The sequence below is a fragment of the Scyliorhinus torazame genome, chromosome 10 (genome assembly GCF_047496885.1).
Source record: "Scyliorhinus torazame isolate Kashiwa2021f chromosome 10, sScyTor2.1, whole genome shotgun sequence".
Taxonomy (NCBI): Eukaryota; Metazoa; Chordata; class Chondrichthyes; order Carcharhiniformes; family Scyliorhinidae; genus Scyliorhinus; species Scyliorhinus torazame.
In genome coordinates, this window is record NC_092716.1 from 103,219,275 (window position 1) to 103,333,051 (window position 113,777).

General features: G+C 46.9%; 1 protein-coding gene across 1 annotated transcript; it reads right to left on the reverse strand.

Moving 5' to 3' along the window:
* Nucleotides 1-2,034: 2,034 nt before the first annotated feature.
* On the reverse strand, nt 2,035-92,495 carry amfra (autocrine motility factor receptor a). Its single transcript, XM_072518535.1, has 14 exons — nt 91,971-92,495; nt 54,757-54,849; nt 50,912-51,076; nt 49,415-49,567; nt 49,137-49,177; nt 47,102-47,234; nt 44,464-44,597; nt 41,872-41,982; nt 40,876-41,066; nt 36,762-36,865; nt 30,291-30,425; nt 30,108-30,191; nt 10,364-10,551; nt 2,035-4,390 (listed from the first exon to the last, which is right to left on the reverse strand). Exons 1-14 carry the CDS (start codon nt 92,319-92,321, stop codon nt 4,237-4,239), a joined length of 2,037 nt encoding a protein of 678 aa, XP_072374636.1. The 5' UTR covers nt 92,322-92,495; the 3' UTR covers nt 2,035-4,236.
* Nucleotides 92,496-113,777: the final 21,282 nt, after the last annotated feature.

Consider the following 113,777-nt stretch of genomic DNA (forward strand, 5'->3'; position numbering starts at 1 on the left):
AGTTGGTTGGACAACTAGTTTGTGATGCAGAGCAAGGCCAACAGCACAAATTAAATTCCCATCCCGGAGGTGGAGGTTGTTCATGAGGCCTCACCTACTCAACCTTACCCCTCGCCTGAGGTGTGATTCTCAGGTTAAATCACCAGGGTCACTCTCCACCTCAAAGGGGAATCTGGGACTTTGGCAACTTTACTACACTCCCCACTATCCAAAAATGTTACACTTGTTCAGTGAAGGAACTCAAAATAAGACACGAGTTAGACCTCTGCTGGAGGTAGCATGTAGTTCTGTGCACCACACGAAGGATGTGAACACATTGGAGAGCAGAAAGTTTACCAAAATCGTTCTAAGTAGAAGAAACTTCAGTTATAAAGATAGGTCAGAGATGTTAGGACTGTTCTTTGAGGGGCCAGGGTAAGAGCAGATTTGATAGATGTATTCAAAATCATGAGGGGGTTGGAGTCGATAAGGAGAAACCATTCTCGTTCCTAAAATAATCAAGCATGAGGGCACACAGATTTAAATTGACTTGCAAAAGATGCAAATATGATGTTGGAAAAATAACGTTTTACACAGCGAGTGGTTCAGGTCTAGATTACACTGCCTGGAAACGTGGTGGGGGTATGTTCAATCAAGACATTCAAGATGGCATTAGATGATTATTTGAATAGAAGCAATGTGCAAGATTATGAGAAAAGGGCAGATGAATGGCACTAATTCACAGTGCTCGCTTGGAGAGCTGGTGAAGACACGATGAGTTAAATTACTGCCTTCTGCACCAAAATAACTCGTGATATATTCCGAAAGCACATTGTTGGATTCCATATCTTGAACACAGTTCACTTTAGAGACTGAGGCTCAGAAAAGGAAATAGGCCAGAAGGCATAGCAGGAAGAAAGCTACACCAATGGTGTGGTTCTTTTTTAAGATGGAAGATACAACAGCAAGTATACCTATGAAAGTGAAGGGAGTGAGAACTGGAAATAAAAAAAATGATAAATATCCAAGAGAAAAAACACAGTCATTGACATTGCTGGTTCCCCAACTTGACACTGGCAATCTTCAAGTTATAGGGAATGAACCTGTTACACTTGTACACTAATGCAGTATTGAGATTGGTACTAAGACACACGGAGAGATGAAGTTTATTCAGCATTGTTATTGTTGCTCGCAAATTTTCTCCCAAATCTCCACTCATCCAATCCTTCTCAAATAGTCCTGTTGAAAATGAAAAATGAAAATCGCTTATTGTCACAAGTAGGCTTCAAATGAAGTCACTGTGAAAAGTCCCTAGTCGCCACATTCCGGCACCTGTTCGGGGAGGCTGGTACGGGAATCGAACCGTGCTGCTGGCCTGCCTTGGTCTGCTTTAAAAGCCAGCGATTTAGCCCAGTGTGCTAAATTCCGCAGTGCCATTCAACATCTTGCTTAAGTGATTATGTTTGAGCCAGTATTAAGCACCTGAAAGCTATTTGACAGCAGGGTACACAATAACCAAGTGTACGTTTGCCCACAAAATATATCCATGCATTTTCAGCAAAGCCTTCTAAACAATGATAAATAGAAAGCACATGACAGATTTCCCCTTTTCTATTCCAGGTTTGTGTCCAGTTTTGCACCTCTGCTGCCACCCTGAAGAGATCACAGAAGTTAGCAGAAACCTGGGATCAAACAGGCTTGTATGGCTCAACGTTTTCCACAAAATAGGAACACTTTCAAGTGTACAAAATAGTCGAAGTATTCCATTCCACAACATCAACATCCTACTTTCCACACAGTAACAACAGCATCAATTATTTTTAGGGCTTTTGTGTAAACTATGCTTTCCAGCTTCTGAATATTAACTATCCAGTGAAAACCTTATCGCAGCACATATCGTGCTTTTTCATAAGTGCTATTTATTTGTAGATCAAGGATCTCTTAGGGAGAGTACCAAATACTGAATGGCGTGCAAGGTCAAGAACACATCAATTAAACATGACAAACAAACTCCTTACTGGGAAGCAGTTTGAAAATAAAAGTTAACAATATTCATTTGACAAACCAGAAATGCATTTTATTTAAATAATTTCATAAAAACAAAAATATGGTAATAGTGCTTAAAGATATGTAAAATGAACTGTATATTTGAAACTTTCTCAAAGGAAAAGCATCATAGCAAGGCCTTTTGCAAAGTCTTGCACTTTCACCCATCCCTGAGAGAGTTCAGTACAATATGAGAGGCTCTAAGAGACTGCTCCTTTGCAAATGCTAAATAAAGTGTTCCTACCACAATTTACATCAAGTTTGATTTCCGTAAAAAACAGTCAAAAATATAAGTAAAAATGTACTCAATCACATTGTACTGACATTTGAAGGACCCCCTCCCCCTCAAAATAGATCTATAAAGCTACTGTAAAGGTGGTATCAGCATCAAGCAGTTGCCATCCCTGTCTACCCCTAGTCATGTGCAGTGTCTGAAAAACAGGTCAGAATACTGTTCCATTGAGGATTCATAAAAATAAAATTGTTTAAATGAACCTCAAATTCCATATAATTTTGGTTGAACTCATTTTCTCAAAGTTGGCTATAGTTATTCCTGGAAATGGAGAAAATGTTGAAATTTTATTAATTTGTTTCAAAAAGCAAGGTGTGTGTTAAGAATGCTATGCCACAACTTATTTATAACTGCAACAGTGATTATTTTGTGGTAAGCGTCCAAACACTTTAGTCAAACAAAGTAGGGACCACAAGTAGTCTCAAGTGTTTTAGTATATAGTCAACAGCCATTTAATCTGAATGTCTACATACTGAAATATTCAGTAGAATTTAAAGGTAAGTACCCCATTATTTGAGATAATGCAGAGTGAAAATCAATTAGCGTAGTCAAACTATGCTGGATAATAAATGGGGGGATTTTTTTTAAAAACCAATTCTGTAATTTGCACGTTTGATTATAGAGATCAAGCTGAGTGCCATAGCAAACGTGCAATACTTTATTTAAAATTAACTTTCAAGTCACCAAGTTGTTACATGATCAATACCATAGTTCCTACAAACCGCATACAGTTGGATAAACCATATCCAACTAGCCCCACAGATTCAGAACTATTAATGGAATTTCCGGAAAATCAAATCCAACTTTCCAAAGAAACAGATACACCCCCCTAATGGACAGGATGCCAGCTTTCACGTTTTTCATATGCTACTTACATATTAGATAGTGTTTAATTTACATGACAAATCATGAGAATGAGTGTGGCTGTAGAGAGAGCAGTATGCTTGTTTTTTTTTTTTAAATATAAAGGTAGCAGGTTCTGGGAAAGGTCGATTAAAACACCCGAGGTTTTATTTCTTAGTGAGAACACAGAAAATTACACACTGTAACCTTTCATCACAGCGCCCCAATCCATCACACTTCATTTCTAACTAACCAACTGAGTAGCAACTCAGTAGGCAGCAAAAGTAAATCAATCCACGACCATGACAGGCAACTTGAAACTGCCAGAGACAGCCAGGTTCTGACGAATAGTACTGACGTGAAATGTTGGGATGCGCCAAATTGTAGAAACAGAACTGCAGTTCCGATAACTTGGGAGTCATTTAAAACAAGAACTCAAAATAAAAATCAGAAACAGAACCAAAACCTTGTTCCAAACAGGCATGGAAACTTTGCGTAGGGAAGAGACAATTATTGCATATGATTTCCACAGAATGAAAAGAGAGCGAGGGTATGCTGTAGGTATAAAATTGTTCCATGCTTCTTGTATGATGGAAAACCCATGACGAAACTAAATTGACTGCCGAACACCGTGGCATGTCACTTCTCAGCACAATTTTGCTGATGGGCCCCAGGGAGCAATGCTGTAGGGCCCAAGAGTTTTTGCAACCAGACAGCTTTTCACAATCCACCACAGGCACACCTGCAGACTGCATATATTCTGCATTTGAAAAGTTTAAAAGCAGCCTCCAGACACTTGCAGCTACTAATTTTGTTTTGCAGGTAAAAAGCTGTTTATTGTTTTCACAAAGGCTGTATAAAAAAATAACCATCCATGCCGTTTCCCACCCAAAATACTGTTGAGATTCGTCTCCATGAGTGCAGCCACAGTACATGTGATAGTACATCTCCCCAGCTCAACGGCATGACTTTGCAGAGTGGTTTTGGGATGCTGCTCTCCCTGCTGTAAGAACAGAGTCAGGCGTGTGGTTCAGAAAGTATCAAGAATCTAGGTTCCTGGTGTTGAATCATCAGTACTAGGAGTCCTGCCGTTGCTGGAGTCGTCTTTCGGCTGCAGCTGCCAAGGTCCGACGCCGCAAAGTAAGAGAGTCTGCATTGAGAGGTGGCCCAGAGGACATGCCCCCATTAGATAAGTTGTCTGCTTCATTCTGGTTCCTATTTACGTACCGTCTGTGAGAAAATAAATTTACAGACTGTTATAATAAGCAGTGATTTCTATCATCTCTCTCCTCATGTGGATCTCTGTACACAAATAGACTGTCCCAGATGTGCAGCTGATCAGATTTTGAAATTTCATGTGCTCATAAATATGATCAGTACAGAGCTAGATGACCGAACACTGCCAGGCTGTATGGCACCACTCCACTGAGTCAACCAAATAAGGGAACACCAAGTTTCTCTCCCCCCCGCCCCCACCTCCCCACCCCCATTCACTTTCAACAGCATCTGAGAATTGATTCTTTAATTTAAACAATTTTAATGTTGTCTGTGCTGAAGGTGACAGCAAGTCACATCAGGACAGGTTTCTCATCCTATCCAGGTACATCTATTCACCTTGACATCAAGGAAGTGTTGTATGTGCAATTACGTTTTGTTTCAATTCTGTAAACAAATCAACACAATTCAAGTGCACTCGCTCCACCCCCTCACTGTAAATACAATATTACAATACAAATTACAACTTTGTAAATACTAATCTATATACTGCAGGTTGACATAATGGCGTAATGAGGCTTATTTTAGAAAGATCTTATGCAAATCATTCTTCTCCAGACTACTCGTTTTCACTGGAAGCAACAGTGAACAGAATTAAATCTAGAATGAGGAACATGTGCAAATTAGTTGCCACATTCCTACAAGAGTGAATACATTTCAAGATTACTCGCTGGCTGTAAAACAGTTTGTTCAGTCCCAAGATCATGAAAGGTGTCATATAACAGATTAATTATTTGATATCTTTACTGTTAATTTTATACAATCATCTCATATGAGTCTATATATAATAGGCTCTTGAAGACATTCCTTAAAACCTATCCCTTTAACCAAAATTTTTGGTAATTGACCCGAACATCTTCTCTGACTCCATAACACTCCTGTTAAGCCTTAGGATGATTAACTATATTAAAAGTGCTATAAAATGCAAGATATCAATCAATTATTTTTGCTAATTCACTAACATGCTATTCGTGAATGTTACAGGGAATGCCTTGGTAGAAATACGTTTTTGCTCAACATTCCAGAAATTCAGCCTGCTTTGCGATTGCCTCCTTAGCTGGGGAAGCAATAGGCTTTTCTCTGCTTCCAGCAAATAAACTTTTCCCAATTCTTGAATACAAAAAGATGATATACTGGAAACAGAGGAGAAAGTTGCTTGTTGCAGAAAATTAGAACACAGGCTGACTGATTCAATTCAAGTCCATGGTGCATGTGTTATCAAGTCACTGAGTGTCAAGATTAAGATTTAATTTTAACACTTGTTAAATTGTGATGTGACTAATAGCAGGATTAGAGGCCCTTTTTGCAGAGTTACTGTTCACCAGGCATTGGTACAATTAAGTGAGGTTTAGTTTTCATAATGAAAAACTGGTCGCGTTTCCAGCCATTTTTTCATTTATAGCTTGTGGTAATACTTATTTGAAAACAGTGACAAAATCACCACTTAAAAGTCCAAATTTGCCTTGCTATTTTATGCAATCTCTCATTGTAGTCTAACCCTTGGAGTCCAGGTATCAATTTGGTAAATCTACACTGCATTGCCTCCCAGGCCAATATATCCTTGAGGTATTTCGATCTTCAGCCTTCTTAAATCTGTCTCCAGCCGTTGACATGGTTGATCGCACTATCTTCCTCCAACATGCCTCCAGTGTTGTCCAGATGGTTCTATTTTTACCTTCCTAATAGTAATCACCTGAATAATTTGCGATACCTTTGCTTCTTGCTCCAACACTCCTGTAGCTAGATCTATACTTGGCTACCCACTATTTCTCATCCATTTACTGGCCTTCAGCACCATCATCCAAAGGCAGAGCCTTATTCATATGTATCTTACCACCATCTCTCAAAACTCATTCACGCTAGCTAAATTATCAGACTCCTTATCTGCATCCACTACTGGGTGAGCAGAAATTTCCTCCAATTAAATATTAAGAATGAAACTATTGTTTTTGATCCTCACTACAAACTCGGTGTCCTTGCCACTAACTCCTTCCATCTCTCTGGCAACAATCTGAGATTAAGCCAGTCTGTTTGCAACCTTGGTGTCACATTTGATCTTCAGTTGACCTTCCAAACTTATATCTGCACCATCATCAAGACCCGCTATTTCTATCTCTGTAACATCGCACCCAACGTAACCCTGGCTTTAGCTCATCTTCCACTGAAATCTTCATTTATGCCTTCATTGCCTCTAGAGTTGACTATTCTAATGCACTCCTGTCTGGTCACCACATTCTACCCTCTGTGAACTTAAGATCATCTAAAGCTCTGCTGCCTGTATCTTACCTCACACCAAGTCCCATTTCTGCATCACCCTGGATTCACTGAACTACACGGACTCCTGGTGAAGCAACATCTTGATTGTAAAATTCTCATTCTTTGGTTTCAATTCCCTTCATGGCCTCACCCCTCCCCATTTCTGCAGTCTCCTCCAGCCCCACAACCAAGATATCAGCACTCCATTAATTCTAGCCTCTTGTGTATCTCCAATTTTAATTGCACTACTATTGGTGGCCAGGCCTTCAGCTGCCTGGAATATCCTCCCGACAAGTCTCCACATCTCGATCTTGCTTTCTTCTTTTTAAGACACTGCTTAAAACCTACATCTTTGAGCAATCTTGTGGTCACTTGACCCGATATGTTCTTATGTGGATAGTGCCATCCTTTACTTTATAATGTTCCTGTGAAGCAGTTTGGAACATTTCATTATGTCAAAAGTACGATATAATTAGCTGTTTGAGTACCAAGCTGAATGTAGTACTCCAAGCATGTTATAACTTTGTATAGGCATGGTAAATCTTTCACCCTCTTATATTTAAGTCCTTTAGAAGTCAGCATTTCATTGGTCTTTTTGATTATTTTCTGTACCTGTCCATGATAATTATGATCTGTGTATATGGGTCCCCAAATCTCTTTGGACTTCCATTGTTTTCACCATGTGCAATGGATGCTTATTTCTACTTCTTAGGTTCAAAGTGGATGACCTGACAACTTGGCTGCATTGGAATCTAAATGTCTTATGAAATGAAAATCGCTTATTGTCACAAGTAGGCTTCAAATGAAGTTACTGTGAAAAGCCCCTAGTCGCCACATTCCGGCGTCTGTTCGGGGAGGCTGTTACGGGAATTGAACCGTGCTGCTGGCCTGCCTTGGTCTGCTTTCAAAGCCAGCGACTTAGCCCTGTGCTAAACAGCCCCTTTCACCCATTCACTTAAATATTAATATCTCTGGATAATTTTATGCTTCTATATACACATAGCTTGCAATGCCAGGTAATTTTGCATAATCGAGAATTCATTTACGGGATGTGGCTAGACCAGCATTTATTGACCATCCTTAGTTGCCCTTGAGAAGGTGATGAGCTGTCTTCTAGAACCGCAGCAGTCAGAGGTGTAGGTACACCCACAGAGCTGTTAGTGAGGGAGTTCCAGGATTTTGACCCAATGACAGTGAAGGAATGGCAATATATTTCCAATTCAGGATGGTGGTGACTGGGGAGAGCATCCAGGTAGTGGTGTTCCCAGATATCTACTGCCCTTGCCTTTCTAGATGGTAGCAGTTGTGTGTTTGGAAGGTGCTGCCTAAGGAGTCTTGGTGAGTTCCTGCAGTGCATCCTGTAGATGGTAAACACTGTTGCCACTGTTTGTCGATGGTGGCAGGAGTGAATTTTTTCAGAAGGGGTACCAATCAGGGCTGCTTTGTCCTGTCACACTTCTGACTTGTCCATTGTAAGATGCTGGAGAGGCTTTGGGTAGTCAAGAGGTAAAGTACCTGTTGCAGGATTCCTAGCTTCTGACAAGCTCTTGTAACCACAGTATTTAAGGTTAATCCAGTTCAGTTTCTGGTCAATGGTAACCTCCCAGAATGTTTACAGTGGTGAATTCAGTGATGGTAATTCCATTACGTTATGGGTCAATGGTTAGATCCTCTCTTCTTGGGTGACGGTCACTGGTGGTTACTTGCCACTTGTCAGTCCAGGCCTGGATATATTAGTCCAGGTCTTGCTGCTTTTGGGCATGGACTGCTTCAGTATCTGAGGAACTGCATATGCTGAATACTGTGTAACATCCCCATTTCTGACCTTATGATGGGAGGAAGGTCTTGGATGAATCAGCTGAAGATGATTGGGCCTGGGACACTACCCTGAGGAACACCGCAACCACTTTCCTTTGTGCCAGGTATGACTCCAACAATGGAGGATTTGCCCCCCGATTTCTATTGACTCCAGTTTTGCGAGGGCTCCTTGATGCCAAGCTCAGTCAAATGCTGCCTTGATATCAAGGACAGTCACTCTCACTTCTACTCTTTTGTCAGTGTTTGAACCAAGGCAGTAATGAGGTCAGGAGCTGAGTGACCCTGGTGGAACCCAAACGGAGCATCAGATGGAAGGTTATAGCTGCGCAAGTATTGCATGATAGCACTGTTGATGACCCCCTTCCATCACTTTACTGATGATCTAGAGTAGACTTCGGGCAGTAATTGGCCAGGTGGGATGCCTGTGCAGGTCACACCTGGGTAATTTTCCCCATTGTGCCAGTGTTTTAACTGTACTGGAACAGCTTGGCTAGTTCCAGAGCACAAGTCTTCAGTACTATTGCTGAAATATTGTCAGGGCCTTTGCAGTATCCAGTTCCTTCAGCTGTTTCTTGATAGTTGGATATGTTTTCTTTCTATTCTATCATCCAAGTCATTAATAAATGATTATTTGAACACTAGTGCTAGTTTTATCCTGCAATTTTTTTTTTTTTTTAATTTTAAATTTAAAGTACCCAATTCATTTTTTCCAATTAAGGGGCAGTTTCGTGTGGCCAATCCACCTACCCTGCACATCTTTGGGTTGTGGGGACGAAACTCACGCAAACACGGGGAGAATGTGGAAACTCCACATGGACAATGACCCAGAGCCGGGATCGAATCTGGGACCACGGCGCCGTGAGGCAGCAGTGCTAACCACTGCGCCGCCTTTATCCTGCAAATTAAAGTACTGTCCATTATTCCAAATCTGTCTCCTGACAATAATTTGGCGCCGTGATGCAACAGTGCTAACCACTGCGCCACTGTGCTGCCTTTATCCTGCAAATTTAAGTACTGTCCATTATTCTGGGCAGCACGGTAGCATTGTGGATAGCACAATTGCTTCACAGCTCCAGGGTCCCAGGTTCGATTCCAGCTAGGGTCACTGTCTTTGCGGAGTCTGCACATCCTCCCCGTGAGTGCGTGGGTTTCCTCCGGGTGCTCCGGTTTCCTCCCACAGTCCAAAGATGTGCAGGTTAGGTGGATTGGCCATGATAAATTGCCCTTAGTGTCCAAAATTGGCCTGAGTGTTTGTTGGGTTTGGTTACTGGGTTATGGGGATAGGGTGGAGGTGTTGACCTTGGGTGGGGTGCTCTTTCCAAGAGCCGGTGCAGACTCGATGGGCCGAATGGCCTCCTTCTGCACTGTAAATTCTATGATTCTATGATATTCCAAATCGGTCTCCTGACAATAATTTGCTTCCAATTCCATGAGCTTCCGACCTGGCTAACAGTCTTTTAGGAGAGACCATATCAAATGCTTTCTGCAGGTCCATACAAGTAACATCCATAGACACTCCCTTCTCCAGTGCTTTAGTCACCTGTTCAAATATATAAATTAGGTTTGTCAGACATGACCTACTCTTCATCCATGCTGGCTCCCAAAAAAGCTGAAAATATTCAAGGGCTTCAGTCACTTTATCGTATCTTTTGTTAAGACAATGATGTAACCATATCAATTAAACAGAAGGTTAAAATCCAAATTAACATCTTCAAATTAGATTTTTTTTCTAAAATTGCACAACCTTTTACACATTTGTACAAGTCTCCAGGAATTCCCATAATGACAGAATGTCCTACTGGTTGTCAATCAGAGTCTAAACACAAATTTTCCAACCCCTGAATAGCCACCTACCTCCGAGCTTGCAGCAGTAGTTCTTCTTTGCGCTGAAATAACATTTGTTGTCTTTCATCTGCCGACTTTGAGAAGCGACTTCCCCGTGCCTCAAAGTCTTCAGTCAGAACATCAATTTGTGGAAATTCAGCGCCAGCTTCAAATGTCTCTTCCACACTTTGGCTAAGTTCAAGGGTTGGATGCTCAGTCTGAGGATGTGAAGACGACACTGCCACATTAATAGTGTACACTGGCATTCAAACTGATTCATAGTAAAACTATAACCATGAAAAGTGCAAACAAGTGATGAACAATTTGTTGGGAAGGTAAATCTGCAGAAGCCATCAACATGCAAAATATTACAGTACCTGCAGCTTTAACCTTTACTTAATTCGAATGCATTGTCAATGAGTTGGGTAGGAGGAGGTTTGTAGGTTTTGCCTTGCACTATATAGTGAGCCTGTGGAATTACAACAGGAAGCAGTTGAGGCCAAACATTGTATGTTTTCAAGAAACAATTCAATATAGCACCTGGGATAGGGTGGGGAAGAGAGATTAGACTATTGAGATGGACAATCAGCCATAATGACAATGAATGGTGGAGCAGGCTCAAAGGGCTGAAAGGCCTCCTCCTGGTTCCATTTTTCTGTTTCCCAAATTTGGATCAAATATTATGCAGAACAAGGGATCTTCCTCCATCACGGAGGCTTGATTAAGAAAAGTGAATTGAAATGAAAAAATAATGAGTTAATCAGACTGACCCAGGTGTCCAATTATTTATCTTCAGGTTGTCTTTCTTCGTTAAGTAGGGAAGGATAATTCAAAATTAAAATAGCAATGACTTCAACTTCTAACTGGCACTGACCCTACTGAACCAGTACGTTTCAATTTGAAGTAACCACAAACCTAATGAGAATGTAATTAAAACTCGCCAGGACATTCTGGTTCTGAAGTTCTGGGTCTTGCTATTGTGGAAGGAGGCGAAGCCCCCTAGCCTGGAGGCCTGGATTAATGACATGGCGGGGTTCATAAAATTGGAGAGAATTAAGTTTGCTTTGAGAGGGTCTGCACAGGGGTTTTACAGGCGGTGGCAACCGTTCCTAGATTATCTCGCGGAGCGTTAGAAGAAGGTCGATCAGCAGCAGCAGCAACCCTGGGGGGGGGGGGGGGGGGGGGGGGGGAAACGAGAGACTGTCTGAGGGGATGGACGAGCGGGAGATAGCATGGAGGGTGGGGGGAAATGGTACGTGCGGCCAAGAGCCAGTGTATAAAGCTATGTAAATATACCACGGGGCAGCACGGTAGCCTTGTGGATAGCACAATTGCTTCACAGCTCCAGGGTCCCAGGTTCGATTCCGGCTTGGGTCACTGTCTGTGCGGAGTCTGCACGTCCTCCCAGTGTGTGCGTGGGTTTCCTCCGGGTGCTCCGGTTTCCTCCCACAGTCCAAAGATGTGCGGGTTAGGTGGATTGGCCATGATAAATTGCCCTTCGTGTCCAAAATTGCCCTTAGTGTTGGGTGGGGTTACTGGGATATGGGGATAGGGTGGGGGTGTTGACTTTGGGTAGGGTGCTCTTTCTAAGAGCCGGTGCGGACTCGATGGGCCGAATGGCCTCCTTCTGCATTGTATAATCTATGATACCATCTTGCCTTGTATATATCTTGCTCAGGGAGAATTTGCGTTATTTTGTTACGGGGGGGGGGGGGTTATTGTTTGTAAGGGGAAAAAATTGTGTTGTTAAAAAACGTTAATAAAAATATATATTTTTTTTTTTAATTAAAAAAAAACTCAGCCCGCCGACGATAATGGGATACTATACCACCTTTGCACATCCGCATTACTCTACCCACCAGGTTCGTAATATTCAACCTACGACGCCGCGCCCAATCCCCGACACCTGGACCCTTAAGGACCGAAAATGATTCCCCGCAACCAAAATGGCAACCCACCCCAATCCAGCCTTCCCCGATGCAGTGAACACCAAATCTTCCCCTTGTTCAACTTATAACTGGAGAAGCCACCAAAGCTCTGCAATATACCCCGGTCCCTAAGGTACGGCAGCAAATCATCTGCATATAACGGCACCCGATGTTCCACCCCACCTCGAATGATCCCACTCCACACATTTCAGACCCTCAAAAGCAATGGCCAACATCTCAATTGCCAATGCAAACAAGGGAGACATCGGAGACCCCTGCCTTGTACACCAATGCAACCAAAAAGATACCGAGCTGTGTTGGTGCAAACACTAGCAAATGGGGCCGTATACAGCAACCGCGACACAAACCCTGGTCCAAACCCAAACTTGTCCAACACTGTGAAACGGTACCCCCCCCCCCCCGGTCATAGAACATAACAGTACAGAAGGAGGCCATTCGGCCCATCGAGTCTGCACCGACCCACTTAAGCCCTCACTTCCACCCTATCTCCATAACCAAATAACCCCTCTTAATTGGGGGCTTAAGTGGGTCGGTGCAGACTTGATGGGCCGAATGGCCTCCTTCTGTACTCTATGTTCTATGTTCTAAGATACCCGCATTGGAGTCTTCTGAAAAAACACTATGCGGCTCCCAGACTCTAAATGTGCAAAAGCTCTTGGCCTCTTTACCGGTTCTCCCAGGCCCACCGAAGATGGCCAACCGCCCCACCCAACAGGTGAGACAAAGACAATTCCCGGGTCACTGTTAGCTCCATAACCCAACCCCTCCACCATATCTATTCTCTTCACCCCCGCACCCCCACCCCCCCATAACTACTCTCTCAATCCCACCCACCCCCAAAAAAAGCCAGCAGACTGCCTGCTGCCTCAACTAACCCATTCCCAAACAATCATTCTAGACTCATCGAGCCTGACCACACTGGCCCAAATTCTCACAGCCTCTCCACCCACACCACTCCCATTCACTAGCCTACCTCTTAGTGCTAGCAAGGTGTCTCCGCCCCCCCTCAAATCCACCCAGAAACGACCAAAACAAGGGCCAACAAACCCATCCCCCAGCCCATCCTCTCTACTCCCCTGTCTAAATCACAGCATCCCAACCAAGCTTCTCTTTAAAGTTCTCTGCAAAGACTTAATTACCTGCAAAGGTTCGCATTCAAAGTATCGTCTTGCATCTTTGACTTTGTCTATATATCTGTTCCTGGAACCTACCTCTTCATTCACCTGAGGAAGGAGACGTGCTCTGAAAGGTAGTGATTCGAAGCAAACCTTAACCTGGACTTTAACCTGGTGCTGCAAGACTTCTTACTGTGCTCACCACAGTCCAACGCCGGCATCTCCACATCAAAGCTTCTCTTGCCCGCCAATTACTACATCAATTCCCCCCCCCGCAATCTACAATCTCCATGATCCTGGCCTCCAGAAAATATCCCCCAACCTACATCCAAGAAAAAGAGCAAAGACATAACACTATATTACAATATTTACAGCCACCCAGACCCAACTTTCATGGAACATAGAACATTACAGCGCAGTACAGGCCCTTCGGCCCTCGATGTTGCGCCGACCTGTGAAACCAATCTAAAGCCCATCTACACTATTCCATTATCATCCATATGTTTATCCAATGACCATTTAAATGCCCTTAATGTTGGCGAGTCCACTACTTTTCAGGCAGGGCATTCCACGCCCTTACTACTCTCTGAGTAAAGAACCTACCTCTGACATCTGTCCTATATCTATCTCCCCTCAATTTAAAGCTATGTCCCCTCGTGCTAGACATCACCATCCGAGGAAAAAGGCTCTCACTGTCCACCCTATCCAATCCTCTGATCATCTTGTATGCCTCAATTAAGTCACCTCTTAATCTTCTTCTCTCTAACGAAAACAGCCTCAAGTCCCTCAGCCTTTCCTGATAAGATCTTCCCTCCATACCAGGCAACATTCTGGTAAATCTCCTTTGCACCCTTTCCAATGCTTCCACATCCTTCCTTTTTTTTTTTTAAACAAACAATTTTATTGAGGTATTTTTTGGCATTGTAAACAGTTACAGAAATATGCAAACATCAACAGAAAACCAACACTTCAACCAAACCATAATGCACATACCTGCTCCTCTCCCATCGACACTACCCACCTATTTATCCCTCCTACTCTACTTTCGCCCCCCCCCCCTCCCGCTGACGTTTACTCTCCCGTGAATAAGTCGATGAATGGTTGCCACCTTCGGGCGAACCCCAATACAAGATCCCACAAGGCGGACGTGATTTTTTCCATACCCAGAAATTTATTATTTTTTTTTAAAATAATTTTTATTAAGGTCGCATGCTTCCACTGAAGAAGAATCCTTCGCCGGGCTACCAGGGACGCAAAGGCCAGAATACTGGCCTCTTTCGCCTCCTGCACTCCCGGTTCCTCTGCCACCCCAAATATTGAGAGCCCCCAGCCCGGTTTGACCCTGGATTCTACCACCCTCGACACCGTCCTCGTTACGCCCTTCCAAAATTCCTCCAGTGCTGGGCACGGCCAGAAAATATGGGTGTGATTTGCTGGGCTCCCGGAGCACCTAACACACCTGTCCTCACCCCCAAAAAACCGGCTCATCCTTGTCCCGGTCATGTGTGCCCTGTGCAGCACCTTAACCTGTATGAGGCTGAGCCTCGCGCATGATGAGGAAGAGTTCACCCTCCCTAGGGCATCTGCCCACGTCCCTTCCTCAATCTCCTCTCCCAACTCCTCCTCACCCTTCACCTCCACCACCGAGGCCTCCTCCTCCGGCATCACCTGGTAAGTTTCCGAGATCTTCCCCACTTCCCCCCCTCCCCTCTCCCCCCGCCCGCCCTCCCCTCTCCCCCTCCCCACCGCTCTCCCCTCTTCTCCTCCCTCCCCCCCCCCCCCCCCTCCCGAGAGCACTCTGTCCTGTACTGTGTGTGGCAGTAGCCGCGGGAATTCCATCACCTGCCGCCTGGCAAACGCCCTTACCTGCAAGTACCTGAAGGTGTTCTCGGGGCGGGGGGGGGGAAAGAGAGCCCGTACTTCTCCTCCAGCTCACCCAGGATCGCGAACTTCCCGTCCACAAACAGGTCCCCCAACCTTCGTATCCCTGCCCTGTGCCACCACGAATACCCTCCATCTGTTCTCCCTGGTACGAACCGGTGGTTCCCCCGTAATGGGGTCCACACCGAGGCCCCAGCTTCCCCCCTGTGCTGCCTCCACTGCCCCCAGATTTTTGAGGGCAGCCGCCACCACCGGGCTCGTGGTATACCTCCTTGGAGGGAACGGCAGCGGCGCCGTTGCCAGCGCCCCGAGACTCGTACCCACACAAGACGCTGTCTCCAGCCTCTTCCATGCAGCCCCCTCCCCCACCATCACCAGCGTCGCATTGGCGGCCCAGTAGTACCCACAGAGGTTGGGCAGCGCCAGCCCCCTGCTATCTCTACTCCGCTCCAGGAACACCCTTCTCACCCACGGAGTCCCTCGCCCATACAAACCCCATTATACTCCTGTTGACCCGCCTAAAAAAGGCCTTCGGGATAAACACGGGGAGGCACTGGAACAGGAACAAAAACCTTGGGAGCACCGTCATTTTGACTGACTGCACCCTACCCGCCAAGGACAGCGGCAACGTGTCCCACCTCTTGAACTCCTCCTCCATTTGCTCCACCAGCCTTGTGAAATTAAGCCTATGAAGGGCCCCCCAGCTCCTGGCCACCTGGACCCCCAAATACCTGGAGCTCCTCTCCGCCCTTTTTAGTGGGAGCTCACCAATCCCACTCTCCTGGTCCCCTGGGTGAACCACGAACAGCTCGCTCTACCCCATGTTGAGCTTGTACCCCGAGAAATCCCCGAATTCCCCAAGGATCCTCATTACCTCCGGCATTCCCCCCACCGGGTCCGCCACATATAGCAGCAAGTCGTCCGCATAGAGCAACACCCTATGCTCCTCCCCACCCCGCACCAACCCCCTCCAGTTCCTCGACTCCCTCAGTGCCATAGCCAGGGGTTCAATCGCCAGTGCGAAGAGAAGGGGGGGCAGGGGACACCCCTGCCTCGTCCCTCGGTGCAACCGAAAGTACTCGGACCTCCTCCTGTTTGTGGCCACACTTGCCATCAGTACCTCATACAACAGCCTAACCCACCTGACAAACCCCTCCCCAAACCCAAACCTCTTCAGCACCTCCCACAGGTGCCCCCACTCTACCATTTCAAAGGCTTTCTCAGCGTCCATCGCCATCACTATCTCCGCCTCCCCCTCCCTCGCTGGCATCATGATAACGTTCAAAAGCCTCCGCACATTCGCGTTCAACTGCCTCCCTTTCACGAACCCCATCTGATCTTCGTGGATGATCTGCGGCACACAATCGTCAATCCTCCTGGCTAAGACCTTCGCCAGCACCTTGGCATCTACGTATAGCAACAAAATCGGCCTGTAAGACCCACACTGCAGGGGATCCTTGTCCCGCTTCAGGATCAAGGAGATCAGTGCCCGGAACATCGTCGGGGGCAAAGCCCCCCCCCCCTCCCTTGCCTCATTGAAGGTCCTAACTAGCAACAGGCCCAACAGGTCCATATATTTTTTGTAGAATTCGACCGGGAAACCGTCCGGCCCCGGTGCCTTCCCCGCCTGCATGCTTTCTATCCCTTTGGTCAGCTCCTCCAGCCCAATCGGGGCCCCCAATCCCGCCACCAGTCCATCCTACACCTTCGGAAAGGTCAATTGGTTCAGGAAGCAGCCCATCCCTCCCTCCTCCAAAGGGGGCTCGGACCGGTACAATTCCTCATAAAAGTCCCTGAAGACCCCATTGATGCCAACCCAACTCTGCACCACACTCCCTCCCCTGTCCTTAACTCCCCCGATCTCCCGAGCTGCGTCCCGCTTCCGAAGCTGATGCGCCAGCATCCGGCTTGCCTTTTCTCCATACTCTTAAATCGCCCCCTGGGCCTTCCTCCACTGCACCTCCACCTTCCTGGTGGTCACCAGGTCGAATTCGGCCTGGAGGCTGCGCCTCTTTCTCAACAATCCTTCCTCGGGCACCTCCGCATACCTCCTGTCTACCCTCACCATCTCCCCCACCAGCCTCTCCCTCTCCCCCCGCTCCTTGTGGGCCCTAATGGAGATCAGCTCTCCCCTAACCACTGCCTCCCACACCAACCCCACTCGGACCTCCCCGTTATCGTTGGCCTCCAGGTACCTCTCTGCACTTCCTCGGACCCGCTCGCTCACCTCCTCGTCCGCCAACAGCCCCACCTCCAAGCGCCACAGCGGGCACTGGTCCCTCTCCTCCCCCAGCTCTAAGTCCACCAAATGCGGGGCGTGGTCCGAAATGGCTATCGCCGAGTACTTGGTATCCCCTACTCTCGCTATCAGCGCCCTGCTCAAAATAAAAGTCGATTCGTGAATAAGCCTTATGGACATGAGAAGAATGAAAATTCCCTAGCCCCCAGCCTTGAAAATCTCCAAGGGTCCACCCGTCCCATCTGGTCCATAAACCACCTCAGCACTCTAGCCGCCGGTGGCTTCGTACCTGTCCTAGACCTGGAGTGATCCAGTGCCGGATCCAGCACCGTATTAAAGTCTCCCCCCATTATCAGGAGCAAAACCACATCCACCTTGAGCCCCTTCAGGTGCACAAACACGCGGGCCTGCTTGACCGGCCCATTCAGTCCCCTTACATTCCAGGTTATCAGCCGGATCAGGGGGCTACCCGCCCCCCTCCCCCGCCAACTAGCCATAACCCCTCCTCGGCCAGCCACGCGCCCGCACCGCACACCCGGCCCGTTCCCCACGGCGACAGACCCCCATCCCGACACCCCCCCCCCCGTCCCGAACCCCCCCTCCGCTCTCTCCAGCTCCCCCTTGACCATACTAGCAGCAACTCGATTCCTCTCTCTCCTCCTCCTCTCCCTCCCCCCCCCCCCCACCCCGGTCTAGGACCATCCTAGCTGTTTTACTCCCCCCATCGCACTTCCGCAAGTCAGCGGACTCCTGCTGACCCCGGCCACTCCCGCCTCTCCTTCGACTCCTCCCATTGTGTGACACACCCTCCTCTTCCGTTCCCCATCCGCAGGCTCTCCCCCTCCAATCCTAAGTGCGGGAAACAACCCTCGCTTCCCCACCCCGGCCCCGCCCCCTCCAGCGGGAAAAGGCCTGCGCTTTCCACCTACCCGGCCCCGCCACCTCTGACGCAGCTCCTTTTACAGGCCCAGTCCCCTCATCCCCAACTCGGGCCTCCCCCTCCCCGCAGGGCCCCATCTCACCGCCACCCATCCACCCCTGTTCCATTTGCTTACCCCCCTCCAAGAGACCCCCCGATCAACCCAACCAAAACAGTGCCCAACCTGCCCTAACCACCCTCACCGACCAGAAAGAGAAGAAAAAAAACCCAAGAGCAAAGGACCCCCCCTCAAAAAGTAACACATCAACCGCAATCCCCAAATGCCCATCCTGACCCTCAATCTGTGTCCAACTTCTCGGCCTGAACAAAGGCCCACGCCTCCTCCGGAGACTCAAAATAATGGTGCCGGTCCTTGTAGGTGACCCACAGTCGCGCCGGCTGCAACATGCCAAATTTCACCCCCTTCCTATGCAGCACCGCCTTCGCTCGATTGTACCCAGCCCTCCTCTTCTCCACCTCCGCATTCCAGTCCTGGTATATTCGAACCTCCACGTTCTCCCACCTGCTGCTCCTCTCCTTCTTAGCCCACCTGAGCACACACTCCCGATCAGCGAACTGATGAAACCGCAGCAGCACCGCCCGCGGAGGCTCGGTAGCCTTGGGCTTCCTCGCCAGCACTCGATGGGCCCCTTCCAGCTCTAGGGGCCCCTAGAAGGACCCCGCTCTCATCAGCGAGTTCAACATGGTGACCACATAGGCCCCCACGTCCAGCCCCTCCAGAAGGCCCAGAATCCGCAGATTCTTGCGCCTCGACCGATTCTCCATCTCCTCGAACCGCTCCTGCCATTTCTTGTGGAGCGCCTCGTGCGCCTCCACCTTTACCGCCAGGCCTAAGATCTCGTCCTCATTGTCAGAGATCTTTTGTCGAGCCTCGCGGATCGCCACCCCCTGGGCCGTCAGTGTCTCCAGCAGCTTATCAATAGAAGCCTTCATCGGCTCAAGCAGGTCCGCTTTAATCTCTCTGAAGCAGCGCTGGATACCCTCCTGCTGCTCATCCGCCCACTGCATCCACGCTGCCTGGTCTCCGCCCGCCGCCATCTTGTTCTTCTTCCCTCGCACCTTCTTCGGGTCCACCTCCACCTTTTTAGTCGCCCCGCTCCTGGTAAAAGCCATATACTGTCGGGGAACTGTTGTAATCTCCGCCCCACACCGGGAAACGTCGGAAAAGTGCTGTTGGGGGCCCTGAAAAGAGTCCGAACGTCCCTTTTTGCGCGAGCCGCCCAATGTGCGACGTAGCTCCGCATAGCAGCAACCGGAAGTCTTCCACATCCTTCCTATAATGCGCCGACCAGAATTGCACGTAATACTCCAAATGCGGCCGCACCAGTGTTTTGGACAGCTGCAACATGACCTCATGGCTCTGAAATTCAATCCCTCCACCGATAAAAGCTAACACACCATACGCCTTCTTAACAACCCTCTCAACCTGGGTGGTAACTTTCAGGGATCCATGTACATTGACACCGAAATCTCTCTGCTCAGCCATACTGCCAAGAATCTTACCATTAGCCCAGTACTCGGTCTTCCGGTTATTCCTTCCAAAATGAATCACCTCACACTTTTCTGTATTAAACTCCATTTGCACCTCTCAGCCCAGCGCTGCAGCTTATCGATGTCCCTCTGTAACTTGTAACATCCTTCCGCATTGTCCACAACTCCACCGACTTTAGTGTCATCTGCAAATTTACTCGCCCATCCTTCTACGCCCTCCTCCAGGTCATTTATAAAAATGACAAACAGCAGTGGCCCCAAAACAGATCCTTGTGGCACACCACTAGTAACTGGACTCCAGTCTGAACATTTCCCATCAACCACCCTTTGTCTTCTTCCAGCTAGCCAATTTTTGATCCAAACTGCTAAATCACCCTGAATCCCATGCCTCCGTATTTTCTGCAGTAGCCTACCGTGGGGAACCTTATCAAACTCTTTACTGAAATCCATATACACATCAACTGCTTTACCCTCATCCACCTGTTTGGTCACCTTCTCAAAGAACTCAATAAGGTTTGTGAGGCACAACCTACCCTTCACAAAACCGTGTTGACTATCTCTAATCAAATTATCCCTTTCCAGATGATTGATTATACATCCTATCTCTTATAAACCTTTCCAAGATTTTGCCCACAACAGAAGTAAGGCTCACTGGTCTATGGTTACCGGGGTTGTCTCTACTTCCCTTCTTGAACAAGGGGTCAACATTTGCTATCCTCCAGTCTTCTGGCACTATTCGTGCAGACAAAGATGACTTAAAGATCAAAGCCAATGGCTCAGCAATCTCCTCCCTTGCTTCCCATAGAATCCTAGGAGAGAAATCCCATCCGGCTCAGGGGACTTATCTATTTTCACACTTTCCAGAATTGCTAACACCTCCTTATGAACCTCAAGTCCTTCTAGTCGAGTAGCCTGAATCTCAGTACTCTCCTCGACAACATTGTCTTTTTCCTGTGTGAATACTGATGAAAAATATTCATTTAGCACCTCTCCTATCTCCTTGAACTTCAAGCACAACTTCCCACTACTGTCCTTGACTGACCCTACTTTTACCCTAGTCATTCGTTTATTCCTGACATATCTATAGAAAGCTTTAGGGTTATCCTTGATCCTACCTGCCAAAGACTTCTCATGTCACCCTCCTGGCTCTTCTTAGCTCTCTCTTTAGGTCCTTCCTAGCTAACTTGTAACTCTTGAGCGCCCTAACTGAACCTTCATGTCTCATCTTTACATAAGCCTCCTTCTTCCTCTTGACAAGTGTTTCGACTGCTTTAGTAAAACACTGTTCCCTTGCTCGACTACTTCCTCCCTGCCTGACAGGTACATACTTATCAAGGATACGCAGTAGCTGTTCCTTGAACAAGCTCCACATTTCCATTGTGCCCATCCCCTGCAGTTTTCCTCTCCATCCGATGCATCCTAAGTCTTGCCTCGTTGCATCATAATTGCCTTTCCCCCAGATATAACTTTTGCCCTGCGGTATATACCTATCCCTTTCCATCACTAAAGTAAACGTAATTGAATTGTGGTCACTATCACCAAAGTGCTCACCTACCTCCAAATCTAACTCCCTGTCCTGGTTCATTACCCAGTACCAAATCCAAAATGGCCTCGCCTCTCGTTGGCCTATCTGCATACTGTGTCAGGAAACCCTCCTGCACATATTGGACAAAAACGGACCCATCTAAAGTACTCGAACTATAGCGTTTCCAGTCAATATTTGGAAAGTTAAAGTCCCCCATAACAACTACCCTGTTGCTTTCGCTCCTATCCAGAATCATCTTTGCAATCCTTTCCTCTACATTTCTGGAACTTTTCAGAGGCCTATAGAAAACCCCTAACAGGGTGACCTCTCTTTTCCTGTTTCGAACCTCAGCCCATACTACCTCAGTAGACGAGTCCTCATCAAACGTCCTTTCTGCCACCGTAATACTGTCCTTGACTAACAATGCCACCCCCTCCCCCTCTTTTACCACCTTCCCTGAGCTTACTGAAATATCTAAACCCCGGCACCTGCAACAACCATTCCTGTCCCTGCTCTATCCATGTCTCCAAAATGGCCACAACATCAAAGTCCCATGTACCAACCCATGCCGCAAGTTCACCCACCTTATTCCGGATGCTCCTAGCATTGAAGCAGACACACTTTAAACCACCTTCCTGCCTGCACACTCCTGCAACTCTGAAACCTTACTCATGACTACTCTCAACCTCCTGTATACTGGAGCTACAATTCAGGTTCCCAAGCCCCTGCTGGACTAGTTTAAACCCTGCCGAAGAGCATTAGCAAATTTCCCCCCCAGGATATTGGTACCCCTCTGGTCCAGGTGTAGACCAACCCATTTGTAGAGGTGCCACCGACTCCAGAATGAGCCCCAATTATCCATAAATCCGAAACCCTCCCTCCTGCACCATCCCTGTAGCAACGTGTTCAACTCCTCTCTCTCCCTATTCCTCGTCTCGCTAGCACGTGGCACGGGTAACAACCCGGAGATAATAACTCTGTTTGTCCTAGATCTAAGTTTCCACCCTAGCTCCCTGAATTCCTGCCTTACATCCTTATCCCTTTTCCTACCCATGCCGTTATTACCTATGTGGACCACGACTTGGGGCTGCTCCCCCTCCCCCATAAGGATCCCGAAAACACGATCCGAGACATCACGGACCCTGGCACCTGGGAGGCAACACATACAAAAAAATCCCAACAGCCCTCCTCAAACCAGTCCCAATCCTTTGTCCTTGATGAAGGCCTCAGCCTGCTCTGGCATATCAAAATAGTGATCCTTCGAGCCCAGCGTGACTCTGAGCCTCACTGGATACACAACCCTGAACCTCACACCCTTATTGTACAGTAGCTCCTTCGCCTTTTGAAAGGCCACCCACTGCTTCGTCAGTTCGGTACCAATGTCCTGGTAGATGCACACTGTGCCCGTCCCAATCGCTGTTCCTACTCTTCTTGGCCCACTCCAGCACCCGCTCCTTCCTCTGTTAATTTTGAAATTGGACGATCACTGCCTGTGGTAGCTTGTTCGGCCACGACTTCTGCCACAGAGTCTGATGTGCCCTGTCCAATTCTGGAGTGGAGAACACTTCATCCCCTCCCACCAATCAAAAACACATTTCCAAGAAGTACTCTGTTGGTCTCAGGGCCCTCAACACCCTCCGGAATTCCACCACTCTGGGGTTCATGCGTCTCGACCCGTTATCCAGATCTTCAACTTTGGCATTCAGGCCCTTATTGCTGTCAGTCACGAGCAGTATCTCAGCTTCCAACGAGGCAAGTTGATACTCGTGCCTCTCCCTCCACGCCCTTCAGTATCTGCCCTTATTCCTTCACAGCCATGATCATCTTGCCTAGCTATTCCTATGTCAGGCCTAACACCTCCTCAATAGTGGCTTTTCAAAAAAAAACATTTTTATCAGGGTATTTGCAAGTTTTTTTAATAATAACAATAACAGCGACATAAACATGGCACAAAAAATATTTCCACCCCATCACAATCTTCCCACATAAAACAACAATCCGGCCCTCTCCCCCATCCTCCCCTTGGAATTCTGCTTCTGCTGACATTTAAATTTTCCCCAAGAAAGTCGACGAACAGCTGCCACCTCCGGGTGAACCCAACCATTGACCCGCTTAAGGCGAACTTTATTTTCTCGAGACTGAGAAACCCAGCCATGTCACTAACCCAGGTCTCTACACTCGGGGGCTTGGAGTCCCTCCACATTAATAAGAGCCGTCTCCGGGCTACCAGGGAGGCAAAGGCCAAGATGTCGCCCTCTTTCGCCCCCTGAACTCCCGGCTCTTCCGATACTCCAAAGTTTGCCACCTCCGGACTCGGCACCACCCACGTTTTAAGTACTGTGGACATTGCCTTAGCGAAACCCTGCCAAAACCCTCCAAGCTTCGGGCATGCCCAAAACATGTGGACATGGTTTGCTGGGCTTCTCGCGTACCTGTCCTCTACCCCAAAAAACTTGCTCATCCGGACCACCGTCTGGTGTGCCCGGTGGACTACCTTGAATTGGATCAGGCTAAGCCTGGCACATGATGAGGATGTATTAACCCTGCTTAGGGCATCCGCCCACAGACTCGCCTCGATCTCTCCTCCTCGCTTGTTTTCCCACTTGTCCTTAAGCTCCTCCACTGGAGTTTCCACCGATTCCAACAGTTCCTGGTTAAAATCTGATACCTTCCCCTCTCCCACCCAGGTACTGGAGACTACTCTGACCTGTATCCCCCGTGGCGTCAGCAGCGAGAAGGCCAGAACCTGCCTTCTCAAGAAGTCTCGCACCTGCAAATACCTAAACCCATTCCCTGCTGGCAATTCAAATTTATCCTCCAAGGCTTTCAAGCAGGGGAAGCTCAGTCTATAAATAGATCCCCCATCCTCCTAATTCCTGCCCGTTGCCATCTCCGGAACCCACCATCCAGCCTGCCCAGTACAAACAGATGGTTATTATAAATTGGGGTCCAAATCGATGCTCCCTCCACTCTCTTGTATCTCTTCCACTGCCCACAGATTCTCAGAGCCGCCACGACCACCGGACTTGTGGAGTATCGGGCTAGCAGGAACGGAAGAGGTGCCGTTATCAGTGCTCCAAAACTTGTGTCTTAACATGACGCCGCCTCCATCCGCTCCCACACCGACCCCTCCCCCATTACCCACTTTCTAATCATGGCTATATTAGTCACCCAGTAGCAATTGCAAAAGTTCAGCAGCGCCAATCCCGCCCCCCCCCCCCCCCCCCAAACTACGTTCCAGCGACACTTTCTTCACTCGCGAGGTTTTACCCGCCCACACAAAGCCCAAAATAACCTTATTCACCCGCTTGAAAAGGGTCCTCGGGACAAAGATGGGGAGGCACTGAAAGACAAACAAAAATCTGGGGAGGACCGTCATTTTCACAGTCTGTACCCTCCCCGTCAGTGATAGCGGGAGCATGTCCCATCTCTTAAAGTTCTCTTTCATTTGTTCTACGAGCCAGGATAGGTTTAACTTGTGCAATGCCTCCCATTCCCGGTCACTTGGATTCCTAGATATCAAAAGCTCCTTCCTACCATTCTAAACGGCAGATCTCCCAGTCTCTCCTCCTGCCCTCTTGCTTGGATCTCACTTTTCCCCCATGTTCAATTTATACCCCGAGAAATTAGCAAATTCCCCGAGGATCTGCATACTCATAAATCACCCCCTAGCCTTCCTCAGCTGTTCCACCACTTTCCCTGTAGTCAACAGCCTAAACGCCGTTTCCCCCCGCTGCTCCCTCAGTAGCCCGAGTCCGGGACCTTAGAGTATCTCCTGTCCACCTGGAGTATCTCCTCAACTAACCTATCCCGCGCAGCCCATTCCGCCTTTTCTCTGTGGGCCCATATAGAGATTAATTTTCCTCTGACCACTGCCCTCAAAGCTTCCCAAACCGTTGCTGCAGAGACCTCCCCCGTATCATTTGTTTCCAGGTAGTTTTGGCTGGACTTGTTCACCCGCCCACAGATCGCTTCATCTGCTAACAACCCCACATCCAGTCTCCATAGCGGGCGTTGTCCTTTCTCCAAACTAACCCGTAGATCCACCCAATATGGGGCATGATCCGACACTGCGATTGCCGAGTACTCAGTATCCACCACCCCCAGTATTAGAGCCCTGTTCAGAACAAAAAAGTCGATGCGCGAGTATACCTTATGGACATGGGAAAAGGAGGAAAACTCCTTCGCCCTTGGCCATGCAAACCTCCATGGGTCTACTCCCCCCATCTGTTCCATAAACCCCTTCAATTCCTTTGCTGCGGCTAGCACCATCCCCATCCTGGATTTTGACCGGTCCAATTCCGGATCAATGACTGTATTAAAATCTGCCCCATTATCAAGTTGTGACTCTATGTCTGGGATCTTACCTAATACCCACCTCATGAATTCCATACAATTCCAAATCAGAGCATATACGTCCACGAGTACCTCCCGCACCCGCTCCAGCTTCCAACTCACCATGTAACCCCCGGTGTCTGACACGATTCTCCCTGCCTCAAATTTATTGATCAAGATCGCAATCGCCCCTGGTCTTTGAGTCCAGCCCGGCGTGGAATATTTAGCCAACCCACCCCTTACTCAATCTAGTCTGGTCTATAGCCTTTCGGTGCGTCTCTTGTAACATTGCTACATCCGCCTTCAGCCCCCTCAAATGCGCAGCCTTCAACCCTGTAACGTTCCATGTAATCAGCCTGGTCTGGGGGCTTCTCTCTCGGTTTCCCTCCCCCCTTCCCCCGCCCACTAGCCATCACCCTTTTTAGGCCAGCCTCCAACTCTCGCGCCCCCAGCCTCCTCGAGACCCCCCCTCGGGCATTTGCCGTCCCCGACCTCCCATTTGTCCCCTCGTAACAGTTCCTCCCCCGTCAGCAAAGCAGCTCCACCCCCCTGTAACAGCACCAGAAACCCAACCTCCCGATATCAAGGTCCAGCTTAACACCTGCTCGCCCCCCACTGTGCTTCCATGAGTCAGCTGACTAGACGGACTTGATAGCTCCCACCCATGGCACCAATCAGTCTGTCTCCCTATTGCTCTCTCCCCTCTCCCCCCACTTGGACAAACATGTTCAAAGCATCACATTCCCCAGTAAACAAACATCAGAAAAAAGTGAAAATAAACAACCACAGAAACCACCCCCCCTCCAACCAGCTCCCAGTAAGACCAAGTTAACTTTAGCCATCGAAACAGCCCCTTATTGCACATAACACTACTTATTCAAACCAGCACAAAAGGGATTTTCAACAAATCGCCACTACAATACTCTCCAACGATTCAGTGTCTTTAGTTCGCATCCATTCTTTTTTCCTTAATGAAAGTCAATACATCAACTGGTGTTTCGAAGTAAAAATCCCGTTCCTCATATGACCCACAGATGGGCTGGGTACAACATCCCGAACTTCACCCCCTTTTAAAGAGGGCCGTTTTTGCCCGATTACTCTTGCTCTTGGTCAAATCTACACCTAATCTTGATAAATGCACAGTTCACAATTCTCCCACCTGCTGCTCAGTTCTTTCTTGGCCCACTGCAGAGTATGTTTCTTGTCCAGGAATCGGTGCAAACGTACCACCATCGCCCTCGGCGGCTCGCTCGCTCGGGGCTTCTTCGCGAGGGCTCTGTGCGCTCTATCCACGTCCAGGGGCCGAGGGAACACCTCAGTCCCCATCAACTTCTCCAGCAGGAGGGCAGCACGGTGGCGCAGTGGGTTAGCACTGCTGCCTCACGGCGCCGAGGTCCCAGGTTCGATCCCGGCTCTGGGTCACTGTCCATGTGGAGTTTGCACGGGTTTCGCCCCCACACCCCAAAGATGTGCAGGGTCGGTGGATTGGCCATGCTAAATTGCCCCTTAATTGGGAAAAATGAATTGGGCCTCCTGGACCTGTTCTCCAGGTCCTCCAGCTTCTCCTGCATTCTTTTCTGGCGATCATTCATCATCTCCACCTTGGTCTCCAGCCCGGTTAGGTATTCCTCATGCTCGGACACCTTTTTCACCACCTCCTGGATCACAGGTCCGTGAATTTCTTGATTCTGCACCACCTAATCAATTGAAGCCTTGATCGGGTCAGGCGTGTCCTTCTTAAGCTTGGCGAAGTAATCTTCGAAAAACTTCACCAGCTGCTCCGTCGACCACTGTGCCCTGCTTCTCCACCATGCTTTCCCGCGTTGCCAGCTCTGTTCGCGTCTTCCTTGTAGAACTGTGTCTTCTGACACAGCCACTTATGGTCCAATTCTCCATACACTGGAGGGGGATTTCTCCTCACTGGCTCACTCTTCACCGATTTATCCAATAAAATCGGGGGAAAACGGGAGAAAAAAGGTCCAAAAGTCCATCACAGGCGGGAGCTATCAAATGTGCAACCTACTCCTCCATGGCTGCCACCGGAAGTCCTCAAGAGTGGCTTTGATCGACTCTTTAATCTCCTTCCCTTATTGCTCAAATTGACCATTCATCTGCCTGCCAAACTTCTCCAACTCCTATGCCATTACCCCAGCCAGCATCTCTGACATGGGTGCAGCCGCCTCTGCCATATTTTCTCCCCCAGATTCCTTTGTCGGGCTAGGAGCCAGGGATTTGTTTCCCGTGGCATTTTTCGTTGAGGCTGGTGACATTACTCTGTCGCCTTGCAGTTCTCCAGACCAAACTATTGGGGCAGAACCCAAAATTCCCAGACATAAAATGGGCAAAAGGTATCAAAATACCACGGCCCTGGCAGGCACCATCTTTCGTGCGACCTGCATTCGCATGCCGTCACCGGAAGTCCTATTGACCTCTTTCCGAATCCGTTTGTATTCTCTCATCATCTTCTCCTCGTTTGTCCACAGGCTGTGTATTGCCATTTAGTTGTAATTTTGCCTTCAGTTCTTTAATCATCCATGGTCTGTCATGACTGGCCAGTTTGCCCTTTTTAAATGGGATGTCAAATGTATTGGACAACACTCCAAACATTTCTGTTTATTCACATGCGTCAGTAAATACTTCCTAGTTCTATTCTCATCCCTTAAAATCAAATTACTTTGGTCTTTGTCTTATGCCATTTTGAATCTTTAACAAACCCAATAGTGTGTTATAGCTACAGCTAGACATTCTTCTATAATTACTGGACTGATCATTTCTAGTTCATTCCTCATAACTAGATCTAACAATGTTCATACTCTAGATAAGAAAGAGTACTGCTCAAAACCCCAATCCTATACCCTTTTTTGCTACTTTCTGCCAGTTCAGGAGTGGATAAAATGATCCCGGATTCTTATTCTATGCCTTTTATTCATTTCACATTTATGTTCAAATATTTCTTCAACTTCCTTTCAATGATTAGTCTGCAGTATATCCATTTCAGCATGACATATTTCTTCCAATCTTTTATTTCACTCTATATGGATCCAATGCAGTTTATAATCTGGGGCATTGTAATTAGGATTCTGTAGCATTAAAAAGATTTAAAAGGCAGTATCTTGTAGTGAACCTTTGAACTGTTACCGTTTGAATAGCCTAAAATGCTGAGCTGATAAGTGTGCAACCATCAGATGTTGTTTTTCGTAGTACCTCAGGGAAGATGGTGGCAGAGTTGTAAAATCAGGAGACTAGTAATCCAGGCCTTGTGAAATGTTTTTTTTTGGAATAAATTTATTTTTACCCAATTATTTATTTTTTTCCCCAATTAGGGGGCAATTTAGTGTTGCCAACCCACTTAACCTGCACATCTTTGGGTTGGAGGGTGAACCCACGCAGACATGGAGAGAATGTGCAAACTCCACACAGACAGTGACCCGGGGCCGGGATCAAACCCGGGTCCTCAGCATCGTAGGCAGCAGTGCTAACCACTGCACCACAGTGCCACCCCATAGAATTTAAAATTCAATTAATAAAATTGAATCTCAGTAATAGTGACGATGAAACATGCAATCTGCTATTGTTAGAGTTGATGTTTAAAATGTTAAATAATTTTCTTTTAATAAAATTTGTTTAGAAAATAAGCAAATCCTATTTCTTATAATATCACTCTTGGAACAAATCGATCTTTCCGTACCATCTTAAAACTTAAAAAGTCCTGGTCCAGTCTCAGCCACTGTTGAGAGCTGACTAGGCGCTGTAACATGCTAAGCTAGAGGATTATGGTTGCACAATGCAGGGTACCACCTAGGCTGAAAATTGCAAAAACTAAAAAGGCAATTTATATAGTGCTGGATCACACCAAGCTTAGCTTTTAAAGACCTGAGGATTGCAAGACAGGTAAATGAAAAGATTGGGAGTATTTGTTGTCCAGTTTGGGCAGTATTTTTCTTTCACATGGCAAACCTATTTGATGCAAATATAGGAGTTTCAGAAGGTAATCCCATCACTCATATTGTGAAAAACCGGTCAGCAAGGATGTGTTTTGGAAAAGAATGCATTAAATACAGTGGGATCAGTCTTGATTTCAGAGCAATGTAGAAGCAAGGAAGAACATTATATGAGGAGGCAAATCTGAAATTTAAGAAACACCAGCCATTAGAGTTGCGATAAAGAGACCAGGGCCTAATGCTTCAAAAATGGACTTATATCCAGCCCAGTTGTGCAAGAGGTGCTCAAGGAGTTTCCTCCTACAGAGCAGTATTCCAAGTCTCATATAATCAAGATGTACCAAGAATTATAATTTACCTGATCTTCACTGTTTGAATCGCCTGAATGATCATCGTTCTCTTCCACAGCTGGACCATTCAGTGCTGGTCTATTTTCTTGACGCTGTTGAAATTCATTGAAGGGGACAGACATGAGCAATGAACAACCGAAGTTCAAATTAATATAATAAATAAATACATGTAAAACAAAAAGAGCACTAACCTGCTGGGGAAAGGGGACTTGAATTCGTCCTTCTAGTATGTTATCAGTGGTGATTTCTATGGAACGCGTTAGCTGTAGATCCTGGAGGACCAGATGATATGGAACCTGGGGAAACATCTCTTGGATCTGATGAGCCTGTAGGTAATAATGGTGCAATAATTACACTCGAGAAAGGCAACATATTCCTGTAATTCTGCCTTAACCCCTCACCACCGACAACAAATCTACCAATTTAATACAAAAGGAGGATAATATTTGGATGGTATTTCCAAGTGCAAATAATTAAAGTTATTTTCAATTAATAGTGCCAGCAAGAAAGCTGCAAAATCTGTCAAGTTTATAGAGAATCAAACAAATCATGAGAGGCTCAATAAAGATAGAAGTAAGCAGGCCACATTTGACGACATTAGTGGCCTCATCACAGTAGGGAAATCGGTGCTTCCAGAAATAGTCAGAGTGGAATACTCCGCGATAGTCATCTGCGACCACACTTCACATTACATGGATGTGAGGTTGGAGACGGGCCGTGCCCATGCCCCCACATAGAGTTTGGAAACGGACCTCTTGGCCGACAAGGTCGTCTGCCAGAAAACATCACAGGCCACATTACTAACAGCCAGAATGGGGAAGTCTCACCTTCCACATTCTGGGAGGCACTGAAGGTGGTGATTAGAGGAGACAGGGAAGAGAGGGTGGCCAGGCAGCAACTGATCGACTCCTTCCTGGAATTCGACAGAAGGTACTCCGAGGCCTCGACTGTAGAGCTTCTGGCGGAGACGGAAAAGCTACAAATGGACTTTAACCTGCTATCGACCAGGAAGGCAGTGTACCAACTTCGCCAGACATGGGGGACCTTTTATGAACATGGAGAATACTAGCCGCCTGCTGGCTCCCCAGCTGAAAACACAGCAGCCACGAGGGAAAGAGCCTAGGTAAAGAAAAGCAGAGGTGGACTGGTAGCCGAACCAAAAAAGGCCAACCAAGCATTTGAGGTTCCTCGATGGACTGGATATACCGGTCTTGAGGGACGGTAGACAGTAGACAGAGGGAGCTGGAAGCACCAATAGGACTGTGTGAGGTCATGGAGAATATCAACTCCATGCAGGCAAGGAAGGCGCCGGAGCCGGATGGATCCCTGGCAGACTCCTACATAATATTTGCACCCGCTCTTGTCCTGCATCTACAGGGGATGTTCGCAGACTTGTTAGTGAGGGGTACCCTGTCTCCAACGCAAACACAGGCTGATACCCAAAAAAGACAAAGACCCGATGGATTGCAGATCATATCAACCAGCTTCGCTGCTGAACGCAGATGTGAAAATACTCACGACGGTCCTGGCCAAGAGACTGGAGAACTGCGTACCAGAAGTGGTTGCAGAGAACCAGACGGGCTTTGTCAAGGGTAGACTGCCAACTGCGAACATCAGGCGGCTGCTGAACGTAATACTGACCCCATCCGGGGAGAGAACACCAGGGGACACAGAAAAGGCCTTAGACAGAGTCAAATAGAAGTACTTAATGGAGATACTGGAGCGGTTTGGGCTGGGAACAGGTTTCACCACGTGGGTGAAACTCCTACACAATGCCCCAAGGACCAACACCACCAGCTCTGAATACGCATAGGCACCAGGCAGGGATGTTCACTGTTCCAACTCCTGTTCGCCATGGCAAGTGAATCTCTGGCGATCGCCCTGCGAGATGCGAGAAGCTGGAAGTGTATCCGAAGAGGAGGTAGAGAGCAGAGTCTCACTCTATTTGGATAATCTGCTTCTCTACATCTCGGACCCGCAGAACGGCTTAAAGAAAATAATGAAGCTCCTGGAAGAGTTTGGGGCCTTCTCGGGCTACAAACTCAACTTGGCAAATGTGAGGTTTTCCCCGTGAACCCAAACGGGGGAAGGACAGAGCTGGAATGTCTTCCATTTCAACAAATTTGCGGATCCAGATAGCCCACGATTGGACACAGATCCACAAGTGGAATCTGGCCAGTTTGGTGGAGGAAGTTAAAAAGGACCTGCAGAGATGGGATGCACCCTCACTTTCCCTGGCAGGGAGGGTGCAAGCAATCACGAAGAATGTACTGCCAAGGTTCCTCTTCCTGTTTAGATCCATACCGATCTTCAGCCCCAAGGCCTTTTTCCAAAGAATAGATAAAATTATTATGAATCAGAGACTTTTACATTGGGGTCAAACTCGCGGCCTTAGAAGAGCTGACAGAGAGACTGGAACAACCGAACAGACAGGAACTCCAACATTACAAATTGAAAACTTTCTCCGCGAGGAGACAACGAGGTACCCTAGAGCCCCGAGAGACACAAAGTTAGAGGAGCTACTGGATGCAAACAGTATGAAAAGAGGGAACAGCGGGAACATATATGGACGATTTTTCCTGACTTTTAGAAGGGACGAGAGCACTACTGGGCAGAGCAAAGCAGAATTGGGAGGAAGAACTAGGGACGGAAGTAGTGTGGGGGCAAACTCGCCGGGTGGGGCTGCCCCCATCAGTGTACACGCTGTCCGAGGTGATGGTGGTGGAGTTTCAGTGGCAATTCGTTAAGCATTTTGAGCAGCATGGTAAGGAGATAATGGGATGGAAAAGCTCTAACAGTTGGTGGACGATAGGTTGGCCACGATACAGGAGGCTCTTGGAAAGATGTGGACGGTGGTGCTGGAGCATGGAGAGGCGTTGAAGAGGGTGGAGGAGGCACAGTGACCAGCTCGCCTCGATGGGAGGAGCAGCTGCGGAAGGTGGAGGAAAGTAAGGAGGAAGGTGGAGGAAAGGGCTGAGAGCCAAAGTGGAGGACCTAGAGAACAGGTCACGGTGGCAGAATCTTCAGATCATGGGACTGCCAGAGGGATTGGAGGCCGACAAGAGTACTTTTCGGAGCTGTTTGCCAAGTTGTTGAGGGAGGGGAGCACCTCCCTCTTTGCTGTATAGGACTCATTGGTCGCTCCGGCCGAAGCCAAAGGCAAATGATCCACCAAGAGCTGTGGTAGACTGTTTTCACAGCTATCAGATCAAGGATAAGAGATGGGCCAAGCAGAATCAATAGGCGAGGTGGGAAGGCAGAGATATTCACATATACCAGGATCTCACAGTGGAGCTGGCAAGATGGCGGGTATCGTTTAACAGGGCAAAGGCAGCGCTCTATAAGTGTAATGCGTGATTCGATGTGGTCCACCTGGCCATTCAGATATGAGGGAGTTCTTGGAGGGGCTGGAGTGTGCTAAAGTAGGAAAGCAAGAGAGGGCGGGTTGGAGGAGCCAGTGGGGATTGAGGAGGTTCGGACAGCGATAGGGAAAATGCAAATGAGTAAAGCACTGGGGCCAGATGGACGCAGTGACTAAGGGGGCACTCCCAGAAACAATGGCACAGGCATCCATTTCGCTGTTGCTATAAAACAATAAGGACCCGGTGGAGTGTGGGCCCTATTGGCATCCCTGTTAAATGTGGATGCCAAGATTCTTGCCAAAGTGTTGCCACTTAGGTTGGACGAGTGCCTTCCAGGGGTGGTTAGGGAGGATCAGGCGGAGTTTGTAACGGGTAAGCAGTTGTCCTCGAATATGCAAAGCTTGTCGAAAAGGGCGGGGGGGGGGGGGGGGGGGGGAAGAGAGATGAAGTGGTGGTGCTGGATGCGGAGAAGGCATCTGATCGAGTGGAATGGAATTATTTGTTTGCGGTGTTGAATCGGCTTGGGATTGAACACAATTTTGTGGCACAAGTCAAATTGTTATATAACGAACCAAAGGCGCGTGTTCATACAAATAAGGTGAACACGGGATATTTTCAGCTGCATTGAGGAATGTGACAGGGGTATCACGCCCCTTTTGTTTGCGCTGGCGATGGAGCCCTCGGCCATTGCGCTGTGCTGCTCGGATTTTGGGGGGGGGGCGGGGGGGCGGTTTAAGGTGCCCCTGTATGTTGACGGCCTTTTGTTGTACATTTCTAACCCGGGTCTCAGTGGGGGGATATATTGGGGCTGCTCAAGCAATTTAGGCTTTTTCAGGGGAGCTGGATTGGGGGTTTGCCATTTCATGTTACGACTACTCACTTCAGGTACGTGGAGGTGCAGCATGCGCGAGACCGGTTCCAGCTCGATGAATTGAAAAGATGAATATCCTGCCGCAGTTTTTATTTCAGTGCTTACCGGTCTTTATGCCAAAGGCATTTTTCATGGGGGCGTTTGAATTTTGTCGTTTGTATGGGCCGGTAGGGTGGCGAGGATTCGGAAAATGGTTCTTCAGAGAGGGCAACATGTCGGGAGGTTTGGTTCTTCCGAATCTGATGTATTACTATCGAGTGGCGAATGCAAAGTACGTGCAGGGCTGGGGGAGGGAGCCGGAGGAGATGTCGGTGAGGATGTAGGCAGACTCTTGTAGGGGGTTGGGGTTGCTGCCGCTGGCAGCGGAGGCGCTCCCGTTTGCCCCAGGGAAATACCCAGGTAGTCTGATGGTAGCCATGTTGAGGATATGGAGGCAATTTCGGCAGCATTTTAAGTTAGAGGCAGGATCGAAGCTGATGCAGGTTCGAGAATCATGTGTTTGAGCCGGTGGACTAGATGCTAGGTTTCAGGGGTGGAAGGAGGAAGAGGTGATTTAAGTGAAGGGCTTATTTTTGAAAGGCGGTTTGGGAGTTTGGAGGAGTTGACGGAGAAGTTTGGGATTCTGCGGGGATAGGCCTTTAGGTATATGCATGTGCAGGACTTTGCAAGGAAGGTTTTCCCGCCATTTCCGCTGCACCTCCTTCCTCGTTGTCAGTTGGGGGGGGGAGGGGGGGGAGGGGGTGTTGCCAGTGATGGGGTTAGAGGAGAAGATCATCTCGCCGACTTATGGGACGATTTTGGAGGAGGATATGCCGTTGCTGGAGGGGTTAGGGCCAAGTGGGAGAAGGACCTGGGGTGGCATTGGAGGAGGGGTTGTGGTGTGAGGTGTTGCGGAGGGTGAATGCCTCAACTTAGTGTGCGAGGCTGGAGTTAATACAGTTAAGGTGGGCACGAAGCACACCTGGCAAGGTTGTGGACGAGCCGGCTGTTTCAGTGGGTAGAGGATATTTGCGAGCGGTGTGGGAGGGGTCCGGCCAAGCATGTACATGTGTTTTGGTACTGCCCGACATTTTGGGGGTTGTTTTTCAGCACTTTGTCAGCGATCTTGTACTTGGATTTGGAGCACAGTCCTCTGGGGCCATATTTGGTTGGATTTGCCAGAACTGCAGACGGGAGTGGGGGCAGAAGCTCTGCCTTCGCCTCGCTCATTGTTCGCAGGCAGGTCCTACTAGGGTGGAGGTGATTGTCTCTGCCCAGCGACCCAGTTGGCTCGGGGTCCTGTATTTGGAGAAGGTTACGTCTACCGTGAGTGGAGCGATTGAGGGATTCCACAAGAGATGGAGTCTGTTTGTTCTTCACTTTAAAGAGCTGGTTACCACCAGCCGAGAGGGGGGAGAGGGGCTATTCCTGAGTTTATTGGGGTGTTGTTGGGAGATTGGGGTGGGGGTGTCCATTGTTCTTGTGCATTTTGTTTTATGCTTAAAGTGTTAAAAAGAGTAAACTTTTTTTAAAAAAATACTCCAAACACATTACTGATCGCTATGTGAGGAAATAAATAATGACAGAATACACTATATGCATTGTTGAAAAAATACATTTTACATAAGAGCATAAGAACATAAGAATTAGGAACAGGAGTAGGCCATCTGGCCCCGCGAGCCTGCTCCGCCATTTAATGAGATCATGGCGGATCTTTGTGGACTCAGCTCCACTCTCCGGCCCGTACACCATATCCCCGAATCCCTTTATTCTTTAGAAAGACATCTATCTTTTTCTTAAAAACGTTTAAAGAAGGAGCCTCAAGTACTTCACTGGGCAAGGAATTCCAGAGATTCACAACCCTTTGGGTGAAGAAGTTCCTCCTACACTCCGTCCTAAATCTACCTCCCCTTATTTTGAGGCTATGCCCCTAGTTCTGCTTTCCCCGACCAGTGGAAACAACCGGCCCGCATCTATCCTATCTATTCCCTTCATAATTTTATATGTTTCAATAAGATCCCCCCGCATCCTTCTAAACTCCAATGAGTACAGTCCCAGTCTACTCAACCTCTCGTCATAATCTAATCCCCTCAACTCTGGGATCAACCTAGTGAATCTCCTCTGCACTCCCTCCAGTGCCAATATGTCCTTTCTCAGGTAAGGAGACCAAAACTGAACACAATGCTCCAGATGCGGCCTCACCAACACCTTATACAAGGTTTGTTGAAGCTTTGTCTCACACTCAATCAGGAAAATCGCAGGAATACCAATGTCAGGGGAAACAACAAGTTTTTATTGGAAGAGAATTGTGTGAATACAGTCCAAGTCATTGCTTCCCCTCACATTGCTATACTTGCCTGAGTGCACGACCATTAAGCAGTGACAAAATGTTGTTTTCGTACTACCGAACGACCATTCAAATACCCAGTGTATTCTCTCATTTGACTTACCATAGCGTTGAGCTGAGAATTGTTCACCTGCGCAATGCCAAGAATATTTGTTGTATGCATTACTTCCACTGAGAAACTAGGCAGCCAACTGGCAATCCGAGATCCTGGAATGTATCAACAGCAATAATCAGGGTATCAAATTTATCAGAGCTCTTTGAGAATGTAACAAGCAGGGTGGTTAAAGGATAACTAATATAACTAAGGATAATTAATAAAAGGGGCAGCACGGTAGCATTGTGGATAGCACAATTGCTTCACAGCTCCAGGGTCCCAGGTTCGATTCCGGCTTGGGTCACTGTCTATGCGGAGTCTGCACATCCTCCCAGTGTGCGCGCGGGTTTCCTCCGGGTGCTCCGGTTTCCTCCCACAGTCCAAAGATGTGCAGGTTAGGTGGATTGGCCATGATAAATTGCCCTTAGTGTCCAAAATTGCCCTTAGTGTTGGGTGGGGTTACTGGGTTATGGGGATAGGGTGGAGGTGTTGATCTTGGGTAGGATGCTCTTTCCAAGTGCCGGTGCAGACTCGATGGGCCGAATGGCCTCCTTCTGCACTGTAAATTCTATGGTAAATTCTATGATAATACATATAGTGCATTTGAATTTCCAAAAGGCATCTGACAAAGGTGCCAAATAAAATATTACTGTACAAGAGTTCATGGTATTGGGGATGATATTTTACACAGATAGAGGATTGGCTAACAAATAGAAAAGTCATTTTCGAGGCCATTTTCAGGTTGGCAAAATGCAACTTAATGCAGTGCCACAGGGATCAAGGTTGAGGCCACAACAATGACTTGGACATGGGTAGAGACTGTGTCGTAGCCAAATTTGCTGATCATTTGGGTGGCATGGTGGCGCAGTGGTGAGCACTGCTGGCTCACACACCTAGGATCCAGATTCAATCCCGGGTCACTGTATGTTTGGAGTTTGCGCATTCTCCCAGTGTCTGCACGGTCTCACCCCCACAACCCAAAGATGTGTAGGGAGGTGGATTGTCCAGCCAACTTGCCCCTTAATTGGGGGGGGGAAATTAATTTGTTGATCCTACAAAGATACGAAGCAAAATAAGTTGTGAGAAGGGTACAAATGTCTGCAAAGGGATATGGGTAGGTTGAGTGAGCAAAAAGTGTCAGGTGGAGTATAATGTGAGAAAAAAGGAGATCATCCACTTCAGCAGAAAGAATAGAAAAGCAGATTATTTAAATGGAGACACACCGCAGAATGATGCAGTAATGAGAGATCTGGGTGTCCTTGTACAAAGAGTTTGCATTCAGGTACAGCAAGTAATTAAGATAAGTAGAATTCTGGCCCTTATTGTAAAGGGGATGGAAAACAAAAGTAAGGAAGCCTTGCTACAACTGTACAGAGGATTGGTGAGACCTCACTTGGAGTATCGTGTACTGGGATTTTCTCACCTTTCTTAAGGCCAGAAATACTTGCATTGTAAGCCGTTCAGAGAAGGATTACTCGATCAATTCTTGACATGAGGGGTTGTTTAATGAGGAACAGTTGTGCAGGTTGGGCCTTTTCTCAGTGGAGTTTAGAAGAATGAGAGCCAATGGTATTGAAATACAAGATACTGAGTGGCTTGACAGGGTAAACGCTGAGAGGATGTTTCCTCTTTGGGGGTATCTAAAGCGAAGAGGACCAGTTCAAAAATGAGGGACCTGCCATCTAAATGATGAGGAAGAATATCTTCTCCCAGAGAGTCATTAGTCTTCTGAATTCTCTTTGATAGAGAGCAGTGGCCGCAAGGTTGTTGAATATATTCAAGCACGAGAAGGGCGGCACAGTGGTTAGCACTGCTATTTCACGGCACCGAGGACCCTGGTTCAATCCCAGCCCCCGGTCACTGTCCGTGTTTGCGTGGGTCTCACCACCACAACCCAAAAATTGGATTGGATTGTCACGTGTACCGAGGTACTGTGAAAAATATAGTTCTGCGTGCAGCTCAAACAGATAATTCCGTAGATGAAAAGAAAATACACTATAAGGCAATCATAAAATACACAATGTAAATACATAGATACAGGTATCGGGCAAAGCATACGGAGTGCAGTACTACTCAGTCGAGAAGTCCATTAGTCCATAAGCGGGTTGTTTAGGAGTCTGGTAACAGCGGGGGAGAAGCTGTTTTTGAATCTGTTGGTGCGTGCTCTCAGACTTCTGCATCTCCTGCCCGATGGAAGAAGTTGGAAGAGCGAGTAAGCCGGGTGGTAGGGGTCTTTGATTATGCTTCCCACTTTCCCAAGGCAGCGGGATGTGCAGGGAGGGGGATTGGCCACACTAAATTGCCCTTTAATTGGAAAAACAGAATTTATTTTCAAAAATTATTCAAGTGCAAGCTTTGATCTCCAAGGCAGTCAAAGGTTATTGGAAGACAGGCAAGAAAATGGATTTACGGCCACAATCAGATCAGCCATTATCTTATCGAACACCAGAGCAGGCTCGATGGGCAATTTTCCTACTCCTGTTTCTCTTTCTTGTGATTTTATTCAGTTTTATGCTATTGTTATTTTTACAAGAGTGTAAAGTGCTTGTATCACACACAAGGCAGGAAGTAATTAACAGGCTACTGTAATACAAGAATAGAGTTGGGGTCCTGAGTTACTGAAGAGGTAACAGCACTTTTGTTTTAAAGCTATCATGACATGGTGATATTTCAAAAAAATGTGTTCATGGGACACGAGCATCACTGAGATCGGCATAATTTACTGTTGACCCCAATTGGTCTCAAGGTAATAGTGAGCTTCCTTCTTGAACCGCTGCAGTTCATATGGTGTACATACAAAACAGGGCTGTTAGGGTGGGGAATTCCAGGATTTTGACCCAGGGACAGTGAAATAATGGGGATATAATTCCAAGTCAGCATGCTCTGTAACTTGTACCATTGTTCTTCTAGGTGGTAGAGGTCACTGGTTTGGACGGTGCTATGAAAGGAGTCTTAATGAATTGCTGTGCTGCATTCTGTAGATGGCATACACTGCTGCTATTTCACACTGAAGGGAGTAAATGTAGTGGATGGGACGCCAATCATGTGGGCTGTTTCGTCTTGGATGGTATTGAGCTTCCTGAATGTTTATTGAACTCATCCAGGAAAGTGGAGTGTATCCATTGCACTCTTGACTTGTGCCTTGTAGCTGGTGGACAGGTTTTGGGGATTCTGGAGGGTAGTTACTCATTGTAGAATTACCAGCCTTGACCTGTTCACTATTTATATGACTGGTCTAGTTAAGTTTTAAATATGTATAAACAATATACAAGGAGACACACTTGCATTGCACTTGTGAACTTGGGTGTCACAGCTATATTACGACTGTTAGTATTGGTATGTGAGCACATTCAATCGGTGTACCAATCCTGTACTAATTGCCAATTGCTACCCATCTAATTGCCAATTGCTACCCATCTAAAACATTTGACCCAAAAAAATTTGAAAAATCACCATGTCACTATAATAGGAAATCATAGCTTTAAAACGAAAGTGTTGTTACCAATCACAATTTGCCTTGAGCAATCCCTTGCATAACAGAGACATGGCTCCCATGTAAATTATATGGATACAATATTATATGTAATTTTGAGTTCTATGCTAAAAACATATGTAGGAATCAGTGCTCAATTCAGATTGTCTCTACACTTGGGAAACAGATCTCTTAAGCACCTGCAGATCATGTTCTTGCCCAGGGTATTGGGAAGGAGGAGGAGATTAGGGCAGTCATTTGCTCCCCACAGTTCTGTCAACATTTCTGGCTCGTTGGCATTTCCAATACCGTAGGCAGTCTCATCCGCTCATTAACCTGGAATAGCATCCAGCCTTGCCTTCACAAATTTAACTTCTAATAGCCTACAACATCTTTAAAGCCTGTTCCAGTTCTTTCCCTCGAACATGTTCAATGTCCCCATCCAGCAGCAATTAATAGCCAAAAAAACCAACTTCCTTTCGGATTATTTTCCTGAACTTAAGTTGTAATTTTTGGTGAATGAAATGCAACTTCTAGAACTCCAATCTCCTAAATTACTACGTGGTAACTAAATAATTTTGCAGATATTGATGGATTTAAAAAAATGAATACATGCTTATTGTAAATGCTTATTAAACATGAGCAGCTTACCATCAAAATGGAAGAAGTGGTTGTGATGGTTAAGGTGTGGCCTGCCCTCCACAACTGGTACAGGCCCTATATTTTCATCAAGGGTGTCTCGCTGTCGGGGTTCGCCAGCACGGTTGTCTTCATTAATATTGAGCGACATTCTGCAGGTAGGACAAGAGGTGTCCTGCTCAAGCCAGGAACGTAGGCAGGAGCTGGTGATAAAGCCACATGTGAACAGTTAATTGGTACCAAAAAATCCCTCCAAAGAATATACAACCAATTCACCTTAGACATAAATGTGATAGATCCGGAGATATTAATGAATATCAAACTCAAATAGTCAACATAATCAGCATAGATTACATTAATGCACAATAATGAATGATCTTGTGTGCATTTAGAAGTAGCAAAATGCTCCATTTTAAAACAACAGAAGAAAAGGTTGAGGGAAAAAAGGACTTCTGGTTCATTAGTCTCATTCCGGTCGTGCCCTTATGAATATGGCATCCATCTGTGTTCTGCGCCCCCTTACCATTGTCTGATTCCATTGTTCTGCAGTTATTCCAAAATTTTAATACTCCAGGAAGGCTATGCCCAAATTCATGACATGTGGGGCCTGAATTTTTTTTAAATATAAATTTAAAGTACCCAATTCTATTTTTCCAATTAAGGGGCAATTTAGCATGGCCAATTCACCTACCCTACACATCTTTTTGGGTTGTGGAGTGAGACCCATACAGACATGAAGAGAATGTATAAACTCCCAGGGACAGGGACCCGGAGCTGGGATTGAACCCGGGTCCTCAGCGCCACGAGGCAGCAGTGCTAACCACTGGGCCACTATGTTGCCCCCTTGGGGCCTGAATTAAGGGGGTGACGACGGATTGAGGTAGATCAGAAATAAATCATTGAACAAGGAAACAAAGAGATTGCACTTTGCAAAGTTTTATCCACAGTTATAGTTTAAAAATCTGTCCAGCCCAATTTATTTACAATTATAAATGGTGGATAACATACTTATGAAAAAGATGGCCACAAGGGAGTTTACGTGCAGATTGCATTGAGTCCCAGCAGATGGCACAATCATCGTTGTTGGAAGCCAATTCTTCAGGTGTGGCAGCTGCAAACCTGTCAAAATAAAGAGTTAACGCATGGGATCAGTTTGTAAATCCTGGTCTATGCGACCAATATCCAACATTATTTTGGCCAAATTGTATACCTCAAAAGAAAACCACAGTAATAATGACAGCGCCTGCTCCACATTATTCCGCAGCTTTACCACATTGCATTATTAAAAATAAATTTTATTCAAAATGTTTACCAGCTGTTTATATTTGGACAAGGGAAGTGATGGGACTTTCACTCGAAATGAGGGCTCTTTGGGGTGTAAGTGGATATGTGGGGTTTGTGTGCTAAGAGGGGATTTCTGGGCTTTCTTAGGGCCGGGCAAGGAGGAAAGGACCTGGGCGGGGGCCTCCACGCTGGCCAGTTTAAACCGGCCAGTGAACGGGAGTGAGGTGGAGGGAGGGGCTGCGGCCATCGGAGCCTGTCAGAACAGGGTCCGAGTGGTCTAGCCGGGGTGGAAAGTTGGGGGGAAGGAACAGAGGTTGGGAGGAGGAGTTTTACAAGAGGCAGTGAACATACATACATACATCCCACGGAAGAATAAAAAGGCCACCCCTGCTTACTAATATTTCCTCGCCTTCGCTCTTCTACTGCCCTCTTTATGCTTGTAAACCTTCTACTTCCTTTCATTCCTGCAGTGGAACAACCAGCAAGTTGGAGAGGTGGTGTGTGGTTACAACGTTTGGGTATCATGTACGGTACTCTTTCAGAGGTTGGATGGCGTTGAGTTGAGTGGGATTGCGGGGGGGAAAGAGAGAGAGACTCTTATAGGTTAATGGTGAGCATGGGTGGTCCCGGACTCCTTTTTCTCCTTTGTTTTTTGTTTCCACCGTGGGAGGGTTTGTTTTATTGGATGCATATATTGACAGGTGGGCCGTTGTTTGGGGTGGGGGGGGGGGGGGGGGGAGGAGAGAGATGAGGCCGTTGTTATTGTTAAGGGGATTGATTTTGTATTTGTTACCGTTTACTGTCCGAGTGGGGTGTAAATTTTGAAGGAAAATGTGAAAATGGAGAATAAAAACATTTTAAAAATAACAACAAAAAAAATGTTTACCAGCTACCCTGCTACCAGTACTCAAATTTACTAGCTGAAAATAGCATACTGGATTGTATGCTAATGGGGACATGTACTTTCAACCTTCTCTTTCCTTGTTTGTTAAATCTGGGAGTCGGATTACAAAGTCCGAAATATGATCAAAGATCATGTGAAATCCAAAACATACATGTTGTAAATGCGGATGCAACATGCACAGAAAACATTCAAAATCTGGTGAATTAATTTTGAGTTTATATTGAATAAACCCCTGCAAGTTCCCCTCCAAGCTACATGTCATCCAGATTTGGAACTGTGCCCCTGCTCCTTCATTGTTGTTGGATCAAAGGTCTGGAACTCCCTTCCTAACAAAACGTTGGGTGTACCTACATTAGATGAACTTCAGTAGTTCAAGGTGGCTCATGGCCACCTTTTCAAGGGCAACTGCAGATGGGCAAATGCTGGCGTTGCCAGCAAAACATACATCCCACGGAAGAATAAAAAGGCCACCCCTGCTTACTAATATTTCCTCGCCTTCGCTCTTCTACTGCCCTCTTTATGCTTGTAAACCTTCTACTTCCTTTCATTCCTGCAGTGGAACAACCAGCATTTCTGTAGCTTTCTCACAAGCAGCAAGATATTTTGAGGCACCATACAACACAAAACACGTAGTAGAGATAAAACTGAAAATGTTTAAGGTGATGGTCGAGGAGATAGAGTTAAATCAATAGCATATCTGAAGAGTACATTATTCATGGGATTTATTAAACCTGAGGAGGGAACAAGGGAAAGGAAACAAGGCAGCTGGTATTAGAGGGAAACAATGCACGGGTGGAACTATTTGAAATATTTGAATATTGAAGTTAACCTGAGGCACTGATAACAATTGGAGCTGCATAGAATAGACAATGGAAGGTGGAACTTTGTGAAGTTGAGGACATGGGATGTAGCAAATTTGACGTGTTCTGATTTGAGGACGATGGAAGGAGGCCGACTGGGACACCATAAAAAAAGTTGACCTTCAATGCGATTAAGTCATTGACTAGCGTTTTGGCAGGTATGGGGGGCAGCTGTGGTGGGCAAAAGCAATCTTGTACTGCAACAGAAAATAGGGGACCCAGAAGATGATAAGCAGGCAGCACTCAGTTTCTGCATCTTCTTATTCAGCCCCAGGTGGCAATCAAGGCCAGACTATAACCATTGCCTTAGAGTTAGTAATGGCAAGGTTCAGGTTGTGGAATTCACAGTAATCATTTCTGGAACCATACAAATATCAAGAAATTAAACTGATTCATCCAATATTTGAGAGAAGTATTAGTATATGCTGACATAAATCTTAATCCTCTATTGTTTTACAAATGAAGTGAATATAGTCCAAAAGACAATCTTGAAGATTTTCCCTCCTGTTAACTTTAGCTGATCTACTCAACAAGACTACTTAACATATTCACCTTGCTTCCATGTTGCCCACTACACGCAAGTAATTCTTGTGGCGTTTCAGCCTGCGCTGCACTTCATGGAAAAGATAGCGAAGCTGCATGAATATCACCAGGCTCGCCATCGACAACCATATATTTCCGAACAACTGGACGGGGATATAAAGTGATATTACAAACGATACTGTCCAATAGTGCAAGGCTTCACATGTTTTCCCCCCCCAGAGATATAAGAAAAATACATGAAATGCTGAGGGTCATATCAACATTTGAAATAAATTTAAAACAGGTCAACTTTTCCAGCATTGACAACAAGCAAACTGTTTGGACAAAGAGTCAGCTAATTCTTACACAGTATTTTGGAAAACACTGAAGTAAGATTGTGAGTTTTTCCTGAGATGGCTTTTCACTTAAAAATCTCTTCCCTTGGGTTTTTTACTGTTATCTGTGACTAATTGATGCTTTGTCCAAAATTAATAACAGCTTGGCCAGTGCAGCTTTTAACCACTGCATTACTTTTGAATTAAGATCAACAAATTACTGATGTAATAATTTCACAAATATCAAAACAAACTTGAACCAGATTCAAAATTGAATTGAATGCGACTGGACAAAACAAAATCTGTTCTGACACTCAAATTAGATAATGGCTGATCTGTATTCTAATTCTATCAAACCATGTTAGCTCCATAACCTTCAATATCCTTGGCTAGCAAAAATCTATTGATTTCAGATTATTACTAACTGTGCTCAAATCTGTTTTTTTAGGTTTTAATTCTTCAATCATAAATAAATTTATGTGAAGAAATATCTCAGAACTGCCCTCCTGAATGGCCCAGCTCTGTTTTTAAGATTAAGCCCACTTGTTCTAGACTCCTCCACGAGCTGAAAGAAAATCTACCCCATCAATTCCTTTCAAATCCTAACATGTGAAATTAGAAATCACAGGATCCCTACAGTGCAGAAGGAGGCCATTTGACCCATCGAGTCTGCACTGACGCTCTGAAAGGGTACCTTACCTAGGCCCACTTCCCCGGAAATGCCGTAATCCCACCTAAGGAGGCAATTTAGCATGGCCAACCCATCTAACCTGCACACCTTTGAACTGTGGGAGGAAAACGGTGTACCCAGAGGAAATCCATGCAGACATGGGGAGAATGTGCAAACTCCAGACCGATAGTCACCCACGGTGGGAATTGAACCCGGGTCCATGGCGCTGTGAGGCGTTAGGGGCTGATTTAGCACAGGGCCAAAAAGCTGGCTTTTGAAGCAGACCCAGGCAGGCCAGCAGCGCGGTTCAATTCCTGTACCAGCCTCCCCGGACAGGCACCGGAATGTGGCAACTATGGGCTTTTCACAGTAACTTCATTTGAAGCCTACTTATGACAATAAGCGATTTTCATTTCATTTTTCAACAGTGCTAACCACTGTGCCACCGTGATTATCACTGATAATCAGATGGAATTTCTTCTTTTTTTTTTTTAAAGTCAACCTCAACAGGTAGCGCTCGATAATAATGTCATTAAATGGAAATTGACTTTTCAATTGCCACAATTTTACAATGTTATTCAAGAGAAATTATCTGTGCACTCACTGGGAAGACCCATCTCTTAGAGTATTTTTGCTTGACTATTCAACTCTGTGTAGAGTCCAAAAACAGTATTTCACCGAAAAGCTATTCCCCCCCCGGCAGAGGCTGTTAGTTGTTCCAAACATCTAGCACCACTCCACTGTTAGGAGACCACTCATCCAAATATAGGATCTTTATAAATAAAGATTTAGAATAAAGAATTCTTTTTTTTTTAACCAATTAAGGGGCAATTTAGCATGGCCAATCCACCTACCATGTACATCTTTGGGTTGCGAGATCCTCTTTTTAAAGCATTTGTCAACAGCATGAATCCACGGGAAAATATAGCAGAGGCCTCCAGATCATGTAATTTCCTGAATGTCCATGATGAGCAACGATTATCAAATTTACTTGCATGCTTGACTAAGATATAAGCTAGTCCCTGTGGGAGACTGTTTGGTATAGGCCACTCTTCTACCTCTGCGGAGTGTCTGGGCAATTTCTCTCTTCACATGCACTAAATTAACCTAGACAAGACAGTCCTGCTTCTTTTAACACTTCATTAGTAAATGCAGAATGTATACAAGCTATATTAATCAGGCAATCTTTGATCCAATCATTAGCTTTTGCTGAGACAGCACATTTCAGCCAGGGTAGTGGAGGGATGCTAGAGGTTGCCTTGGAGATTCTGAGCAGCAAGATGAAAATGGGGCAGCTTCACAGGTGGCTGATGAAAGGGCAAAGAATCAAGTTTAACCCAAGATCCTGAGCTTGATCAGCATAAAATGCTGTGCAAATGCAACCCACGCTGTTTCGACCTGTCACGGTGCAATTCAAGTTGCACAACTTTTTTTTTAAAAAGACTACAATTGATAGCTGCTGCCGATTCATACACTGAACAATCCTGTTCTTGGACAGATTATGCTTTAGTGTTGTAGTAGCTCTGTCTCAGCAGATTTTCAAGATGATAGACATCTCACTGCTTAGCCATAACCATGATCGGCGCATGTGTGAGTGTACTCAATGCAAATCAGGGTCTACACACTAATCTCTAGGATCCAAGAACAGCTAAGTATTACCCACCAACATGTGAATGTGATGCATCAGGTCAACTGAAAGCAGGTTCAACTCCATGACAAAATCAGTGTAATAAACATAGGTGCCTTTACTCTCCCAGGTTCCCTCATGATTCAGATCCCATAGATGGATAGAGTACCTATAATAAAATACAGAGTTCACCACAGCAAAAAATGTATCATTAATATGCAAAACACACCATCATTTCAGTAACCTTTTTTAATTCATACATGCCTTGTGGCTATCACTGGCGAAGCCAGCATTTATTTATTGCCTAGCAATGATTGTCCTCAAGAAATTGGTGGTGGCAACTGAGCAGTTGGCTAGGCTATTTCAGAAGGTACCCAAGGCATTAAATGAATCAGATGCATTTTTACAACAAGCCAGTTGTTTCATGGACTCCTACTGCCTTTTTATTCCATTTTAATTTATTAACTGAATTTAAATTCCCCACCTCCCATGGCAGGGTGTGAACTTCTGTCAGTAGATCATTTGTTAGCCTAGATCTCTGAATTACCCAGTCCAGTAGCATAACCATTACACTACCATCCCTGGAAGAATACTCCAAATAATTTCCTTAATTACCAAACCCAACAGATTAGACTGTGGAATGCACGTGCCCTCAAAATCACCTTAGGTTAGTGCTGAGGAACTAAACTTTTTCATTCCATACTCAATGACAGCATCCAGGACTCCCCGATAATACATGAGCCAGTCCATTGTAACACATACAGTGCAGCAAAAATGCACTGATCTGACAAAGCATCTCAACTTTAACTGCCAGAGTACACCCTTAACATGTAATAATCCCACCATTACTTTGCAGTCTCAGATTTTACTATTTAGGTACAAGTGGAGCAGTTTGTGCATCAATGACAAGCACTTATTTGCATCTGAACAAAGAACAGCAAGCACTGACTTCAAAAAAAAAATCACCTACAATGTCTTCTGTTCTCCAATCCTCCAAACGAGCAATCATAGAATTTACAGTGCAGAAGGAGGCCATTTGGCCCATCGAGTCTGCATCGGCTCTTGGAAAGAGCACCCTACCCAAGCACACACCACCACCCTATCCCCATAACCCCACCTAACATTAAGGGCAATTTGGACACTAAGGGCAATTTAGCATGGCCAATCCACCTAACCTGCACATCTTTGGACTGTGGGAGGAAACCGGAGCACCCGGAGGAAACCCACGCACACACGGGGAGAACGTGCAGACTCCGCACAGACAGTGACCCAAGCCGGGAATCAAATTTGGGTCCCTGGAGCGGTGAAGCATTTGTGCTATCCACTATGCCACCGTGCTGCCCTCTAATACCTCAGCTGATCAACCTTCATGTATGAACCTAAACAGTAGCCTGGCAGACTGTTCAACTACAGAAATTGAGCCCAATTTGATCAACATGCACCTACAGCATACAAAATCGCAGAATAACTATCAAGAGTACACTATCAAGAGTAGCAATCCTGGGTTGTCTCCCAAAAATTGGGGCACTAGGCCGACTGCAGCATTCCTTCCATCATCCCAGTCGAGACAAGCTAACTCACCACAGAGGAAGATGTAACTTGACAATTTTCTGGTTCTATGCCTAAATTATACACTGTCTTTACCAACAGAGATCAAAAGGAATGGGACAGTTCTAATTCGATTGAATTCGCACAAGAAAAGCTCTGTGCTGTAAAAGTCTATGGGCTGAGATCTTACGGCTGTTCACACCAGTGAGATCTTACTGTCCAGTCAACAACACACCCCTGTTGCAAGTTTCCCTGCATGGGGTGGATTCAATCGAAAATCCCATTGGCAGCGGCGGGACCAGAAGATCCTGCCACTGGCCAACAGTGGGCTGCCTCCCACCGCCGAGAAACACACAGCAGGGAGGCCAGAGAATCTCGCCCTATGTCTCCTCACAGAAGAACAGCATTTTAACATCCTGCACCAGTAAGCATCCAATTAATGCTTCACACTTTAGCCAAATAGCAAGCACCCTACATTGTAATTTTCTGAAAGGAAATATTCATCAAATAACTTTGTACCTACCTAAGAATAACATGCGCTGTCCGGACGGTAACAACCAGGCACTGGAATAGACAGAAGAGGTTAGCGATATGACAATACAGCGTTGTACAGATAAATTGAGGGCAGACAAAATAGAAAAGGATACCAGAATACATTTACTGCTTTTGTATTGTATTTTTTTTTGTTGTGAAAAATGGTATCAATTAAAACAAAATATTTGTAAAAACATATGGCTTTTGCTGTCATTACTGTATCACCACAAAATGATTACTACACAAAGAACAAAGTAATCATCTTACCTCAGCTGCCATGAAAGACAGCGTATGCATTCCATGTGAATATCCAATTAGTGCACACACCACAGCCAGACTGCAACAGGACAGCAACATGGAAACCAGCAGGGCCAAGACACGGATGTGGCTACTCATTGGAGTAGTCGGAGAAAAGGACAACTGGATCAGAGGAGAGAGTGCCAATGTGGTAAGAAAATTAAATCAGAAATAAAAATCAAAGTACTCGAGCATACTCAAGGAGGTAAGTGCCAATAAAGGCAAGTTACTCCAACAGACATCAATAAATTTTAGAACTCTGGTCACAAAGACATAAAATATCAACTGGAATGCAACACAAATCCGAATGTCCTGTTGGGTCTATTTGGAGAATGGAACAATACATGCCCTCCACATAAACTCTCAAAATCAACTGTGCACTTAGTAGGCAGCACAGTAGCACAGTGCTTAGCACTGTTGTTTCCCAGCGCCAGGGCTCCGGATTCGATTCCCGGCTTGGCTCACTATCTGTGCGGAGTCTACACGTTCTCCCAGTGTCTGCATGTTCTCCCCATGTCTGCATGGTTCCCATCCAGTGCTCCAGTTTCCTCCCACAAGTCCCGAAAGACATGCTGTTAGGTAATTTGGACATTCTGAATTCTCCCTCTGTGTACCAGAACAGGTGCCGGAATGTGAAGACGAGGGTCTTTTAACAGTAAATTCATTAGAGTGTTAATATAAGTCTACTTGTGACAATAAAGATTATTATGAAGTTAAACTCAACTCCAGCCGGCTCTGTTCGAAACTGCTTTTGAAAATCCCCAATGGAAAAATGGCTCAGCCCACAAAGCAAATACCGTACATAGAGCTTGTGTACAGAACACCAGATAAATCAAGCTTGTTATCTCAAAACGTTTTAAACATTGAAATTTCAGAGCTCATGAGACTCTTCATATGTCAGCATTTAGAAACATTCCAATATAAATCACTGCCCAACAATGAAAGGGAACCCAATTTTCAATATACAAAATTCCATGATTTATACAAATGGACACAGCAAACATTTTACAGAATTTATTCAACATTTAAGTTTTGGCTTTTAGCCACCCGAAAGTTAATTGAGAATATTTACTCAGAAAATGCTAGATTTATCCATAAATATGATGGAATGTTGTTTATGAATTTCCCAATAAAAGTTAATCTTGAGTGGTGCTGAGCAACAGCTCTAAAGCAGAAACAGAGACATGCATTGTTACACTTCCCTTCACCCTCCTGCCCTCAAAGGACAGCTTCCTCATTCAGTTCAGAAGAAGGAATCTGCATCCACTACCATCATTCTGTCAGAGACTGACAACTTACACAGCCTCAGTGTGGTGATTGCTTCTGACATAGTGTCTGTGCTAATCATTCCAATCTAAACTTTTGGGCTTGTATTTTATGTTGAGCAGCCTTTTATGTTACCCAGTAGAACACTCCCTTGTAGCTGCACTGTTCAAGTTGATTCAGCAGGTTTAAGGGTCAACTCACATATTCAAAGCGATCTTTGCATAGTTGGACCATGAGGTGAAGGAAGACAAGAACAGCAAACCAGAGGGACCACATCACCACTTCCTCAACTGTTTGAACATTCAGGACACCAAATATGAAAATAAACTTGTAGAAGATGAAGTTCCAAAATTTATCCTTCAGGTGCTGCAGAGAAAGAGGGAGAACGCACACATTGTCTGATCATTCGTTTCCTTCAAGTTCATATTACAAGAGAAACATAAATGGAAAATTCCACTGGTTGCAGATTAAATCAAAATTACAATGTTCAACACCAGAAAGGTTGGCACAAACAGTGGAGTTCTCGGTCTTTGCCACTACATAATAGATACATTAGCTCTAATGTACAAATCATAAAGTGAAGAGCAGGTGGGCAAAGCTCTCAGGGAATCTGAATATTTTAAGAACCTTTGGTTTATACAGTCTTTTTTTTTTAAATCAAGTTTATCCAGTGTGTAAAATTAATTCAGATACTTGAACCTTGATATACTAACGGTTCCTTTGGAGCATTTTTATTCTTCTTCACTAGGAGCTAATGCCAGACATTTGTACTGGGACCATGCTCAAAACAGCTGATCGGAATTGGCTATTTTCTATTTCTGCAAATTAATCATGCTGTGCATCACCACTGAACTCTAAAGTATTTTGACATTATTTTGGCGAGTGAAGATACATTAGACATTAAAGAATAGCAACTGAGAATGTCTGCTGTCATTCCATCCTCACTTATTATTTGCTCAGAATGCCGAGAGCTCACACACATGTCTGCATGCCGAGGACATGAGCCTGTGCATGCAAGAGGTTGGGAGGGGGAGGGGGGGGCAAAGGGAGAGGAGCTCATTACTGTGTTGGGGAGGGAGATAGAGAAAACCATCTTTAAATTAACTTTATAACAAATGCTTCAATTAACAAATGGAGGGGGCGGCATGTGGCGCAGTGGTTTGCACTGGGACTGCAGCTCTGAGGACCCGACCCTGGGTCACTATCCATGTGGAGTTTCACCCCCACAACCCAAAGATGTGCTGGTTAGGTGGATTGACCACGCTAAATTGCCCCCTAATTGGAAAAGAAAAATAACTGGCTACTCTAAATTAATTAATTTTTTAAAATTAACAAATGGAGATTCTCCAGTTTACAACAATTGGATTGATACAGCACCTTTAATGAAATGTAAATAATTTAACGTAATTTAACAAAAATTAGGGAAGATAGTGATGCAGTAGTCATGTCACTGGACAGGTTATCCAGAAGCCCAATCTAATGTGCTGGGGACATGGGTTCAAAACCCACAATTGCAGCTGGGGGAATTGAAATTCAATTAACAAAATCTGAAATATAAAGTGAGTATCACGAATGGCAAGAATGCCAACTATCATCAATTGTTGTAAAGATCCAAGTGGTTCATTAATGTCTTTTAATTGAATAAATCTGTTGTACTTACCTGGTCAGGCCTACATGGGACTCCAAATCCTCAGCAATGTGGTTGACTTTTAATTTCTCTGTGAACTGGCCAAACAAGCCACTAACTTGTGCAATTATGACGAGCAACAAATGCGGCCTTACCAGCAATACCCATAGCATATGGAAGATTTTTTTTTTTTTTTTTTTAAACTCTCATGGTGCTGCTATAAAAATAGGATAAGGAAGCAATAGTAGTTAGCATTGTTGCCTCACAGCACCAGGGTCACGGGTTCAAGTCCAACCTCGGGGGCCTGTCTCTGAGGTGTTTGCACATTCTTCCCGTGTCTACATGGATTTCCTCCGGGTGCTCCGGTTTCCTTCCACAGTCCAAAGATAGAACATAGAAAATACAGCACAGAACAGGCCCTTCGGCCCACGATGTTCTGCCGAACCTTTGTCCTAGATTAATCATAGATTATCATTGAATTTACAGTGCAGAAGGAGGCCATTCGGCCCTTTGAGTCTGCACCAGCTCTTGGAAAGAGCACCCTACCCAAACCCAACACCTCCACCCAACACCAAGGGCAATTTGGACATTAAGGGCAATTTATCATTGGCCAATTCACCTAACCCGCACATCTTTGGACTGTGGGAGGAAACCGGAGCACCCGGAGGAAACCCACGCACACACGGGGAGGACGTGCAGACTCCGCACAGACAATGACCCAAGCCGGAATCGAACCTGGGACCATGGAGCTGTGAAGCAATTGTGCTATCCACAATGCTACCGTGCTGCCCTTAAGAACAAATAAATCTACACTATATCATTTTCCCGTAATCCATGTACCTATCCAATAGCTGCTTGAAGGTCCCTAATGTTTCCGACTCAACTACTTCCACAGGCAGTGCATTCCATGCCCCCACTACTCTCTGGGTAAAGAACCTACCTCTGATATCCCTCCTATATCTTCCACCTTTCACCTTAAATTTATGTCCCCTTGTAATGGTGTGTTCCACCCGGGGAAAAAGTCTCTGACTGTCTACTCTATCTATTCCCCTGATCATCTTATAAACCTCTATCAAGTCGCCCCTCATCCTTCTCCGTTCTAATGAGAAAAGGCCTAGCACCCTCAACCTTTCCTCGTAAGACCTACTCTCCATTCCAGGCAACATCCTGGTAAATCCTCTTTGCACCTTTTCCAGAGCTTCCACATCCTTCCTAAAATGAGGCGACCAGAACTGTACACAGTACTCCAAATGTGGCCTTACCAAAGTTTTGTACAGCTGCATCATCACCTCACGGCTCTTAAATTCAATCCCTCTGTTAATGAATGCGAGCACACCATAGGCCTTCTTCACAGCTCTATCCACTTGAGTGGCAACTTTCAAAGATGTATGAACATAGACCCCAAGATCTCTCTGCTCCTCCACATTGCCAAGAACTCTACCGTTAACCCTGTATTCCGCATTCATATTTGTCCTTCCAAAATGGACAACCTCACACTTTTCAGGGTTAAACTCCATCTGCCACTTCTCAGCCCAGCTCTGCATCCTATCTATGTCTCTTTGCAGCCGACAACAGCCCACCTTACTATCCACAACTGCACCAATCTTCGTATCGTCTGCAAATTTACTGACCCACCCTTCAACTCCCTCATCCAAGTCATTAATGAAAATCACAAACAGCAGAGGACCCAGAACTTGATCCCTGCGGTACACCACTGGTAACTGGGATCCAGGCTGAATATTTGCCATCCACCACCACTCTGACTTCTATCGGTTAGCCAGTTCGTTATCCAACTGGCCAAATTTCCCACTATCCCATGCCTCCTTACTTTCTGCATAAGCCTACCATGGGGAACTTTATCAAATGCCTTACTAAAATCCATGTACACTACATCCACTGCTTTACCTTCATCCACATGCTTGGTCACCTCCTCAAAGAATTCAATAAGATTTGTAAGGCAAGACCTACCCCTCACAAATCCGTGCTGACTATCCCTAATCAAGCAGTGTCTTTCCAGATGCTCAGAAATCCTATCCTTCAGTACCCTTTCCATTACTTTGCCTACCACCGAAGTAAGACTAACTGGCCTGTAATTCCCAGGGTTATCCCTAGTTCCTTTTTTGAACAGGGGCACGACATTCGCCACTCTCCAATCCCCTGGTACCACCCCTGTTGACAGTGAGGACGAAAAGATAATTGCCAACGGCTCTGCAAAGATGTGCAGGTTAGGTGGATTGGCCACGCTAAATTGCCCATTATTGTCCAACGGTTAGGTGGGGTTACAGGGGTTGAACGGAGGATTGGGCCGAGGTGGTGTGCTCTTTCGGAGGGTCAGTGCAGACCCGATGGGCCAATACATCCTTCTGCACTATAGGGATTCGACGATTTTTTTCTTGCAGTCTTAAAAGGCAAGCCTCACCTGTCTTTCACTGACCCGCAGTGTCCCGAAGACCATGTACTGGATCAGTTTTCCAATCAACATGAGAAAACAACATGCCGTGTTCACCAGCACCTGACAAATTAAACAAACATCACAATGTTATTAACAAGTCTTTACTCTAACCAGTAATGCTCCAGGGTCAGGATGAACCCTTTTACAACAAACTCACAAAGAGAACCGAGATAGCAGCCAACATTCAATCCTTGGTTAGTATTTGAGGTGCAAGATAATAAACTTAACTCCAACATTATAGTACAATCTTCAAACCCTGGCGTGATGTAAAAAAGAATGAAAAATGTAATTACTAGCATTGTGAAGCAGTTAGTAAGCGAATAGAGAGACTTCTAGTTTTCAGAATCACAAGTGTTTAAGATTGTAAATGGCAGAGAGATGGTAAATTCAGAACAATACTTCAGATGACAGTGGGACAAGGGCACACAAGCTCAAAATGGCAATGGCAACCAAATTTAGAACGGATGTTGAGAAGTACAACTTCAGCTTCCAGGTTGTCTAAATTCATTCTACTCAGCATACTAATCAATGCAATGCTACAATAACCTTTAATCACAGAATTGAGCAATAAATCGAGAAAATCTACTCTTCCCTGATCAGACAGCATCTTGCACAGAAGGATTATGAAACTCAACAGGTAATATGTCAAATGGTCCAGTGGCTTGAGCGTCAATAAACTGCAGGGGTGCACAATGGTTAAAAAGGGTTTTTCATGCTCATCCTTGCTATAAGTAATTTGTGTATTAATCTGCTGTAATATTATTCAAATTATATTCTCTTTCACCCTCTTTGTTATTTCAGTGTCTAGGAATAGATTGGGACAATAATGCAGGGGGACATTGTGAGCTCTAAAGTAATGTCCTGAAACCCACCTAACTATAGCTTGTTGTCTCAGCTGTAACAAAGACTTGCATTTTTCAAAATGTCTCGAAGCACGCCACAGCCAGTGAAATGCGACAACCAATTTGCAAACATCCAACTGCCACAAAGAGCAATTTGATAATGACCGGCTAATCAGTTTTGTATTATGTTGAGTGAAGGATGAATATTGCCCCTTTTCGCTGCAGATAATCTTTACATAATTGGAACTGGCAATTAGACTTGAATAAAGTTCATTAAATGGTCTGCCAACCTGTAAGAAATTTGCAGCTCTTTATTCTGCTGCCTCATCTCACAATTGCATCATGAATAGCTACTGTTGCTCTCTTTGGTTGGCTCTGAATATGGCGGTCAATATGGTCGCCTTCCTTAATACTAATTACGTTTGCTCTAGAGTCGCCAAGTATCTTTCGATACCGCCACAAGGTTTAAAACCGAATACTGATCAAAGACTCAATACACCAGTTACTTTGTTCAAAGTCAAATGTTTATTTATTTACACACACAGTTAAATATACTCATGAACAAATACCACAGACTAAACTATCACTACTGCTAAAGCCTATACTTAGCTTCAGGTGCTCACTCAGTCAGAGGAACAATGGCCGTTGTTCGGATCTGAGGTCGAAGTGGTGAAGGGGAATAGCTAAGATAGTCTGTCTGGTAGCGCGCGTTGACCTTGGACTTACTTGCTTCTGGTGCAGCTGGTGGACAGGTCTCTCCTCGGTGAGAGCTGGGTCCAAGAGAGCGATTCTCTCTTGGGGGCTCCTTCTTATACCCAAAGGGGCTTCGCGCTCTTTTGGGCGGGCCTTGAACTTGGCCCCAATAAATTGGGCCGTTTCTTGATCATTCCTATTGATTTCAACCAATAAAGGGGTGGGTGCCCTGATGGCTGGGCGTGTCCTAGGTGGCCGTGGGCCTGCTTTGTTCCGGTCTCCTCTGGCGCCGGGGTGTCTGCCTTAGTATCGTTTACTCAAATGTTACTCTTTTGTTCCCGGAGATGGGCCATTAGTATGCTAATAGGCCTACAGTTTTGGTCTTGTCTGGGAGCTGCGGCTCCAATATGCAGACAAACCCTGAACCTGCTCGTTTTCTCAGTATTGTCCATTTTCCCATCAATATTTACAAAGTGTCCATTTTGTAACCGGGAAGTGGCCATTCCAGATGGCTACACTACATCAACTATCAACGGTTATTGGCAGCACATGAGCCCAAATACAAGTCTGAAAAGGACGAAGCCCTTTTAAAGAAACTAACCCATCAGGTGATCCTGCTTTTACCTTTGGAAGATATTTTTGGATAGATGCCACTCGCAAATAATTTTTAGACCAGTTAAGAAACATTCAATCAAAAATTCAAAATGAAATGACGAACAAAATAGGATCATGGTAAATAGAATGTGGTTGCTGGATTAGACTCGCATCAAGAGTTTGTCCGGAGATGCGGCGTGAACGGGTGCGTGGCTGCGTTTGTGAGCTCCGGCTCTATTTGTCATTTAAATCCTTCATTTTATCCAAATGCACATCGGATGATTACTTACTTTTGGGATACATGTCTTGTACTATGCCTCTGGAAGATATGTGCTAGATTTTAGCAATGAGGGGCAGAGTTAAATCAAAAAATCCTGGTTTGATTGAGGTCCTGAGGCAACTGGGGTAGGACCCAGCTTGTAGTGGCGGGTTTGATGAGCAGGCCTCGGCATTGTTGTCAGCATCAAGATTATGGCTGCCATTGCAGATGATATTCTGGACAATGATCTCGGCTCTGTGGTGCAGGTTTTGGTGCTCACTTTGATGAACTGAGAAATATCCTCAACAGAATAATGGAAGCGGAGAAGGGAATGCTGTTACTTGGTGGAGCAATCTCCTTCGTTTTCAGTCCTTGCAAATCATGTTTTATGGTATGTTCTTTACCCTGACCAACTCGAGAGTAGGGGCTGGACAAGGAGTGCTCATGCTTTCACAATCTCTATTTGAAGGTTTCAGGTTCTAATGGAGTATGTTGTACCCAGCCTTCCGAGGCCCAGGGTCAATTGGTGACCCCAACCACTGGTCTGGTGTTAGCTTGTCCTACATGCTCGTCGTGAAGGGTTAAAGGCGGCAAATCGCCTCCTACTACCGGGTGGGTCTAGGTTCCTTGCTCCCTGGGCATCAGGACGACGGCATGGCAGATGTGAAGGCACTTCATTTGATGGAACTGGAGGAATCCTGAATATTGCTCGACGATCCTGTCGTGGCTTTGACCTTTCCAAGCACCATACATACGTGGTGTTATTATCCTGCAGTCCATCAATAATCCTGAACTTTATTCCCTTGTGATTAAGCTGTTGATTTCATGTTATTGGCCTGCAACTTCCTGCATGATTTGCGACTTCAGCCGCTGGTGCGTCGCACATGTGCGGTGTGACACCCTGAAAGTGAGGGCGCTGATGTATGCGCATTGGAAACGCGTGGCATTTAAACTCCCGGCCATTTTTTTTTTTTTTTTTTTTTTTTAAACCCGCTTGAAGCCCAGCGCTGGAGCAGCAAAATAAAAAAAATCCAGCTACGGCTCTAACTTGGGCCATTTACCTGGATTTTGTGAGTTTTTAAACCTTTCTATTTACACAGAAATGGTTCGGTCCAGCAGAGGCAGGAGACATCGGGAGACAACTTTGGGAGGTTAATGTTTCATATTATTAGTGTTTTGCGGTTATAATTTGTTTAAAATGCAAATAAAATGAAAGGAAGATATATATATTTTTTTAAACTTTGATTTGTCATGAGGCTGCTAATTCCATCAAAGGGTACTTTACTGTACAAAGCGAGTTTGAAGTCACAAGATGAAAGAAAGATTTTTTTTTTTAAACTTTGGTTTGTCATGAAGATGTTAATTCCATTAAAGAAACTATAATGGATAGAATGTGGTGATCACTTGCTAACGAGTATGATTGTCCACCGAAGAAACTCAGCGTTACTGGTCACGGGTTCTGTGGGCCCTTGCGTGGCTGACGAGCCCAATCCTAGAACCGCATCCTCAATCACTTACTTGGCGGGAGTTTCCAGAAGGTGGGATCGGTGCTTTGGATGCTTAGTCGCTGGTATTCCTTTCTCAGACTCCTTTTCCAAGCCTCCTCTTGCCATCGGGTGTTCTCGAAGATTTGTGACCCTTCAAATCAGGTTTTTCCTCCAGGTAGGTCTCTTCTGAGCAAATGTCTTCCAGGCATTGACGTCTATGTTCCATTTCTTGAGGTTCAAAAGTGAACCCACGGAAAGCAACAGGCCCTGATGGAGTCCCCAGTCGTGCACTCTGATCCCGAGTGGACCAACTGGTGGGTATGTTGGCAGACATGTTCGATCTCTCCCTACTCCGTTCCAAGGTTACCACCTCTACAACACGACCATCATCATACCGGTGCCAAAGGAGAACCAGGCAACGTGCCTCAACGGTTGACCTGACATCTATCATTATGAAGTGCTTCGAGAGGATAGTCATGAGACACATCAACTCCATCCTTCCAGACTGCCTTGATCCACTGCAATTCACCTACCGCCACAACCGGTCCGCAGCAGATGCCATCTCCCTGGCCCTAAACTCATCCCTGAAGCATCTCGACAACAAGGCAACGGAAACAACAACAGCAAATCCAGCCCTGTCTACCGTGCAAAGTCCTCCTTACTAACATCTGGGGGCATGTGTCAAAGTTGGGAGAGCTATCTCACAGACTAGTTAAACAGTCATACTCACAGAATCATACCTTACAGACAATGACCCAGACACCACTATCACCATTCCTGGGTACATCCTGTCTCACCAGCAGGACAAACGCAGCAGAGGTGATGGCACAGTGGAATACAGTTGGGAGGCAGTTGCCATGGGAGTCCCCAACATAGACTCTGGACCCCATTAAGTCTCATGGCTTCAGCTTAAACCTGGGCAAGGAAACCTGCTGATTACCACATACTGGGCATTATCAGCTGATGAATCAGTGCTCCTCCATGTTGAACACCATTTGGAGGAAGCACTGAGGTGGCAAGGGTGCAGCATATGCTCTGTGTGGGGGATTTCAATGTCCATCACCAAGAGTGGTTTGGTCGTCCAACACAGATCCAGCTGGCCGGGTCCAAAAGAACATAGCTGCTTGACTGGGACTGTATCAAGTGGTGAGGGAACCAACAAGAGGGAAGAACATACTTCACTTCACCCTCACCAATCTGCCTGCTGCAGATGCATTTGTCCATGACAGTATTGGTAGAAATGACCACCGCACAGTCCTTGTGGAGACAAAGTCCTGTCTTCACATTGAGGATACCCTCCATCATGTTGTATGTCACGACCACCGAGCTAAATGGGATCGACTTCGAACAGATCTAGCAACTCATGACTGGGCATCCATGAGGCACTGTGGGCCATCAGCAGAATTGTATTCAACCACAATCTGCAACCTCAAGGCCTGGAATATCCCCCACTCTACCATTATCACCAAGCCAGGCGAATGAAGAGTGCAGGAGCGCATGCCAGGAGCAACATCAGGCATACCGAAACATGCGTTGTCAACCTGGTGAAGCTACAACACAGGATTACTTGTGTGCCAAACTGCATAAGCAGCAAGTAATAGACAGAGCTAAGTGACTCCACAACAAACGCATCAGATCTAAGCAGTCCTGCCACATCCAACCATGAATGGTGGTGTACAATTTAACAACTCACTGGAGGAGGATGGCCCACAAATATCGCCATCCTCAATGATGGAGGAGCCCAGCACATATGTGCAAAAGACAAGGCTGAGGCATTCACAACAATCTTCAGCCAGAAGTGCCAAGTGGATGATCCATCGCGGTCTCCACTGGAGGTCCCCAGCATTAGAGATGTCGGTCTTCAGCCAATATCAAGAATTCAGCTTGATATCAAGAAACAGCTGGGTACTTCAAAGGCTAATCGGCCCTGACAATATTACGGCAATAGGACTGAAGACTTGTGCTCCAGAACTTCCACATCCCTAGCCAAGTTGTTCCGGTGTAGCTACAACACTGGCATCTACCCGGCAATATGGAAAATTGCCCAGGTGTGTCCTGTACACAAGAAACAGGGCAAATCCAACACAGCCAATTTCCGCTCTATCAGTCTACTCTCCATCATCAGAAAAGTTATGGCAGGAATCATAAAGTGTTATCAAGCAGCACTTACTCAGCAATAACCTGCTCACAGACGCTCATTTTGGGTTCCACCAGGGTCACTCAGCTCCTGATCTCATTACAGGTTCAAACATGGACAAAAGCACTCAATGCCAGAGGGGAGATGAGAGTGACTGCCCTCCACATCAAGGCAGCATTTGACAAAGTATGGCATTTAGGAGCCCCAGCTAAACTGGAGTCAATGGAAATTTTGGCGGGGAACTCTCCACTGGTTGGAATCATAAGTGGTACAAAGGAAGATGGTTGTGGTGGTTGGAGGTCAATCATCTCAGCTCCAGGAACATCACTGCAGGGGTTCCTCAGGGTAGTGCCATAGGCCCAACCATCTTCAGCTGCTCCATCAATGTCCTCTCTTCAATCATAAGATCAAGAGTGGGGATGTTTGCAGATGACTGCACAATGTTCAGCATCTTTCGTGACTCCTCAGATAATGAAGCAGTCCACATCAAAATGCAGCAAGACCTGGACAATATCCAGGCTTGGGTTGACAAGTGACAAGTTACATTCGTGCCACACAAGTGGCAGGCAATGACCATCTCCTACAAGAGAGGATCTAACCCCTTGACATTCAATGGCATTACCATCGCTGAATCCCCCACAATCAACATCCTAAGGGTTACCATAGATCAGAAACTGAACTGGACTAGCCATATTAATATTTTGGGTACCAGGGCAGGTCAAAGGCTAGGAATCTTATGGAGAGTAACTCACCCCCCCCCCCCAACCCCCCCCCCCCCCCCCCCCCCCCCACCCCCCACCACCACCTGGAGGTTCCCCTCCAAGTCAGTCACCACCCTGATTTGGAAATATATCACCGTTCCATCACTGGGGAATTATCCAACAACTCCCTCCCTAACAGCAAAGTGGGTGCATCTACACCTCAAGGGCTTCAGCGGTTCAAGAATGCAACTCACCAATACCTTCTGAAGGACAACGAGGGATAGGCAATAAATGCTGGCCGAATCAGCGACGCCCACAACTCACAAATGAATAAAAAAAACAAGGACTCCTGCGTCAGGCACCTGTTCATTGACTACAGCTCCACCTTCAACACCATAATCCCAGCCAAGCTCATATCCAAACTCCAAAACCTTAGACTCGGCTCCTCCCTCCTCTGCAACAGAACCCACGATTTCCTGACCCACAGACCACAACCAGTAAGGATAGACAACGACACTTCCTCCACAATAGTCCTCACTACCGGGGCCCCACAAGGCTGTGCACTTACGACTCCTTATAAACACTACAGTGAGACAGAATTTGACTCCAACTCCATCTACAAGTTTGCTGATGACACTTCCGTTGTGGGTCAGATCGCAAACAACAATGAGTCAGAGTGCAGAAGGGAGAGAGAGAGAACTTAATGACCTGGTGCAATAACAACAATCTCTCCCTCTGTCAGCAAAACTAAAGAGCTGGTCATCGACTTCAGGAACCCAAGTGTTGGACAGGCCCATTTCTGCATGAATGGTGCAGAGGTGGAGATGGTTGACAGCTTCAAATTCTGAGCTGTAAACATCACCAGCAATCTGTCCTAGTCCACCCATATCGATGCTACAACCAAGAAAGCACAACAGCACCTATACTTCCTCAGGAAATTCGGCATGTTTGTAACGATTCTTAACAATTTTTATAGATGCACCATATAGAAAGCATCTTATCTGGCTGCATCACAGCTTGGAACATTAACTGCTCGGCCCAAGACCGTTAAGAAACTACAGAGAGTTGTGAACACAGCCCAGTCCATCACGCGAACCCACCTCCCATCTATTGACTCTGTCTACACCTCCCGCCTTGTGAAAGCAAGCAGCATAATCAAAGATCCTTCCAACTGCGTTATTCTCTCTCTCTTCCATCGGGCAGGAGATACAAAACGTTTGAGAACATGCATCAACAGATTCAAAAACAGCTTCTTCCCTGCTGTTACCAAACTACTGAATGGCCCTCTTATGGACTGAACTGATCTTTCTTTGCATCTTCACTACAGTTGTAGCACTATATTCCATATGTTTCACCTGATGTTTATGCCTATGTATTTACATTGCATATCTATCCTGTGTCTTATATTTCTCATGCATGGAGCGATCTGCCTGGACTGTACGTAGAACAGTACTTTTCACTGTACCTTGGTACACGTGACAATAAATCAAATGTAAGCCTACAAGGTGCCTTCCAAGAGCTTCCTTTGTCTTCCTCTTATTCGGGAACCTACCTTGAGCTAGGTGAAGTTAATTTGCTTCGGCAGTCGGGACACTGACATCCTAAGCATATGGGCTGCCCAGCAGACTTGGTTTTGGATGATCATGGTGTTATTGACTCGATACAGGTGCTATTGGCTCCTTAAAGGATACTAATGCTAGCCCACCCAGCTGATTCAGAGCTAAAGTACATTTGGATTTTGCAATATATTTTAAGCCGGGTTGTTTCAGAGTCTCCCTGATGTAATGTTCATCCTTAGAAGCCTCAGTGATCACTTCAATTGGTTTCACAAATTTTTATGCCTTAGTTGATATATGCATGCCTCCTATAAGCCAATGCAAACTATCTGTCTGTCAGCTATTCCAGTGAATCAATCACCCACCCCTACAAGTGTACGGCCAAAGGGTATTCTGAAATGATGTCAGAGGGGAGGTGTGCCAGGACACTGGGCTTCAGCAGGTGCTACTTTCAGACATCGAGATTGTCAAAACTCCCCTTCCCGCCTCTCCCACCCTCCCCTCCCATTCCACCCTCCCCTCCCATTCCACCCTCCCCTCCCATTCCACCCTCCCCTCCCATCCCCCTCTCGAGGTGCCAATGGCTACCGTCCGGACGAACATAGGGTATTTCAGACTACAGTACTGTATCTATCTCACCACCTCACCTCTGATCCTGTGTGACTTCACCTTTTGTACCAGTCTGCCAGGAAGCACCTTGTCAAGGCTTTACTGAAGTCCAAGTAAACAACATCCTCTCATCAATCATATTTGTCACCTCCTCAAAAAAGTCGATCAAGCTAGTGAGGCACGACCTCCCCTTCACAAAACCATGCTGTCTATCGCTAATGAGTCCATTTGCTTCCAAATGGGTATAAATCCTGTCCCTGAGAATTCTCTCCAATAATTTACCGACTACCGATGTGAGACTCACCACCCTATAGTTTCCAGGATTATCCCTGCTACCTTTCTTAAACAGTGGTACCACATTAGCGATTCTCCAGTCCTCGGTTATCTCACCTGTGGCCAATGAGAATACAAAGATGCCAGTCAAAGCCCCAGCAATTTCCTCCCTTGCTTCCCTCAGTATTCGGAGGTAAATCCCATTCGGCCCAGGAGACTTATCTAGCTTAATATCTTTTTAAAAGACCCAATACCTCCTCAATATCTATGTCAGCACGGTAGCATTGTGGATAGCACAATTGCTTCACAGCTCCAGGGTCCCAGGTGCGATTCCGGCTTGGGTAATTGTCTATGCGGAGTCTGCACATCCTCCCAGTGTGTGCGTGGGTTTCCTCCAGGTGCTTCGGTTTCCTCCCACAGTCCAAAGATGTGCAGGTTAGGTGGATTGGCCATGATAAAATTGCCCTTAGTGTCCAAATTGCCCTTAGTGTTGGGTGGGGTTACTGGGTTTTGGGGATAGGGTGGAGGTGTTGACCTTGGGCAGAGTGCTCTTTCCAAGAGCCGGTGCAGACTCGATGGGCAGAATGGCCTCCTTCTGCACTGTAAATTCTATTCTATAATTCTATGAAATGTCAACATGACCCAGACTGTCCACACACCTAAAGAATCATCTTTCACAAAGTCCTTTTCTTTGGTGAACACTGATGCAAAGTACTCATTTCGTACCTCGCCCATTTCCTCTGGCTCAACAAATAGATTCCCTCCACTGTCCTGAAGTGGTCCAGTCCTTTCCCTGGCCATCATCTTGCTTTTAACATATGAATAAAAAGCAGGGGTGCCTGCTCTCCGTTGTTTTTCACCTTGGCAATAGAGCCGTTGGCAATGGCACTTAGGATGTTCAGGGGTTGGAAAGGGATTGAGCAGAGGGAGGGGTTCACTGAGCACAGAGTTTCGCTGTATGCGGATGATCTGTTGCTATACATTTCAGACCTGGTGGGCAGTTTTGAAAGGATCATGGAGATCCTGAGCGAATTTGGCCGGTTTTCAGGGTATAAATTGAACATGGGAGGAGCGAGGTGTTCCAATTAATGCAAGAGGGCAGTAGAAGTGGTTTGGGGAGTTGCTGTTCTGGGTGGTTTGGGGGGGGGGGGTAGTGGAAGAGTTTTTGGTACTTAGGAAGCCGATAGCGTGGAGCTGGGCCTGGGCCCAGCTACACAAATTGAACTTGGCACGGTTGGTGGAGGAATGAGTCATAATTGGTGAGGAAATTAAGGCAGATTTCAAGGTGGGGGATGTGCTGCCGTTGTCACTTGCCAGGTACACGCAGATTGGTAAAATGACAGTGCTAGGGCAGCACGGTGGCAGTGATTAGCATTGCTGCCTACGGCGCTGAGGACCCAGCTTCGATCCCGGCCCTGGGTCACTGTCCGTGTGGAGCTTGTACATCCTCCCCGTATTTGCGTGGGTTTCGCCCCCACAACCCAAAGATGTGCAGGCTCAGTGGATTGGCCACGCTAAATTGTCTCTTAATTGGAAAAAATGAATTGGGTATTCTAAAAAAAAATTTTTTTAATGACAGTGCTGTCCAGGTTTTTGTTCCTATTCCATAAACTCCCCATCTTTGTCCACAGGTCCTTTTTGTTTGGGAGGAAAGCCCTCGCGAGTGAGGAGGGTGTTCTTGGAGATGGGGTCGGGGGCGGGAGGGTTGGCTTTGCCTAATTTGATGCATTATTACTGGGCAGCGAACATTGCAATGGTCAGGAAATGGACGGAGGGGGAGTAGTCGGTGCAGGGGCAGATGGAGGCGGCGAATGTAGTGGATGAGTTTGCGAGCACTGCTGTTGGCGCCAGTCCGGTACCCCCGTGAGCCCAGTGGCAGTGTCGACGTTATGGATATGGAGCCAGGTGGACAGTATTTCAGGTTGGAGGACATGACATTGTGGGCGCCGATGTGTGATAATCATAGGCTCATGCCGACTGGGCTGGATGCGAGGTTCCTGGGGTGGCAGCGGGTGGGTATAGAGTATTTCCGGAACTTGTTTAAAGGGGGCAAGTTCACAGGTGTTTGGAGTTGGATATGAGCTTCCCAAAGGAAATGGTTTCAGATACCTGCAAGTGAGGGATTTTGTTAGGAGAGAGGTGCTGTCCTTCCCAGGGCTGCTGCCTGCGGTGTTGCAGAACATGATATAGGGAAGGGTGTTGGATATAGTGCTCAATTATTTTTTCCAATTAAGGGGCAATTTAGCATGGCCAATCCACCTATCCTGCACATCTTTTGGCTGTGGGGGCGAAACCCACGCAGACACGGGGAGAATGTGCAAACTCCACACGGACAGTGACCTAGGGCCGGGATTCAATCCCGGGTCCTCAGTGCCGTAGGCAACAAAGCTAACCACTGTGCCACCGTGCCGCCCTGGGTGTTGGATATATGTAGTGAGTTGGAGAGAGAATGCGCTCTGGTGGAGGAGGTTAAACGCAAATGGGAGGTGGAGTTGGCCAGTGAGGTGTGGGTCAGGATGTGGAAGAAATCCCATGGAGGGTGAACGCATCCTCGTCATGTGCGCATGTTTTGGGTGTGTCCAAAGCTGAGCTGGTTCTGGCAGCGGTTCTCAGACACAACATTTTGGGTGTGGGGGTGGCTCAGAGTCCAGAGGTGGCAATATTCAGGGAAGATCCAGGAGTCCAGGTATGGAGAGAGGCCGGTGTATTAGCCTTTGCCTCCCCGACAGACCTTGTTGTGTTGCCGGAACTCGTTGGTGCCTAAGACGGGGGTTGGGCGAGCAACCTGGCAGAATTCCTGCAGTTGGAGATGGTCAAGTTTGCTTTGCGGCGGTCGGAGGAGAGGTCCACCCGGAGGTGGAAGCCGTTCATTGATTTCTTCAAGTTGGAAAGCCTTGAATAAAATTTTTTTTTTTTTTTTTATAAAGAGAAAATATATTTTATTGCAAGAAATTTGTAAAAGTTGAGGTAGTTTTATCTCATTGTTCAGCTGTTAACTGGTTTCATAGTTCTGTATTTATAAAATTATTTTTGTTAATAAATGTTTTACATTAAACTTACAAGTTTCTACTGAAACGTCAGAACACATGATTTAATTTAATTGTCAGATAATTATAACTGAATAAGATAATTGACGAAATCAAGGCAGAAACACATTTAACATGGGTAACATGGTGACACACTCATTAGCACTGATGCCTCCAGGGAACAGTGTTCAATTCGGACCTTGGGCGACTGTGTGGTGTTTGCACATTCTCCCAGCGTCTACATAGGTTTCCTAGAACCATGGAATAGAACCATAGAATTCCTCGTGCAGAAGGAGGCCATTCAGCACATCAAGTATGCACCAACCCTCTGAAAGGCTACCCTACCTAGGTCCACACATCACGCTATCCCTGGAATCATGCCCCTCCCCAGGCACCCAACTGATGGATGACTTGACAATTCTTCTCCTTGGTGATGGGGTCTCCTCGGTTGAGGACAATGTGATTTTTCTAGCGTTGGTGGGGCTGGTGCTCTGCATTGGGTGCGGTTAGAGAGGAGTGAGGACGGTTGTGTGGTGAATCTTCACATTTCTGGGTAAACTAACTCAAAGTGTATGCAGGACTGGACCAGGTCCTGTACTGTGGTTGGTATCCCGTTGCCCCCTTATGTTTTGGATGTTCCTTCTCAGCCAGGATATCCTGAGGCCGAGTGAGACATTGAGTGAGTAGCTTTTTCCCTTCTTTGTCTTGTGGCGAGGGGCGTGCGCCAGGGGATTATGGGCTAATAGTATCCTGTCTCAACTCCTCTCATGCTGCCTCACGGCACCGAGGTCCCAGGTTCGATCCTAGCTCTGGGTCACTGTCACGTGGAGTTTGCCCATTCTCCCCATGTTACTGTGGGGTTCGCCCCCACAACCCAAAGGGCAGCACGGTAGCACAAGTGGATAGCACTGTGGCTTCACAGCACCAGGGTCCCAGGTTTGATTCCCTGCTGGGTCACGGTCTGTGTGGAGTCTGCACGTTCTCCCCGTGTGCGCGTGGGTTTCCTCTGGGTGCTCCGGTTTCCTCCCACAGTCCAAAGACGTGCAGGTTAGGTGGATTGGCCATGATAAATTGCCCTTAGTGACCAAAAAGGTTAGGAGAGTTATTGGGTGACGGGGATAGGGTGGGAGTGAGAGCTTGAGTGGGTCAGTGCAGACTCGATGGGCCGAATGCCCTCCTTCTACACTAAGTTTTATGTTCTATGCCTCGGCTAATGTGTTGGGAGGCTGACTGCATTGACTATAATCCAAACCTATTGTATGAATATTTGCTGGTCCTCTTATGTGGAATGATTATTGTTCTGCACTGTGCCGGAATTTGGGGTTTGTTGCCTCTGGTGGTTACATAAAATATCCTTTTATCCTCGCAAGTTATTGTGGGGTTAAAGAATTTGTGACTGGCTCCTGCAAGGGTACAAACAGGTCTGTTATCTGAGAGGAGGACCTCATAGCGTGTTATTTGAGCTTCAGTTGTGACTGGAGTTGAAAGGGCAGCACGGCGGCACAGTGGTTAGCACTGCTGCCCCACGGCACCGAGGTCCCAGGTTCGATCCCGGCTCTGGGTCACTGTCGTGTGGAGTTTGCCCATTCTCCCCATGTTACCATGGGGTTCGCCCCCACAACCCAAAGATGTGCAGGGTAGGTGGATTGGCCTGCAAACTGCCCCTTAATTGAAAAAAAAAATGAATTTGGCACTCTAAATTTTTTTTTTTTTAAGTGACTGGAGTTGAGGGAGATATGTTCTGGTGTGCATCAAACACAGCACGAAGATTTTATCCCAAATTCTCATGATCATTGAGAGCAATCTCCACGTGGGACACTGTGCACCCGTTTAACCATGTTTTCATGACCTTTTCCTCCTCTTCCTTGTTCTCTCGTGATGCATGCGGAGGTGCCAAGTTGAATTTAGTGATCGTAGTGAGCCAACCTAATTTTGTTCTTCTGTATCTATGTATGCTGAGACATTTTAGCTGTGCGTATCAATCTTGTGGTTTTGTAGCAATATTTAATAAAATGGGCTTCAAAATTTTTTTTTTTTTTTTTTAAGTTTTCATCCGACTTACACTGAGCAGCTTCCTCTCTTTCTATTAGACCAAAATGTAAACTGTCCCATTTCCCAACTACAATTGATTTTTTGATCCAGCTACTTGGAAACACAAGAGAGCAGAAAGAATTGATTTTCTTCTTGACCTCATCCCATTACGAAGGAAAGAAAATGGTGGCAAAAATTGGAAATACACAACATGCGGAATTTTATATTTTGATTTCACAGAGAAGAGTTACCCGAGCTGTTTAATAGTTAAGTTACAAGTGAAGCAGAAAAAAGCAAAATGAGGAACTGTGTCTATATTTGCAATGAAGCTGGTACCAGAAGAGTGCAATACTTGCACAATCATTGGGACCCAGGCAGCATCCATTACCTTTAGAATTGGTTGAGATAAAACGAAGAAGCCAACAACTAAGCAATGTTGAATTTGTCTGGCTACTCCAGTAGCAACACCTGTTCAAAGGTCGATATCTTTCTATGGTAGTCCACTTAACACCCAAATGCCAGTGAATTACAAAGCAATAAATAGAAGAACTGACATAAGCAATAATAATACACAAGTTCAATATTGAACTGTTGCATTAATTTCACTCGCACTTGCCACGTATTGTTTTTCCAATCACCACGTATTGTTTTTCTAATCACTCAATCAACTAACTGATTTTATTACAACCAATAACCACTTTACACTTATCACTTCAATGGTAAACAAAATAAATCAAAGCACTATATAAAGATTTGCCAACTCCATATTGTATTATGAAGATTTCGAAACAATTTTATGAAAGTCAAACTATTAGGTTTCCCAGCACCGTTGATCCTCACTTATGATTCACAACTGACTGGGAGGGTGATAGAGGCGGGTAGCCTCGCATCCTTTAAAAAGAACCTGGATGAGCACTTGGCACATCATAACATTCAAGGCTATGGGATTAGGTAGGCGGGCCAGATGTCTTTCATGCATCGGTGCAGATTCGAATGGGCCAAAGGGCCTCTTCTGCACTGTATTTTCCATGATTCTGTTAACTACAGGTCACTGTTGAAAGCAAGGCACAAATGGCAATCTTCTAAGAAGGCTCTCACAAATTTTTGTTCTCCACCATTCTCAGCAAAAGTTGCTCCCCTCCTCTCTTGAAGTTGCAAAATCTTGCTTTGGTACAAATCCATAGTTCCTGAAGCATTCCAGTAGATTGGATGCAATATGTATGTTGTGCCAAAGCAAATCTGCACAGCTCAGAGGGAGTGCCTACCAGCAATCCAAGGTGGTTTCCATACTATTTTCTCTCATTGCAAAGGAGCACCTAATATCTACTGGGAATTGGACAAAGCATGCAAAAGGAATTTTTTTTTTAATGTGGTGAAACAGTAAGAATATGTTCACATGTCAGCCTCAATTACTTTTCCAAGTCTATTATGTTACTATCCCCGTGGAGACCAATAACAAGACTGAACCAATCAAGCCCAATGCAAGAACCCAATGGTCAAGGTCACACTTTTCAAAACTTTTACTGTTTTTTTAAGAAATATTTTTATTCTCCTCCATTTTCACATTTTCTCCCAAATTTACAACCAACAATAAACAATAATCAGTAACGAATGCAATGTCAATCCCCATATCAATACCAACAATCCCATCCTCCCACCAAACCCCCAAAGATTGACCCGCATGATAACAAACAAATAACCAAAAGGAATCAGGAATCACCCATAGTCACCATTAACACAAACAGTCCCCATCCCCCAACCCTCCCAGCAAACACCCCCCCAATGTTCAATGTAATCCAATTCTCGAAAGTGCATAATGAATAATGTCCATGAATTGTAGAACCCCTTCATCCTTCCCCGCAGTTCAAATTTGGCCTTCTCAAACATCAAGAATTCCAGCAAGCTTCACCCCCCCCAAAACCCCGGCCATGCCAGGGCACAGGGTGGAGAGGTTGATCTCCATCCTAACAGGATCCGCCTTCGGGCGATCAACGAGGCGGAGACTACAACATGTGCCTCTGCACCCGTTTCCAACCCCGGCTGGTCCAGCACCCCGAATATGACCTCCCGAGGGGCCGGGTGCAGTTTCATGTGCACCACTTTAGAGATGACCCTAAAAACCTTCTTCCAGTAATCCTCCAGCTTTGGACAGGACCAAAACATATGAACGTGGTTTGCAGGACCAAAACATATGAACGTGGTTTGCAGACACCCCCACCCCAACCGCAACATTCACACACATCTTCTACCCCCTCAAAGAGCAGGCTCATCCTCGCCCTTGCAAAGTGTGCTGTATACACCACCTTCAGCTGTATCAGCCCCAAACCTCGCACATGCGGTGGAGGCATTCACCCTCCGGAGCACCTCACACCAGAACCCCTCCTCTATACCCTCTCCCAACTCTTCCTCCCACTTTGCCTTGATCCCTTCCAGTGGCAGCTTCTCCTCTTCCAAAATAACCCCGTAAATTGACGATACTACCCCTTTCGCCAGTCCTCCTGTCGTCAGCACCTCCTCCAACAATGTGGAAGCCGGCTCTACTGGGAAGCTCTATCTCCTTTCTCAAAGTCTCAAACCTGATCCATCCCGTACTTCGCTCCCAGCTCCTTCAATTCTGCAAACCGACCCTCAAGAAACAAATCTTTTAATGTCCTAATTCGTTTCTCCTCCCATCTCCGAAATTTTCCATCCCACTTCCCTGGCTCAAATCTATAGTTCCCCCGAATCGGCATTTCCCTTGACCTGTCCCCAGCCCGAAGTGCTGGCAAAACTGCCTCAAATTCTCAACAAAGCTATTACTACCGGACTCCCCGAGTATCTCCCCAGGGCCGTCGGGAGCGGCACTGTTGCTAGCACCTGCAATCCCGACGTCCTAACAAACACTCCTCCATTCTGACCCATTGGGAGTCAACCCCTCTGACCCAGCACCGTACCTTCTCCACATTCGTCGCCCAATAATAACATCAGGTTCGGAAGACCCAAACCCCCTGCCTGCCTTCCTCTCTGTAGTAGCACCTTTCTAATTCTGGCCACCTTCCCTCCCCATATGAACGAGGTAATTATCCCTTCAAGCTCTCTAAAAAATGCCTTTGGCAAGAAAATCAGCAGGCATTGGAAAATAAAGAGGAATCGCGGCAACACATTCATTTTAACCGCCTGCACCCGACCCGCCAGTGACAGAGGGAGACCATCCCACCTTGCCAGATCAGCTTTCACCCTACCCACCAAACTAGAAATGTTGTACCTACGGAGCTCCCCCCAATCCCAAGCAACCTGCACTCCCAAGTATCTAAAGTGAGTCCCTGCCTTACGGAATGGCAGCTCCGCCACTCCTGCCCCACCCCTGGCCGAGACTCCACAAAATATTCACTCGTCAAGATTTAATTTGTACCCAGAGAAAGACCCAAACACCCGAAGCAGCTCCAGTATTCCCCCTATTGACACACTCGGTTCTGACACGTATAACAGCAAGTCATCGGCATATAAGGACACCCTATGCTCCATCTGCCCGCCGCATTATCACTTTCCATACCCCCGAACTTCTTAACGCAATGGCCAATGGCTCAATTTTGCTTGCAAACAGCAGGGGAGACATAGGACACCCCTGCCTAGTCCCACGGTGGAGAGGAAAGTATTCCAAGCTGATGTTATTTGTGCGGACACTGGCCCTCGGCTCCTTATATAGTAGCTTTACCCAGTCCACAAATCTTGGTCCAATCCCAAGCCGCTCCAGAACTGTCATCAAGTACCTCCATTCTACCCTGTCAAACGCTTTTTCGGCGTCCAATGGCACAACCACCTGTTTCCTTCCCCTCCGCCGGTGCCATAACCACGTTCAATACCCTGCTAATGATCGAAAAGAGCTGTCTCCCTCTCACAAAACCCTGTCTGGTCTTCACCTATCACCTTCGGGAGGCACTCCTCTAGCCTACCTGCCAGTACCTTCGCCAATATTTTTGCGCCCACATTTAAAAGTGATATGAGCCTACACTCCATCGGATCCTTATCTTTCTAAAGTAATAGGGAAATCAATTCCTGCTCCAAAGTTTGTGGTAACATCCTCTCCCCTATCGCCTCCTCAAACATCCCCACCTTCAGCAGTACCAGCTTATTTTTGATTTTTTTAATAATACTCCACCGGAAACCCATCCGGCCGTGCCACCTTCCCCAACTGCATCATTCCAATCGCATCTTTTATCTCCTGCTCCACTATCGCCCCCTCTGACCTGTCCCCCTCCCCGAACCTCGGGTACTCCAGCCCATCTAGAAATTCCTGCATCTCCTGGCCTCCCCCAGATGGCTCCGACCTGTACAACCTCTCATAGAATTCCTTAAAGACCTTGGTAATCTGATCTGGGGCTACCACCAACTTCCCTGCCCTGCATCTGGACAATTTCCCTTGCTGCAGCCTCCCTCCGGAGCTGACCCGCCAACCTTCTCTCCATGCTCGTAAACTGGCCCCCTTGCTCGCCTCAATTGGCATACCGCCTTCCTGATAGATAGTCGGTCAAAGTTCACCTGGAATTCCTTCCTCTTTTCCAATTTCGCTGGGACCTTATCTTCTGCAGGACTTTTACTGTTAAGAATCAAATCACATTCAACATAAACAGGAAAATTCTACTGGTGGAAACTATAAATTACACTTTAAATAGGCAATACAAAAATATATAGTAGGTTTCACAGAATATTCAGGTTGCTCCTTCATGATTGAAATTAATGCCACACATGTTGATGTCCAATAAAGCACTGCTCTTCCTGGATAGAGCTCAGTTCCTCGATTCAGAGAAGTTAGGCTGAAAGTCCCATCCAACATCAGCTTTAGCATCCCAGAGTTCCACGGGTGCAATGTCCACCAAAAGGCAAGCCTTTCCCAAACCTTCACAGCTTTGCTTCCAGAACCAGCCCTTTTGGTCTCCTTTCCAAGCTGTGCCACAACTTTCCACACATTAGCTTCATTCAATAGCCTGTCGTTCCATGCCCACCACCGTCCCTTCAGAGTTTCCAGAGTTTCAATTAACCAGACCCTTCCCAGAAAGCTGGACTTCGTTCCTTTTCAGTTAGGGACGGTCTCAAATAAACATAGGCTTCGAAAGCGCAGTCAGTGCAGCCAGCTTTTAGCCTTTCGATTTCATCAATTACCACTGAAGGGGGAGTCCAAGTGGCTGAGTTGGGAACATGCCTGTCTCCAAGCTGGAAGACACCCGGTTCGTCCCATTTCAGGACTTGCTGGCCATGGAAGGATCATTCATGTGGCTCAAAACAGGTTGTTAATCAGCTTGGAAAATCACCAGCACTCTACACTATTCTCCAAGGAAGAAAAGAAAATGCAAAACAAACAAACCACTGAAAGAAAATACCTACATATTAAAAACAAATTTCACTTCGATTAGGGCACGGATGCCAACGGTTAGGAAGCCTACTACAAAAGGCAAAGTGAAGTAGGAGTATCAGTCAGAATATCGTAAGAAACTACAGAGAGTCGTGAACACATCCCAGTCCATCACACAAAACCGCCTCCCATCCATAGATCCTGCTTACATTTCCCGTTGTCTAGGGAAAACGGGCAGCATAATCAAAGACTCCTCCCACTCGGGTTATTCTCTCTTCCAACCTCTTTCATCGGGCAGAAGATACAAAGACGCGCTAACAGATTCAAAAACAGCTTATTTCTTGCTGTTACCAGACTCCTGAATGACCCACTTGAGGGTTGAACTGGTCTCTCTACAGATCTTCTCTGTTGTTGTAGCACTATACTCAGTAAGCTTCATCCTGTGTCTATGTATTTACATTGTGTATTTATAGTATGTCCTATTTTTTTCATGCATGGAATGAAATGCCTGGACTGTACAGAACAATACTTCTCACCGTACCTCAGTACACGTGACAATAAATCTCAATCTGGCCACATTGACAAATGGCCATCAGGAATCTAGAAGTCAAAAACAGCTCAAACAAGAAATAATCAGTCAATTTAATTTCTATTTACTTCCCTCTCATGCACAGCGATCATTGTTTACATTAAAGAAATAACATTGGAGGAAGAGAATGAAAGAAAAGGGAGCATTTAAGAACAAACTGCACAAGAGTTTTGGAAGCAGGTGAGTTGGCAAGGTGAAAGAATCTGGGAGGGAGTTCTAGCAACAGCCAAGTAGTTAATTGAGTGATTACCATTAGTGAAACTTAAGGCCGACAGGGAGGAGTCAAAGAGTAGTCTGACATTCAGAGGAGTGTAGGGATTAAGATATATTACAGCGGGGTCACAGAGGAATTGAAAAGCAAGACCAAAGATTTAGAAGTCAAATTAAATTAGGAGAAACTGGAGCTTGGAAAGAATGCAAATATCAAAACATGGAACTTTGTGTGGATGAAATCATGGACGGTGGCATTTGAATCAATTGCAACCAGAGGATGGCCGAGGCATGCTGGTAGTTTTAGAATTAAACGGTTAAGAGTGTTGGCAAAGTGGGAAAAATATGAGTGGAATTAGGCAGGGCTCTGAAAGTAGAATAAAGCATTCTTGTTAATTATCCAGACATAGATGAGGAAACAAAGTTCAAAGTCACACATCACATTACACTAAAATTACTTACCTTCTTCCTTCGCCTGAGATAGCAGTTAATAAAATTGATTCAGTTAAGGTCAGAAGCATGCAAGTGTTGGTTGGTGAGAGTTGATGAGAATAGCTTCTATCACTCCAACATTGAGCTGAAAAAAATCTCAACTCATTCACGTTCTGATGTTCGTCAGGTAGATGGAGTGAAGAAAAGTGCCCGAGATGTAGATGTACAATTCTACCCCAACATACACATGGAAGCTAACTCTGCACAAAAATCGGCCAATGCTGCCAAATTGTATCACCAAGAGTAGCACGCTAAAATAAAAGAACTTGTATTTGCAAAGAATCAGAGGTCTGTCAAAAACCTTTGAACTGCTTAAAATACAACTACTAAAGCGCTAAGGTGTTTTCACTTGTGTTGCAAGTAGCAGTTATTCTGCATACAGCAAAGTACCACAATCAGAACCAAGACAAATAATCTTGTGATGTTGATTGAGGGAAGACTGCTGATTGGGACACAGGATAAGCTGTACTCTTTTTTGAATAGTCATGAAGCATTAAATATTTCTGATCAGATTATATGTCGAAAACGTCCCCTTGAATGTGTTAGCCTAGACTGCTGCATGCTTAAGACCGGAGCATAAAACTAAAATTATCGAAGTAGAGCCAAGAGGGCTATCAACTGAATTAACTGAGGGCGAAGGGCTGGGAATCAAGGATGGAGGCACATCAGGAGCTGCCACATGGACATGGTTGAAGGAGGTACTGATGGCGATGTACTGTCAACAATGTGAACGATTTGTCTGGTTCCCAGACTTAGAACTACCAAATAAAATGGAATGCAGCAGGAAGTCACTGAAAAGGCGATGAAATGACTAATGATTTCAACGGTGGTAGAATAACAAAACGTTTTCTGACATTGACTTGTGCAGTGTTGGTTCTATGCTTGGGTAAAAATCAGTGAGCATCTTAAAAAAAATGAGCTGGGATAAAGTAATTTGTAAAAATATATTTTTATTGCTATTTTTAAATTTTTACAAGCTGGGATAAAGTAACGAACAATTCCAAGCCAATGACAATTAGAAACACTCGGGAAACGAAAAGTTGAAAACAGGGATTCAGTGGATTTTATGGTGACATTGGTCTGGCTTTCTTGAGGATAACATAAGAACATAAGAACTAGGAGCAGGAGTCGGCCATCTGGCCCCTCGAGCCTGCTCCACCATTCAATGAGATCATGGCTGATCTTTTGTGGACTCAGCTCCACTTTCCGGCCCGAACACCATAACCCTTAATCCCTTTATTCTTCAAAAAACTATCTATCTTTATCTTAAAAACATTTAATGAAGAAGCCTCTACTGCTTCACTGGGCAAGGAATTCCATAGATTCACAACCCTTTGGGTGAAGAAGTTCCTCCTAAACTCAGTCCTAAATCTACTTCCCTAAGTTTGATAATGGTGATTTTAAGGGAATGGCATGGCAGTTTTGAAAGAGGTAAATATATCAGAAGAAAGAAATTGATGGCATTTGCAAGTGTGGGGCTTATGGATGAAATCGGATCAGGAGTGACACAAGGAAGCAAGTGGTAAGCTTTCTAGAGAAGAGTATATGCTGAGCACTGTTGTAATCAACAAAATCCTATGGGTTGAGTTTTGCATTATTTTAAATAGCTTCAGCTCTGTGATTCTGAAGCACACCTCCAGCTTTGCTTATTTCTTCACTTAGTTGAACAGTTTGCAAATGTAATTGCTGCCACGGCATTCTTCTCATAAAGCTAACCAAGTCATGGGAAATAGGTTTCAGAATGTTTCAGATTTCATTAAGTTTCTGAACCAACTCCATCCAAGTAGCTCATTCAAAAATTAATTCTGTCTGAGGGGAAACAGGGCCATCTACAAATGTGGGGAGATGCAGGCATCAAATATTCTAACACTCTAGGTAACAACATGCTATATTACTATTTGCAAGTATTTTAACAGCTCTCTTGCAACTGGACTTAAGATCTGACCCAAGAACTACTGTGCACAGAACCTGCAGATGACCTTGCAGACACAGTACTTGGCGAAATTCTAATCTAAAAATAGTTCCAGTATCAGAATGCGTACGAGAAAAAAGATTAAACCTGTGAATTGATCAGATGCAAAGTCAGAATGAGTTGAATACGAACTTGGGCCACAAGATGCCTTCCAGAGATGGGTGCATGTTTCTGCTGCACACCAGATAACCCATTTTAGGCTTAATTTTGGAACAGATCTGCTGAACACTAATTCGGAAGAGGTTTTCCGACTCTGAACAGCACAGCCTTAACCGGCTAATCCTCCAAGTTCAAACTGTGGTTTCAGTTTTGGGGCCCACTTTGCCAAGAGTTAAACTGCAATGAACAAAATTACTACTGCTAGAAAGAACCTTCAGCCCATATGCCAGTAAACCCTTTTAACCACATCCAAGCACTCGTGCACTCAGCACACCTGTTCTATGCTTTGCAGAAAAAAAACAACTCAGTATATGTACAACATACATTAGGGACCGGAATATTATGTAAACTAATAGTGTCACGTTGCATCAGAAATAACTCAAGCATGCAACACCTGAACCATCATGCACTAAGTGCCTTCTCAGTTTATTTTATGTATAATATTCCCTGGAGTACATTTAATGATCTTATTTGATTCAAAAAGATTACTTTTTTTTTTTAAAATAAGGTTTTAAAACTCTTTTCTCAATGGTGCCAAGTTTCCTGAGACTTGGGCACCTTCTGACTGGCGGCTTTTTATTTCTCCGGTGCTAATGAGGGCATCACAATCAAGGAATAGAAGGCCTGCCGGGTGTTCTCCTTCTAAATCCAAGGGGAATTATAAAGCCTTTGCTACCAAATAACCAAGACCATTTAATTCAGAGTAAATTGGAAATCAAACCCTGATCTGTATGGCTAAACTACCGACTGCCCAAACTTTAACTGAGGGCCACCCACAACATTCACAATAAAATACTAGTTTGTATATCATTCTGAAGGCACTTAACACAGATTTAAGGAGCAGCAGAGGCGATACAAGTGATGATTCAAATCAGACAGCCTAAAGTTGTTCCAAAAAAACAAAGCAATAAAACATTAACATTGCAAGGACCGACTTTCAGGAACTGAAATATCAATAAACCAATGGTTTATCCTGATACAAATGTATACAGGAAAAACTTGTATGGAAATAACTGGCATGGTAGGATTGAAATTTAATTAGATTTGGTTTATACAAACTTGGACTAATGACAACAAAAGCAGAAAACGCTAGAAATATTCAGCAGATCTGGTAGCATCTGGGGCAAGAGAAACAGAGTTAACAGCTCACAACTGATGAAAGGTCAGCGATTTCCAGCACATTATTTTGTTATTGCACTACTGATTTTAATCTTGCAACTCATTACCAAGAATTTTCAGTTGATGTTTAGGAATGATGTACAATAATAATCTTTATTAGTGTCACAAGTAGGCTTGCATTAACACTGCAAAGAAGTTACTGTGAAAATCCACTAGTCACCACATTCCGGTCACCTGTTCAGGTACTTGATGGAGAATTCAGAATGTCCAATTCACCTAACAAGCACGTCTTTTGGGACTTGTGGGAGTAAACTAGAGCACCCGGAGGAAACCCACGCAGGCGTGGGGAGAACGTGCAGACTCCACACAGACAGTGACCCAAGCAGGGAATCGGCCCTGGGTCCCTGGCGCTGTGAATCAATAGTGCTAACCACTGTGCTACCATGCCGCCCATACCTATTCCTCTTAGCATCAAGTTTATTGGGACCACAGAAATTTAAGTTAGTTTATTGCAGAGTTAGTCTTCAAAATCAGAAATTAAAGTGCTCCAAACTTGATGAACATAACAAATGAAGCACAGCATATCAAATGAAGAGCTATATAATGTTGCCAAACAAAAGGCAAACTTGAGAATTGAGAGCATTTCAAAAATCTGCAATGGAAGATCAAGAAAATGATTACGGGTCAGTAGAATATGAAAGAAACAAAAACGGACTGTAAAAACTTGTATAGGAAATTAGCAAAATCAAAATGGATCCATTACAAGTGTTGTCATCAAAATTCATAATGGGGAATAAGGAAATGACAGAAAAGCTAAATAAATGCTTTGTGGCTGTCTTCACTAAAGAAAGTGCTTTTAAAAAATCTCAAAGAATGGAGAATAAATGGGGTTGGAATAAACAAGGAGTTGCAATATATTATTAGTAAGAAAAACAGTATTAGAGGAATTAATGGGATTTAAAGTAGAAAAATCTCCTTGAACTGATGACCTACACCCCAGAGTACTGAAAGAGGTGGCTGCAGAGATAGTAGATGCATTGATGGTCATATTTCAAAGTTTTATAGAATCTGGAACAGTTCCTGCAGATTGGAAGGTGGCCGACCCCTCTCCCTCCATTACCCATTTCCGAATCATCAACACATTTGCTGCCCAGTAGTAGCTGCACAGGCTCGGCAGCGCAAGCCCCCCACCCCCCGACTGCAAGAACAGTCTCTTAACCCTCGGGGTCTTATTTGCCCTCACAAATCCTATAATACTCTTGCTCACCCGCTTGAAAAAGGCCTTAGGGATGAGAATAGGCAGGCACAAACACTAACAAGAACCTAGGGAGGACCGTCATCTTAACGGACTGCACCCTGCCCGCCAGGAAGAGTGGCAGCACGTCCCACCTCCTGAAGTCCTCCTCAATCTGGTCCACCAACCGCGCCAGATTGAGCTTATGCAAGACCCCCAACTCTTGGCCACCTGGATACTCAAATACCGAAAACCCCTCTACACCATCTTAAGCAGCAGCTCCTCCAACCTCTTTTCCTGGTCTCTCGCATGCACCACAAAGAGCTCGCTCTTCCCAACGTTGAGCTTGTATCCAGAGAAGTCTCCAAACTCCCTAAGGGTCTGCATGACCTGCCCCATCCCCTCCACCGGATCCGCGATGTACAGAAGCAGGTCATCCGCGTACAGTGAGACACGGCGCTCCTCCCCCCCCCCCCCAAACCCCTCCAGGTTCTGGACTCCCTCGGCGCCATGGCCAGCGGCTCAATCGCTAGGGCAAACAGCAGGGGAGACAGGGGGCACCCCGGTCTCGTCCCACGGTACAATCTAAAGTACTCTGACCTCAGCCGGTTCGTCGATACATTCCACACCAGGGCCTGGTACAACCATTTAACCCACCCTATGAACCCCTTCTCGAACCCAAACCTGCCCAGCACCTCCCACAGGTACTCCCACTCCATCCGGTCAAAGGCCATCTCCATGTCCATTGCCGCCACCACTTCTGCCTCAACCCCCCCTCCGAGGGCATCATAATCACATTCAGGAGCCTCCGCACGTTTGCATTCAGCTGCCTGCCCTTCACAAACCCTGTCTGATCCTCATATCACTCCCGGGACACAATCCTCAATCCTAGTGGCCAGGACCTTCACCAACAACTTGGCATCCACATTGAGGAGCGAAATCGGCCTATACGAGCCACATTGCAGCGGGTCCTTGTCCCGCTTGAGGATAAGCGAGATCAGAGCATGCAACATCGTCGGGGGAAGAATACCTTTCTCTTTCGCCTCGTTAAAGATTCTCAACAGCAACGGGCCCAACAGTTCCGAGAACTTCTTTAGAACTCAACCGAGAACACATCCGGTCCCGGGGCCTTGCCCGCCTGCATGCTCCCCAACCCCTTAACCAGCTCCTCCATTCCAACCGGGGCCCCCAAACCTTCTACCTGCCCCTCCTCCACCCTCGGAAACCTCAATTGGTCCAGGAACTGCCGCATTCCCCCCCCCCCCCCCCCCCAGGGGTCCTGACTTGTACAAGTTCCCAAAAGAGTCCCTAAAGACGTCATTTATTTTAACTGGACTCCGCAGTGTTACCACCACCCCCCGTCCCGGATTCCCCCAATTTCCCTAGCCACCTCCTTCCTTCGCAGCTGATGCGCCAGCATCCGTCTCGCCTTCTCCCCATACTCATACGCTGCACCCTGTACCTTCCTCCACTAGGCCTCAGCTTTCCCCGTAGTCAGCAAGTCAAACTCTGTTTGGAGGCTCCGGCGCTCCTTCAGCAGCCCCTCCTCGGGGGATTCCGCGCATCTCCTATCCACCCTCAGTATCTCCCCCACCAATCTCTCCCTCTCCGTCCTCTCCCTCTTTTCTCTGTGAGCACTGATTGAAATTAGCTCCCCTCTGACCACCGCCTCCCAAATCACACTCACCAGCACCTCCCCGTTGTCATTGGCCTCCATATACCTTTGAATGCACCCCCGGACCCGCCCACAAACCTCCTCATCCACCAACAATCCCACGTCCATGCGCCACAGCTGGCACTGGCCCCTCTCTTCCCCCAACTCCAGCTCCACCCAGTGCAGGGCGTGATCCGAAATCGCAATGGCCGAATACTCCGTCCCCTCTACTCTCGGGATCAGCGCTCTGCTCACCACCATGAGTAAGCCTTGTGCACGTGAGAGAAGGAGGAGAACTCCCTCGCCCTTGGCCTAGCAAACCTCCACGGATCCACTCCCCCCATCTGATCCATAAACCCCCTCAGGACCTTGGCCGCTGCCAGCCTCTTACCCGACCTCGACCGATCCAGTGCCGGGTCCAGTACCCTGTTAAAGCCCCCCTCCCCCATTATCAGATTCCCTGCCTCCGGATCCAGGATCCAGCTAAACATCCACTTCATGAACCCTGCATCGTCCCAATTTGGGGCATATACATTCACCAACACCACCCGGGCCCCCTGCAGCCTACCACTCACCATCACATATCGGCCCCCCTCATCCTCTACAATACCCGCCGCTTCAAAAGTCACCCGTTTGCTCACCAAGATTGCGACCCCCCTGTTCGTCACGTCCAGCCCAGAATGAAAGACCTGCCCCACCCATCCCTTCCTCAGCCTGGTCTGATCCGCAACCTTCAGGTGCATCTCCTGTAACATGGCTATGTCTGCCTTTAGTCCCTTTAAGTGCGCAAACACCAGGGCCCTCATGACCACCCCATTCAAGCCTCTCGCGTTCCACGTGATCAGCCGGATCTGGGGACTACCCCACCCCCCCCCCTTGCCAACTAGCCATCTCCTCTTTTAAGCCAGCCACGTGCCCATGCCTCCCGCACTCTCCAGGCCCCCAGGCGGAGGCTCCCCGCCCCAACTCTCCCTCTTACCTCCAGCTCCCCCTCAGTCAGTACAGCAGCAACCCAGTCGTGTTCCCCCCCACCCCCCCCCCCACCCCGCCGGCCAAGCAATTGCTTAACCCCCCTGCTCCCCCCATTGCACTCCCATAAGTCAGCTGACTCCTGCTGACCCTGGCCTCTCCCGCCTCTGCCACCGATCCTCCTGTTGGATTGCCCCTCAAAGTCCCCCACGCTTCCCCCACCAAAGTGGGGTGGCCCAAGTCCGTCCCCCCACACCCCGTACAAGCCAATGTGTACTCCAATTCAGTACCGCCCCCGCGTCAGGCCCTCGCCCCCTCACCCCCGCCCGCCCCCCCCTCCCCGCCCACCCCTCCCCGCCCCTCCCCCTCCCCGCCCCCCCCTCCCCTCCCCGCCCCCCCCCTCCCCGCCCCGCCCCCCCTCTCCCCGCCCCGCCCCCCCTCTCCCCGCCCAGCCCCCCCCGCCCCGCCCCCCCCCTCCCCGCCCCCCCCCTCCCCGCAACCCCCCCCCCCTCCCCCCCCCCTCCCCGCAACCCCCCCCCCTCCCCGCAAGATTGGAAGTACATGGCTCTCACAGTCAATGTTGTGTGAAATCACTTCACATGCTCTTGGTATCACTTGTCATACTGGTAGGAAAAAGCAACGCGGATGGAAACCAGCAGAATGTAGCAAATCTGCATGTGGGCAACGGTCAGCAAAATGTCTTGTGAGCTGCATTCAGAACCTAAATGGGCCACATGTGGCTCCCACCATTAGGTTGCCCACCACTGCTCCATGAACAAGCTCCTGCATGAATGGGACATGTGACAGCACTGTCTGAACATAAAAGTTAGATGAGCAACATGTGTTGCAATCAAAAAAATTCTAAAACTAGTCAAATTTCTCCTCAAAATAAACTGGCCAATCTTGCATGACTGATCATTTTGCCCAATCGAAGACTGAAGTCAGATACCGTCACCTTTGATGCCCATCACAAATTCTACACCATTACCACTGTTTTCATACCATTTTCTAGCTATTGTCTTAAGATGAACCACGTAGCCTGCAACCTTCGGATATGATTTAATCCCAAGCCGAGTTTGTGATCCCACACTATATCTATCCTTTGAGGGCAGCACGGTAGCATAGTGGTTAGCACAGTTGCTTCACAGCTCCAGGGTCCCAGGTTCGATTCCCAGCTGGGTCACTGTCTGTGTGGAGTCTGCACGTTCTCCCAGTGTCTGCGTGGGTTTCCTCCGGGTACTCCGGTTTCCTCCCACAGTCCAAAGATGCGTGGCTTAGGTGGATTGGCCATGCTAATATTGCGCTTAGTGTCCAAAAAGGTTAAGTCGGGGTTACTGGGTTACGGGGATAGGGTAGATACGTGGGCTTGAGTAGGGTGCTCTTTGTACGGGCCGGCAGACTTGATGGGCCGAATGGCCTCCTTCTGCACTGTACATTCTATGACAACAATTGCCTGTCGGGTACCACAGTGGCGCAGTGGAGAACACTGCTGCCTCACGGCACCAAGGTCCCAGGTTCGATCCCAGCTCTGGGTCACTGTCCGTGCGAAGTTTGCACATTCTCCAAGTGTTTGCATGGGTTTCGTCCCCACAATCCAAAGATGTGCAGGGTAGGTGGATTGGCCATGTTAAATTGCCCCTTAATTGGAAAAAAATTAATTGGATACTCTAAATTGATATTAAAAAAAGATAACAATTGACTGCCAATACCGACCTCAGCTCATCCACTGCTAAAAGCTTCAACTATGAATGACACTTCCAAACTCAACTACAGCAATGCTCTCCAAGGGCAGCACGTGGTGCAGTGGTTAGCACAGGGACTACAGCACTGAGGACCTGGGTTCACCCCCACAACCCAAAGATGTGCAGGCTAGGTGGATTGGCCATGCTAAATTGCCCCTTAATTGGTGGGGGAAAAAATAATTGCGTACTTTAAATTTTTTTTAAAAGCAATGTCTCCTAACAGTTCTCTCAACCAACACACTGCTCCTTGCCGATATCCTTTACTGTTTCAGGTCCTGCACATCCATTAATCCTAGCTTCATTAACCTCACTGGAATGGTGTCCCGGAACATTTCAATGCCAAAATTCTCATATTTGATTTCAGCTTCTGTAACTCTGACCTCCTCAAACTCTAACCTCCTCGAACTCTAAAGCCCTCAGTCCCTAAATGCCACATTCCACTTAAGCTACCCTCTTTTGCAATTACTTCACCCATTCTTACAACCTAATGTTGTTAGCAGCCATGCCATCAGCAATCTAGGACCCCTGCTCTACAATTACCTCCCAACATCAGTGTGCTCCTTTAAAGCTTCTTAGACAGCACGGTAGCAGAGTGGTTAGCACCATGGCTTCACAGCACCAGGGTCCCAGGTTCAATTCCCGGCTTGTGTCACTGTCTGTGCGGAGTCTGCACATTCTCCCCGTGTCTGCATGGGGTTCCACCGGGTGCTCCGGTTTCTTCCCACAAGTCCCAAAAGATGTGCTATTAGGTAATTTGGACATTCTGAATTCTCCCTGTGTACCCGAACAGGCGCCGGAATGTGGCGACCAGGGGCTTTTCACAGTAACTTCATTGCAATGTTAATGTATGCCTACTTGTGACAAATAAGATTATAAAGATTATTATTGTTGACCAAGGTGTCACAACCTCAAGTTCCTTCCTTTGCTCAGCAGTCCTATGTACCCAGGGATTTTTTTTTAATGTTAAAGGTCGTATATCAACTTAAATTGGTGTTGTTGATTAATTACTGGATCATTCTCACTCTTGATGTGGTGGGTATGGGGGAGGGAAAGGAGGAAGGGTTGGAGAGCAGAGAGAAAAGTGGAAGAGAAGGAAGTAACAAAGGATCCAAGTAGTTTGCAGGGCATATCTGTAAAGGAAGCTCAAACCAAATTAAATCTTTGCATCAGATCTGACAAGTCAACACTTTCACTGCAGCATTCAAGAGCACTTTGTTGATAAACCTTTGTAGCTCACTAATGGAAACTGGAAAGGGAGACCCTTTACTGAAAGCTGAGATTTTTCCTGCTCAGTTATAAATAATGCTGCAAGTCAATGCACTATTGAGTGAGGTAGTTCTGACTGAATAAGCAACAGTACTGTTCACCAGTGCACTTCTGGTCGGGTGGGCAGTCTTACAGGATTCAAAAATAGTACACCTGGCGCTCACTCAAGTCAGAGCCCAAGTTTTATACAAACTCAGTTAACAGAGGTATTTCTCAATTAGGAAAGAGCATGCTTGGGTAATTGACTAAGCAGAAATTCTTCCAGCAGATTTCTCAAACATGGTTAAGAAATTAAAAGACAGGTGTCTATCCATTTCAGATGACCAGTTGATCAAAATGAAAAACCCTCCAATAGCAGCGACTGGCATACAATCTTTAGAAGCTTTAGTCAATTGTATTTCTTGTCTTTTGACATGCTGTTGGCATATGTCATTCAAAATCAAAGCACAAGCAGTTAGCGTTATTGTTTTACAATGATCGTAATACATCAAAAGACAAAGCTGCAGGTCATCTATAGTTTAATCACAGACGTTACGGACATTGAGCGGTTGTTCTCTTTGAGTTGCAACATTTTTCATTTGCAAAACTATCTGAATAACTGTTGTAATGCCTGATGTCTATGAATAGAGCAGTAATTCTGCCATGCACTGACCATAGACAATGGCATACTTGGGAGTTCTTGAACAAGACATAGCCCCAAACAAAACTGGTCTTGGAGTACCAAAAGTATTATTTGCAATCAGTTTCAACAAATTAAACCATCTCCTGCAACGATTAACACGCTAAAAATGATCAAGGATTCATTTTGATACCTCAACTACTTTCTCAGTGAACTATTGGCATTGCAGTGCTCAATTTAGCACAGTAATACTCAGGCCATATAAATCCCGACAAGTTGAACTGCATGTGCAATTTCCTGGAATAGCTTACAATACTTAAAATAGCAAGAAGGGAAAGGCAAATTAGCACATCAAATTTGTTTCTTCTGCACACTTATCATCCTACACAATTACTGACTCTATCCTAATTACTTAATCTTCTGGTTCTCTAACCACCGAATGTAATGTAAAAGTCTTAAATATTTAATAAACTCCAAGATTCAACCTTGGACAATTGACAACTAACATTTTTCCCCCAGCACCACAGGAACTATTTTGTTCACACACTATTTAATTTTATTTTATATTGAACCATAAATTTCAATTTTGTCCTTAAAATCATATTATGCAGTGCAAAAATTAGTAATTTGACCCATTCCACCTATATCATCTCCAAAAGAACCATGTATTAAATTCTCTAGCCCTTTTCTAAAACAGTAAGAAGTTTACAACACCAGGTTAAAGCCCAACAGGTTTGTTTCAAATCACGAGCTTTCGGAGCACTGCTCCTTCCTCAGGTTCCAAATTTCCTCAGGTTCCAGGTTTTAGCAGTGCTCCGAAAGCTCGTGATTTGAAAACCTGTTGGACTTTAACCTGGTGTTGTAAGACTTCTTCCTGTGCTCGCCCCAGTCCAACACCAGCATCTCCACATCATTTTCTGAAACAATTTGTATAAAACTTAGAATCTCTTTTTTAAACCAGCTTCATCAACTTGTTCTACCACTGTTAAAGATTATAGTACTTGAATCATTATCTCTCTGCTTCTCATGATGTTTTAGCATTTAGTGTATTTGATTTCTTCTCATCCTTCCTTCCACCCTGTTCAAATTTCATGAGGCATTATCTGCCTAATTCAGCAACTTATCCACATCTCCCTGAAGTCACCTAGCTCACCATCATGCTTCCTACTTTTTCACGCCCTCCAACATTTTCACATTGTGCCCCGATACACATGTGCAGCCCATTCATATACCTTGAAAACCACCATGATCTGAAAACTGATCCTGGGGTTCTTTTTTTAAATATGGCCTGCCAGTCGAAAAGACACAATGTTTCCTTTCAAATAACATACTGTCATGCTATGTAACTGCATTTTAAGACTAAAATGTGTCAACTTATGAAATGCCCTTTAAATTCCATATGCACAATATGTCCAATTCTTCCTCAAATGCATCTGTTAATTTGTCTAAATTTCATTTTAACAAATAACAGAAAATGTTATTTCTCTCTCCACTGATGCTGTCAGACCTGCTGCTTTCAATTTCCAGCATCCATTTGAAGAACCGGAAATGAAATTGATTATTAGGAATCTTTTCCAGACATCATATATTCTGACGAAGGGTGAGGCGAGTTAATGTTTTTTCTTGGTGCTTGTTAATATTCAAGCCAATTTCTCCTGTTTAGCACTTTCAGTCCAAGTTAGCTAAATATCCTTCACGTTAGGGTAAGTTGGCAACTACATTTCTCAATCTTTTAAAGAACTGCATAACGCCCATCAATATTTCGTTCATGTAAAAAGGTTTGGGTTCAAGGATAACCTGAGCTTTAGGATCACCCTTTCCTTCCTGATCCACCTCTGAAGCCACAATTATGCTTTTAAAGTTGGATGCCAGTCTTTCTTCACAAATAATCTGTACAACTTCTAAATAACTTGTTTGAGCTCCAATCTAAACCCTATGTTTGTTTAGATTGGTTGATTACACTTTCAAGTTGGAAACTTCTGGTGAGCAATTAATAATCCGCTTCAGATATTTTCCCATTCTTCCAAGTACACATTATTCAAATTTGAATTCCTTACATGATATTAAGTCCATAAACTATCTTCAAACCTCCCTCTTAATTGACAACTCTTTAAATGTTTTTACCCATTTTCCTTGCATTCTAGTATCTAAGCCTGTGAGTTCATAAGGGAAGGAAAAAGAACACAACTTTCAGGTGATCAGAAACTCTACCAAACCACCAATGTTGATCACTTTGCTTAAAATTAAATGCATCCCCGTTGAATGCATACATGTATGGGCATGAGGTATGACAGGGTCAAGCTTGGTCGAGATAGCCATTTGATCACAAATACAGCTTAGGTTAATAACTATAGCCAAACCGACAGGGTAGTTGAATAGCTTAAGAATGAATCACTCAATTCTCGAGGTGTGGATGCATAAAAAAATATTCAAATGTATTATGTATAGTAGCAGTGTCCAACTTAACACTTATGGGCCTAGCTTGGATGGGTCCAACTTGGTTTGAAAAATTATCTCTAATCAAATGGACTGAAATGTTTCTTGACTGCCTCTCGTCACAATCTGCAAATTATGGTGGCAGCCAAGAATAACTCTCACTTTAAATCTCGGGCATTCCGACACACGAAGCAGTATTTGGCCAATGCATTCCATGCCGGCTCTCTGCAGAGCAATCCAGTCCTCCTCACTGCTCTATCCCCAGAGCCCTTCACATTTCCCCAAGAACCCATTCAATTTCCTTTCTGAAATCAGCACGGTAGCATGGTGGTTAGCACAATTGCTTCACAGCTCCAGGGTCCCAAGTTCGATTCCCGCTTGGGTCACTGTCTGTGTGTGGAGTTTGCACGTTCGCCCCGTGTGTGCGTGGGTTTCCTCCGGGTGCTCCGGTTTCCTCCCACAGTCCAAAGATGTGCAGGTTAGGTGGATTGGCCGTGCTAAATTGCCCTTCGTGTCCAAAATTGCCCTTAGTGTTGGTGGGGTTACTGGGTTAGCGGGAAACACGTCAGGCACGAGTGACACCTGCTCCCCGCTACAGAGCATCTCGTGCACCCTGCGCTCCTGACACTGGGTGGCTGACAGCCTTCGGACAGTCACCCTCCGGGCCTGAATCCTCCACCACACTGGGGCTGTCTTGATCCCACCACCGGGATGATACCACCACCGGGATCATCAACAGACGGGATCTCCTCAGGCTCCTCCTGGGGTCCCGGCCAGTGGGAGGCAGTGGTGCAGAAGCCTGGCCATGCTAAAATGCTCCTTAATTGGAAAAAAAAAGAATTGGGTACTCTAACATTATTTTATAAAATAAGTCCCCATATTAAATTTCATCTGCAAATTATTTGCCAATTCTGCCATGTCAACTGGCATCATCCTCACTGTTTGGCACACATTCACGTCATTGCCAAATTTTGAAAATGTCATGATGTATTCCAACATCCATGTCATTTATACATCAAAAAAGCAGTGATACTAGCACTGACCTTCATACATCTTAAATGGGTAAGAGTTCAGAACAAATTCTTCATTCTTTCTTTCTTTCACAAAGCTATATACTTTGAAGGCTATTTAATTTGTTTGCTCATCACAACGTCTTAACATACATGAACGGGAGTAGACATTATGGACCTCGAAGGTGTGATGAAGTAATTGTCATTTTTATATATTTTGCAGTAATGTTATTAAAACTTGGATTAAGGTGCATACAGGCAGTATGACTGCTAGAGCTATGATCAAGGGGTTGTAAAAGTGAGGAATTTATTGATTTGCAGGTGAAGTCTTCTGTTAATAGATTGAGAACCATTTACTTGTTTACAGATAGCTAGCTACTGGAATACTGTTTGTGTTGAAGGACCCCTGGGGTGTAGATAATTTATGAAGGGTATTGTGTTTGGGCCTGGCTAAACAAGTCATGGGGCATCTCCTAAGAAGAGACAAAAGAATGACTCATGCTTTAGGTACAGATGGTGTAGTTAATAGGAGGAGGCAGGTCTGAAAAGTCAGTTGATCCTGGAACTCTCATGTGAAAAGATGAGTTTTAGTTTGCTTCTGATAGGGTGTCACTCCAAAGATTTTGCACAGGGAAAGGAAAGTAGAAACCTAGTTAACTTATTCATGATTGTTATTTGGAACATAGTGGCAGGTCTGGGAAGTTAGTTAAGGTTTGCATTTTACACAAGAACTGATGTAATGTTGCTTAATTGGAATATAGTGGTAGATTCAGGAAGTTAGTTAAGGTTTTCTCTTTTTCTCAAGAACTTATGTAACAATTAACTGTAAAACTCTTTTTGTTGCTCATGTCAATTCTGGTTTAAATTAAAGTTTGCTTTAACATAAAATATACCGATGAGTCAGTGTTATCACTCCCTTGTTGCAGTAACATTTCCTCCATTTTACAAATTGCAAATAGTTGGTTTCTCATCTGGGATTCGAACAAAGATCACGGATCTTATCAAATCGGGTGACATGGTGGCACAGTGGTTAGTACTGTTGCCTCACAGCACCAGGGACAATTCCAACCTCAGGAGACTGGGTGTGGGGAGTTTTCAAGTTCTCTGTCTGCATGGGTTTCCTCCCACAGTCTGAAGATGTGCAGTTTAGGTGGATTGATTGGCCATGTTAAATTGCCCTTTAGTGTCCAAAGGTTAGGTGGGGTTACAGGGATAGGGCAGGGCAGTGGACTTATGTAGGGCGCTCTTTCAAAGGTCAGCACAAACTCGATTGGCTGAATGGCCTCCTTCTGCACTGTAGGTATTCTATGATTGATCTGATATTGAACCTGTCTGCCTGTTCCCCATTAGCCTCGATTCCCCAATACTTTAAGGATCTGTCTACCTCAGCTCTGAATGTTCACTGACTCTGCCTTCACAGCTCTGCAGGATAGATAATTTAAAGATTCACAACCTGACAGAAGGTCTTCATCCCCTAATCATAAATCATGTCTTTTATATTACCTTTCGCCTGTTTCCCTTAACATTTAGTCCTTAACCCAAAACCTTTCCTCATGTAATTCACAGAATATTCTAAACTTTGGTCACACTTCAATCATAATAAGACACCTCCTGTAACTTACATGGTCACATATTGAACATAAATGGAGTAGCAAAATAGTAGCAAAATAGTTCTTTCATCAGTTTTTGTTGAATCAAATCTTGTACACAGAAAGCCTAGTGTATCTGCATCATAAGATTACATACGGAGTGCCCCTTGCATTATTCGTCTGAAACTGAAGGAGGTTCATATGCAGATTTGTTTAGAAAGGGAATGTCCAATCTTAATGTCATCTAAAGGACAACAGAATACAAACAAATCCTCCAAGTGCAGATGATCAAACATTTGTTTCCATTCTAAAGGCTGCTCGTTATGGACACAGTCGTTCAGTGAATTAAGGCCCGAACGTTCAGTAACACAAACCGGTGACAATGGAAGCAGTGCGTTTATTCCGTTATCAGCCCCCACATTTAAAAATCCTCTTCGACGAAGTGTTTGTCTGTTAACATTTTACAGTAAGAAGTCTTACAACACCAGGTTAAAGTCCAACAGGTTGGTTTCAAATCACTAGCTTTGGGGCAAAAAGTTCTCTCCTTGTACAGATTTACCCGGTGAAGTAAGACAAACACTTACCCAAACACACCAGCCGTCTGACACCAAGTACCAGGCCATCTCCAACGCCAGACCATGGCCGTCGGCCCATTCGGGTCGGTTTGCTGATATCAAGTCGCCTTCACCATGATCCAAGGCGGCGGCGTTTTCCCCGCTGATGCCCTCGGTTGGCCGCTCGCCGTTTGTGGCGTCGCTGGGGGTGGGAGCGCCGAGGTCGGGCGGCTGCTGGGCGGCGGGGCTGGGCTCTGGGCCCGGCGGCAGGTTGAGGTGTGAATAGGCACTGAAAAGGCTGGCGGCCAGCAGCGCTGCGCTCAGGGCCGTGTAGGTCCGCAGGCTGGGCCAGGGGAACCGCTCGAGGAAAAGCAGCGGCATTACAGGGCCGCGTTGGTTCAGAGCTGCGCTGCTGTTACCCCGGTGACTGGGGGAAGGAAGCGCGAGCGCACGGCCCCCGAGATTGCCGTTAACTCTCCGGCGCCCAGGGTTTTCCGGTTTTCACTCCAGCTGCTGATTCTCCAGCGATACCGGTGACGTCGCCAAAGAGCGGGGATGGGCGGGGCTGACTAGGTATAACCGGAAGTGATTGCGCGAAACGTCATGCTCGTCAGAGAACATCCTGAAGGGTACGGGCCACGCTGTCATGGAGATGGTCTCCATGGTTACCGATGCCTGGGGTCATCAATACAGCTCGTTGAAGAGACTATTAGCAAAAATACTGACTCACTTGACGCTCATGCAGGGAGCGACAAAAATTTCCCATAAAATGCTAAAACAGCTATTAAAGGTTTAATTTATCATTGCCGGTAGCTAGTATCATCCCTGCGTCAGTCCATCTGCTGCTGAATCCCTCATCAACATCTTCCTTTCCCCAGATTTGACTATTCCAATGCTCTCCCGGATGGCTTCTTATATCCTAAATAAACGTGAGTTCATCCAAAATTCTGCTGTCCACTTGCACCGAGGCTTGTTCATCCATCACCTATGTGCGACCTACATTGCTTGTTTGATTGATAGATTTGATTTCTTGTCACGTGTACCAAGGTACAGTGCAAAGTATTGTTCTGCGTACAGCAGACAGATCGTTCATTACATGAAAAAAACATGAGACATACATAAATACACAATTTAAATACATAGACACAGGCACTGGGTGAAGCATAAGGACGTAGTACTATTCAGTAGAGAAGATGTGTGAGGAGATCACTTCAGTCCATAAGAGGGTCATTTTGGAGGCTGGTAATAGCAGGGAAGACTTGTTTTTGAATCTGTTAGTGTGACTTCTTAGATTTTTGTATCTTCTGCCCGATGGAAGAGTTTGGACGAGAGAACAACCTGGGTGGTGTGATATGCATCACTGTAAATACACAAGAAGTTAATGTAAATACACTACGACTAAGTAAACACGAGAGGGAGCACCAGAGACGTCATGACATGCAGACATACAGCGAAGGAACACATAGAATAGGACACGACCAATGGACAGTCAAGACACCCAGAGGTGACACTATCACAAGGGGGCATTACACAACCCATATATAAGGACAGGGCACACATGCTCTGCCTCGTTCCACAGACAGACACTTAGAGAGTAGGACAGGGGCAGATCAGAAGCATCACACACACCACGTGGCTTAGAGTAGACTGAGTTACCTTGCAAGATTAGCAGGAGAGTCGAACTCATAGAGAACTGTGCTAATGGTTCAATAAATCACATTGAACTTACTTCAACATCTGGAGTATCTTTTGGTCAAAGCTGCATCGAGTTGCAGCCTGTGTTATCCCAGAGTACATAACACAACATTTTTTTAAATATACTGGTACCATGTATAGCCACCTGGGTTGGCCAACTCCCGACGTAAAATGGAGAACAGCAAAGGCTGCAGGGAAATTCAGCCAACACAGGCAGAAACTAGCAGGTGCAAGTTTACTGTGTATTAAACTGCAAAAGCCCAGACAGCATCGATACAAGCATCCATCTGCATAATAATGTAGCAGCCATCTACATACTAATGAGTGATCCCCAGGTACAATCAAAACATTTGGGAGAAACAAAGCCAAGCCAGACCACTTCAAGACTGCCCATCGATCACCGCCCATCGATCAGGGAACTGCTCCAGTATTGGAGAAATCGAATCAAGCGATTGGAACGAAGTCCAATCACTTGGAACCAGGTACAGGGTCCGGCCGGAAAGGCGGGAAGCCCCTGGGGACTAGAAAGTTAAGTCCCCAAGTTCAAATCGTTCTTCTTGACCGGGTCACTCAGCAACGCGAACCAACCCTTGACAGTGACCGGTTCAGCTCCCGCCAAAAGCCAGTAAGTCTGAAGTCAACACTCACTACAAGATAGGCGCTCCTAGCTACCAGTCCGTACCACCTTTGAATCCCGCAGACTCAGAACCCGAATGAAAGGCCATTTGTTCCCCTGACCTGGTGGGCCAGTCCAAAGCTAAGTATAGGCCTATTAGTTGTAGAAGTAGCTTAGAAGTAGAATTTATGCATGAGTAGCGATTACTGTGTATAATAAATGTCCTTTGATTTGAATCTTACTAATTGGTGTATTGAGTTATTGATCATTTCTTGAACTTGAACCTCGTGGTGGTATAAAGATAGCTGGCTACTCGAGAGCAAAGGTTATAAAACAGAGCCAATTGAACCACCCAAAAGTTAGCAACATATTACTGGCGACATCTGACGGGACCCAATCTAGAAGTGGCTTAACCACTCCGGGAGAGCCCAAAAATTTGAATTAGAGATCCAATTGGGAACAGAAAACCACAAGTGTTCAAGCAGTTCTGATCAATCCTCATAATTCGGATGTGTGTTAAATGCATGCGTAACTAACAGGGCCATAAGCTAATACTGATAGATCTTTTTGTTGCGCCAAAACTGTCGGGAGTTTGTATTTCGGAAATGAGCGAAAGCCGTACCCGTAACTACAGCACCGCCTTAGTCCCTCTGTTCCAAATTTAAAAGAAGCATTCAGATAATAAAGATGGCAATGCAGGCAATTCAAAGCCTCATGAACCCAGAAGAATTTGCGGTCGCAGCGACCAGCAGCAGCAGAGTAGGACAGTGCCCCGTTTGGGAAGAAGAAATCAGGAAGTACCTCAAAGGGAAAGGATGGCCCCTTTGGAGCGAATTCTGTAGCAATGAGGAAACAGGTCCCGTGAGTATAGGACATACTTGGTGGGAGAACCTGAGCGAGATTCACAAGGAGAGCTTTGGAAAAGCTCGCAAGCCGATGGCAATCATGTCCTGCTTGGCACAATTGCGAGGCACAGAGGAGGTCGTTAGGACGCTCCGGAAAGAGATGGAAGGCATACATCGAATGAGCAAGGTCGATGTTAGTGAAGTAGAAAGAGAGAACGTGGAGTTAAGGAGGAGGTTGGCAGCAAAAGACGGAGAGGTGGATGATGCCAAGTGGGCACACCAGTCTTGTCTGGCGCACTTAAGCAGCTTCCAGTCCCAGTACAAAAGACCTATCAGGTCACGCAACGTGCAGTCCTGGTACGAGAAGAAACCAAGAAGCAGGTAGAGGCATTGCAGAGGCAGTGTAGTGACCTGAAGGCAGTGTTAAGAGCACTCCATGCTGCCACCACGGAGCAAAGACAAAGCTCACTAGACCACGCAAAGTGCCGGAAGCAGATTGCAGAACTGCAATCTCTGCTTTCAGTTCAAAAAGGATTCCAGGAAACCTTTGGATCAAAGTTAGACGAGGAAGACGGCCCTGATTGGGAAGAGTTGAATGAGACAGCGCAGAGATATGTTCAGGGAACATGTGCGCAGGGAAAGCCCCAAAAGAGGAAAGCGCCCCAACCCCCCATAGAGCAGATAGCTCAGGCTCCAATGAACCCAGTCACCACCCACCGCCCAGCCACATCGGACGACACGGAATTTCTGTACACCACCCCCTTAACAGTGACCCAATTACGGTGCGCGTGCGAGTAAATCAAACCGTTCCTCCCCACCTCAGACCCCCACCACTTCTTTGCCAGAGTAAAGCAGCAGGCGACCATGTACAGCCTGGATGAGCGAGAGCACATGAAGCTCACAGTTTTGAGTTTAGACCCTTCGGTCGTAGCAGCCCTTCCCGACCCACAGAATGTAGGAGGAGGCACCCTTGCAGAAATGCATATCGCGGTCCTAGACCCGATCAGGTATAACCGGGGTGACCCCTTAGATGGCCTCAATAAATGCAGGCAAAAGAAAACCGAGCACCCCACAGCATTCGCTGGACGCCTGTGGATCCATTTTGCAGCAGTTTATAAAGACTTAGACCGCGCCCATTTGTCCGCAGATAACATGGCCAAATGGACCCACACTCTTATCTCCCATGCCACAGAAACAGGACAAAAAGCTTGAGCCAATTATGACCCCTCAGAGGAGGCTCATAATGAGAACTGGGTCGTAAAAAGATTGTCCCGCACCTGGGAGCAGTCTGTACAAAACTATGAAACCCGCAGTTAAAAATCCCAAAGAAAAGCAGGCAGAAGCAGACATACAAGCAGTTAAAACACACCAGAACATGCTGCAGCCAGCGCGACTGTGGGTCACATACAAGGGCCAACACTTTTACTTCGAAACGCCTGAAGAGGCGTGGACCTTTGTACAAGGCGAAAAGTTGGACTCTAACTGAGGGTTTGTGAGGGTAGGGGGGATGTTTGAGGTTTGATGTGTGATGGTTGTTGTATATAGGGGGTCAATCACGCGCAGGAAATGTTACATGGTCTGGGGGAGAGAGACAGGAGCTGCGCCAGAGGGGGCGGAGCGGGCTTTGGAAAGCGCGGGGTGTTTTCCCGCGTGCGGGAAGAAAGTCGGGAAGGGGAACGAAGGAATGCATATGGATTGGGAAACTCCCACGCGGGGAGGTCAATGGGACAGCGGGGAAAGCCGGGGTCAGCAGGCGTCAGCTGACTTACGGGAGTGACATTGGGGGAGCAAAATAGCTAGACAGGGGTCTAGCGGGGGGGAGGGGAGGGGAGGAAGGGGGGGGGAAAAAGGGTTGCTGCTGCACTGGCCGAAAGGGAATGGGACACAGAAGAGGTGGTCGGGACAGGGATCCCCCCTCTGGGGGACTGGAGGGTGAGGGAGGGGTGGACACGGGACTGGCCCAGAAAAGGAGATGGCTAGTCGGCGGGACAATGGGGGGGGTGAGAGGCCCTCCAATCCGGCTGATAACGTGGAATGTGAGGGGCCTGAATAGGCTGGTGAAGAGGGCTCGAGTGTTCGCGCACTTAAAGGGACTGAAGGTGGACGTGGCCATGCTCCAAGAGACACACCTGAAGGTGGCGGACCAGGTCAGGCTAAGAAAGGGATGGGTAGGACAGGTATTCCATTCGGGACTGGACGCGAAGAATAGAGGGGTGGCAATATTGGTGGGAAAGCGGGTGTCATTTGAGGCCAAGACTATTGTAGCGGACAATGGAGGGCGATATGTAATGGTGAGTGGTAGGCTGCAAGGGATGTGGGTGATGTTGGTAAACGTATACGCCCCAAACTGGGATGATGCAGGATTCATGAAGCGCATGTTGGGGCGCATTCCGGACCCAGAGATAGGAGGCCTGATAATGGGAGGGGACTTCAATACAGTGTTGGATCCAGCACTAGACCGCTCCAAATCAAGGACTGGAAAGAGGCCGGCAGCGGCCAAGGTACTTAGGGGGTTTATGGATCAGATGGGGGGAGTGGACCCATGGCGGTTTGCAAGGCCGCAGGCCAGGGAATTTTCTTTCTTCTCCCATGTACACAAAGCCTACTCCCGGATAGATTTCTTGTTCTGGGTAGGGCGCTCATCCCGAGGGTGGAGGGGACGGAGTATTCGGCTATAGCCGTTTCGGACCATGCCCCACACTGGGTGGAACTGGAGCTGGGAGAGGAGAGGGACCAACGCCCGTTGTGGCGGCTGGATGTGGGACTGCTGGCGGACGAGGTGGTGTGTGGGAAGGTGAGGGGGTGTATCGAAAGGTACTTGGAGGCCAACGACAACGGGGAGGTCCGGGTGGGGGTGGTATGGAGGCGTTGAAGGCGGTGATCAGGGGAGAGCTCATTTCCATTAGGGCTCATAGGGAGAAGACAGAGGGTATGGAAAGGGAGAGGTTAGTGGGGGAGATTTTGAGAGTGGACAGGAGATACGCAGAGGCCCCGGATGAAAGATTACTTGGGGAAAGACGACGGCTCCAGACGGAGTTTGACCTGTTGACCACAGGGAAGGCGGAGGCACAGTGGAGGAAAGCGCAGGGGGCGACCTACGAGTATGGGGAAAAGGCTAGTCGGATGCTGGCACACCAGCTCCATAAGAGGATGGCAGCGAGGGAAATAGGGGGAGTTAAAGATGGAAGGGGAGCCACGGTTCGTAGTTCGACGAAAATAAACGAGGTATTCAAGGCCTTTTATGAAGAGCTGTACAGATCCCAGCCCCCAGCGGGGGAAGAGGGGATGAGACGATTCCTAGATCAGCTGAGATTCCCGAGGGTGAAGGAGCAAGAGGTGGCTGGTTTGGGGGCACCAATTGGGTTGGAGGAGCTGATCAAGGGTTTGGGGAACGTGCAGGCGGGGAAGGCCCCGGGACCGAATGGATTCCCGGTGGAGTTCTACAGGAAGTACGCAGACAGGTTGGCCCCGCTACTGGTGAGGACCTTTAATGATGCAAGAGAGGAGGGGACCCTGCCCCCGACAATGTCGGAAGCGACAATTTCTTTGATCCTAAAGCGGGACAAGGACCCACTGCAATGTGGATCATACAGGCCGATCTCGCTCCTCAATGTGGATGCAAAGTTGCTGGCAAAAGTGCTGACCACGAGGATCGAGGACTGTGTCCCGGGGGTAATCCACGAGGACCAGACGGGATTTGTAAAGGGCAGGCAACTAAACACCAATGTGCGGAGGCTCTTAAACGTGATAATGATGCCATTGGAGGAGGGAGAGGCGGAGATAGCGGCAGCTATGGACGCGGAGAAGGCCTTTGACCGAGTAGAGTGGGAGTACCTCTGGGAGGTGCTGCGCAGGTTTGGGTTCGGGGTAGGGTTTATCAATTGGGTTAAGCTCATTTACAGAGCCCCGATGGCAAGTGTAGTGATGAACCGGCGGAGGTCGGAGTACTTTCGACTGTACCGAGGGACGAGGCAGGGGTGCCCCCTGTCCCCCCTGTTGTTCGCATTGGCGATCGAACCATTGGCCATGTCATTGAGGGAGTATAATAAATGGAAGGGGGTGGTCCGAGGGGGAGAAGAGCATCGGGTGTCGCTATATGCGGATGACCTGTTGCTGTACGTGGCAGATCCAATGGAGGGGATGGTGGAGGTCATGCAGACTCTAAGCGAGTTTGGGGAGTTTTCGGGCTATAAGCTCAATGTAGGGAAGAGTGAGCTCTTTGTATTACAGGTGGGGGACCAAGAAAGAGGGATAGGGGACCTACCGCTGAGGAGGGCGGAGGGGAGCTTTCGGTATCTGGGGATCCAGATAGCCAGGAGTTGGGGGACCCTACATAAACTGAATCTGACGAGGTTGGTGGAGCAAATGGAGGAGGATTTCAAAAGATGGGGCATGTTACCGCTCTCGCTGGCGGGTAGAGTGCAGTCGGTCAAAATGGTGGTCCTTCCGAGGTTTCTGTTTGTGTTTCAGTGCCTTCCCATCGTGATCACTAAGGCCTTTTTTAAGAGAGTAGGCAGGAGTATTATGGGGTTTGTGTGGGCGAATAAGACCCCGAGAGTAAGGAGAGGGTTCCTGGAATGCAGTAGGGACCGAGGAGGGTTGGCGCTGCCAAACCTGGGGAGCTACTACTGGGCAGCAAATGTGGCAATGATCTGCAAGTGGGTTATGGAGGGAGAGGGGGCGGCATGGAAGAGGATGGAGATGGCGTCCTGTAAAGGAACGAGCCTGGGGGCGTTGGTGACGGCACCGCTGCCGCTCTCGCCGACAAAGTATACCACGAGCCCGGTGGTGGCCGCAACGCTAAGGATCTGGGGCCAGTGGAGACGGCACTGGGGTGCAATGGGAGCATCGGTGTGGTCCCCGATCAGGGGTAACCACCGGTTTGTCCCGGGGAAGATGGACGGGGGGTTCCAGAGCTGGCACCGGGCGGGGATAGGAAGAATGGGGGACCTGTTCATCGACGGGACGTTTGCGAGCCTCGGGGCACTGGAGGAGAAGTTCGAGTTACCCCCGGGAAATGCCTTTAGATATATGCAAGTGAGGGCTTTTGTGAGGCGACAGGTGAGGAAATTCCCGTTGCTCCCGGCACAAGAAGTTCAAGATAGGGTGATCTCGGGTGTATGGGTCGGGGAGGGCAAGGTGTCGGAAATACGCCAGGAGTTGAAAGAAGAGGGGGAAGCGCTGGTAGAAGAGTTGAAGGGTAAATGGGAGGAGAAGCTGGGGGAGGAGATCGAGGAAGGTCTGTGGGCTGATGCCCTAGGTAGGGTTAATTCCTCCTCCTCATGTGCCAGGCTCAGCCTGATACAATTTAAGGTGGTCCACAGAGCGCACTTGACGGGGGCGAGGTTGAGTAGGTTCTTTGGGGTAGAGGACAGATGTGGAAGGTGCTCAGGGAGCCCGGCGAACCATGTCCATATGTTTTGGTCATGCCCGGCACTGGAGGGGTTCTGGAGAGGAGTGGCGGGAGCAATATCTCAGGTGGTGAAAGTCCGGGTCAAGCCAAGCTGGGGGCTAGCAATATTCGGAGTAGTGGACGAATCGGGTGTGCAGGAGGCGAAAGAGGCCGGCATTCTGGCCTTTGCGTCCCTTGTAGCCCGGCGAAGGATCTTGCTAATGTGGAAGGAGGCAAAGCCCCCCAGCCTGGAGGCCTGGATAAATGATATGGCTGGGTTCATAAAGTTGGAGAGGATTAAGTTCGCCTTGAGAGGGTCTGCGCAGGGGTTCTACAGGCGGTGGCAACCGTTCCTAGACTATCTCGCGGAGCGTTAGAGGAAGGTCGGTCAGCAGCAGCAGCAACCTTGAGGGGGAGGACGTCCTGGGAGGGGGGTGGGGGGATAGGGGGGACTGCCTGGGAGGGTGGATGAGCAAGAGATAACATGAAGGGTTGGGGAAACTGGCACGTACGGGTGAGGGCCAGTGTACAAAGCTGTGTAAATATATCATTTTGCCATGTATATATCTTGCTCTGCGCGATTTCTCGTTTTTTTTTGTTACGGGGGGGGGGGGTTATTGTTTGTAAGGGAGAAAAATTTGTGTTAAAAAACTTTAATCAATATATATATTTTTTTAAAAACACACCAGAACCCCGCATGGGTAAATGAAAGCAAGAACAGCCCCCCACAAAAGTCACAGGAGTGTTTCAATTGTGGCCATTTAGGACACTTTGCAAGGGAATGCAATGCCTCACGAAAGCCACAGAGAGCCCAGCAGACGGGCACTCTAAGTAAGAATAAGACAGAGCCCATACATAGTGTGAGCACCCGTTCAGATCAGACGGACCTGAACAGAACGGACTGACGGTGTTCGGGCTCCCACAGTTGGGTCTGTGACACCCTTTGGGATAGGTCCGGATGACCGGTAGTCGCAGCAAAGATACGGAGACAGCCCATCGAGTTTCTCTGGGACACAAGAGGGTCCCGCACCACAATAAATTCCTCCACCATGTTCCAAAAGGACACGTGGCCCACTACAGCCACTATCACCCTCAGCGGCTTTACAGGCCACTCACAACAGGGACACATCACAGCCCCTGTACCCATTCAAATTGGCAACATCACCACCAAGCAACCCCATAGTTTTAGTCGACCTGCCCCACACAGCAGAACACATTTTGGGCATAGACTTTATAAATTCCCACAACCTATCCTTCGATCCAGTCAACCAATGTGTCTGGAAAATGGCAAAATCAGCAAGAGCCCCCGCAACGCTCACAATAGGGGAATACGCCAACAAAATTTGCGCAGTAGGTGAATTTCGGTTTAACCCGGCGACAATTAGCACGGCCAAGCAGGTTAGGGCAGTGTTACAAAAGAACAGGGCAGCATTCGCGACCCACAAACACGACTGTGGCCGGATGACTGGTTCAGTACAAATCACAGGACCTGACCCTAGACCCCAAAAGTAGTATGGATTTCCCCAAGAGGCAGAGGGAGAAATCGCAAACGTAATCGACAACTTATTACAGCAGGGCGTACTTAGATCAGTAGCCTCTACTAATAATGCCCCGATTTGGCCAGTGAGAAAGCCCGATGGATCATGGCGACTGACCATCGATTACCGGGAACTCAACAAAATCACCCTCGCAGCAGCCTCCACAGTAGCAACAAGCCCCGAGACCATGCTCAAGCAGGGACTCAATTCCCGATACTTTATGGTTTTGGATGTCAGTAATGGATTCTGGTCCATTCCATTGGCAAAGGCGTGCCAGTACAAATTTGCCTTCACCTTTAAAAATCAGCAGTACACGTGGACATGCCTGCCACAAGGATTCCACAACTCCCCCTCCATTTTCCACCGACAGTTGGCAAATGGTTTTGCCAAATTTGTCACGCCCCGAATGTCTGGTCCAGTACGTAGACGACCTACTACTGCAGACAGACACTAAGGAAGAGCACATTGAGCTTCTGTCCGAACTCCTGGAACTCCTACAAGCGATTGGATGTAAAGTTAACCCCAAAATGTCCCAGATTTTGGAACACAAAGTGATATATTTGGGTACAATTATCACACATGGTAAACGCGAGATCGAGCATAAAAGAATTGACTCGATTGCTAAATTGCCCCTTCCCCAGAACGTTTCAGCCCTCCTGTCATTTTTAGGACTGGTTGGCTACTGCCGAAACCATATTGACGGTTTCGCCAGCAAGGCAGAAGCCCTCTCAGACCTCCTAAACAAAGGAGCCCCCTGGGAATGGCTTCCACAGCATACGGATGCTGTGGACTCGTTGAAACAACCACTCGTAGCAGCCCCCGCACTACAAGTTCCAGACCCTCTTTCCCCCTATGCGATAGAGGTAGCAAGCACAGACCGCACCCTTTCGGCCGTGCTCCTTCAGGAACAGCACAAAGTTAAGGCCCGTGGCTTGCGCCTCCAGAGTTTTAGATGCTGTGGAGCAGGGATTTTCAGCCTGTGAAAGGCACCTGCTCGCAACTTTTTGGGCCGTACAGTATTTTTCTTACATTACCGGACTGAACCCCATCACAATCCTGACGGGACACACCCCCACCCAACTTTTATTGGACGGACGACTCAAGGACGGTACAGTTAGTTGTTGCTCTTTCTAGCTTTAGTCTATTTGCTCTGTTTAGGTCACCTTTGCTCATGAGTCGCCAGGTATCTTTATGATACCGCCACGTGGTTCAAGTTCAGGTTATGATTAATAACACAGCGCACTGCTTAGTAAGGATTAAAACAATGGTCATTTATTATATACAACAAGCAATATTAATACCCTAATACTACTTTCTATATAACAAACCTATCACTACTGGCCAATACTTAACTTAGGAAGAGCCCACCAGGTCAGGGAAACAAATGGCTTGTCCAATCAAATCTGGCCCGCGGGATTCAAAAGGCTGCTACAGGTCGGTGGCTAGGTGTCTCTACCGGATAGCGATCGTTGGATTCAAACTTACTGCTGCCGGTGGCTGGTCTTGCGAAGGTCTCGAGCAGGCGAAGGTGAGAGAGAGCGAGATCTGAACTTGGACCTTAACTTTTATAGGGCCCAGGGGCTTCCCGCCTCCCGGGGTGGCCCTTGACCCTGAGTCCCAAGTGATTGGATTATCATAGAATTTACAGTGCAGCAAGAGGCCATTCGGCCCATCGAGTCTGCACCGGCTCTTGGAAAGAGCACCCTACCCAAGGTCAACACCTCCACCCTATCCCCATAACCCAGTAACCCCACCCAACACTAAGGGCAATTTTGGACACTAAGGGCAATTTATCATGGCCAATCTACCTAACCTGCACATCTTTGGACTGTGGGAGGAAACCGGAGCACCCGGAGGAAACCCACGCACACACGGGGAGGATGTGCAGACTCCGCACAGTGACCCAGCGGGGAATCGAACCTGGGACCCTGGAGCTGTGAAGCAATTGTGCTATCCACAATGCTACCGTGCTGCCCCCAATTCTGTCCCCAATCTCTGGGGTCGATGTGTCCAATGGTGAGGCGATTCCTCGATCGGGGGGTGGTCGCTCACCTGTCTTTGTTTCGGCCACTGCAGGCGCCGACAGGTCTGGCCCGGTATTCAATTGCTAATATGTTGCAATTGTTCCCGTGGATAGCCGATTTAGCTGTGGATGTCTGAGTAGATTAGGTGTAAACAGTCCTGAATGAAACTGCGGATACCTGGGTTGATGGGCTGTTGATAGCCCTGAGTATCGATCTGGGCTACGTTCCCCGAGCTGAAGCTGCAAACCTGTCTGCAGCTGCCTGCTTGTGTCTTTTTGGCTGCTTTTCCCAGCAGTCTTTCGGGTTAGCCGTTTTAAACTGGGTTTTAGCCAGATTAATCGGAACACAGCCATTTTACATGGCTACATAGTCAGATAAGAGCAGCCAGATGGACCCTTCTTTTGCAGGGACGGGACATCACTGTTAAAAGGACAAAGACCCACACTTTTTTAGCCGATGACCTACAGTACCCCGGAACTCCCCATGGATGTGAAATTATCGCTCCACACCACAACACAGGCCCCTTTATTGCTAAAACACCCCCCAGAAAGATAGGTAGTTCAACCCAGAGCCCCAAGCACACAGACATGTGCGCACCCATAAGGATATATGTGGATGGATCTTCCAGAATATTAGAAGGGAAGCGCATAACAGGATGCGGATTTACGTTGAGGACGCGCAGGGACGCGCCCTAGAAAAAATAGCAATAAAACTTCCAGGACACTTAGGCGCGCAGGCAGCAGAACATGCGGCCATTGCATACATAGTGGAACACCAAGATTCCTTCCCCAACCCAGCAGACATATATTTGGACAGCCTCTATGTCTGCAGCAGCCTTACGGAATTCCTACCCCTGTGGAAAGCAAGAGGATTTCTTTCCGCAGACGGAAAACCCCTCCCCTCAGCCCCATTGCTCCGTCACATTTTAGAGCGAGCACAGAACAGGACTTTTGGAATAGTCAAAGTTCGAAGTCACCATCGTTCCTCCCCCCCTGGAAATGTAAATGCCGACGCACTGGCTAAAGCAGGTTCCAGGCATGGATATTTTTGGACACCCCCCGAAAGCGCACCAGTGAATGCAGCTCAGGTCTCGCAGAATAATATTGAGGATTTAGTGCAGGCCCAGAAGCAGGACAGCAATCTCAGGGAGATTGTAAAAGGACAATTTCCAGCACCCGATGAGAGGTTTAAAAATGCTCTGACCACACATGACGGTGTGGTGTTAAAAGACACCCTTTATGTGGTTCCTGAACAGGACAGGAATCAACTGATTTGTTTATTCCATGACAGTCATGGACATCAGGGAATCGATTCCACTACAGCCCACCTCAGGCAGCTCTGTTGGTGGCCGAGTTTGAAAGAAGATGTAACTCACTACGTTGAAAATTGCCTTATCAGTGCCCAGAACAACCCGGACAGATACGCCAAAAAGGCTCAGCTCAGTCACACCCGACCCGTTAATGGCCCCTGGACTAACCTCCAGATTGATTTTATAGGACCATTGCCCCCTTGCAGGAATGGTTTTAAATATGGACTCGTGGTGATAGACACGTTTACAAAATGGGTGGAAGCATTCCCATCCAGAACAAACACGGCAAAGACCACAGCCAAGATCCTAACCCACAACATCTTTACGAGATGGGGACTCCCCCATAGCATTGAATCCGACCAAGATTCCCATTTTACGGGACGTGTCATGAAGAACGTCCTCACGATATTTGACATTACCCAAAAATTCCACATTGCATACCACCCCCAGTCAAGTGGTATCATGGAGCGCATGAATCGGACCATAAAATCAACCCTCAGAAAAATGGTCCAGCAAAACAACACCACTTGGGATTCAGTCCTCCCTTTTGCGCTGATGTTTTTGCGAAATACGGTTTCCACATCCACAGGTTACACCCCACACACTCTCATGACCGGACGCCCCATGAAAGGCACAGAAGTTTTATTAGGATTAGATTTGACCAACCCCGAAGTGACGGCCCTCACACACGAGAAAACAGTCGAACAATTAGTGGCGAATGTTAAAACGGCTCAGCTAGCAGCCGCAGTGAAAGTGGGCACAAGAAAGAAACAGAGCAAGGCCTGTTTCGATAAGACAGTGCATGCGACTGAGTTCAGTGTAGGACAGCAAGTCATGCTCTCCGTATACAACCCCAGCACATTCCTGTCACCGAAGTATTCGGGTCCGTACTCCATTGCGGACAAAGTCAGCCCTTCCGTCTAAAAAACAAAGTACCCCAATGGAAAGACTGCGTGGTTCCATATCAACCAGCTGAAGGCATATGGAACACAGTCTAACCACGCACACCATGTCATGCTCGACGCAGCACACCACACCCCACCCACAGCCAACGTAACCCTACCATCCCCCAACACGTCCAGCCCAGCCACGGATTCAACCTCGACTCCACCCCCGAAATATACACTCCGCCCCGGAACGCCCACAGACTGCAGCAGCAGAGACAGCGACTGTGACTCAGACAATAGCCACAGCACACCTCCCTACTATCCCCATGCAACAGGACCCACAGCCAGCGAATCTGACCACGATTCGAGTGATCCCTTCATGATCACTTTCCTAAACAAACCCCACCACCGACCACCGACCTACAATGACGACCCCGATTCCGTCCCCACAGAACTAGACACCACCTTTTGGCACCGAGATAATTCGTACAGACTCGTCCGGAATGACGAGAGCGATCCCAAATCACACCATGCAGCCTATCAGCCCTGATACACTCGAGGGTTTGGCATCCGGGAGAAGATGACGACTTTGAGTCTGACTCCCAAAACGAGAACCCCTTTGCGACCCTGTTCGCAACCGATAACTGAGGTGTCCAGATGATGTTTTAAAAGGAACCGCTTGGGAGAAAATGGTGTCCTGCAGCATGTGTGATGTGGTTTGTGCTTGTACTGGTAAATGTTGTATGTTAGACTGTAAAAAAAAATTTCCACGGCCTCACGACACCACCCTTCTGACGCCCACTGGCAGTCAGAGAAACTAGTTTGGCCAGACACTAGTTCAGCGGAACTAGTTTGTCCGCAGAGACTTGTTAATGTCCCAGACACCAGTTCAGAGGAACTCGTCTGTCGACAGATACACAGACCCCCGTTCGTAACTGCCCTTCTGGTTCGAGGGAAGAACCAATACGGCAGTCCCCCACGATGACTACATTCCTTGCCCGTTCTTGTCGGTTGCTCAGGCAGTGGAGAAACGGCATTGGGACCCGCCCTGCCTGGGAACCCCCCTATGGTCAGCTACGCTCGGGTAGAGCACACACGGCATTGGTCGCCGTCCTACCCATGGACTCCATCCAAATCTTACCCGTCGCGGCCCATACACACCTCATTTCGGCAAGTTTGGTTCAAAAAGTTTAGTTTTGTTTTCAGGTGACCCTTAGGTTGCCAACCTTTTGCTATTTACATCCTCAAACATTTGGATGATAAACCGCACAGTCTGCGAGACGGCTCGCACTGGTTCAGTATTTGTAAGTGTGTTCTTGTCCTGAAATTCGGTTTTTGAAAAAAAAATGAGGGAGTCACACATAGTGGCCAATTATAAAGGGAGTAATTGGCACTAAAGGACAGACAGGCTATCATACGAGATATTAAACCAAGGTAGTAACAGACACTAGGCTTGATCCCACAGAACTCCAGAAGCTCCAGGACCAGAGAAGAGAAGAGAAGCGAAAGAAGAAGAACCATGAGGACATCCTCCGCGTGGCTCATAACCCGAATGGACATTTGGTTGAGCGCGAACGCGAACCCTCTGACCTAAACACCCCCCCCCGCCGTTAATGATTCACTTCCCCACAGTACCCAGAGCCCAGTCACAAGCGACACCACACCATCTTGGTGTGACAGGTTTATAACCTGGTACTCCCTGTCCTACCTGATAGAATCCCTATTGGTATTAGCGATACTCTGCTGCATCGTGCAGACTATTCGTCTGAGAAAATGGAGAAGGAGAGTCTACCGCGCTCGCACCCTGGTATATAGAATAAAATCCCCTATTTTCGGATATGACCAGACCCCCGACCCCCGGGATCTATAATAAAGAGCATTCGTTTGCCATTTGTTGTAAATAAAGAAATGTTTCATGAGCAATTGTACAAACCTGAGCTTGACTGCCAAGCCAGAAAAATGTATATAATACTGCTATGATTTGTTTGTATGGTTTAGGAAGTTAGTGTGATGAAATGTTTGAGTGAGTGTTGTTTATTAAGGATAGTTAGAGGTTCCGATTTTCTTGTTTTGTAATGCATGTCCCTGTTTGACATAGCGCCCCTCAGAATTGTCAGGTAAAAATTTTTTGCATACTTATGGTCAGTGTAGAAGCCATAGGAGAGTGCTCGCCGGGTCAGGGAATGAAAAACGCAGTTATGTGATCCTTCACGCTTCGCGTTAGGATCACAAGGAGGGAATGTAGCCACCTGGGTTGGCCAACTCCCGACGTAAAATGGAGAACAGCAAAGGCTGCATGGAAATTCAGCCAACACAGGCAGAAACTAGCAGGTGCAAGTTTACTGTGTATTAAACTCAGCAAAAGCCCAGACAGCATTGATACAAGCATCCATCTGCATAATAATGTAGCAGCCATCTACATACTAATGAGCGAACCCCAGGTACAATCGAAACATTTGGGATCAAATCGAAACAAAGCCAAGCCAGACTCCTCGGCGCCAGCAGGAGCCAACACAAAAGAGGTTAACGGACACCTCAAGACCGCCCATCGATCAGGGAACCGCTCCAGTATTGGAGAAATCGAACCAAGCGATTGGAACAAAGCCCAATCACTTGGAACCAGGTACAGGGTCCGCCCGGAAAGGCGGAAAGCCCCTGGGGACTAGAAAGTTAAGCCCCCAAGTTCAAATCATTCTTCTTGACCGGGTCACTCAGCAACGCGAACTAACCCTTGACAGTGACCGATTCAGCTGCCGCCAAAAGCCAGTAAGTCTGAAGTCAACGCTCGCTACAAGATAGGCGCTCCTAGCTACCAATCCATACCAACCTTTGAATCCCGCAGACTCAGAACCCGAACGAAAGGCCATTTGTTCCCCTGACCTGGTGGGCCAGTCCGAAGCTAAGTATAGGCCTGTTAGTTGTAGAAGTAGCTTAGAAGTAGAAATTATGCATGAGTAGCGATTACTGTGTATAATAAATGTGCTTTGATTTGAATCTTACTAATTGGTGTATTGAGTTATTGATTATTACTTGAACGTGAACCTCATGGCGGTATCATAAAGATACCTGGCGACTCGAGAGCAAAGGTTATAAAACAGAGCCAATTGAACCAACCAAAAGTTAGCAACACATGTTGTGTTATGTACTCTGGGATAACACAGGCTGCAACTCGATGCAGCTTTGACCAAAAGATACTCCAGATGTTGAAGTAAGTTTAATGTGATTTATTGAACCATTAGCACAGTTCTCTATGAGTTCGACTCTCCTGCTAATCTTGCTATAGTAACTCAGTCCAACCAACCAGTCTGCTCTAAGCCACGTGGTGGGTGTGATGCTTCTGATCTGCCCCTGTCCTACTCTCTAATTGTATGTGTAATGCCCCATTGTGGTAGTGTCACCTCTGGGTGTCTTGACTGCCCATTGGTCGTGTCCCAATCTATGTGTTCATTAGCTGTATGTCTGCATGTCATGATACCTCCGGTGCTCCCTCTAGTGTTTACTTAGCCGTAGTGTATTTACATTAACCCCTTGTGTATTTACAGTGATGATGCATATCACCACAGGTGGGAGAGGTCTTTGATTATGCTGCCTGCTTTCCCAAGGCAGCAGGAGCTGTAGACAGAGTCAATGGATGGGAGGTGGTTTTGTGTGATTGACTGGGCTGTGTTCCCGACTCTCTGTAGTTTCTTATGGTCTTGGGCCGAGCAGTTCCCATGCTAGCCTGTGATGAAGCCAGATAGGATGCAATCTATGGTACGTCTGTAAAGATTGGTAAGAGTCAATGTAGACATGCCAAATTTTCTTTGTAGCCTGAGGAAGTATAGGCGCTGTTGTGCTTTCTTGGGCGTAGCATCGACATGAGTGGACCAGGACCGATTGTTGGTGATGTGCAACCATCTCCACCTCGGCACCATTGATGGAAACAGTATGATATTTCGCTTCCTGAAGTCAATGACCAGCTCTTTAGTTTTGCTGACATTAAGGGAGAAATTGTTGTAATTTTCACTAGATCTCTATCGCCTTCCTGTACTCTGTCTCATCGTTGATTGAGATCCGACACGCTACGGTTGTGACATAGGCAAACTTGAAGATGGAGTTGGAGCCAAATTTTGACACACAGTCGTGTGTGTATAGGGAGTGTACTCAGCCTTGCGGGGCCCCGGTATGGAGGACTATTGTGGAGGAGGTGTTGTTGTTTATTCTTATTGATTGTGGTCTATGGGTCAGGAAGTCGAGGAAGAGCAAGTCAGAATATGGCTGCGCATCCTCTGTTCCCTGACCTCTCAGCCTTGAGTCTAAGTTCTTTTTCAATCCCTGCTCATGCCTCGAGACTTTATTTCTCCCTGAACCATGTCTCCTGTTTCCCAATTCCGCATTGGTTTGAGACCTCTACTGCCTCCCAGCCCCATGCTCGGGTTTCTCTCTTTTTGAGTGGAAAGGAAATGGAAGACAGGGGTGATGGACAAATTGGTTGAGTTACAGAAACGCTAAGTGAGAACGACAGAAAAATGGTGGCACAGTGGTTATCACTGCTGCCTCACAGCGCCAGGGATTCAGGTTCAATTCGAGCCTTGAGTGACTGTGTGGAGATTGCATGTTTTTCCATTGTCTACCTGTGTTCCCTCTGGGTGCTCCGGTTTTTTCTCACAATCCAAAGATGTGCAGGTTAGATAGATTGGCTATGCTAAATTGCCTTTTGGTAAAAATATTGACATGTAGCCAGATACACACTAACACATGCTTCTAATGGCTATCCCCATCATAACATCCAGTTGAGGAGTAATTACTCGACAAGAGCTCTTGGGATTCAATTCATCAACCATTCGGAACTATGGCAAAGAGCGTGGCTCTTCTCGCACCTGTAGTGAATTACAAGGCTGCAGCATCCATTTAAAATAACATGTTGGGTTGGACAGGAGAAACTGAATTCAGGCAAAATCCCCTTTTTTTAATGACTATATGGAGCACCAGTGAAGGAAACAAAATTTCACAAATGCTGCTGCTGTTTCAGGTCATGGGCAAAAAGAAGACTGTCCTTTTCAGTCCTGCATTACAGCATCTCTACACAAGCAGTGCTAAACGCCTGGGTGGAGGCACTCTGAAGGTTGGAAGATATCACCAATGTTCAAGTGACACATCACCAGGGCACCACGGCTGCGCAGTGGTTAGCACTGCTACCTCACGGCGCTGAGGACCCGGGTTCAATCCTGGACCCGGGTTACTGTCTAATTGGAGTTTGCACAGTCACCCTCTGTCTGCGTGGTCTCACCCTCATAACACAAAAATGTGCAAGGGAGGTGGATTGGCCATGCTAAATTGCCCCTTACGGCGCACAGTATTGTATCTGTCGCAGGCAGGCACTGTTCTAAGTTGATTAAAGCCACGGTTTACCTTTACTCTTGTCTCGAGTGAATTGATGGTCGCATCAATTTAATCAATTTAAACGCAACTATGGAATTGGCCCTCAAACCTGACCGACTGGAACTCGATCTGCAGGCTGCGGAGGCGAAATAAATTTTTGCACTGGCTTCAATGCTTCAAGGCTTATCTCGCAGCCGCCTCCACGCCTTCCGTCACTGACGAACAGAAGCTGAGCCTTCTCCACGCACGGGTGAGCCATCAGATCTCTGTTCAACTCGACAAAGCCTCCTCCTATACAGATGCCCTCGCGAAGCTCAAACGCCTCTATGCGTGGCCCGTGAACGAGGTCTACGCGCGACGCATCCTCACCACTCGCCGCCAGCGTCCCGGGGAGTTGCTAGATGACTACCTACGCGACCTCAAAGCCCTCGCACGCAACTGCAATTACCAGGCCATTACGGCCACTCAGCATATGGAACTCGCCATCCGAGACGTCTACGTGGCGGGAGTCCAGTCTAACTACGTGCGACAGCGCCGACTCGAAAAGTGGGCCCTGGACCTGGATCAGACGGTAAAGTTAGCCTCCTCTCTGGCAGTAGCGTTCCAGAGCCTTACCGCATTCCCAGCTGACCACACGACCTCCTTGTGGACCCCCCACTACAGACTACCCCAGGCCTGTGCCGCGCGGCCACACGCCCATCATGGGGGCTACCCTGCTATTTCTGTGGCCCGTGCCAACACCCCCGGCAGCACTGCCCAGCCCGTAACGTGAACTGCAGCAGCTGCGGGAGAAAAGGACATTTCGTCAAAGTCTGCCTGGCCAGGTCTAAGAACTCTTAACTCACAGGCCCGATCCTCAGACTCACAGGCCCGCAGACCCCGCAGCGTGTCTGCCGTCACCGGTCCCCTCATCAGTCTCGTGCTATCCGTGGGAGCAGCCATCTTCCAGTCCTCACAGCACGTGCGACTCACGGGGGCCGCCACCTTGGCCATCCTCCCCCACACAGCCGGCCATGTGCGATCCATGGGGGCCGCCAACTTGGACGCCATCTTCCTCGCTGCCCGTCACGCTCGACCAAAAGGGGCTGCTATCTTGGCCGTCATCTGCTGCGCCACTCGACGCATACGATCAACAGGGGCAGCCATCGCGGAGCCGCCCCAGCACCTCTGACCACGCCGACTACCCGCAACTCAGCGCGGTCACCTTGGACCAGCCGCGACCCAAGCACCTCCGGAGCTCCATGATGACCGTCCGGGTAAACGGGCACGAGACGCCTTGCCTCTTCGACTCCAGGAGCACAGAAAGCTTCATTCACCCGGACTTGGTAAGACGCTGCTCGCTCCCAATTTTCCCGGCGCACCAAACCGTATCCCTCGCCTCTGGGTCACACTCGGTGCAAATCCAAGGGTGCACTAGCCCAACCCTAGCAATACAGGGCGCCGAGTACGGAAATTTTAAATTATATGTGCTCCCAGACCTCTCCGCTCCTCTCCTATTGGGACTAGATTTCTATTGCAACCTCAGGAGCCTAACCCTGAAGTTCGGGGGGCCCCTGACCCCACTCACCATATGCAGCCTCGCGACCCTAAAGGTCGACCCTCCCTCACTCTTCGCGAACCTCACCGCCGACTGCAAACCAGTCGCCACCAGAAGCAGGCGGTATAGCATACATGACAGGGCTTTTATCAGGTCCGAGGTCCTGCGTCTCTTGCGGGAGGGAGTCATCGAGGCCAGCAATAGCCCCTGGAGAGCTCAGGTGGTGGTCGTCAAGGCCGGAGAAAAGTTCCGGATGGTTGTTGGTTACAGCCAAACCATAAACTGGTACAAGCAACTCGATGCGTACCCCCTTCCCCGGATTGCAGTCATGGTAAACCAAATCGCACACTACCGGGAGTTCTCCACGGTGGATCTGAGGTCTGCACACCACCAGCTCCCAATCTGCCCGGAGGACCGCCACTACACAACTTTTGAGGCAGATGGCCGCCTTTTCCACTTCCTCCGGGTCCCCTTTAGCGTCGCGAACGGGGTTTTGGTGTTCCAAAGAACAATGGACCGAATGGTGGACCAGTATGGGCTGCGGGCCACATTTCCGTACTTGGACAATATCACCATCTGCGGCCATGATCAGCAGTACCATGACGCCAACCTTCACCGGTTTCTCCAAACCGC

Excerpts from the sequence above, each read along its gene's own strand:
- amfra (XM_072518535.1), bottom strand. The coding sequence starts at position 92,321 with ATGCCGCTGCTTTTCCTCGAGCGGTTCCCCTGGCCCAGCCTGCGGACC. Across the intron at positions 51,077-54,756 it reads TGCGGGTCAGTGAAAGACAG|CACCTGAAGGATAAATTTTG; the intron begins GTGAGGCTTGCC and ends CTTTCTCTGCAG. Across the intron at positions 49,178-49,414 it reads TGTCTTTCATGGCAGCTGAG|TGCCTGGTTGTTACCGTCCG; the intron begins GTAAGATGATTA and ends TGTCTATTCCAG.